The sequence below is a fragment of the Anguilla anguilla genome, chromosome 2 (assembly GCF_013347855.1).
Source record: "Anguilla anguilla isolate fAngAng1 chromosome 2, fAngAng1.pri, whole genome shotgun sequence".
Taxonomy (NCBI): Eukaryota; Metazoa; Chordata; class Actinopteri; order Anguilliformes; family Anguillidae; genus Anguilla; species Anguilla anguilla.
Window position 1 is genome coordinate 31,150,760 of NC_049202.1, and position 139,278 is coordinate 31,290,037.

The window sequence follows — 139,278 nt, forward strand, 5'->3', positions numbered from 1 at the left end:
ACTACAGATTTTCCCCTGAATTCGATAAATGGAGTGGTGCAGGGATGTTTCATGATATGATATGATAGATCTAGGCCTACTACTTGAATAACCAGTGTTAGACTGAAGGAAACCTAGACAATGAAGTTATAAAGTTACAATAAACTATAAAGTGTTGTAAGCACACTAATATAGCATACTTGCTTAAAATAAGAAAGTGTACTTAGTTCACTTTTGAACAATTATTCACATCAGGAAAATATGCATAGGCTTATACTTGAACTTCTTTGCAACGTTTAGTACACCAAGTATTTTCAAGTAGGCTGCAGAAATAATACTGACATACTTAACTTGTAGTATGTCACTCATACTCATACATACAGTGCTCAGTCAATGTTTGAGTTACCTTTGAGTTTTATTAAATAAAATGTGAGCCAGTTTAGTCCCAAAGTCAAAGTCAGACTAGTTGGCCTATATTGAAAGTTCACATGTAGCCCACAGTTTTTATTTTATTTTTTGGTAAGGGGGTGGTTTTATGGTTTTAAACACTCTATGCTATGATGGCATTGTAGGCTACACAGATTTTCATGAATAGTAGGTTGATCTTTTCCACAGATGGTATTTCTCAATAGAACTGTTGTGTGATGATTCCTTCAGAAAAATGTGTAGCCTGTCTTTTAAATTGATTAAATAAGTAGATTGAAAGTAACAGACTTATGTGCTGAAAGTGCTGAACACCTGCCACCAGATAGCAAGGTTAACTACATGAAAATTGTGTGCTTTCTGAAATTAAGTGTGTTAACTTATAAATTTGTTATATTCAAGAATTTCATAATTTAACTGCAAGATTGCTCAATTGCAGTCTACAAAGAAAGGCCTACTGAATTTCACTATTTTAGCTTTTAGACACTCAATATGGAGACATTTAGGATGCCACCCAGTGATAACACTATGTATCTTTAATGGTTTTTTGACATTTTACATTTTTAAAACATTACTTTTTTTTCCTTTTTCTTTTTTAAAAAATCAAAACAGAACCCAAAACACATTTAGACATAGACATTCACAAAAATTACGAAACATAATAACACTCAAAAGGATAACAAAAGACAATTGCAAAAAAGAGAATACATATATCAATAATAACACTCAGAAACACAATAATTATTTTAAGATATACAATAAATAGTATATAAAAAGGTACGTGCGCTCGGGGTGGTGTGCAGAGCAAGTGCCCCTCCTGGGGGGGTGGACTATATGATGAGCTCTTTCCAGTGGTCCACCCCCCATTTCTCTCTCGCCAGGTCCTTGTTTTTTCTAAAGTCCACCAAAACGCCGTCCTGGAGGAGGTTTTGAGTCCTCCTCCGGAGAGTGACCCGGTCCACAGTTGTTTTTTGGTAGACCTTGATGTTCCTCGTCTCCCACAGGACCTGCTTGATGGTATTGACGATCCCCCACTGACGCTGGAGCTCCGTGGTCTTGAGTCCCTCTCGGGGACCGTAGAGGACGCTCTCAGCCGTCAGGGAGGACCTCGCCAGCAACCTGTTATGGGAGACAGAGGAAACAACAAGGCCCCAGACCCGCCTAGCCACGGTGCACTCCCAGAACAGGTGGTAATTGTGTTCCGAGTCAGTGCAACCGTGGGGGCAGCGCTCAGTCAGGGCTAAGTGCCAGCGGTACATAAAGACTCTTGTGGGGAGACACCCGTGAGCTGTCATCCAGGCAATGTCTTTTTGCTTGTTAGTAAGACACTTGTGTGTTACATTTGCCCAGATGACTTGCGGGTCCCGGGCCGGCCCTGACCTCGGGAGCGTGGCGGTCTCTTTAGATCTTAAATGAGCCATGATGATTTTATAGCTCCACGAGGTCAGGCCAGCCCTGGGTAATCCCGTCCTGAAAGCAAAGTCCCTCAGGGCCTGATAGACATAGGGGGGATCCCAGCTGTATGGTATGGTGAGGTCCAGCACACCCAGGCCCATTGCCCGCAGGAAGGGGGTGGCATAGTACCTACCGAAGGCACCAGAGGCCTTTCCCACCTTCCCAACGTTCTGGACCAGGGCGGCCAGACCTTGCACCATAAGGATGGTAACTATGTCCGGGACCCCCCGCCCCCCATTCCTCTCCTCTTTGAGGAGGGTGGCTCTACTGAGTTTCTCCATATTACTCCCCCAGACAAAGCGGAAGGCCAACCTAGCAATTTTCTTGCTGGTGGCCTTGTCTGGGGGAAACACCCTCCCCACATAGAGAAGGATGGGCAGGACAATTGCCTTCAGGACGAGGATCTTACCCGCCATGGTCAGAGGCCGTGCACTCCAGCTCCGGGTTTTGTTTTGGACGTGGCGTAGGGCTCCCTCCCAGCTCGTTCGCCCTCCGCCGTCAGCCTGGAAGGTCACCCCCAAGAGCTTGATGGTATTTCTGCGTACAGGGAAGGAAACGGTTAGAGGCTCACTATAATGAGGAGACAGAAACAGTTCACTCTTGTCCCTGTTGACCAGGGCGCCAGTGGCCACACAGAAGTCGTCCAACACCTTGGTGGCACAAGCGATGGAGCGACTATCTGTGGCGACGATGGTGATGTCGTCCATGTACGCCATCACCTTTAGCCGCTCTCCCCTAGCCCCCGGCAGCGGGTAACCCGCCACTCCGGGGCTGGCCCTGATGGCCTGGAGAAACGGTTCCAGGTAGATGACGTACAGGAGAGATGCTAGAGGGCACCCCTGCCTGACGCCAGACCTGATGGCAAACGGGGCAGAGGGCTGCCTGTTGACAACCACTCTGCCTGTTATGTCAGTCAGGCAGATCTTCGTCCAGCGCCGGAGGGGGCCAGGGATGTTCATTCTCTCTAGCACTCTCTCCAGGCACACATGACTCACCCGGTCAAATGCCTTCTCCTGGTCGAGGCTGAGAAGGCACAAGGGGGTCCGCCGCTCCCCGGAGTGGATGATTAAATCCCTCACGAGGAGCAGGTTGTCATTGATGGACCTCCCCTGCACGCTGCAGGTCTGGTCCGGTCCGATCACCGATGTAATCAGGCCTTGGAACCTCCTCATCAGCGCCTTCGCCATGATCTTATAGTCGACTGAGAGGAGGTTGATCGGCCGCCAGTTGCGGAGGTCCTTCAGGTCCCCCTTCTTTGGGACAAGAGCTACTAAGCTCTGTCTCAGTGAGGCCCCCAACCGCCCCTCCCTGTACGCCGCTCTGAAAACTTCAGCCACGTCCTCCTTCAGGAGATCCCAGTAAGTTTGGTAGAACTCGGCTGGGATTCCGTCAGGACCCGGAGCTTTATGTTGGTTGAGGGAGAGCACGGCCCGGGTGAGCTCCTCGGTGCTAACTCCGAGTCCATCCGCTCGTCACCCAGACGTCTGTCAAGGCAGCCCAGGAAGGTGTCCATGAGAGCCCCATCGGAGGGCCTCTCACTATAGAGGCCCCCGTAGAACTCCCGGGCCACCTCCCGGACCTCCGCCTCTTCAGACACCACCACACCTCTGTTGTTATAGAGAGACAAGATGTTATTAGTCTTAGACCGCGCCCTGCGGAAGAAAAACCGTGTGCACTTCTCATCCTCCTCGAGGCCCTGGAGTTTTCACGCTCTTCCCGGTAGAGGGTGGTGAGGCTCTGCCGAGTCCGTGCGATCTCACTGCTAACATCCAGGCCTCGGGACTGGAGGAGGCTCAGTCTCTGGAGGGCAGCATTGTGATGTACAAAAACTGCCCTCCTTTCCTTCGCCTTCCTCCGCCCAACTGCCCGGAAGTAGCCTCGCACTCGCTCCTTCACCATCTCCCACCACTCCACCGGGGAGTCAAAGAGGTGTTTCAGACTCACCCACTCCAGGTAACGTCTCGAGAAGGAGAGTCGCACCTGGGGGTCTCGGAGATGGCTGATGTTCATCCGCCAGAGCCCCTTACCCACGGTTATAGACTTCTTCCAGGCCAGGGACACGGTCACCATGTGGTGGTCCGAGAAGTGCACCGCCTGGATGGAATAAGCGGGCACCCCCAGGCCTGGGGAGAGCAGAAACAAATCGATTCTCGAAGAAGAGCTTCCAGAAGAACTCACCCACGTGTGTTGGGAGGGAGAGGCGCCCCCGGCGTCGCGGAGGGAGAAATCCTCTATGAGGGACCGCAGCAGGTCGCTGGAACGGTCCCGTCTGGGTCTGCTGCGGTCCTCATCTGATAAGGCACAGTGATAACACTATGCCAATAACATTGTCTCTGAATTGTACATAGCTGATACCTACTGTGCGCTCACTTTTTCCATCCATCATCTACCCCACTTATTCCTGGTCAGGGTCGTGGGTCGCCTGGATTCTATCCCAGCATGCATTTGGGGGAGTGTTAGGAATAGGCTACACCCACTGAACTGCTACACCCTGGACAGGTCATCAGTCTATCGCAGGATACATACACCATTCACTCACACACTTGTATCTATGGCAATTAATTCCCTCTAGTTAGCCTAACCTGTATGTTTTTGGACTGTGGGAGGAAACTGGAGGAAACCCACAGGGCCTCCCCATGCTGCCCCATCTCATTTTATAAAGAACAGCCTACCAGAGGAATGAAAGAATTAATAGTAAACAAAATAACATTACATAAGGATGGCCATATAAAAACAGTTAGGACGCTGATAGCATGCTAACTGTAGACATGCTTTACGCAGGTTACAGCAACTTTGCAGTTCTGAAATCTAATGGTGGCAAAGTAACCTTCAAAATATTTTGAAATTAAATTTGGATTTCCTGTTTATGAATTTTGTTTTATGGATTAAGTATTTACCAAGGTTTTCCACAAAGTGGTAAGTATGATATACATAAAATATTCTCAAAAAATCCTTTCAAAAAATGCTAAATGAACAATCTACAAATAAGTGTCCTATGTCTCATCCTCTTTACCACTCAAAGAGCATTCCTTTTGGACATTTATAGCTGCAAACATGTTGCCTGGGTAAATTCTGTGCAGTATCTTAAAAGACATCTCCTTAACCTTGAGATTTAAAAAAAAGATCATAAGGAGATATTTAGCAGGCTCTAAACTGATGGACTCTATACAAAGATGGCCATTGATAAACTACAGTTAGGGTAAACTTTCCTGTGAGCACATCTCCCATAAACTTGTTACATTTTTTGTCATTTAATTTTACTTGAGTGTGTAGATTGGATGGCTGATCTATTTCTTTATGTAGACAATTTATTATATTGGAAAAGTATTTGCACTGAACTTTGTTGCTTGGACCGCAACAGCGGGGCCAGCCCTACAAACGTGTCTGTGATGAAGTTAAACCATTGGTTGGCCGATCCTGCCATATACTAGCCAGTCATTTAATTCATTAATGTCAATGTGATCAGGCCATATGGGGTTATGTGCTATGTCACAGCAATTATATCTTAACATGAATAGAAACATTAAGGATAGCTTTAGTTGCTGTGTCATATTACCTCCTAAATACTGTTATATTTAATTATTCTTGCTATATATATATATAACTCATTTTAAGTATAAGAAACACCCTCATTATTAAGAAGTTGGTGACCGGATGTAAATTGCTATCATACCAATTCTGGAAAAATAATGTCTAGATCTTATGTAAGTATGCTTATATCATACACAACCACCAATGCCCACATCCCCATGCAAAATGCAGTTACTCTGTGCTGAGGCAAGTGAAGGAGGCGTTCCTGCTTTTTGCCACTACTTTCTCTGACAAATAAAAGCACCTCACAGCCGCTCAAAGCATTGGTGGTTCAGTGGTAGAATTCTCGCCTGCCACGCGGGAGGCCCGGGTCCGATTCCTGGCCAATGCAGAAAGCTTCTTTTCTGATTTCCTTACACCTTATTACTGTTCTTTGGGAAAGGCTCATTCCTTTTTCCCGTTTTCTTTCACCACTGGTTCTTCCCTGACCATAACAGCAGAGGTGAGCCATATTCATCGCACTGTAGCTAATAGGAGCCTTCCCAAATTCAAATACTGTTTTCAGAAATGCACAAATAATGCATTGTGTATAACGTGAGCCACATAATTCCTCGGACAAATTCTCATCTTCTATAAAAGGGTAATTTTATACATTTTGACTTTACCGTGTACAAATTGCAGCACGTTTTATGCATAGTCCCCCCATTTCTGGGCACCATAATGTTTGGAACAAATGGCTTCACAGGTGTTTCTGATTATTCAGGTCTGTTCAGTTGCTTCCTCGGTGCAGGCATGAGAGCTTTTAGTATCTAGACTTGATTCCAGGCTTTTGATTGCCTTCAGAGTCTCTTACTGGCGTTTGTCAACATGAGGACCAGAGCTGTGCCTATGAAAGTCAAGGAAACCTTTATGAGGCTGAGAAATAAGAAAAACTGTCCGAGACACAGGCCAAACCTCATGCTTACCAACATCGACTGTTTGGAAGATCATTAAGAAGACAGAGAGCACTGGTGAGCTCAGTAATCACAAAGGAGGACCAAGGAAGACCTCTACAGTTAATGGGCGAAGAATTCTCACCATAAAGAGGAAAAAACCCCAAACGCCTGTCCGACAGATCAGAAACGCTCTTCAGGAGGCAGGTGTGGACGTGTCAGTGACTACTGACCTCAGAAGACCTCATGAACAGAACTGCAGAGGCTACACTGCTAGATGAGAACTACTAGTTAGCCACAAGCACTGACTGGCTAGTTTACAGTTTGCTAAGAAATACCTAAAAGAGGCTGCAGAGTTCTGGAAAAGGTCTCGTGGACAGAATAGACCGAGATTGACTGGCATCAGAGTGATGTCAAGAGCAAAGTATGGAGGCCAAAAGGAATAGCCCAAGATCCACAGCACCCCCCTGCCATGGGAACTGGTTCACTTGCCTTCAATGATCATGTAACTGCTGATGGCATCAGCAAAATGAATTCTGTAGTGTACAAAAGCTTCTTATCTGCTCAGGTTCGAGCAAATGCCTCCAAACTTGTTGGATGGCGCATCATTCTTCAGCAAGACAATGATCCCAAACATACTGCTAAAGCAACAAATGAGTTTTCCGAAGGGAAAAACTGGAACATTCTGTACGGGTAAGACAGCTGCCAGACAACATCAGCCCTCTCATTAGGTGAGTTCACCTGCAGCATTGCAAGCACGCACTGCAAGTGACATGCCAATGATACTCGTATTGGAATGATTTTGGTTGTGCTTGTGCATGTTTTTTTGTTGCTGATGACAAGGCATTCCTTTGTTTAGTAGTGTAAATGTAATGTGTGCTCTAATGTGACGAGTTTGCAGCGTTGAGGAAACTACTCTGAAAGCGTAGTTGTACAAACTACCGAAAATTTATTTGAAAGTAATCGAATTACAGCCAAGCTACCCTAAAGAAAAACTTGCGTATTGAGAAAGGCTCTGTTATCAGAGAGTGGAGGTGATCTACTAAGACTTTAAGAAGCAGGAGCATCCTCTGCTTTTGCTGTTGCTAGAACGCTTTCAGTCTTTCCTGGAATGCCCTTATACACATTCTGAACTGTGTGTAGCGCGATATCGAACCTTTCTTCAAGAAGGCGAGCCTCCGGTGGGAGGCGGAAATATACTTGGCACCTTGCGCTCTAATACTTGCCATTAAGGTGCATCGACGTTTGGCGCCGGTTATTGAGGAGGCCATGGATGACACGGGACTTTACTGTGGTGCTCACGAGACCACATCACAACTTGAAGTTCCGTGCGTTCGGGACCATATCGTTTTGAAACCAAAACACTGCCTGCATTGGCAGGGAATCGAACCCGGGACTCCCGCGTGGCAGGCGAGAATTCTACCACTGAACCACCAATGCCCACATGCCCACGCAACATGCAGTAACTCCGGGCTGAGGCGCAAAGTGAAGGAGGCGTTCCTGCTTTTTGCCACTACTTTCTCTGACAAATAAGAGCACCTCACAGCCCCTCAAAGCATTGGTGGTTCAGTGGTAGAATTCTCGCCTGCCACGCGGGAGGCCCGGGTCCGATTCCCGGCCAATGCAGAAAGCTTCTTTTCTGATTCCCTTACACCTTATTACTGTTCTTTGGGAAAGGCTCATTCCTTTTTCCCGTTTTCTTTCACCACTGGTTCTTCCCTGACCATAACAGCAGAGGTGAGCCATATTCATCGCACTGTAGCTAATAGGAGCCTTCCCAAATTCAAATACTGTTTTCAGAAATGCACAAATAATGCATTGTGTATAACGTGAGCCACATAATTCCTCGGACAAATTCTCATCTTCTATAAAAGGGTAATTTTATACATTTTGACTTTACCGTGTACAAATTGCAGCACGTTTTATGCATAGTCCCCCCATTTCTGGGCACCATAATGTTTGGAACAAATGGCTTCACAGGTGTTTCTGATTATTCAGGTCTGTTCAGTTGCTTCCTCGGTGCAGGCATGAGAGCTTTTCAGTATCTAGACTTGATTCCAGGCTTTTGATTGCCTTCAGAGTCTCTTACTGGCGTTTGTCAACATGAGGACCAGAGCTGTGCCTATGAAAGTCAAGGAAACCTTTATGAGGCTGAGAAATAAGAAAAACTGTCCGAGACACAGGCCAAACCTCATGCTTACCAACATCGACTGTTTGGAAGATCATTAAGAAGACAGAGAGCACTGGTGAGCTCAGTAATCACAAAGGAGGACCAAGGAAGACCTCTACAGTTAATGGGCGAAGAATTACTCACCATAAAGAGGAAAAAACCCCAAACGCCTGTCCGACAGATCAGAAACGCTCTTCAGGAGGCAGGTGTGGACGTGTCAGTGACTACTGACCTCAGAAGACCTCATGAACAGAACTGCAGAGGCTACACTGCTAGATGAGAACTACTAGTTAGCCACAAGCACTGACTGGCTAGTTTACAGTTTGCTAAGAAATACCTAAAAGAGGCTGCAGAGTTCTGGAAAAGGTCTCGTGGACAGAATAGACCGAGATTGACTGGCATCAGAGTGATGTCAAGAGCAAAGTATGGAGGCCAAAAGGAATAGCCCAAGATCCACAGCACCCCCCTGCCATGGGAACTGGTTCACTTGCCTTCAATGATCATGTAACTGCTGATGGCATCAGCAAAATGAATTCTGTAGTGTACAAAAGCTTCTTATCTGCTCAGGTTCGAGCAAATGCCTCCAAACTTGTTGGATGGCGCATCATTCTTCAGCAAGACAATGATCCCAAACATACTGCTAAAGCAACAAATGAGTTTTCCGAAGGGAAAAAACTGGAACATTCTGTACGGGTAAGACAGCTGCCAGACAACATCAGCCCTCTCATTAGGTGAGTTCACCTGCAGCATTGCAAGCACGCACTGCAAGTGACATGCCATTGATACTCGTATTGGAATGATTTTGGTTGTGCTTGTGCATGTTTTTTTGTTGCTGATGACAAGGCATTCCTTTGTTTAGTAGTGTAAATGTAATGTGTGCTCTAATGTGACGAGTTTGCAGCGTTGAGGAAACTACTCTGAAAGCGTAGTTGTACAAACTACCGAAAATTTATTTGAAAGTAATCGAATTACAGCCAAGCTACCCTAAAGAAAAACTTGCGTATTGAGAAAGGCTCTGTTATCAGAGAGTGGAGGTGATCTACTAAGACTTTAAGAAGCAGGAGCATCCTCTGCTTTTGCTGTTGCTAGAACGCTTTCAGTCTTTCCTGGAATGCCCTTATACACATTCTGAACTGTGTGTAGCGCGATATCGAACCTTTCTTCAAGAAGGCGAGCCTCCGGTGGGAGGCGGAAATATACTTGGCACCTTGCGCTCTAATACTTGCCATTAAGGTGCATCGACGTTTGGCGCCGGTTATTGAGGAGGCCATGGATGACACGGGACTTTACTGTGGTGCTCACGAGACCACATCACAACTTGAAGTTCCGTGCGTTCGGGACCATATCGTTTTGAAACCAAAACACTGCCTGCATTGGCCGGGAATCGAACCCGGGCCTCCCGCGTGGCAGGCGAGAATTCTACCACTGAACCACCAATGCCCACATGCCCATGCAACATGCAGTAACTCCGGGCTGAGGCGCAAAGTGAAGGAGGCGTTCCTGCTTTTTGCCACTACTTTCTCTGACAAATAAGAGCACCTCACAGCCCCTCAAAGCATTGGTGGTTCAGTGGTAGAATTCTCGCCTGCCACGCGGGAGGCCCGGGTCCGATTCCCGGTCCAATGCAGAAAGCTTCTTTTCTGATTCCCATACACCTTATTACTGTTCTTTGGGAAAGGCTCATTCCTTTTTCCCGTTTTCTTTCACCACTGGTTCTTCCCTGACCATAACAGCAGAGGTGAGCCATATTCATCGCACTGTAGCTAATAGGAGCCTTCCCAAATTCAAATACTGTTTTCAGAAATGCACAAATAATGCATTGTGTATAACGTGAGCCACATAATTTCATCGGACAAATTCTCATCTTCTATAAAAGGGTAATTTTATACATTTTGATTTTACCGTGTACAAATTGCAGCACGTTTTATGCATAGTGCCCCCATTTCTGGGCACCATAATGTTTGGAACAAATGGCTTCACAGGTGTTTCTGATTATTCAGGTCTGTTCAGTTGCTTCCTCGGTGCAGGCATGAGAGCTTTCAGTATCTAGACTTGATTCCAGGCTTTTGATTGCCTTCAGAGTCTCTTACTGGCGTTTGTCAACATGAGGACCAGAGCTGTGCCTATGAAAGTCAAGGAAACCTTTATGAGGCTGAGAAATAAGAAAAACTGTCCGAGACACAGGCCAAACCTCATGCTTACCAACATCGACTGTTTGGAAGATCATTAAGAAGACAGAGAGCACTGGTGAGCTCAGTAATCACAAAGGAAGGACCAAGGAAGACCTCTACAGTTAATGGGCGAAGAATTACTCACCATAAAGAGGAAAAAACCCCAAACGCCTGTCCGACAGATCAGAAACGCTCTTCAGGAGGCAGGTGTGGACGTGTCAGTGACTACTGACCTCAGAAGACTTCATGAACAGAACTGCAGAGGCTACACTGCTAGATGAGAACTACTAGTTAGCCACAAGCACTGACTGGCTAGTTTACAGTTTGCTAAGAATTACCTAAAAGAGGTAAAAGAGGCTGCAGAGTTCTGGAAAAGGTCTCGTGGACAGAATAGACCGAGATTGACTGGCATCAGAGTGATGTCAAGAGCAAAGTATGGAGGCCAAAAGGAATAGCCCAAGATCCACAGCACCCCCTGCCATGGGAACTGGTTCACTTGCCTTCAATGATCATGTAACTGCTGATGGCATCAGCAAAATGAATTCTGTAGTGTACAAAAGCTTCTTATCTGCTCAGGTTCGAGCAAATGCCTCCAAACTTGTTGGATGGCGCATCATTCTTCAGCAAGACAATGATCCCAAACATACTGCTAAAGCAACAAATGAGTTTTCCGAAGGCAAAAACTGGAACATTCTGTACGGGTAAGACAGCTGCCAGACAACATCAGCCCTCTCATTAGGTGAGTTCACCTGCAGCATTGCAAGCACGCACTGCAAGTGACATGCCAATGATACTCGTATTGGAATGATTTTGGTTGTGCTTGTGCATGTTTTTTTGTTGCTGATGACAAGGCATTCCTTTGTTTAGTAGTGTAAATGTAATGTGTGCTCTAATGTGACGAGTTTGCAGCGTTGAGGAAACTACTCTGAAAGCGTAGTTGTACAAACTACCGAAAATTTATTTGAAAGTAATCGAATTACAGCCAAGCTACCCTAAAGAAAAACTTGCGTATTGAGAAAGGCTCTGTTATCAGAGAGTGGAGGTGATCTACTAAGACTTTAAGAAGCAGGAGCATCCTCTGCTTTTGCCTGTTGCTAGAACGCTTTCAGTCTTTCCTGGAATGCCCTTATACACATTCTGAACTGTGTGTAGCGCGATATCGAACCTTTCTTCAAGAAGGCGAGCCTCCGGTGGGAGGCGGAAATATACTTGGCACCTTGCGCTCTAATACTTGCCATTAAGGTGCATCGACGTTTGGCGCCGGTTATTGAGGAGGCCATGGATGACACGGGACTTTACTGTGGTGCTCACGAGACCACATCACAACTTGAAGTTCCGTGCGTTCGGGACCATATCGTTTTGAAACCAAAACACTGCCTGCATTGGCCGGGAATCGAACCCGGGCCTCCCGCGTGGCAGGCGAGAATTCTACCACTGAACCACCAATGCCCACATGCCCATGCAACATGCAGTAACTCCGGGCTGAGGCGCAAAGTGAAGGAGGCGTTCCTGCTTTTTGCCACTACTTTCTCTGACAAATAAGAGCACCTCACAGCCCCTCAAAGCATTGGTGGTTCAGTGGTAGAATTCTCGCCTGCCACGCGGGAGGCCCGGGTCCGATTCCCGGCCAATGCAGAAAGCTTCTTTTCTGATTCCCTTACACCTTATTACTGTTCTTTGGGAAAGGCTCATTCCTTTTTCCCGTTTTCTTTCACCACTGGTTCTTCCCTGACCATAACAGCAGAGGTGAGCCATATTCATCGCACTGTAGCTAATAGGAGCCTTCCCAAATTCAAATACTGTTTTCAGAAATGCACAAATAATGCATTGTGTATAACGTGAGCCACATAATTTCACGGACAAATTCTCATCTTCTATAAAAGGGTAATTTTATACATTTTGATTTTACCGTGTACAAATTGCAGCACGTTTTATGCATAGTCCCCCCATTTCTGGGCACCATAATGTTTGGAACAAATGGCTTCACAGGTGTTTCTGATTATTCAGGTCTGTTCAGTTGCTTCCTCGGTGCAGGCATGAGAGCTTTCAGTATCTAGACTTGATTCCAGGCTTTTGATTGCCTTCAGAGTCTCTTACTGGCGTTTGTCAACATGAGGACCAGAGCTGTGCCTATGAAAGTCAAGGAAACCTTTATGAGGCTGAGAAATAAGAAAAACTGTCCGAGACACAGGCCAAACCTCATGCTTACCAACATCGACTGTTTGGAAGATCATTAAGAAGACAGAGAGCACTGGTGAGCTCAGTAATCACAAAGGAAGGACCAAGGAAGACCTCTACAGTTAATGGGCGAAGAATACTCACCATAAGGAGGAAAAAACCCCAAACGCCTGTCCGACAGATCAGAAACGCTCTTCAGGAGGCAGGTGTGGACGTGTCAGTGACTACTGACCTCAGAAGACTTCATGAACAGAACTGCAGAGGCTACACTGCTAGATGAGAACTACTAGTTAGCCACAAGCACTGACTGGCTAGTTTACAGTTTGCTAAGAATTACCTAAAGAGGTAAAGAGGCTGCAGAGTTCTGGAAAAGGTCTCGTGGACAGAATAGACCGAGATTGACTGGCATCAGAGTGATGTCAAGAGCAAAGTATGGAGGCCAAAAGGAATAGCCCAAGATCCACAGCACCCCCCTGCCATGGGAACTGGTTCACTTGCCTTCAATGATCATGTAACTGCTGATGGCATCAGCAAAATGAATTCTGTAGTGTACAAAAGCTTCTTATCTGCTCAGGTTCGAGCAAATGCCTCCAAACTTGTTGGATGGCGCATCATTCTTCAGCAAGACAATGATCCCAAACATACTGCTAAAGCAACAAATGAGTTTTCCGAAGGCAAAAACTGGAACATTCTGTACGGGTAAGACAGCTGCCAGACAACATCAGCCCTCTCATTAGGTGAGTTCACCTGCAGCATTGCAAGCACGCACTGCAAGTGACATGCCATTGATACTCGTATTGGAATGATTTTGGTTGTGCTTGTGCATGTTTTTTTGTTGCTGATGACAAGGCATTCCTTTGTTTAGTAGTGTAAATGTAATGTGTGCTCTAATGTGACGAGTTTGCAGCGTTGAGGAAACTACTCTGAAAGCGTAGTTGTACAAACTACCGAAAATTTATTTGAAAGTAATCGAATTACAGCCAAGCTACCCTAAAGATAAACTTGCGTATTGAGAAAGGCTCTGTTATCAGAGAGTGGAGGTGATCTACTAAGACTTTAAGAAGCAGGAGCATCCTCTGCTTTTGCCGTTGCTAGAACGCTTTCAGTCTTTCCTGGAATGCCCTTATACACATTCTGAACTGTGTGTAGCGCGATATCGAACCTTTCTTCAAGAAGGCGAGCCTCCGGTGGGAGGCGGAAATATACTTGGCACCTTGCGCTCTAATACTTGCCATTAAGGTGCATCGACGTTTGGCGCCGGTTATTGAGGAGGCCATGGATGACACGGGACTTTACTGTGGTGCTCACGAGACCACATCACAACTTGAAGTTCCGTGCGTTCGGGACCATATCGTTTTGAAACCAAAACACTGCCTGCATTGGCCGGGAATCGAACCCGGGTCCTCTGGCATGGCAGGCGAGAATTCTGCCACTGAACCACCAATGCCCACATGCCCATGCAACATGCAGTAACTCCGGGCTGAGGCGCAAAGTGAAGGAGGCGTTCCTGCTTTTTGCCACTACTTTCTCTGACAAATAAGAGCACCTCACAGCCCCTCAAAGCATTGGTGGTTCAGTGGTAGAATGCTCGCCTTGCCACGCGGGAGGCCCGGGTCCGATTCCCGGCCAATGCAGAAAGCTTCTTTTCTGATTCCCTTACACCTTATTACTGTTCTTTGGGAAAGGCTCATTCCTTTTTCCCGTTTTCTTTCACCACTGGTTCTTCCCTGACCATAACAGCAGAGGTGAGCCATATTCATCGCACTGTAGCTAATAGGAGCCTTCCCAAATTCAAATACTGTTTTCAGAAATGCACAAATAATGCATTGTGTATAACGTGAGCCACATAATTTCTACGGACAAATTCTCATCTTCTATAAAAGGGTAATTTTATACATTTTGATTTTACCGTGTACAAATTGCAGCACGTTTTATGCATAGTCCCCCCATTTCTGGGCACCATAATGTTTGGAACAAATGGCTTCACAGGTGTTTCTGATTATTCAGGTCTGTTCAGTTGCTTCCTCGGTGCAGGCATGAGAGCTTTCAGTATCTAGACTTGATTCCAGGCTTTTGATTGCCTTCAGAGTCTCTTACTGGCGTTTGTCAACATGAGGACCAGAGCTGTGCCTATGAAAGTCAAGGAAACCTTTATGAGGCTGAGAAATAAGAAAAACTGTCCGAGACACAGGCCAAACCTCATGCTTACCAACATCGACTGTTTGGAAGATCATTAAGAAGACAGAGAGCACTGGTGAGCTCAGTAATCACAAAGGAAGGACCAAGGAAGACCTCTACAGTTAATGGGCGAAGAATACTCACCATAAAGAGGAAAAAACCCCAAACGCCTGTCCGACAGATCAGAAACGCTCTTCAGGAGGCAGGTGTGGACGTGTCAGTGACTACTGACCTCAGAAGACTTCATGAACAGAACTGCAGAGGCTACACTGCTAGATGAGAACTACTAGTTAGCCACAAGCACTGACTGGCTAGTTTACAGTTTGCTAAGAATTACCTAAAAGAGGTAAAAGAGGCTGCAGAGTTCTGGAAAAGGTCTCGTGGACAGAATAGACCGAGATTGACTGGCATCAGAGTGATGTCAAGAGCAAAGTATGGAGGCCAAAAGGAATAGCCCAAGATCCACAGCACCCCCCTGCCATGGGAACTGGTTCACTTGCCTTCAATGATCATGTAACTGCTGATGGCATCAGCAAAATGAATTCTGTAGTGTACAAAAGCTTCTTATCTGCTCAGGTTCGAGCAAATGCCTCCAAACTTGTTGGATGGCAGCATCATTCTTCAGCAAGACAATGATCCCAAACATACTGCTAAAGCAACAAATGAGTTTTCCGAAGGCAAAAACTGGAACATTCTGTACGGGTAAGACAGCTGCCAGACAACATCAGCCCTCTCATTAGGTGAGTTCACCTGCAGCATTGCAAGCACGCACTGCAAGTGACATGCCATTGATACTCGTATTGGAATGATTTTGGTTGTGCTTGTGCATGTTTTTTTGTTGCTGATGACAAGGCATTCCTTTGTTTAGTAGTGTAAATGTAATGTGTGCTCTAATGTGACGAGTTTGCAGCGTTGAGGAAACTACTCTGAAAGCAGTAGTTGTACAAACTACCGAAAATTTATTTGAAAGTAATCGAATTACAGCCAAGCTACCCTAAAGATAAACTTGCGTATTGAGAAAGGCTCTGTTATCAGAGAGTGGAGGTGATCTACTAAGACTTTAAGAAGCAGGAGCATCCTCTGCTTTTGCCGTTGCTAGAACGCTTTCAGTCTTTCCTGGAATGCCCTTATACACATTCTGAACTGTGTGTAGCGCGATATCGAACCTTTCTTCAAGAAGGCGAGCCTCCGGTGGGAGGCGGAAATATACTTGGCACCTTGCGCTCTAATACTTGCCATTAAGGTGCATCGACGTTTGGCGCCGGTTATTGAGGAGGCCATGGATGACACGGGACTTTACTGTGGTGCTCACGAGACCACATCACAACTTGAAGTTCCGTGCGTTCGGGACCATATCGTTTTGAAACCAAAACACTGCCTGCATTGGCCGGGAATCGAACCCGGGTCTCCCGCGTGGCAGGCGAGAATTCTACCACTGAACCACCAATGCCCACATGCCCATGCAACATGCAGTAACTCCGGGCTGAGGCGCAAAGTGAAGGAGGCGTTCCTGCTTTTTGCCACTACTTTCTCTGACAAATAAGAGCACCTCACAGCCCCTCAAAGCATTGGTGGTTCAGTGGTAGAATTCTCGCCTGCCACGCGGGAGGCCCGGGTCCGATTCCCGGCCAATGCAGAAAGCTTCTTTTCTGATTCCCTTACACCTTATTACTATTCTTTGGGAAAGGCTCATTCCTTTTTCCCGTTTTCTTTCACCACTGGTTCTTCCCTGACCATAACAGCAGAGGTGAGCCATATTCATCACACTGTAGCTAATAGGAGCCTTCTCAAATTCAAATACTGTTTTCAGAAATGCACAAATAATGCATTGTGTATAACGTGAGCCACATAACTTCTCGGACAAATTCTCATCTTCTATAAAAGGGTAATTTTATACATTTTGATTTTGCCGTGTACAAATTGCAGCACGTTTTATGCATAGTGCCCCCCATTTCTGGGCACCATAATGTTTGGAACAAATGGCTTCACAGGTGTTTCTGATTATTCAGGTCTGTTCAGTTGCTTCCTCGGTGCAGGCATGAGAGCTTTCAGTATCTAGACTTGATTCCAGGCTTTTGATTGCCTTCAGAGTCTCTTACTGGCGTTTGTCAACATGAGGACCAGAGCTGTGCCTATGAAAGTCAAGGAAACCTTTATGAGGCTGAGAAATAAGAAAAACTGTCCGAGACACAGGCCAAACCTCATGCTTACCAACATCGACTGTTTGGAAGATCATTAAGAAGACAGAGAGCACTGGTGAGCTCAGTAATCACAAAGGAAGGACCAAGGAAGACCTCTACAGTTAATGGGCGAAGAATTCTCACCATAAAGAGGAAAAAACCCCAAACGCCTGTCCGACAGATCAGAAACGCTCTTCAGGAGGCAGGTGTGGACGTGTCAGTGACTACTGACCTCAGAAGACTTCATGAACAGAACTGCAGAGGCTACACTGCTAGATGAGAACTACTAGTTAGCCACAAGCACTGACTGGCTAGTTTACAGTTTGCTAAGAAATACCTAAAAGAGGCTGCAGAGTTCTGGAAAAGGTCTCGTGGACAGAATAGACCGAGATTGACTGGCATCAGAGTGATGTCAAGAGCAAAGTATGGAGGCCAAAAGGAATAGCCCAAGATCCACAGCACCCCCTGCCATGGGAACTGGTTCACTTGCCTTCAATGATCATGTAACTGCTGATGGCATCAGCAAAATGAATTCTGTAGTGTACAAAAGCTTCTTATCTGCTCAGGTTCGAGCAAATGCCTCCAAACTTGTTGGATGGCGCATCATTCTTCAGCAAGACAATGATCCCAAACATACTGCTAAAGCAACAAATGAGTTTTCCGAAGGCAAAAACTGGAACATTCTGTACGGGTAAGACAGCTGCCAGACAACATCAGCCCTCTCATTAGGTGAGTTCACCTGCAGCATTGCAAGCACGCACTGCAAGTGACATGCCAATGATACTCGTATTGGAATGATTTTGGTTGTGCTTGTGCATGTTTTTTTGTTGCTGATGACAAGGCATTCCTTTGTTTAGTAGTGTAAATGTAATGTGTGCTCTAATGTGACGAGTTTGCAGCGTTGAGGAAACTACTCTGAAAGCGTAGTTGTACAAACTACCGAAAATTTATTTGAAAGTAATCGAATTACAGCCAAGCTACCCTAAAGATTAACTTGCGTATTGAGAAAGGCTCTGTTATCAGAGAGTGGAGGTGATCTACTAAGACTTTAAGAAGCAGGAGCATCCTCTGCTTTTGCTGTTGCTAGAACGCTTTCAGTCTTTCCTGGAATGCCCTTATACACATTCTGAACTGTGTGTAGCGCGATATCGAACCTTTCTTCAAGAAGGCGAGCCTCCGGTGGGAGGCGGAAATATACTTGGCACCTTGCGCTCTAATACTTGCCATTAAGGTGCATCGACGTTTGGCGCCGGTTATTGAGGAGGCCATGGATGACACGGGACTTTACTGTGGTGCTCACGAGACCACATCACAACTTGAAGTTCCGTGCGTTCGGGACCATATCGTTTTGAAACCAAAACACTGCCTGCATTGGCCGGGAATCGAACCCGGGCCTCCCGCGTGGCAGGCGAGAATTCTACCACTGAACCACCTATGCCCACATGCCCATGCAACATGCAGTAACTCCGGGCTGAGGCGCAAAGTGAAGGAGGCGTTCCTGCTTTTTGCCACTACTTTCTCTGACAAATAAGAGCACCTCACAGCCCCTCAAAGCATTGGTGGTTCAGTGGTAGAATTCTCGCCTGCCACGCGGGAGGCCCGGGTCCGATTCCCGGCCAATGCAGAAAGCTTCTTTTCTGATTCCCTTACACCTTATTACTATTCTTTGGGAAAGGCTCATTCCTTTTTCCCGTTTTCTTTCACCACTGGTTCTTCCCTGACCATAACAGCAGAGGTGAGCCATATTCATCGCACTGTAGCTAATAGGAGCCTTCTCAAATTCAAATACTGTTTTCAGAAATGCACAAATAATGCATTGTGTATAACGTGAGCCACATAACTTCTCGGACAAATTCTCATCTTCTATAAAAGGGTAATTTTATACATTTTGATTTTACCGTGTACAAATTGCAGCACGTTTTATGCATAGTGCCCCCATTTCTGGGCACCATAATGTTTGGAACAAATGGCTTCACAGGTGTTTCTGATTATTCAGGTCTGTTCAGTTGCTTCCTCGGTGCAGGCATGAGAGCTTTCAGTATCTAGACTTGATTCCAGGCTTTTGATTGCCTTCAGAGTCTCTTACTGGCGTTTGTCAACATGAGGACCAGAGCTGTGCCTATGAAAGTCAAGGAAACCTTTATGAGGCTGAGAAATAAGAAAAACTGTCCGAGACACAGGCCAAACCTCATGCTTACCAACATCGACTGTTTGGAAGATCATTAAGAAGACAGAGAGCACTGGTGAGCTCAGTAATCACAAAGGAAGGACCAAGGAAGACCTCTACAGTTAATGGGCGAAGAATTACTCACCATAAAGGAGGAAAAAACCCCAAACGCCTGTCCGACAGATCAGAAACGCTCTTCAGGAGGCAGGTGTGGACGTGTCAGTGACTACTGACCTCAGAAGACTTCATGAACAGAACTGCAGAGGCTACACTGCTAGATGAGAACTACTAGTTAGCCACAAGCACTGACTGGCTAGTTTACAGTTTGCTAAGAAATACCTAAAAGAGGCTGCAGAGTTCTGGAAAAGGTCTCGTGGACAGAATAGACCGAGATTGACTGGCATCAGAGTGATGTCAAGAGCAAAGTATGGAGGCCAAAAGGAATAGCCCAAGATCCACAGCACCCCCCTGCCATGGGAACTGGTTCACTTGCCTTCAATGATCATGTAACTGCTGATGGCATCAGCAAAATGAATTCTGTAGTGTACAAAAGCTTCTTATCTGCTCAGGTTCGAGCAAATGCCTCCAAACTTGTTGGATGGCGCATCATTCTTCAGCAAGACAATGATCCCAAACATACTGCTAAAGCAACAAATGAGTTTTCCGAAGGCAAAAACTGGAACATTCTGTACGGGTAAGACAGCTGCCAGACAACATCAGCCCTCTCATTAGGTGAGTTCACCTGCAGCATTGCAAGCACGCACTGCAAGTGACATGCCAATTGATACTCGTATTGGAATGATTTTGGTTGTGCTTGTGCATGTTTTTTTGTTGCTGATGACAAGGCATTCCTTTGTTTAGTAGTGTAAATGTAATGTGTGCTCTAATGTGACGAGTTTGCAGCGTTGAGGAAACTACTCTGAAAGCGTAGTTGTACAAACTACCGAAAATTTATTTGAAAGTAATCGAATTACAGCCAAGCTACCCTAAAGATAAACTTGCGTATTGAGAAAGGCTCTGTTATCAGAGAGTGGAGGTGATCTACTAAGACTTTAAGAAGCAGGAGCATCCTCTGCTTTTGCTGTTGCTAGAACGCTTTCAGTCTTTCCTGGAATGCCCTTATACACATTCTGAACTGTGTGTAGCGCGATATCGAACCTTTCTTCAAGAAGGCGAGCCTCCGGTGGGAGGCGGAAATATACTTGGCACCTTGCGCTCTAATACTTGCCATTAAGGTGCATCGACGTTTGGCGCCGGTTATTGAGGAGGCCATGGATGACACGGGACTTTACTGTGGTGCTCACGAGACCACATCACAACTTGAAGTTCCGTGCGTTCGGGACCATATCGTTTTGAAACCAAAACACTGCCTGCATTGGCCGGGAATCGAACCCGGGCCTCCCGCGTGGCAGGCGAGAATTCTACCACTGAACCACCTAATGCCCACATGCCCATGCAACATGCAGTAACTCCGGGCTGAGGCGCAAAGTGAAGGAGGCGTTCCTGCTTTTTGCCACTACTTTCTCTGACAAATAAGAGCACCTCACAGCCCCTCAAAGCATTGGTGGTTCAGTGGTAGAATTCTCGCCTGCCACGCGGGAGGCCCGGGTCCGATTCCCGGCCAATGCAGAAAGCTTCTTTTCTGATTCCCTTACACCTTATTACTATTCTTTGGGAAAGGCTCATTCCTTTTTCCCGTTTTCTTTCACCACTGGTTCTTCCCTGACCATAACAGCAGAGGTGAGCCATATTCATCGCACTGTAGCTAATAGGAGCCTTCTCAAATTCAAATACTGTTTTCAGAAATGCACAAATAATGCATTGTGTATAACGTGAGCCACATAACTTCTCGGACAAATTCTCATCTTCTATAAAAGGGTAATTTTATACATTTTGATTTTACCGTGTACAAATTGCAGCACGTTTTATGCATAGTGCCCCCATTTCTGGGCACCATAATGTTTGGAACAAATGGCTTCACAGGTGTTTCTGATTATTCAGGTCTGTTCAGTTGCTTCCTCGGTGCAGGCATGAGAGCTTTCAGTATCTAGACTTGATTCCAGGCTTTTGATTGCCTTCAGAGTCTCTTACTGGCGTTTGTCAACATGAGGACCAGAGCTGTGCCTATGAAAGTCAAGGAAACCTTTATGAGGCTGAGAAATAAGAAAAACTGTCCGAGACACAGGCCAAACCTCATGCTTACCAACATCGACTGTTTGGAAGATCATTAAGAAGACAGAGAGCACTGGTGAGCTCAGTAATCACAAAGGAAGGACCAAGGAAGACCTCTACAGTTAATGGGCGAAGAATTCTCACCATAAAGAGGAAAAAACCCCAAACGCCTGTCCGACAGATCAGAAACGCTCTTCAGGAGGCAGGTGTGGACGTGTCAGTGACTACTGACCTCAGAAGACTTCATGAACAGAACTGCAGAGGCTACACTGCTAGATGAGAACTACTAGTTAGCCACAAGCACTGACTGGCTAGTTTACAGTTTGCTAAGAAATACCTAAAAGAGGCTGCAGAGTTCTGGAAAAGGTCTCGTGGACAGAATAGACCGAGATTGACTGGCATCAGAGTGATGTCAAGAGCAAAGTATGGAGGCCAAAAGGAATAGCCCAAGATCCACAGCACCCCCCTGCCATGGGAACTGGTTCACTTGCCTTCAATGATCATGTAACTGCTGATGGCATCAGCAAAATGAATTCTGTAGTGTACAAAAGCTTCTTATCTGCTCAGGTTCGAGCAAATGCCTCCAAACTTGTTGGATGGCGCATCATTCTTCAGCAAGACAATGATCCCAAACATACTGCTAAAGCAACAAATGAGTTTTCCGAAGGCAAAAACTGGAACATTCTGTACGGGTAAGACAGCTGCCAGACAACATCAGCCCTCTCATTAGGTGAGTTCACCTGCAGCATTGCAAGCACGCACTGCAAGTGACATGCCATTGATACTCGTATTGGAATGATTTTGGTTGTGCTTGTGCATGTTTTTTTGTTGCTGATGACAAGGCATTCCTTTGTTTAGTAGTGTAAATGTAATGTGTGCTCTAATGTGACGAGTTTGCAGCGTTGAGGAAACTACTCTGAAAGCGTAGTTGTACAAACTACCGAAAATTTATTTGAAAGTAATCGAATTACAGCCAAGCTACCCTAAAGATAAACTTGCGTATTGAGAAAGGCTCTGTTATCAGAGAGTGGAGGTGATCTACTAAGACTTTAAGAAGCAGGAGCATCCTCTGCTTTTGCCGTTGCTAGAACGCTTTCAGTCTTTCCTGGAATGCCCTTATACACATTCTGAACTGTGTGTAGCGCGATATCGAACCTTTCTTCAAGAAGGCGAGCCTCCGGTGGGAGGCGGAAATATACTTGGCACCTTGCGCTCTAATACTTGCCATTAAGGTGCATCGACGTTTGGCGCCGGTTATTGAGGAGGCCATGGATGACACGGGACTTTACTGTGGTGCTCACGAGACCACATCACAACTTGAAGTTCCGTGCGTTCGGGACCATATCGTTTTGAAACCAAAACACTGCCTGCATTGGCCGGGAATCGAACCAGGGCCTCCCGCGTGGCAGGCGAGAATTCTACCACTGAACCACCAATGCCCACATGCCCATGCAACATGCAGTAACTCCGGGCTGAGGCGCAAAGTGAAGGAGGCGTTCCTGCTTTTTGCCACTACTTTCTCTGACAAATAAGAGCACCTCACAGCCCCTCAAAGCATTGGTGGTTCAGTGGTAGAATTCTCGCCTGCCACGCGGGAGGCCCGGGTCCGATTCCCGGCCAATGCAGAAAGCTTCTTTTCTGATTCCCTTACACCTTATTACTGTTCTTTGGGAAAGGCTCATTCCTTTTTCCCGTTTTCTTTCACCACTGGTTCTTCCCTGACCATAACAGCAGAGGTGAGCCATATTCATCGCACTGCAGCTAATAGGAGCCTTCCCAAATTCAAATACTGTTTTCAGAAATGCACAAATTGCAGCACGTTTTATGCATAGTCCCCCCATTTCTGGGCACCATAATGTTTGGAACAAATGGCTTCACAGGTGTTTCTGATTATTCAGGTCTGTTCAGTTGCTTCCTCGGTGCAGGCATGAGAGCTTTCAGTATCTAGACTTGATTCCAGGCTTTTGATTGCCTTCAGAGTCTCTTACTGGCGTTTGTCAACATGAGGACCAGAGCTGTGCCTATGAAAGTCAAGGAAACCTTTATGAGGCTGAGAAATAAGAAAAACTGTCCGAGACACAGGCCAAACCTCATGCTTACCAACATCGACTGTTTGGAAGATCATTAAGAAGACAGAGAGCACTGGTGAGCTCAGTAATCACAAAGGAAGGACCAAGGAAGACCTCTACAGTTAATGGGCGAAGAATACTCACCATAAGGAGGAAAAAACCCCAAACGCCTGTCCGACAGATCAGAAACGCTCTTCAGGAGGCAGGTGTGGACGTGTCAGTGACTACTGACCTCAGAAGACTTCATGAACAGAACTGCAGAGGCTACACTGCTAGATGAGAACTACTAGTTAGCCACAAGCACTGACTGGCTAGTTTACAGTTTGCTAAGAAATACCTAAAAGAGGCTGCAGAGTTCTGGAAAAGGTCTCGTGGACAGAATAGACCGAGATTGACTGGCATCAGAGTGATGTCAAGAGCAAAGTATGGAGGCCAAAAGGAATAGCCCAAGATCCACAGCACCCCCCTGCCATGGGAACTGGTTCACTTGCCTTCAATGATCATGTAACTGCTGATGGCATCAGCAAAATGAATTCTGTAGTGTACAAAAGCTTCTTATCTGCTCAGGTTCGAGCAAATGCCTCCAAACTTGTTGGATGGCGCATCATTCTTCAGCAAGACAATGATCCCAAACATACTGCTAAAGCAACAAATGAGTTTTCCGAAGGCAAAAACTGGAACATTCTGTACGGGTAAGACAGCTGCCAGACAACATCAGCCCTCTCATTAGGTGAGTTCACCTGCAGCATTGCAAGCACGCACTGCAAGTGACATGCCATTGATACTCGTATTGGAATGATTTTGGTTGTGCTTGTGCATGTTTTTTTGTTGCTGATGACAAGGCATTCCTTTGTTTAGTAGTGTAAATGTAATGTGTGCTCTAATGTGACGAGTTTGCAGCGTTGAGGAAACTACTCTGAAAGCGTAGTTGTACAAACTACCGAAAATTTATTTGAAAGTAATCGAATTACAGCCAAGCTACCCTAAAGATAAACTTGCGTATTGAGAAAGGCTCTGTTATCAGAGAGTGGAGGTGATCTACTAAGACTTTAAGAAGCAGGAGCATCCTCTGCTTTTGCCGTTGCTAGAACGCTTTCAGTCTTTCCTGGAATGCCCTTATACACATTCTGAACTGTGTGTAGCGCGATATCGAACCTTTCTTCAAGAAGGCGAGCCTCCGGTGGGAGGCGGAAATATACTTGGCACCTTGCGCTCTAATACTTGCCATTAAGGTGCATCGACGTTTGGCGCCGGTTATTGAGGAGGCCATGGATGACACGGGACTTTACTGTGGTGCTCACGAGACCACATCACAACTTGAAGTTCCGTGCGTTCGGGACCATATCGTTTTGAAACCAAAACACTGCCTGCATTGGCCGGGAATCGAACCAGGGCCTCCCGCGTGGCAGGCGAGAATTCTACCACTGAACCACCAATGCCCACATGCCCATGCAACATGCAGTAACTCCGGGCTGAGGCGCAAAGTGAAGGAGGCGTTCCTGCTTTTTGCCACTACTTTCTCTGACAAATAAGAGCACCTCACAGCCCCTCAAAGCATTGGTGGTTCAGTGGTAGAATTCTCGCCTGCCACGCGGGAGGCCCGGGTCCGATTCCCGGCCAATGCAGAAAGCTTCTTTTCTGATTCCCTTACACCTTATTACTGTTCTTTGGGAAAGGCTCATTCCTTTTTCCCGTTTTCTTTCACCACTGGTTCTTCCCTGACCATAACAGCAGAGGTGAGCCATATTCATCGCACTGCAGCTAATAGGAGCCTTCCCAAATTCAAATACTGTTTTCAGAAATGCACAAATTGCAGCACGTTTTATGCATAGTCCCCCCATTTCTGGGCACCATAATGTTTGGAACAAATGGCTTCACAGGTGTTTCTGATTATTCAGGTCTGTTCAGTTGCTTCCTCGGTGCAGGCATGAGAGCTTTCAGTATCTAGACTTGATTCCAGGCTTTTGATTGCCTTCAGAGTCTCTTACTGGCGTTTGTCAACATGAGGACCAGAGCTGTGCCTATGAAAGTCAAGGAAACCTTTATGAGGCTGAGAAATAAGAAAAACTGTCCGAGACACAGGCCAAACCTCATGCTTACCAACATCGACTGTTTGGAAGATCATTAAGAAGACAGAGAGCACTGGTGAGCTCAGTAATCACAAAGGAAGGACCAAGGAAGACCTCTACAGTTAATGGGCGAAGAATACTCACCATAAAGAGGAAAAAACCCCAAACGCCTGTCCGACAGATCAGAAACGCTCTTCAGGAGGCAGGTGTGGACGTGTCAGTGACTACTGACCTCAGAAGACTTCATGAACAGAACTGCAGAGGCTACACTGCTAGATGAGAACTACTAGTTAGCCACAAGCACTGACTGGCTAGTTTACAGTTTGCTAAGAAATACCTAAAAGAGGCTGCAGAGTTCTGGAAAAGGTCTCGTGGACAGAATAGACCGAGATTGACTGGCATCAGAGTGATGTCAAGAGCAAAGTATGGAGGCCAAAAGGAATAGCCCAAGATCCACAGCACCCCCCTGCCATGGGAACTGGTTCACTTGCCTTCAATGATCATGTAACTGCTGATGGCATCAGCAAAATGAATTCTGTAGTGTACAAAAGCTTCTTATCTGCTCAGGTTCGAGCAAATGCCTCCAAACTTGTTGGATGGCGCATCATTCTTCAGCAAGACAATGATCCCAAACATACTGCTAAAGCAACAAATGAGTTTTCCGAAGGCAAAAACTGGAACATTCTGTACGGGTAAGACAGCTGCCAGACAACATCAGCCCTCTCATTAGGTGAGTTCACCTGCAGCATTGCAAGCACGCACTGCAAGTGACATGCCATTGATACTCGTATTGGAATGATTTTGGTTGTGCTTGTGCATGTTTTTTTGTTGCTGATGACAAGGCATTCCTTTGTTTAGTAGTGTAAATGTAATGTGTGCTCTAATGTGACGAGTTTGCAGCGTTGAGGAAACTACTCTGAAAGCGTAGTTGTACAAACTACCGAAAATTTATTTGAAAGTAATCGAATTACAGCCAAGCTACCCTAAAGATAAACTTGCGTATTGAGAAAGGCTCTGTTATCAGAGAGTGGAGGTGATCTACTAAGACTTTAAGAAGCAGGAGCATCCTCTGCTTTTGCCGTTGCTAGAACGCTTTCAGTCTTTCCTGGAATGCCCTTATACACATTCTGAACTGTGTGTAGCGCGATATCGAACCTTTCTTCAAGAAGGCGAGCCTCCGGTGGGAGGCGGAAATATACTTGGCACCTTGCGCTCTAATACTTGCCATTAAGGTGCATCGACGTTTGGCGCCGGTTATTGAGGAGGCCATGGATGACACGGGACTTTACTGTGGTGCTCACGAGACCACATCACAACTTGAAGTTCCGTGCGTTCGGGACCATATCGTTTTGAAACCAAAACACTGCCTGCATTGGCCGGGAATCGAACCCGGGCCTCCCGCGTGGCAGGCGAGAATTCTACCACTGAACCACCAATGCCCACATGCCCATGCAACATGCAGTAACTCCGGGCTGAGGCGCAAAGTGAAGGAGGCGTTCCTGCTTTTTGCCACTACTTTCCCTGACAAATAAGAGCACCTCACAGCCCCTCAAAGCATTGGTGGTTCAGTGGTAGAATTCTCGCCTGCCACGCGGGAGGCCCGGGTCCGATTCCCGGCCAATGCAGAAAGCTTCTTTTCTGATTCCCTTACACCTTATTACTGTTCTTTGGGAAAGGCTCATTCCTTTTTCCCGTTTTCTTTCACCACTGGTTCTTCCCTGACCATAACAGCAGAGGTGAGCCATATTCATCGCACTGCAGCTAATAGGAGCCTTCCCAAATTCAAATACTGTTTTCAGAAATGCATAATTTCTCGGACAAATTCTCATCTTCTATAAAAGGGCAATTTTATACATTTTGATTTTACCGTGTACAAATTGCAGCACGTTTTATGCATAGTGCCCCCATTTCTGGGCACCATAATGTTTGGAACAAATGGCTTCACAGGTGTTTCTGATTATTCAGGTCTGTTCAGTTGCTTCCTCGGTGCAGGCATGAGAGCTTTCAGTATCTAGACTTGATTCCAGGCTTTTGATTGCCTTCAGAGTCTCTTACTGGCGTTTGTCAACATGAGGACCAGAGCTGTGCCTATGAAAGTCAAGGAAACCTTTATGAGGCTGAGAAATAAGAAAAACTGTCCGAGACACAGGCCAAACCTCATGCTTACCAACATCGACTGTTTGGAAGATCATTAAGAAGACAGAGAGCACTGGTGAGCTCAGTAATCACAAAGGAAGGACCAAGGAAGACCTCTACAGTTAATGGGCGAAGAATTCTCACCATAAAGAGGAAAAAACCCCAAACGCCTGTCCGACAGATCAGAAACGCTCTTCAGGAGGCAGGTGTGGACGTGTCAGTGACTACTGACCTCAGAAGACTTCATGAACAGAACTGCAGAGGCTACACTGCTAGATGAGAACTACTAGTTAGCCACAAGCACTGACTGGCTAGTTTACAGTTTGCTAAGAAATACCTAAAAGAGGCTGCAGAGTTCTGGAAAAGGTCTCGTGGACAGAATAGACCGAGATTGACTGGCATCAGAGTGATGTCAAGAGCAAAGTATGGAGGCCAAAAGGAATAGCCCAAGATCCACAGCACCCCCCTGCCATGGGAACTGGTTCACTTGCCTTCAATGATCATGTAACTGCTGATGGCATCAGCAAAATGAATTCTGTAGTGTACAAAAGCTTCTTATCTGCTCAGGTTCGAGCAAATGCCTCCAAACTTGTTGGATGGCGCATCATTCTTCAGCAAGACAATGATCCCAAACATACTGCTAAAGCAACAAATGAGTTTTCCGAAGGCAAAAACTGGAACATTCTGTACGGGTAAGACAGCTGCCAGACAACATCAGCCCTCTCATTAGGTGAGTTCACCTGCAGCATTGCAAGCACGCACTGCAAGTGACATGCCATTGATACTCGTATTGGAATGATTTTGGTTGTGCTTGTGCATGTTTTTTTGTTGCTGATGACAAGGCATTCCTTTGTTTAGTAGTGTAAATGTAATGTGTGCTCTAATGTGACGAGTTTGCAGCGTTGAGGAAACTACTCTGAAAGCGTAGTTGTACAAACTACCGAAAATTTATTTGAAAGTAATCGAATTACAGCCAAGCTACCCTAAAGAAAAACTTGCGTATTGAGAAAGGCTCTGTTATCAGAGAGTGGAGGTGATCTACTAAGACTTTAAGAAGCAGGAGCATCCTCTGCTTTTGCCGTTGCTAGAACGCTTTCAGTCTTTCCTGGAATGCCCTTATACACATTCTGAACTGTGTGTAGCGCGATATCGAACCTTTCTTCAAGAAGGCGAGCCTCCGGTGGGAGGCGGAAATATACTTGGCACCTTGCGCTCTAATACTTGCCATTAAGGTGCATCGACGTTTGGCGCCGGTTATTGAGGAGGCCATGGATGACACGGGACTTTACTGTGGTGCTCACGAGACCACATCACAACTTGAAGTTCCGTGCGTTCGGGACCATATCGTTTTGAAACCAAAACACTGCCTGCATTGGCCGGGAATCGAACCCGGGCCTCCCGCGTGGCAGGCGAGAATTCTACCACTGAACCACCAATGCCCACATGCCCATGCAACATGCAGTAACTCCGGGCTGAGGCGCAAAGTGAAGGAGGCGTTCCTGCTTTTTGCCACTACTTTCCCTGACAAATAAGAGCACCTCACAGCCCCTCAAAGCATTGGTGGTTCAGTGGTAGAATTCTCGCCTGCCACGCGGGAGGCCCGGGTCCGATTCCCGGCCAATGCAGAAAGCTTCTTTTCTGATTCCCTTACACCTTATTACTGTTCTTTGGGAAAGGCTCATTCCTTTTTCCCGTTTTCTTTCACCACTGGTTCTTCCCTGACCATAACAGCAGAGGTGAGCCATATTCATCGCACTGCAGCTAATAGGAGCCTTCCCAAATTCAAATACTGTTTTCAGAAATGCACAAATTGCAGCACGTTTTATGCATAGTCCCCCCATTTCTGGGCACCATAATGTTTGGAACAAATGGCTTCACAGGTGTTTCTGATTATTCAGGTCTGTTCAGTTGCTTCCTCGGTGCAGGCATGAGAGCTTTCAGTATCTAGACTTGATTCCAGGCTTTTGATTGCCTTCAGAGTCTCTTACTGGCGTTTGTCAACATGAGGACCAGAGCTGTGCCTATGAAAGTCAAGGAAACCTTTATGAGGCTGAGAAATAAGAAAAACTGTCCGAGACACAGGCCAAACCTCATGCTTACCAACATCGACTGTTTGGAAGATCATTAAGAAGACAGAGAGCACTGGTGAGCTCAGTAATCACAAAGGAAGGACCAAGGAAGACCTCTACAGTTAATGGGCGAAGAATACTCACCATAAGGAGGAAAAAACCCCAAACGCCTGTCCGACAGATCAGAAACGCTCTTCAGGAGGCAGGTGTGGACGTGTCAGTGACTACTGACCTCAGAAGACTTCATGAACAGAACTGCAGAGGCTACACTGCTAGATGAGAACTACTAGTTAGCCACAAGCACTGACTGGCTAGTTTACAGTTTGCTAAGAAATACCTAAAAGAGGCTGCAGAGTTCTGGAAAAGGTCTCGTGGACAGAATAGACCGAGATTGACTGGCATCAGAGTGATGTCAAGAGCAAAGTATGGAGGCCAAAAGGAATAGCCCAAGATCCACAGCACCCCCCTGCCATGGGAACTGGTTCACTTGCCTTCAATGATCATGTAACTGCTGATGGCATCAGCAAAATGAATTCTGTAGTGTACAAAAGCTTCTTATCTGCTCAGGTTCGAGCAAATGCCTCCAAACTTGTTGGATGGCGCATCATTCTTCAGCAAGACAATGATCCCAAACATACTGCTAAAGCAACAAATGAGTTTTCCGAAGGCAAAAACTGGAACATTCTGTACGGGTAAGACAGCTGCCAGACAACATCAGCCCTCTCATTAGGTGAGTTCACCTGCAGCATTGCAAGCACGCACTGCAAGTGACATGCCATTGATACTCGTATTGGAATGATTTTGGTTGTGCTTGTGCATGTTTTTTTGTTGCTGATGACAAGGCATTCCTTTGTTTAGTAGTGTAAATGTAATGTGTGCTCTAATGTGACGAGTTTGCAGCGTTGAGGAAACTACTCTGAAAGCGTAGTTGTACAAACTACCGAAAATTTATTTGAAAGTAATCGAATTACAGCCAAGCTACCCTAAAGAAAAACTTGCGTATTGAGAAAGGCTCTGTTATCAGAGAGTGGAGGTGATCTACTAAGACTTTAAGAAGCAGGAGCATCCTCTGCTTTTGCCGTTGCTAGAACGCTTTCAGTCTTTCCTGGAATGCCCTTATACACATTCTGAACTGTGTGTAGCGCGATATCGAACCTTTCTTCAAGAAGGCGAGCCTCCGGTGGGAGGCGGAAATATACTTGGCACCTTGCGCTCTAATACTTGCCATTAAGGTGCATCGACGTTTGGCGCCGGTTATTGAGGAGGCCATGGATGACACGGGACTTTACTGTGGTGCTCACGAGACCACATCACAACTTGAAGTTCCGTGCGTTCGGGACCATATCGTTTTGAAACCAAAACACTGCCTGCATTGGCCGGGAATCGAACCAGGGCCTCCCGCGTGGCAGGCGAGAATTCTACCACTGAACCACCAATGCCCACATGCCCATGCAACATGCAGTAACTCCGGGCTGAGGCGCAAAGTGAAGGAGGCGTTCCTGCTTTTTGCCACTACTTTCCCTGACAAATAAGAGCACCTCACAGCCCCTCAAAGCATTGGTGGTTCAGTGGTAGAATTCTCGCCTGCCACGCGGGAGGCCCGGGTCCGATTCCCGGCCAATGCAGAAAGCTTCTTTTCTGATTCCCTTACACCTTATTACTGTTCTTTGGGAAAGGCTCATTCCTTTTTCCCGTTTTCTTTCACCACTGGTTCTTCCCTGACCATAACAGCAGAGGTGAGCCATATTCATCGCACTGCAGCTAATAGGAGCCTTCCCAAATTCAAATACTGTTTTCAGAAATGCACAAATTGCAGCACGTTTTATGCATAGTCCCCCCATTTCTGGGCACCATAATGTTTGGAACAAATGGCTTCACAGGTGTTTCTGATTATTCAGGTCTGTTCAGTTGCTTCCTCGGTGCAGGCATGAGAGCTTTCAGTATCTAGACTTGATTCCAGGCTTTTGATTGCCTTCAGAGTCTCTTACTGGCGTTTGTCAACATGAGGACCAGAGCTGTGCCTATGAAAGTCAAGGAAACCTTTATGAGGCTGAGAAATAAGAAAAACTGTCCGAGACACAGGCCAAACCTCATGCTTACCAACATCGACTGTTTGGAAGATCATTAAGAAGACAGAGAGCACTGGTGAGCTCAGTAATCACAAAGGAAGGACCAAGGAAGACCTCTACAGTTAATGGGCGAAGAATACTCACCATAAGGAGGAAAAAACCCCAAACGCCTGTCCGACAGATCAGAAACGCTCTTCAGGAGGCAGGTGTGGACGTGTCAGTGACTACTGACCTCAGAAGACTTCATGAACAGAACTGCAGAGGCTACACTGCTAGATGAGAACTACTAGTTAGCCACAAGCACTGACTGGCTAGTTTACAGTTTGCTAAGAAATACCTAAAAGAGGCTGCAGAGTTCTGGAAAAGGTCTCGTGGACAGAATAGACCGAGATTGACTGGCATCAGAGTGATGTCAAGAGCAAAGTATGGAGGCCAAAAGGAATAGCCCAAGATCCACAGCACCCCCCTGCCATGGGAACTGGTTCACTTGCCTTCAATGATCATGTAACTGCTGATGGCATCAGCAAAATGAATTCTGTAGTGTACAAAAGCTTCTTATCTGCTCAGGTTCGAGCAAATGCCTCCAAACTTGTTGGATGGCGCATCATTCTTCAGCAAGACAATGATCCCAAACATACTGCTAAAGCAACAAATGAGTTTTCCGAAGGCAAAAACTGGAACATTCTGTACGGGTAAGACAGCTGCCAGACAACATCAGCCCTCTCATTAGGTGAGTTCACCTGCAGCATTGCAAGCACGCACTGCAAGTGACATGCCATTGATACTCGTATTGGAATGATTTTGGTTGTGCTTGTGCATGTTTTTTTGTTGCTGATGACAAGGCATTCCTTTGTTTAGTAGTGTAAATGTAATGTGTGCTCTAATGTGACGAGTTTGCAGCGTTGAGGAAACTACTCTGAAAGCGTAGTTGTACAAACTACCGAAAATTTATTTGAAAGTAATCGAATTACAGCCAAGCTACCCTAAAGAAAAACTTGCGTATTGAGAAAGGCTCTGTTATCAGAGAGTGGAGGTGATCTACTAAGACTTTAAGAAGCAGGAGCATCCTCTGCTTTTGCCGTTGCTAGAACGCTTTCAGTCTTTCCTGGAATGCCCTTATACACATTCTGAACTGTGTGTAGCGCGATATCGAACCTTTCTTCAAGAAGGCGAGCCTCCGGTGGGAGGCGGAAATATACTTGGCACCTTGCGCTCTAATACTTGCCATTAAGGTGCATCGACGTTTGGCGCCGGTTATTGAGGAGGCCATGGATGACACGGGACTTTACTGTGGTGCTCACGAGACCACATCACAACTTGAAGTTCCGTGCGTTCGGGACCATATCGTTTTGAAACCAAAACACTGCCTGCATTGGCCGGGAATCGAACCAGGGCCTCCCGCGTGGCAGGCGAGAATTCTACCACTGAACCACCAATGCCCACATGCCCATGCAACATGCAGTAACTCCGGGCTGAGGCGCAAAGTGAAGGAGGCGTTCCTGCTTTTTGCCACTACTTTCCCTGACAAATAAGAGCACCTCACAGCCCCTCAAAGCATTGGTGGTTCAGTGGTAGAATTCTCGCCTGCCACGCGGGAGGCCCGGGTCCGATTCCCGGCCAATGCAGAAAGCTTCTTTTCTGATTCCCTTACACCTTATTACTGTTCTTTGGGAAAGGCTCATTCCTTTTTCCCGTTTTCTTTCACCACTGGTTCTTCCCTGACCATAACAGCAGAGGTGAGCCATATTCATCGCACTGCAGCTAATAGGAGCCTTCCCAAATTCAAATACTGTTTTCAGAAATGCACAAATTGCAGCACGTTTTATGCATAGTCCCCCCATTTCTGGGCACCATAATGTTTGGAACAAATGGCTTCACAGGTGTTTCTGATTATTCAGGTCTGTTCAGTTGCTTCCTCGGTGCAGGCATGAGAGCTTTCAGTATCTAGACTTGATTCCAGGCTTTTGATTGCCTTCAGAGTCTCTTACTGGCGTTTGTCAACATGAGGACCAGAGCTGTGCCTATGAAAGTCAAGGAAACCTTTATGAGGCTGAGAAATAAGAAAAACTGTCCGAGACACAGGCCAAACCTCATGCTTACCAACATCGACTGTTTGGAAGATCATTAAGAAGACAGAGAGCACTGGTGAGCTCAGTAATCACAAAGGAAGGACCAAGGAAGACCTCTACAGTTAATGGGCGAAGAATACTCACCATAAGGAGGAAAAAACCCCAAACGCCTGTCCGACAGATCAGAAACGCTCTTCAGGAGGCAGGTGTGGACGTGTCAGTGACTACTGACCTCAGAAGACTTCATGAACAGAACTGCAGAGGCTACACTGCTAGATGAGAACTACTAGTTAGCCACAAGCACTGACTGGCTAGTTTACAGTTTGCTAAGAAATACCTAAAAGAGGCTGCAGAGTTCTGGAAAAGGTCTCGTGGACAGAATAGACCGAGATTGACTGGCATCAGAGTGATGTCAAGAGCAAAGTATGGAGGCCAAAAGGAATAGCCCAAGATCCACAGCACCCCCCTGCCATGGGAACTGGTTCACTTGCCTTCAATGATCATGTAACTGCTGATGGCATCAGCAAAATGAATTCTGTAGTGTACAAAAGCTTCTTATCTGCTCAGGTTCGAGCAAATGCCTCCAAACTTGTTGGATGGCGCATCATTCTTCAGCAAGACAATGATCCCAAACATACTGCTAAAGCAACAAATGAGTTTTCCGAAGGCAAAAACTGGAACATTCTGTACGGGTAAGACAGCTGCCAGACAACATCAGCCCTCTCATTAGGTGAGTTCACCTGCAGCATTGCAAGCACGCACTGCAAGTGACATGCCATTGATACTCGTATTGGAATGATTTTGGTTGTGCTTGTGCATGTTTTTTTGTTGCTGATGACAAGGCATTCCTTTGTTTAGTAGTGTAAATGTAATGTGTGCTCTAATGTGACGAGTTTGCAGCGTTGAGGAAACTACTCTGAAAGCGTAGTTGTACAAACTACCGAAAATTTATTTGAAAGTAATCGAATTACAGCCAAGCTACCCTAAAGATAAACTTGCGTATTGAGAAAGGCTCTGTTATCAGAGAGTGGAGGTGATCTACTAAGACTTTAAGAAGCAGGAGCATCCTCTGCTTTTGCCGTTGCTAGAACGCTTTCAGTCTTTCCTGGAATGCCCTTATACACATTCTGAACTGTGTGTAGCGCGATATCGAACCTTTCTTCAAGAAGGCGAGCCTCCGGTGGGAGGCGGAAATATACTTGGCACCTTGCGCTCTAATACTTGCCATTAAGGTGCATCGACGTTTGGCGCCGGTTATTGAGGAGGCCATGGATGACACGGGACTTTACTGTGGTGCTCACGAGACCACATCACAACTTGAAGTTCCGTGCGTTCGGGACCATATCGTTTTGAAACCAAAACACTGCCTGCATTGGCCGGGAATCGAACCAGGGCCTCCCGCGTGGCAGGCGAGAATTCTACCACTGAACCACCAATGCCCACATGCCCATGCAACATGCAGTAACTCCGGGCTGAGGCGCAAAGTGAAGGAGGCGTTCCTGCTTTTTGCCACTACTTTCTCTGACAAATAAGAGCACCTCACAGCCCCTCAAAGCATTGGTGGTTCAGTGGTAGACTTCTCGCCTGCCACGCGGGAGGCCCGGGTCCGATTCCCGGCCAATGCAGAAAGCTTCTTTTCTGATTCCCTTACACCTTATTACTGTTCTTTGGGAAAGGCTCATTCCTTTTTCCCGTTTTCTTTCACCACTGGTTCTTCCCTGACCATAACAGCAGAGGTGAGCCATATTCATCGCACTGTAGCTAATAGGAGCCTTCCCAAATTCAAATACTGTTTTCAGAAATGCGCAAATAATGTATTGTGTATAACGTGAGCCACATAATTTCTCGGACAAATTCTCATCTTCTATAAAAGGGTAATTTTATACATTTTGATTTTACCGTGTACAAATTGCAGCACGTTTTATGCATAGTGCCCCCATTTCTGGGCAGCATAATGTTTGGAACAAATGGCTTCACAGGTGTTTCTGATTATTCAGGTCTGTTCAGTTGCTTCCTCGGTGCAGGCATGAGAGCTTTCAGTATCTAGACTTGATTCCAGGCTTTTGATTGCCTTCAGAGTCTCTTACTGGCGTTTGTCAACATGAGGACCAGAGCTGTGCCTATGAAAGTCAAGGAAACCTTTATGAGGCTGAGAAATAAGAAAAACTGTCCGAGACACAGGCCAAACCTCATGCTTACCAACATCGACTGTTTGGAAGATCATTAAGAAGACAGAGAGCACTGGTGAGCTCAGTAATCACAAAGGAAGGACCAAGGAAGACCTCTACAGTTAATGGGCGAAGAATTCTCACCATAAAGAGGAAAAAACCCCAAACGCCTGTCCGACAGATCAGAAACGCTCTTCAGGAGGCAGGTGTGGACGTGTCAGTGACTACTGACCTCAGAAGACTTCATGAACAGAACTGCAGAGGCTACACTGCTAGATGAGAACTACTAGTTAGCCACAAGCACTGACTGGCTAGTTTACAGTTTGCTAAGAAATACCTAAAAGAGGCTGCAGAGTTCTGGAAAAGGTCTCGTGGACAGAATAGACCGAGATTGACTGGCATCAGAGTGATGTCAAGAGCAAAGTATGGAGGCCAAAAGGAATAGCCCAAGATCCACAGCACCCCCCTGCCATGGGAACTGGTTCACTTGCCTTCAATGATCATGTAACTGCTGATGGCATCAGCAAAATGAATTCTGTAGTGTACAAAAGCTTCTTATCTGCTCAGGTTCGAGCAAATGCCTCCAAACTTGTTGGATGGCGCATCATTCTTCAGCAAGACAATGATCCCAAACATACTGCTAAAGCAACAAATGAGTTTTCCGAAGGCAAAAACTGGAACATTCTGTACGGGTAAGACAGCTGCCAGACAACATCAGCCCTCTCATTAGGTGAGTTCACCTGCAGCATTGCAAGCACGCACTGCAAGTGACATGCCATTGATACTCGTATTGGAATGATTTTGGTTGTGCTTGTGCATGTTTTTTTGTTGCTGATGACAAGGCATTCCTTTGTTTAGTAGTGTAAATGTAATGTGTGCTCTAATGTGACGAGTTTGCAGCGTTGAGGAAACTACTCTGAAAGCGTAGTTGTACAAACTACCGAAAATTTATTTGAAAGTAATCGAATTACAGCCAAGCTACCCTAAAGAAAAACTTGCGTATTGAGCAAAGGCTCTGTTATCAGAGAGTGGAGGTGATCTACTAAGACTTTAAGAAGCAGGAGCATCCTCTGCTTTTGCCGTTGCTAGAACGCTTTCAGTCTTTCCTGGAATGCCCTTATACACATTCTGAACTGTGTGTAGCGCGATATCGAACCTTTCTTCAAGAAGGCGAGCCTCCGGTGGGAGGCGGAAATATACTTGGCACCTTGCGCTCTAATACTTGCCATTAAGGTGCATCGACGTTTGGCGCCGGTTATTGAGGAGGCCATGGATGACACGGGACTTTACTGTGGTGCTCACGAGACCACATCACAACTTGAAGTTCCGTGCGTTCGGGACCATATCGTTTTGAAACCAAAACACTGCCTGCATTGGCCGGGAATCGAACCAGGGCCTCCCGCGTGGCAGGCGAGAATTCTACCACTGAACCACCAATGCCCACATGCCCACGCAACATGCAGTAACTCCGGGCTGAGGCGCAAAGTGAAGGAGGCGTTCCTGCTTTTTGCCACTACTTTCTCTGACAAATAAGAGCACCTCACAGCCCCTCAAAGCATTGGTGGTTCAGTGGTAGAATTCTCGCCTGCCACGCGGGAGGCCCGGGTCCGATTCCCGGCCAATGCAGAAAGCTTCTTTTCTGATTCCCTTACACCTTATTACTGTTCTTTGGGAAAGGCTCATTCCTTTTTCCCGTTTTCTTTCACCACTGGGTCTTCCCTGACCATAACAGCAGAGGTGAGCCATATTCATCGCACTGTAGCTAATAGGAGCCTTCCCAAATTCAAATACTGTTTTCAGAAATGCACAAATAATGCATTGTGTATAACGTGAGCCACATAATTTCTCGGACAAATTCTCATCTTCTATAAAAGGGTAATTTTATACATTTTGATTTTACCGTGTACAAATTGCAGCACGTTTTATGCATAGTCCCCCCATTTCTGGGCACCATAATGTTTGGAACAAATGGCTTCACAGGTGTTTCTGATTATTCAGGTCTGTTCAGTTGCTTCCTCGGTGCAGGCATGAGAGCTTTCAGTATCTAGACTTGATTCCAGGCTTTTGATTGCCTTCAGAGTCTCTTACTGGCGTTTGTCAACATGAGGACCAGAGCTGTGCCTATGAAAGTCAAGGAAACCTTTATGAGGCTGAGAAATAAGAAAAACTGTCCGAGACACAGGCCAAACCTCATGCTTACCAACATCGACTGTTTGGAAGATCATTAAGAAGACAGAGAGCACTGGTGAGCTCAGTAATCACAAAGGAAGGACCAAGGAAGACCTCTACAGTTAATGGGCGAAGAATTCTCACCATAAAGAGGAAAAAACCCCAAACGCCTGTCCGACAGATCAGAAACGCTCTTCAGGAGGCAGGTGTGGACGTGTCAGTGACTACTGACCTCAGAAGACTTCATGAACAGAACTGCAGAGGCTACACTGCTAGATGAGAACTACTAGTTAGCCACAAGCACTGACTGGCTAGTTTACAGTTTGCTAAGAAATACCTAAAAGAGGCTGCAGAGTTCTGGAAAAGGTCTCGTGGACAGAATAGACCGAGATTGACTGGCATCAGAGTGATGTCAAGAGCAAAGTATGGAGGCCAAAAGGAATAGCCCAAGATCCACAGCACCCCCCTGCCATGGGAACTGGTTCACTTGCCTTCAATGATCATGTAACTGCTGATGGCATCAGCAAAATGAATTCTGTAGTGTACAAAAGCTTCTTATCTGCTCAGGTTCGAGCAAATGCCTCCAAACTTGTTGGATGGCGCATCATTCTTCAGCAAGACAATGATCCCAAACATACTGCTAAAGCAACAAATGAGTTTTCCGAAGGCAAAAACTGGAACATTCTGTACGGGTAAGACAGCTGCCAGACAACATCAGCCCTCTCATTAGGTGAGTTCACCTGCAGCATTGCAAGCACGCACTGCAAGTGACATGCCATTGATACTCGTATTGGAATGATTTTGGTTGTGCTTGTGCATGTTTTTTTGTTGCTGATGACAAGGCATTCCTTTGTTTAGTAGTGTAAATGTAATGTGTGCTCTAATGTGACGAGTTTGCAGCGTTGAGGAAACTACTCTGAAAGCGTAGTTGTACAAACTACCGAAAATTTATTTGAAAGTAATCGAATTACAGCCAAGCTACCCTAAAGAAAAACTTGCGTATTGAGAAAGGCTCTGTTATCAGAGAGTGGAGGTGATCTACTAAGACTTTAAGAAGCAGGAGCATCCTCTGCTTTTGCCGTTGCTAGAACGCTTTCAGTCTTTCCTGGAATGCCCTTATACACATTCTGAACTGTGTGTAGCGCGATATCGAACCTTTCTTCAAGAAGGCGAGCCTCCGGTGGGAGGCGGAAATATACTTGGCACCTTGCGCTCTAATACTTGCCATTAAGGTGCATCGACGTTTGGCGCCGGTTATTGAGGAGGCCATGGATGACACGGGACTTTACTGTGGTGCTCACGAGACCACATCACAACTTGAAGTTCCGTGCGTTCGGGACCATATCGTTTTGAAACCAAAACACTGCCTGCATTGGCCGGGAATGGAACCCGGGCCTCCCGCGTGGCAGGCGAGAATTCTACCACTGAACCACCAATGCCCACATGCCCATGCAACATGCAGTAACTCCGGGCTGAGGCGCAAAGTGAAGGAGGCGTTCCTGCTTTTTGCCACTACTTTCTCTGACAAATAAGAGCACCTCACAGCCCCTCAAAGCATTGGTGGTTCAGTGGTAGAATTCTCGCCTGCCACGCGGGAGGCCCGGGTCCGATTCCCGGCCAATGCAGAAAGCTTCTTTTCTGATTCCCTTACACCTTATTACTGTTCTTTGGGAAAGGCTCATTCCTTTTTCCCGTTTTCTTTCACCACTGGTTCTTCCCTGACCATAACAGCAGAGGTGAGCCATATTCATCGCACTGTAGCTAATAGGAGCCTTCCCAAATTCAAATACTGTTTTCAGAAATGCGCAAATAATGTATTGTGTATAACGTGAGCCACATAATTTCTCGGACAAATTCTCATCTTCTATAAAAGGGCAATTTTATACATTTTGATTTTACCGTGTACAAATTGCAGCACGTTTTATGCATAGTGCCCCCATTTCTGGGCACCATAATGTTTGGAACAAATGGCTTCACAGGTGTTTCTGATTATTCAGGTCTGTTCAGTTGCTTCCTCGGTGCAGGCATGAGAGCTTTCAGTATCTAGACTTGATTCCAGGCTTTTGATTGCCTTCAGAGTCTCTTACTGGCGTTTGTCAACATGAGGACCAGAGCTGTGCCTATGAAAGTCAAGGAAACCTTTATGAGGCTGAGAAATAAGAAAAACTGTCCGAGACACAGGCCAAACCTCATGCTTACCAACATCGACTGTTTGGAAGATCATTAAGAAGACAGAGAGCACTGGTGAGCTCAGTAATCACAAAGGAAGGACCAAGGAAGACCTCTACAGTTAATGGGCGAAGAATACTCACCATAAGGAGGAAAAAACCCCAAACGCCTGTCCGACAGATCAGAAACGCTCTTCAGGAGGCAGGTGTGGACGTGTCAGTGACTACTGACCTCAGAAGACTTCATGAACAGAACTGCAGAGGCTACACTGCTAGATGAGAACTACTAGTTAGCCACAAGCACTGACTGGCTAGTTTACAGTTTGCTAAGAAATACCTAAAAGAGGCTGCAGAGTTCTGGAAAAGGTCTCGTGGACAGAATAGACCGAGATTGACTGGCATCAGAGTGATGTCAAGAGCAAAGTATGGAGGCCAAAAGGAATAGCCCAAGATCCACAGCACCCCCCTGCCATGGGAACTGGTTCACTTGCCTTCAATGATCATGTAACTGCTGATGGCATCAGCAAAATGAATTCTGTAGTGTACAAAAGCTTCTTATCTGCTCAGGTTCGAGCAAATGCCTCCAAACTTGTTGGATGGCGCATCATTCTTCAGCAAGACAATGATCCCAAACATACTGCTAAAGCAACAAATGAGTTTTCCGAAGGCAAAAACTGGAACATTCTGTACGGGTAAGACAGCTGCCAGACAACATCAGCCCTCTCATTAGGTGAGTTCACCTGCAGCATTGCAAGCACGCACTGCAAGTGACATGCCATTGATACTCGTATTGGAATGATTTTGGTTGTGCTTGTGCATGTTTTTTTGTTGCTGATGACAAGGCATTCCTTTGTTTAGTAGTGTAAATGTAATGTGTGCTCTAATGTGACGAGTTTGCAGCGTTGAGGAAACTACTCTGAAAGCGTAGTTGTACAAACTACCGAAAATTTATTTGAAAGTAATCGAATTACAGCCAAGCTACCCTAAAGAAAAACTTGCGTATTGAGAAAGGCTCTGTTATCAGAGAGTGGAGGTGATCTACTAAGACTTTAAGAAGCAGGAGCATCCTCTGCTTTTGCCGTTGCTAGAACGCTTTCAGTCTTTCCTGGAATGCCCTTATACACATTCTGAACTGTGTGTAGCGCGATATCGAACCTTTCTTCAAGAAGGCGAGCCTCCGGTGGGAGGCGGAAATATACTTGGCACCTTGCGCTCTAATACTTGCCATTAAGGTGCATCGACGTTTGGCGCCGGTTATTGAGGAGGCCATGGATGACACGGGACTTTACTGTGGTGCTCACGAGACCACATCACAACTTGAAGTTCCGTGCGTTCGGGACCATATCGTTTTGAAACCAAAACACTGCCTGCATTGGCCGGGAATGGAACCCGGGCCTCCCGCGTGGCAGGCGAGAATTCTACCACTGAACCACCAATGCCCACATGCCCATGCAACAAGCAGTAACTCCGGGCTGAGGCGCAAAGTGAAGGAGGCGTTCCTGCTTTTTGCCACTACTTTCCCTGACAAATAAGAGCACCTCACAGCCCCTCAAAGCATTGGTGGTTCAGTGGTAGAATTCTCGCCTGCCACGCGGGAGGCCCGGGTCCGATTCCCGGCCAATGCAGAAAGCTTCTTTTCTGATTCCCTTACACCTTATTACTGTTCTTTGGGAAAGGCTCATTCCTTTTTCCCGTTTTCTTTCACCACTGGTTCTTCCCTGACCATAACAGCAGAGGTGAGCCATATTCATCGCACTGTAGCTAATAGGAGCCTTCCCAAATTCAAATACTGTTTTCAGAAATGCACAAATAATGCATTGTGTATAACGTGAGCCACATAATTTCTCGGACAAATTCTCATCTTCTATAAAAGGGTAATTTTATACATTTTGATTTTACCGTGTACAAATTGCAGCACGTTTTATGCATAGTCCCCCCATTTCTGGGCACCATAATGTTTGGAACAAATGGCTTCACAGGTGTTTCTGATTATTCAGGTCTGTTCAGTTGCTTCCTCGGTGCAGGCATGAGAGCTTTCAGTATCTAGACTTGATTCCAGGCTTTTGATTGCCTTCAGAGTCTCTTACTGGCGTTTGTCAACATGAGGACCAGAGCTGTGCCTATGAAAGTCAAGGAAACCTTTATGAGGCTGAGAAATAAGAAAAACTGTCCGAGACACAGGCCAAACCTCATGCTTACCAACATCGACTGTTTGGAAGATCATTAAGAAGACAGAGAGCACTGGTGAGCTCAGTAATCACAAAGGAAGGACCAAGGAAGACCTCTACAGTTAATGGGCGAAGAATACACACCATAAAGAGGAAAAAACCCCAAACGCCTGTCCGACAGATCAGAAACGCTCTTCAGGAGGCAGGTGTGGACGTGTCAGTGACTACTGACCTCAGAAGACTTCATGAACAGAACTGCAGAGGCTACACTGCTAGATGAGAACTACTAGTTAGCCACAAGCACTGACTGGCTAGTTTACAGTTTGCTAAGAAATACCTAAAAGAGGCTGCAGAGTTCTGGAAAAGGTCTCGTGGACAGAATAGACCGAGATTGACTGGCATCAGAGTGATGTCAAGAGCAAAGTATGGAGGCCAAAAGGAATAGCCCAAGATCCACAGCACCCCCCTGCCATGGGAACTGGTTCACTTGCCTTCAATGATCATGTAACTGCTGATGGCATCAGCAAAATGAATTCTGTAGTGTACAAAAGCTTCTTATCTGCTCAGGTTCGAGCAAATGCCTCCAAACTTGTTGGATGGCGCATCATTCTTCAGCAAGACAATGATCGCAAACATACTGCTAAAGCAACAAATGAGTTTTCCGAAGGCAAAAACTGGAACATTCTGTATGGGTAAGACAGCTGCCAGACAACATCAGCCCTCTCATTAGGTGAGTTCACCTGCAGCATTGCAAGCACGCACTGCAAGTGACATGCCATTGATACTCGTATTGGAATGATTTTGGTTGTGCTTGTGCATGTTTTTTTGTTGCTGATGACAAGGCATTCCTTTGTTTAGTAGTGTAAATGTAATGTGTGCTCTAATGTGACGAGTTTGCAGCGTTGAGGAAACTACTCTGAAAGCGTAGTTGTACAAACTACCGAAAATTTATTTGAAAGTAATCGAATTACAGCCAAGCTACCCTAAAGATAAACTTGCGTATTGAGAAAGGCTCTGTTATCAGAGAGTGGAGGTGATCTACTAAGACTTTAAGAAGCAGGAGCATCCTCTGCTTTTGCCGTTGCTAGAACGCTTTCAGTCTTTCCTGGAATGCCCTTATACACATTCTGAACTGTGTGTAGCGCGATATCGAACCTTTCTTCAAGAAGGCGAGCCTCCGGTGGGAGGCGGAAATATACTTGGCACCTTGCGCTCTAATACTTGCCATTAAGGTGCATCGACGTTTGGCGCCGGTTATTGAGGAGGCCATGGATGACACGGGACTTTACTGTGGTGCTCACGAGACCACATCACAACTTGAAGTTCCGTGCGTTCGGGACCATATCGTTTTGAAACCAAAACACTGCCTGCATTGGCCGGGAATGGAACCCGGGCCTCCCGCGTGGCAGGCGAGAATTCTACCACTGAACCACCAATGCCCACATGCCCATGCAACATGCAGTAACTCCGGGCTGAGGCGCAAAGTGAAGGAGGCGTTCCTGCTTTTTGCCACTACTTTCCCTGACAAATAAGAGCACCTCACAGCCCCTCAAAGCATTGGTGGTTCAGTGGTAGAATTCTCGCCTGCCACGCGGGAGGCCCGGGTCCGATTCCCGGCCAATGCAGAAAGCTTCTTTTCTGATTCCCTTACACCTTATTACTGTTCTTTGGGAAAGGCTCATTCCTTTTTCCCGTTTTCTTTCACCACTGGTTCTTCCCTGACCATAACAGCAGAGGTGAGCCATATTCATCGCACTGTAGCTAATAGGAGCCTTCCCAAATTCAAATACTGTTTTCAGAAATGCACAAATAATGCATTGTGTATAACGTGAGCCACATAATTTCTCGGACAAATTCTCATCTTCTATAAAAGGGTAATTTTATACATTTTGATTTTACCGTGTACAAATTGCAGCACGTTTTATGCATAGTCCCCCCATTTCTGGGCACCATAATGTTTGGAACAAATGGCTTCACAGGTGTTTCTGATTATTCAGGTCTGTTCAGTTGCTTCCTCGGTGCAGGCATGAGAGCTTTCAGTATCTAGACTTGATTCCAGGCTTTTGATTGCCTTCAGAGTCTCTTACTGGCGTTTGTCAACATGAGGACCAGAGCTGTGCCTATGAAAGTCAAGGAAACCTTTATGAGGCTGAGAAATAAGAAAAACTGTCCGAGACACAGGCCAAACCTCATGCTTACCAACATCGACTGTTTGGAAGATCATTAAGAAGACAGAGAGCACTGGTGAGCTCAGTAATCACAAAGGAAGGACCAAGGAAGACCTCTACAGTTAATGGGCGAAGAATACTCACCATAAAGAGGAAAAAACCCCAAACGCCTGTCCGACAGATCAGAAACGCTCTTCAGGAGGCAGGTGTGGACGTGTCAGTGACTACTGACCTCAGAAGACTTCATGAACAGAACTGCAGAGGCTACACTGCTAGATGAGAACTACTAGTTAGCCAGAAGCACTGACTGGCTAGTTTACAGTTTGCTAAGAAATACCTAAAAGAGGCTGCAGAGTTCTGGAAAAGGTCTCGTGGACAGAATAGACCGAGATTGACTGGCATCAGAGTGATGTCAAGAGCAAAGTATGGAGGCCAAAAGGAATAGCCCAAGATCCACAGCACCCCCCTGCCATGGGAACTGGTTCACTTGCCTTCAATGATCATGTAACTGCTGATGGCATCAGCAAAATGAATTCTGTAGTGTACAAAAGCTTCTTATCTGCTCAGGTTCGAGCAAATGCCTCCAAACTTGTTGGATGGCGCATCATTCTTCAGCAAGACAATGATCGCAAACATACTGCTAAAGCAACAAATGAGTTTTCCGAAGGCAAAAACTGGAACATTCTGTACGGGTAAGACAGCTGCCAGACAACATCAGCCCTCTCATTAGGTGAGTTCACCTGCAGCATTGCAAGCACGCACTGCAAGTGACATGCCATTGATACTCGTATTGGAATGATTTTGGTTGTGCTTGTGCATGTTTTTTTGTTGCTGATGACAAGGCATTCCTTTGTTTAGTAGTGTAAATGTAATGTGTGCTGTAATGTGACGAGTTTGCAGCGTTGAGGAAACTACTCTGAAAGCGTAGTTGTACAAACTACCGAAAATTTATTTGAAAGTAATCGAATTACAGCCAAGCTACCCTAAAGAAAAACTTGCGTATTGACAAAGGCTCTGTTATCAGAGAGTGGAGGTGATCTACTAAGACTTTAAGAAGCAGGAGCATCCTCTGCTTTTGCCGTTGCTAGAACGCTTTCAGTCTTTCCTGGAATGCCCTTATACACATTCTGAACTGTGTGTAGCGCGATATCGAACCTTTCTTCAAGAAGGCGAGCCTCCGGTGGGAGGCGGAAATATACTTGGCACCTTGCGCTCTAATACTTGCCATTAAGGTGCATCGACGTTTGGCGCCGGTTATTGAGGAGGCCATGGATGACACGGGACTTTACTGTGGTGCTCACGAGACCACATCACAACTTGAAGTTCCGTGCGTTCGGGACCATATCGTTTTGAAACCAAAACACTGCCTGCATTGGCCGGGAATGGAACCCGGGCCTCCCGCGTGGCAGGCGAGAATTCTACCACTGAACCACCAATGCCCACATGCCCATGCAACATGCAGTAACTCCGGGCTGAGGCGCAAAGTGAAGGAGGCGTTCCTGCTTTTTGCCACTACTTTCCCTGAAGAATAAGAGCACCTCACAGTCCCTCAAAGCATTGGTGGTTCAGTGGTAGAATTCTCGCCTGCCACGCGGGAGGCCCGGGTCCGATTCCCGGCCAATGCAGAAAGCTTCTTTTCTGATTCCCATACACCTTATTACTGTTCTTTGGGAAAGGCTCATTCCTTTTTCCCGTTTTCTTTCACCACTGGTTCTTCCCTGACCATAACAGCAGAGGTGAGCCATATTCATCGCACTGTAGCTAATAGGAGCCTTCCCAAATTCAAATACTGTTTTCAGAAATGCACAAATTGCAGCACGTTTTATGCATAGTCCCCCCATTTCTGGGCACCATAATGTTTGGAACAAATGGCTTCACAGGTGTTTCTGATTATTCAGGTCTGTTCAGTTGCTTCCTCGGTGCAGGCATGAGAGCTTTCAGTATCTAGACTTGATTCCAGGCTTTTGATTGCCTTCAGAGTCTCTTACTGGCGTTTGTCAACATGAGGACCAGAGCTGTGCCTATGAAAGTCAAGGAAACCTTTATGAGGCTGAGAAATAAGAAAAACTGTCCGAGACACAGGCCAAACCTCATGCTTACCAACATCGACTGTTTGGAAGATCATTAAGAAGACAGAGAGCACTGGTGAGCTCAGTAATCACAAAGGAAGGACCAAGGAAGACCTCTACAGTTAATGGGCGAATAATTCTCATCATAAAGAGGAAAATACCCCAAACGCCTGTCCGACAGATCAGAAACGCTCTTCAGGAGGCAGGTGTGGACGTGTCAGTGACTACTGACCTCAGAAGACTTCATGAACAGAACTGCAGAGGCTACACTGCTAGATGAGAACTACTAGTTAGCCACAAGCACTGACTGGCTAGTTTACAGTTTGCTAAGAAATACCTAAAAGAGGCTGCAGAGTTCTGGAAAAGGTCTCGTGGACAGAATAGACCGAGATTGACTGGCATCAGAGTGATGTCAAGAGCAAAGTATGGAGGCCAAAAGGAATAGCCCAAGATCCACAGCACCCCCCTGCCATGGGAACTGGTTCACTTGCCTTCAATGATCATGTAACTGCTGATGGCATCAGCAAAATGAATTCTGTAGTGTACAAAAGCTTCTTATCTGCTCAGGTTCGAGCAAATGCCTCCAAACTTGTTGGATGGCGCATCATTCTTCAGCAAGACAATGATCCCAAACATACTGCTAAAGCAATAAATGAGTTTTCCGAAGGCAAAAACTGGAACATTCTGTACGGGTAAGACAGCTGCCAGACAACATCAGCCCTCTCATTAGGTGAGTTCACCTGCAGCATTGCAAGCACGCACTGCAAGTGACATCAGAATCAGAATCAGAATCAGAATCGTATTTTATTGCCAAGTACATTTACACATACAAGGAATTTGCTTTGGTCAACACACCGAGGCAGCCATCTGCGGCGCCAACTTATTAGATGAGAAATGAGAGAACAGGAGGAAGGAGGAGGAAAAAAACAGTCCTTTCGATGAAACGAGAGGGCACTCGTTTCATTGAAACGAAGAAAAACCTCAGCACATAGCAACATCATAAAAACATTACAAACATTACAAACATTACAACAAAACTCGAAGACTTGCACATGTGGTAGGGGGTAGGGTGTCGGGGAGGGGAAGTGTCGCAGCACAGACACTGGGGGGAGCGCGCAGCCGCTCAGGCGCATCGCATCAACCCTCAGCAGACTGCACTGTAACGGGGGAGTGAGGGGGGGTGGGAGCCAAGAAGGCGTTGAGTAGGAGGTGGTGTGCGTGTTATCTTCATGTGCGTGTGTGTGTAATTCCATGGACTTCATCTCCACCACAGTCTCAACATTGTCTCTGCCGTCTGATACTGATGACGAGGACACGGCCGTTGCCGTGGAGATGACCTCGAAGAGTCCTGATCCAGAGACAAAGTTCCATAGGAGCAGGGAGGTGGGGGCAGGGCCGAGCATCTGTCTGCATAACAATCCAGGAGAGTGGAGAGATATCAGCCTTCCAAGGCCGATGTGGGGGAGCCAATGAGGATAAGGATTGTTTTGGGTTCAGGCAGACTTCTGCATTTTTCGTCTACCTTTAGTCCTGTGGTTCTCTCAGCGTTGTTCCAATCATCCGAATTAGTGGCCCATTTCAGTGAGCCGAACCGACAACTTCTCCAAGTTGGTATCCGTCATGCGAATTTGCGATCCAATCGCATCCAGTTTGCGATTGAGCTCGCAAATCGCTTGAGTCTGAGTGTTGACAGCCCTGCCCGTTCCCTCAATGGCGGGCAGCTTCCCAAGTAGTGCTGCCACCGCCTTTGGCATTTTGCGATAAATCAGGATGCTGCCAGCTCCAAACAGCAGAAAGCCTGTTATCATAATTCCAATCAAGTAAACGTCTTCAACATCCTCAACGGAAAGGATCGACAGGCACACGACCCTCCACTCCTTCCAGGAGTCCATCGTGTATCCGGCAGCAAACGTTCCGTCAGGGCAAGAGGGCTCTCCCTGACCCGTTCTTCTCGTCGAGAAAATACTATCAATTGCGTTGAGAGACCAGTTGATCAGATCCATGCTTTTAGGTTTCGGAGAGAAATGCAGAGAGAGGCTCCGGATAGTTCAGACAGACACAGCACAAGACAAGAGAGCAGCAAGCAGGGGCAGATAAGGGCAGGGAGGGAGCAGAGGAAAAAGCGTCCGCCTTCGTTGAGAGCAGGAAGAGAATAGACATGCCATTGATACTCGTATTGGAATGATTTTGGTTGTGCTTGTGCATGTTTTTTTGTTGCTGATGACAAGGCATTCCTTTGTTTAGTAGTGTAAATGTAATGTGTGCTCTAATGTGACGAGTTTGCAGCGTTGAGGAAACTACTCTGAAAGCGTAGTTGTACAAACTACCGAAAATTTATTTGAAAGTAATCGAATTACAGCCATGCTACCCTAAAGAAAAACTTGCGTATTGACAAAGGCTCTGTTATCAGAGAGTGGAGGTGATCTACTAAGACTTTAAGAAGCAGGAGCATCCTCTGCTTTTGCCGTTGCTAGAACGCTTTCAGTCTTTCCTGGAATGCCCTTATACACATTCTGAACTGTGTGTAGCGCGATATCGAACCTTTCTTCAAGAAGGCGAGCCTCCGGTGGGAGGCGGAAATATACTTGGCACCTTGCGCTCTAATACTTGCCATTAAGGTGCATCGACGTTTGGCGCCGGTTATTGAGGAGGCCATGGATGACACGGGACTTTACTGTGGTGCTCACGAGACCACATCACAACTTGAAGTTCCGTGCGTTCGGGACCATATCGTTTTGAAACCAAAACACTGCCTGCATTGGCCGGGAATGGAACCCGGGGCTCCCGCCTGGCAGGCGAGAATTCTACCACTGAACCACCAATGCCCACATGCCCATGCAACATGCAGTAACTCCGGGCTGAGGCGCAAAGTGAAGGAGGCGTTCCTGCTTTTTGCCACTACTTTCCCTGACAAATAAGAGCACCTCACAGCCCCTCAAAGCATTGGTGGTTCAGTGGTAGAATTCTCGCCTGCCACGCGGGAGGCCCGGGTCCGATTCCCGGCCAATGCAGAAAGCTTCTTTTCTGATTCCCTTACACCTTATTACTGTTCTTTGGGAAAGGCTCATTCCTTTTTCCCGTTTTCTTTCACCACTGGTTCTTCCCTGACCATAACAGCAGAGGTGAGCCATATTCATCGCACTGTAGCTAATAGGAGCCTTCCCAAATTCAAATACTGTTTTCAGAAATGTACAAATAATGCATTGTGTATAACGTGAGCCACATAATTTCTCGGACAAATTCTCATCTTCTATAAAAGCGTAATTTTATACATTTTGATTTTACCGTGTACAAATTGCAGCACGTTTTATGCATAGTCCCCCCATTTCTGGGCACCATAATGTTTGGAACAAATGGCTTCACAGGTGTTTCTGATTATTCAGGTCTGTTCAGTTGCTTCCTCGGTGCAGGCATGAGAGCTTTCAGTATCTAGACTTGATTCCAGGCTTTTGATTGCCTTCAGAGTCTCTTACTGGCGTTTGTCAACATGAGGACCAGAGCTGTGCCTATGAAAGTCAAGGAAACCTTTATGAGGCTGAGAAATAAGAAAAACTGTCCGAGACACAGGCCAAACCTCATGCTTACCAACATCGACTGTTTGGAAGATCATTAAGAAGACAGAGAGCACTGGTGAGCTCAGTAATCACAAAGGAAGGACCAAGGAAGACCTCTACAGTTAATGGGCGAAGAATACTCACCATAAGGAGGAAAAAACCCCAAACGCCTGTCCGACAGATCAGAAACGCTCTTCAGGAGGCAGGTGTGGACGTGTCAGTGACTACTGACCTCAGAAGACTTCATGAACAGAACTGCAGAGGCTACACTGCTAGATGAGAACTACTAGTTAGCCACAAGCACTGACTGGCTAGTTTACAGTTTGCTAAGAAATACCTAAAAGAGGCTGCAGAGTTCTGGAAAAGGTCTCGTGGACAGAATAGACCGAGATTGACTGGCATCAGAGTGATGTCAAGAGCAAAGTATGGAGGCCAAAAGGAATAGCCCAAGATCCACAGCACCCCCCTGCCATGGGAACTGGTTCACTTGCCTTCAATGATCATGTAACTGCTGATGGCATCAGCAAAATGAATTCTGTAGTGTACAAAAGCTTCTTATCTGCTCAGGTTCGAGCAAATGCCTCCAAACTTGTTGGATGGCGCATCATTCTTCAGCAAGACAATGATCCCAAACATACTGCTAAAGCAACAAATGAGTTTTCCGAAGGCAAAAACTGGAACATTCTGTACGGGTAAGACAGCTGCCAGACAACATCAGCCCTCTCATTAGGTGAGTTCACCTGCAGCATTGCAAGCACGCACTGCAAGTGACATGCCATTGATACTCGTATTGGAATGATTTTGGTTGTGCTTGTGCATGTTTTTTTGTTGCTGATGACAAGGCATTCCTTTGTTTAGTAGTGTAAATGTAATGTGTGCTCTAATGTGACGAGTTTGCAGCGTTGAGGAAACTACTCTGAAAGCGTAGTTGTACAAACTACCGAAAATTTATTTGAAAGTAATCGAATTACAGCCAAGCTACCCTAAAGAAAAACTTGCGTATTGAGAAAGGCTCTGTTATCAGAGAGTGGAGGTGATCTACTAAGACTTTAAGAAGCAGGAGCATCCTCTGCTTTTGCCGTTGCTAGAACGCTTTCAGTCTTTCCTGGAATGCCCTTATACACATTCTGAACTGTGTGTAGCGCGATATCGAACCTTTCTTCAAGAAGGCGAGCCTCCGGTGGGAGGCGGAAATATACTTGGCACCTTGCGCTCTAATACTTGCCATTAAGGTGCATCGACGTTTGGCGCCGGTTATTGAGGAGGCCATGGATGACACGGGACTTTACTGTGGTGCTCACGAGACCACATCACAACTTGAAGTTCCGTGCGTTCGGGACCATATCGTTTTGAAACCAAAACACTGCCTGCATTGGCCGGGAATCGAACCCGGGGCCTCCCGCGTGGCAGGCGAGAATTCTACCACTGAACCACCAATGCCCACATGCCCATGCAACATGCAGTAACTCCGGGCTGAGGCGCAAAGTGAAGGAGGCGTTCCTGCTTTTTGCCATTACTTTCCCTGACAAATAAGAGCACCTCACAGCCCCTCAAAGCATTGGTGGTTCAGTGGTAGAAATCTCGCCTGCCACGCGGGAGACCCGGGTCCGATTCCCGGCCAATGCAGAAAGCTTCTTTTCTGATTCCCATACACCTTATTACTGTTCTTTGGGAAAGGCTCATTCCTTTTTCCCGTTTTCTTTCACCACTGGTTCTTCCCTGACCATAACAGCAGAGGTGAGCCATATTCATCGCACTGTAGCTAATAGGAGCCTTCCCAAATTCAAATACTGTTTTCAGAAATGCACAAATTGCAGCACGTTTTATGCATAGTCCCCCCATTTCTGGGCACCATAATGTTTGGAACAAATGGCTTCACAGGTGTTTCTGATTATTCAGGTCTGTTCAGTTGCTTCCTCGGTGCAGGCATGAGAGCTTTCAGTATCTAGACTTGATTCCAGGCTTTTGATTGCCTTCAGAGTCTCTTACTGGCGTTTGTCAACATGAGGACCAGAGCTGTGCCTATGAAAGTCAAGGAAACCTTTATGAGGCTGAGAAATAAGAAAAACTGTCCGAGACACAGGCCAAACCTCATGATTACCAACATCGACTGTTTGGAAGATCATTAAGAAGACAGAGAGCACTGGTGAGCTCAGTAATCACAAAGGAAGGACCAAGGAAGACCTCTACAGTTAATGGGCGAAGAATTCTCATCATAAAGAGGAAAAAACCCCAAACGCCTGTCCGACAGATCAGAAACGCTCTTCAGGAGGCAGGTGTGGATGTGTCAGTGACTACTGACCTCAGAAGACTTCATGAACAGAACTGCAGAGGCTACACTGCTAGATGAGAACTACTAGTTAGCCACAAGCACTGACTGGCTAGTTTACAGTTTGCTAAGAAATACCTAAAAGAGGCTGCAGAGTTCTGGAAAAGGTCTCGTGGACAGAATAGACCGAGATTGACTGGCATCAGAGTGATGTCAAGAGCAAAGTATGGAGGCCAAAAGGAATAGCCCAAGATCCACAGCACCCCCCTGCCATGGGAACTGGTTCACTTGCCTTCAATGATCATGTAACTGCTGATGGCATCAGCAAAATGAATTCTGTAGTGTACAAAAGCTTCTTATCTGCTCAGGTTCGAGCAAATGCCTCCAAACTTGTTGGATGGCGCATCATTCTTCAGCAAGACAATGATCCCAAACATACTGCTAAAGCAATAAATGAGTTTTCCGAAGGCAAAAACTGGAACATTCTGTACGGGTAAGACAGCTGCCAGACAACATCAGCCCTCTCATTAGGTGAGTTCACCTGCAGCATTGCAAGCACGCACTGCAAGTGACATGCCATTGATACTCGTATTGGAATGATTTTGGTTGTGCTTGTGCATGTTTTTTTGTTGCTGATGACAAGGCATTCCTTTGTTTAGTAGTGTAAATGTAATGTGTGCTCTAATGTGACGAGTTTGCAGCGTTGAGGAAACTACTCTGAAAGCGTAGTTGTACAAACTACCGAAAATTTATTTGAAAGTAATCGAATTACAGCCAATGCTACCCTAAAGAAAAACTTGCGTATTGACAAAGGCTCTGTTATCAGAGAGTGGAGGTGATCTACTAAGACTTTAAGAAGCAGGAGCATCCTCTGCTTTTGCCGTTGCTAGAACGCTTTCAGTCTTTCCTGGAATGCCCTTATACACATTCTGAACTGTGTGTAGCGCGATATCGAACCTTTCTTCAAGAAGGCGAGCCTCCGGTGGGAGGCGGAAATATACTTGGCACCTTGCGCTCTAATACTTGCCATTAAGGTGCATCGACGTTTGGCGCCGGTTATTGAGGAGGCCATGGATGACACGGGACTTTACTGTGGTGCTCACGAGACCACATCACAACTTGAAGTTCCGTGCGTTCGGGACCATATCGTTTTGAAACCAAAACACTGCCTGCATTGGCCGGGAATCGAACCCGGGGCTCCCGCCTGGCAGGCGAGAATTCTACCACTGAACCACCAATGCCCACATGCCCATGCAACATGCAGTAACTCCGGGCTGAGGCGCAAAGTGAAGGAGGCGTTCCTGCTTTTTGCCACTACTTTCCCTGACAAATAAGAGCACCTCACAGCCCCTCAAAGCATTGGTGGTTCAGTGGTAGAATTCTCGCCTGCCACGCGGGAGGCCCGGGTCCGATTCCCGGCCAACGCAGAAAGCTTCTTTTCTGATTCCCTTACACCTTATTACTGTTCTTTGGGAAAGGCTCATTCCTTTTTCCCGTTTTCTTTCACCACTGGTTCTTCCCTGACCATAACAGCAGAGGTGAGCCATATTCATCGCACTGTAGCTAATAGGAGCCTTCTCAAATTCAAATACTGTTTTCAGAAATGCACAAATAATGCATTGTGTATAACGTGAGCCACATAACTTCTCGGACAAATTCTCATCTTCTATAAAAGCGTAATTTTATACATTTTGATTTTACCGTGTACAAATTGCAGCACGTTTTATGCATAGTGCCCCCCATTTCTGGGCACCATAATGTTTGGAACAAATGGCTTCACAGGTGTTTCTGATTATTCAGGTCTGTTCAGTTGCTTCCTCGGTGCAGGCATGAGAGCTTTCAGTATCTAGACTTGATTCCAGGCTTTTGATTGCCTTCAGAGTCTCTTACTGGCGTTTGTCAACATGAGGACCAGAGCTGTGCCTATGAAAGTCAAGGAAACCTTTATGAGGCTGAGAAATAAGAAAAACTGTCCGAGACACAGGCCAAACCTCATGCTTACCAACATCGACTGTTTGGAAGATCATTAAGAAGACAGAGAGCACTGGTGAGCTCAGTAATCACAAAGGAAGGACCAAGGAAGACCTCTACAGTTAATGGGCGAAGAATACTCACCATAAGGAGGAAAAAACCCCAAACGCCTGTCCGACAGATCAGAAACGCTCTTCAGGAGGCAGGTGTGGACGTGTCAGTGACTACTGACCTCAGAAGACTTCATGAACAGAACTGCAGAGGCTACACTGCTAGATGAGAACTACTAGTTAGCCACAAGCACTGACTGGCTAGTTTACAGTTTGCTAAGAAATACCTAAAAGAGGCTGCAGAGTTCTGGAAAAGGTCTCGTGGACAGAATAGACCGAGATTGACTGGCATCAGAGTGATGTCAAGAGCAAAGTATGGAGGCCAAAAGGAATAGCCCAAGATCCACAGCACCCCCCTGCCATGGGAACTGGTTCACTTGCCTTCAATGATCATGTAACTGCTGATGGCATCAGCAAAATGAATTCTGTAGTGTACAAAAGCTTCTTATCTGCTCAGGTTCGAGCAAATGCCTCCAAACTTGTTGGATGGCGCATCATTCTTCAGCAAGACAATGATCCCAAACATACTGCTAAAGCAACAAATGAGTTTTCCGAAGGGAAAAACTGGAACATTCTGTACGGGTAAGACAGCTGCCAGACAACATCAGCCCTCTCATTAGGTGAGTTCACCTGCAGCATTGCAAGCACGCACTGCAAGTGACATGCCAATGATACTCGTATTGGAATGATTTTGGTTGTGCTTGTGCATGTTTTTTTGTTGCTGATGACAAGGCATTCCTTTGTTTAGTAGTGTAAATGTAATGTGTGCTCTAATGTGACGAGTTTGCAGCGTTGAGGAAACTACTCTGAAAGCGTAGTTGTACAAACTACCGAAAATTTATTTGAAAGTAATCGAATTACAGCCAAGCTACCCTAAAGATAAACTTGCGTATTGAGAAAGGCTCTGTTATCAGAGAGTGGAGGTGATCTACTAAGACTTTAAGAAGCAGGAGCATCCTCTGCTTTTGCTGTTGCTAGAACGCTTTCAGTCTTTCCTGGAATGCCCTTATACACATTCTGAACTGTGTGTAGCGCGATATCGAACCTTTCTTCAAGAAGGCGAGCCTCCGGTGGGAGGCGGAAATATACTTGGCACCTTGCGCTCTAATACTTGCCATTAAGGTGCATCGACGTTTGGCGCCGGTTATTGAGGAGGCCATGGATGACACGGGACTTTACTGTGGTGCTCACGAGACCACATCACAACTTGAAGTTCCGTGCGTTCGGGACCATATCGTTTTGAAACCAAAACACTGCCTGCATTGGCCGGGAATCGAACCCGGGCCTCCCGCGTGGCAGGCGAGAATTCTACCACTGAACCACCAATGCCCACATGCCCATGCAACATGCAGTAACTCCGGGCTGAGGCGCAAAGTGAAGGAGGCGTTCCTGCTTTTTGCCACTACTTTCTCTGACAAATAAGAGCACCTCATAGCCCCTCAATGCATTGGTGGTTCAGTGGTAGAATTCTCACCTGCCACGCGGGAGGCCCGGGTCCGATTCCCGGCCAATGCAGAAAGCTTCTTTTCTGATTTCCTTACACCTGATTACTGTTCTTTGGGAAAGGCTCATTCCTTTTTCCCGTTTTCTTTCACCACTGGTTCTTCCCTGACCATAACAGCAGAGGTGAGCCATATTCATCGCACTGTAGCTAATAGGAGCCTTCTCAAATTCAAATACTGTTTTCAGAAATGTACAAATAATGCATTGTGTATAACGTGAGCCACATAATTTCTCGGACAAATTCTCATCTTCTATAAAAGGGTAATTTTATACATTTTGATTTTACCGTGTACAAATTGCAGCACGTTTTATGCATAGTGCCCCCCATTTCTGGGCACCATAATGTTTGGAACAAATGGCTTCACAGGTGTTTCTGATTATTCAGGTCTGTTCAGTTGCTTCCTCGGTGCAGGCATGAGAGCTTTCAGTATCTAGACTTGATTCCAGGCTTTTGATTGCCTTCAGAGTCTCTTACTGGCGTTTGTCAACATGAGGACCAGAGCTGTGCCTATGAAAGTCAAGGAAACCTTTATGAGGCTGAGAAATAAGAAAAACTGTCCGAGACACAGGCCAAACCTCATGCTTACCAACATCGACTGTTTGGAAGATCATTAAGAAGACAGAGAGCACTGGTGAGCTCAGTAATCACAAAGGAAGGACCAAGGAAGACCTCTACAGTTAATGGGCGAAGAATACTCACCATAAGGAGGAAAAAACCCCAAACGCCTGTCCGACAGATCAGAAACGCTCTTCAGGAGGCAGGTGTGGACGTGTCAGTGACTACTGACCTCAGAAGACTTCATGAACAGAACTGCAGAGGCTACACTGCTAGATGAGAACTACTAGTTAGCCACAAGCACTGACTGGCTAGTTTACAGTTTGCTAAGAAATACCTAAAAGAGGCTGCAGAGTTCTGGAAAAGGTCTCGTGGACAGAATAGACCGAGATTGACTGGCATCAGAGTGATGTCAAGAGCAAAGTATGGAGGCCAAAAGGAATAGCCCAAGATCCACAGCACCCCCCTGCCATGGGAACTGGTTCACTTGCCTTCAATGATCATGTAACTGCTGATGGCATCAGCAAAATGAATTCTGTAGTGTACAAAAGCTTCTTATCTGCTCAGGTTCGAGCAAATGCCTCCAAACTTGTTGGATGGCGCATCATTCTTCAGCAAGACAATGATCCCAAACATACTGCTAAAGCAACAAATGAGTTTTCCGAAGGCAAAAACTGGAACATTCTGTACGGGTAAGACAGCTGCCAGACAACATCAGCCCTCTCATTAGGTGAGTTCACCTGCAGCATTGCAAGCACGCACTGCAAGTGACATGCCATTGATACTCGTATTGGAATGATTTTGGTTGTGCTTGTGCATGTTTTTTTGTTGCTGATGACAAGGCATTCTTTGTTTAGTAGTGTAAATGTAATGTGTGCTCTAATGTGACGAGCTTTGCAGCGTTGAGGAAACTACTCTGAAAGCGTAGTTGTACAAACTACCGAAAATTTATTTGAAAGTAATCGAATTACAGCCAAGCTACCCTAAAGAAAAACTTGCGTATTGAGAAAGGCTCTGTTATCAGAGAGTGGAGGTGATCTACTAAGACTTTAAGAAGCAGGAGCATCCTCTGCTTTTGCCGTTGCTAGAACGCTTTCAGTCTTTCCTGGAATGCCCTTATACACATTCTGAACTGTGTGTAGCGCGATATCGAACCTTTCTTCAAGAAGGCGAGCCTCCGGTGGGAGGCGGAAATATACTTGGCACCTTGCGCTCTAATACTTGCCATTAAGGTGCATCGACGTTTGGCGCCGGTTATTGAGGAGGCCATGGATGACACGGGACTTTACTGTGGTGCTCACGAGACCACATCACAACTTGAAGTTCCGTGCGTTCGGGACCATATCGTTTTGAAATTAAAACACTGCCTGCATTGGCCGAGAATCGAACCCGGGCCTCCCGCGTGGCAGGCGAGAATTCTACCACTGAACCACCAATGCCCACATGCCCATGCAACATGCAGTAACTCTGGGCTGAGGCGCAAAGTGAAGGAGGCGTTCCTGCTTTTTGCCACTACTTTCTCTGACAAATAAGAGCACCTCACAGCCCCTCAAAGCATTGGTGGTTCAGTGGTAGAAATTCTCGCCTGCCACGCGGGAGGCCCGGGTCCGATTCCCGGCCAATGCAGAAAGCTTCTTTTCTGATTCCCTTACACCTTAATACTGTTCTTTGGGAAAGGCTCATTCCTTTTTCCCGTTTTCTTTCACCACTGGTTCTTCCCTGACCATAACAGCAGAGGTGAGCCATATTCATCGCACTGTAGCTAATAGGAGCCTTCTCAAATTCAAATACTGTTTTCAGAAATGTACAAATAATGCATTGTGTATAACGTGAGCCACATAACTTTCTCGGACAAATTCTCATCTTCTATAAAAGGGTAATTTTATACATTTTGATTTTACCGTGTACAAATTGCAGCACGTTTTATGCATAGTGCCCCCCATTTCTGGGCACCATAATGTTTGGAACAAATGGCTTCACAGGTGTTTCTGATTATTCAGGTCTGTTCAGTTGCTTCCTCGGTGCAGGCATGAGAGCTTTCAGTATCTAGACTTGATTCCAGGCTTTTGATTGCCTTCAGAGTCTCTTACTGGCGTTTGTCAACATGAGGACCAGAGCTGTGCCTATGAAAGTCAAGGAAACCTTTATGAGGCTGAGAAATAAGAAAAACTGTCCGAGACACAGGCCAAACCTCATGCTTACCAACATCGACTGTTTGGAAGATCATTAAGAAGACAGAGAGCACTGGTGAGCTCAGTAATCACAAAGGAAGGACCAAGGAAGACCTCTACAGTTAATGGGCGAAGAATTCTCACCATAAAGAGGAAAAAACCCCAAACGCCTGTCCGACAGATCAGAAACGCTCTTCAGGAGGCAGGTGTGGACGTGTCAGTGACTACTGACCTCAGAAGACTTCATGAACAGAACTGCAGAGGCTACACTGCTAGATGAGAACTACTAGTTAGCCACAAGCACTGACTGGCTAGTTTACAGTTTGCTAAGAATTACCTAAAAGAGGCTGCAGAGTTCTGGAAAAGGTCTCGTGGACAGAATAGACCGAGATTGACTGGCATCAGAGTGATGTCAAGAGCAAAGTATGGAGGCCAAAAGGAATAGCCCAAGATCCACAGCACCCCCCTGCCATGGGAACTGGTTCACTTGCCTTCAATGATCATGTAACTGCTGATGGCATCAGCAAAATGAATTCTGTAGTGTACAAAAGCTTCTTATCTGCTCAGGTTCGAGCAAATGCCTCCAAACTTGTTGGATGGCGCATCATTCTTCAGCAAGACAATGATCGCAAACATACTGCTAAAGCAACAAATGAGTTTTCCGAAGGCAAAAACTGGAACATTCTGTACGGGTAAGACAGCTGCCAGACAACATCAGCCCTCTCATTAGGTGAGTTCACCTGCAGCATTGCAAGCACGCACTGCAAGTGACATGCCATTGATACTCGTATTGGAATGATTTTGGTTGTGCTTGTGCATGTTTTTTTGTTGCTGATGACAAGGCATTCCTTTGTTTAGTAGTGTAAATGTAATGTGTGCTCTAATGTGACGAGTTTGCAGCGTTGAGGAAACTACTCTGAAAGCGTAGTTGTACAAACTACCGAAAATTTATTTGAAAGTAATCGAATTACAGCCAAGCTACCCTAAAGAAAAACTTGCGTATTGAGAAAGGCTCTGTTATCAGAGAGTGGAGGTGATCTACTAAGACTTTAAGAAGCAGGAGCATCCTCTGCTTTTGCCGTTGCTAGAACGCTTTCAGTCTTTCCTGGAATGCCCTTATACACATTCTGAACTGTGTGTAGCGCGATAATCGAACCTTTCTTCAAGAAGGCGAGCCTCTGGTGGGAGGCGGAAATATACTTGGCACCTTGCGCTCTAATACTTGCCATTAAGGTGCATCGACGTTTGGCGCCGGTTATTGAGGAGGCCTATGGATGACACGGGACTTTACTGTGGTGCTCACGAGACCACATCACAACTTGAAGTTCCTGTGCGTTCGGGACCATATCGTTTTGAAACCAAAACACTGCCTGCATTGGCCGGGAATCGAACCCGGGGCCTCCCGCATGGCAGGGAAGAATTCTACCACTGAACCACCAATGCCCACATGCCCATGCAACATGCAGTAACTCCGGGCTGAGGCGCAAAGTGAAGGAGGCGTTCCTGCTTTTTGCCACTACTTTCTCTGACAGAATAAGAGCACCTCACAGCCCCTCAAAGCATTGGTGGTTCAGTGGTAGAATTCTCGCCTGCCACGCGGGAGGCCCGGGTCCGATTCCCGGCCAATGCAGAAAGCTTCTTTTCTGATTCCCTTACACCTTATTACTGTTCTTTGGGAAAGGCTCATTCCTTTTTCCCGTTTTCTTTCACCACTGGTTCTTCCCTGACCATAACAGCAGAGGTGAGCCATATTCATCGCACTGTAGCTAATAGGAGCCTTCTCAAATTCAAATACTGTTTTCAGAAATGCACAAATAATGCATTGTGTATAACGTGAGCCACATAACTTCTCGGACAAATTCTCATCTTCTATAAAAGGGTAATTTTATACATTTTGATTTTACCGTGTACAAATTGCAGCACGTTTTATGCATAGTGCCCCCATTTCTGGGCACCATAATGTTTGGAACAAATGGCTTCACAGGTGTTTCTGATTATTCAGGTCTGTTCAGTTGCTTCCTCGGTGCAGGCATGAGAGCTTTCAGTATCTAGACTTGATTCCAGGCTTTTGATTGCCTTCAGAGTCTCTTACTGGCGTTTGTCAACATGAGGACCAGAGCTGTGCCTATGAAAGTCAAGGAAACCTTTATGAGGCTGAGAAATAAGAAAAACTGTCCGAGACACAGGCCAAACCTCATGCTTACCAACATCGACTGTTTGGAAGATCATTAAGAAGACAGAGAGCACTGGTGAGCTCAGTAATCACAAAGGAAGGACCAAGGAAGACCTCTACAGTTAATGGGCGAAGAATACTCACCATAAAGAGGAAAAAACCCCAAACGCCTGTCCGACAGATCAGAAACGCTCTTCAGGAGGCAGGTGTGGACGTGTCAGTGACTACTGACCTCAGAAGACTTCATGAACAGAACTGCAGAGGCTACACTGCTAGATGAGAACTACTAGTTAGCCACAAGCACTGACTGGCTAGTTTACAGTTTGCTAAGAAATACCTAAAAGAGGCTGCAGAGTTCTGGAAAAGGTCTCGTGGACAGAATAGACCGAGATTGACTGGCATCAGAGTGATGTCAAGAGCAAAGTATGGAGGCCAAAAGGAATAGCCCAAGATCCACAGCACCCCCCTGCCATGGGAACTGGTTCACTTGCCTTCAATGATCATGTAACTGCTGATGGCATCAGCAAAATGAATTCTGTAGTGTACAAAAGCTTCTTATCTGCTCAGGTTCGAGCAAATGCCTCCAAACTTGTTGGATGGCGCATCATTCTTCAGCAAGACAATGATCCCAAACATACTGCTAAAGCAAAGCAACAAATGAGTTTTCCGAAGGGAAAAACTGGAACATTCTGTACGGGTAAGACAGCTGCCAGACAACATCAGCCCTCTCATTAGGTGAGTTCACCTGCAGCATTGCAAGCACGCACTGCAAGAGACTGCACTGTAACGGGGGAGTGAGGGGGGGTGGGAGCCAAGAAGGCGTTGAGTAGGAGGTGGTGTGCGTGTTATCTTCATGTGCGTGTGTGTGTAAGTCCATGGACTTCATCTCCACCACAGTCTCAACATTGTCTCTGCCGTCTGATACTGATGACGAGGACACGGCCGTTGCCGTGGAGATGACCTCGAAGAGTCCTGATCCAGAGACAAAGTTCCATAGGAGCAGGGAGGTGGGGGCAGGGCCGAGCATCTGTCTGCATAACAATCCAGGAGAGTGGAGAGATATCAGCCTTCCAAGGCCGATGTGGGGGAGCCAATGAGGATAAGGATTGTTTTGGGTTCAGGCAGACTTCTGCATTTTTCGTCTACCTTTAGTCCTGTGGTTCTCTCAGCGTTGTTCCAATCATCCGAATTAGTGGCCCATTTCAGTGAGCCGAACCGACAACTTCTCCAAGTTGGTATCCGTCATGCGAATTTGCGATCCAATCGCATCCAGTTTGCGATTGAGCTCGCAAATCGCTTGAGTCTGAGTGTTGACAGCCCTGCCCGTTCCCTCAATGGCGGGCAGCTTCCCAAGTAGTGCTGCCACCGCCTTTGGCATTTTGCGATAAATCAGGATGCTGCCAGCTCCAAACAGCAGAAAGCCTGTTATCATAATTCCAATCAAGTAAACGTCTTCAACATCCTCAACGGAAAGGATCGACAGGCACACGACCCTCCACTCCTTCCAGGAGTCCATCGTGTATCCGGCAGCAAACGTTCCGTCAGGGCAAGAGGGCTCTCCCTGACCCGTTCTTCTCGTCGAGAAAATACTATCAATTGCGTTGAGAGACCAGTTGATCAGATCCATGCTTTTAGGTTTCGGAGAGAAATGCAGAGAGAGGCTCCGGATAGTTCAGACAGACACAGCACAAGACAAGAGAGCAGCAAGCAGGGGCAGATAAGGGCAGGGAGGGAGCAGAGGAAAAAGCGTCCGCCTTCGTTGAGAGCAGGAAGAGAATAGACATGCCATTGATACTCGTATTGGAATGATTTTGGTTGTGCTTGTGCATGTTTTTTTGTTGCTGATGACAAGGCATTCCTTTGTTTAGTAGTGTAAATGTAATGTGTGCTCTAATGTGACGAGTTTGCAGCGTTGAGGAAACTACTCTGAAAGCGTAGTTGTACAAACTACCGAAAATTTATTTGAAAGTAATCGAATTACAGCCAAGCTACCCTAAAGAAAAACTTGCGTATTGAGAAAGGCTCTGTTATCAGAGAGTGGAGGTGATCTACTAAGACTTTAAGAAGCAGGAGCATCCTCTGCTTTTGCCGTTGCTAGAACGCTTTCAGTCTTTCCTGGAATGCCCTTATACACATTCTGAACTGTGTGTAGCGCGATATCGAACCTTTCTTCAAGAAGGCGAGCCTCCGGTGGGAGGCGGAAATATACTTGGCACCTTGCGCTCTAATACTTGCCATTAAGGTGCATCGACGTTTGGCGCCGGTTATTGAGGAGGCCATGGATGACACGGGACTTTACTGTGGTGCTCACGAGACCACATCACAACTTGAAGTTCCGTGCGTTCGGGACCATATCGTTTTGAAATTAAAACACTGCCTGCATTGGCCGGGAATCGAACCCGGGCATCCCGCGTGGCAGGCGAGAATTCTACCACTGAACCACCAATGCCCACATGCCCATGCAACATGCAGTAACTCCGGGCTGAGGCGCAAAGTGAAGGAGGCGTTCCTGCTTTTTGCCACTACTTTCTCTGACAAATAAGAGCACCTCACAGCCCCTCAAAGCATTGGTGGTTCAGTGGTAGAATTCTCGCCTGCCACGCGGGAGGCCCGGGTCCGATTCCCGGCCAATGCAGAAAGCTTCTTTTCTGATTCCCTTACACCTTATTACTGTTCTTTGGGAAAGGCTCATTCCTTTTTCCCGTTTTCTTTCACCACTGGTTCTTCCCTGACCATAACAGCAGAGGTGAGCCATATTCATCGCACTGTAGCTAATAGGAGCCTTCTCAAATTCAAATACTGTTTTCAGAAATGCACAAATAATGCATTGTGTATAACGTGAGCCACATAACTTCTCGGACAAATTCTCATCTTCTATAAAAGGGTAATTTTATACATTTTGATTTTACCGTGTACAAATTGCAGCACGTTTTATGCATAGTGCCCCCATTTCTGGGCACCATAATGTTTGGAACAAATGGCTTCACAGGTGTTTCTGATTATTCAGGTCTGTTCAGTTGCTTCCTCGGTGCAGGCATGAGAGCTTTCAGTATCTAGACTTGATTCCAAGCTTTTGATTGCCTTCAGAGTCTCTTACTGGCGTTTGTCAACATGAGGACCAGAGCTGTGCCTATGAAAGTCAAGGAAACCTTTATGAGGCTGAGAAATAAGAAAAACTGTCCGAGACACAGGCCAAACCTCATGCTTACCAACATCGACTGTTTGGAAGATCATTAAGAAGACAGAGAGCACTGGTGAGCTCAGTAATCACAAAGGAAGGACCAAGGAAGACCTCTACAGTTAATGGGCGAAGAATACTCACCATAAAGAGGAAAAAACCCCAAACGCCTGTCCGACAGATCAGAAACGCTCTTCAGGAGGCAGGTGTGGACGTGTCAGTGACTACTGACCTCAGAAGACTTCATGAACAGAACTGCAGAGGCTACACTGCTAGATGAGAACTACTAGTTAGCCACAAGCACTGACTGGCTAGTTTACAGTTTGCTAAGAAATACCTAAAAGAGGCTGCAGAGTTCTGGAAAAGGTCTCGTGGACAGAATAGACCGAGATTGACTGGCATCAGAGTGATGTCAAGAGCAAAGTATGGAGGCCAAAAGGAATAGCCCAAGATCCACAGCACCCCCCTGCCATGGGAACTGGTTCACTTGCCTTCAATGATCATGTAACTGCTGATGGCATCAGCAAAATGAATTCTGTAGTGTACAAAAGCTTCTTATCTGCTCAGGTTCGAGCAAATGCCTCCAAACTTGTTGGATGGCGCATCATTCTTCAGCAAGACAATGATCCCAAACATACTGCTAAAGCAACAAATGAGTTTTCCGAAGGCAAAAACTGGAACATTCTGTACGGGTAAGACAGATGCCAGACAACATCAGCCCTCTCATTAGGTGAGTTCACCTGCAGCATTGCAAGCACGCACTGCAAGTGACATGCCATTGATACTCGTATTGGAATGATTTTGGTTGTGCTTGTGCATGTTTTTTTGTTGCTGATGACAAGGCATTCCTTTGTTTAGTAGTGTAAATGTAATGTGTGCTCTAATGTGACGAGTTTGCAGCGTTGAGGAAACTACTCTGAAAGCGTAGTTGTACAAACTACCGAAAATTTATTTGAAAGTAATCGAATTACAGCCAAGCTACCCTAAAGAAAAACTTGCGTATTGAGAAAGGCTCTGTTATCAGAGAGTGGAGGTGATCTACTAAGACTTTAAGAAGCAGGAGCATCCTCTGCTTTTGCCGTTGCTAGAACGCTTTCAGTCTTTCCTGGAATGCCCTTATACACATTCTGAACTGTGTGTAGCGCGAAATCGAACCTTTCTTCAAGAAGGCGAGCCTCTGGTGGGAGGCGGAAATATACTTGGCACCTTGCGCTCTAATACTTGCCATTAAGGTGCATCGACGTTTGGCGCCGGTTATTGAGGAGGCTATGGATGACACGGGACTTTACTGTGGTGCTCACGAGACCACACCACAACTTGAAGTTCTGTGCGTTCGGGACCATATCGTTTTGAAACCAAAACACTGCCTGCATTGGCCGGGAATCGAACCCGGGTCTCCCGCGTGGCAGGCGAGAATTCTACCACTGAACCACCAATGCCCACATGCCCATGCAACATGCAGTAACTCCGGGCTGAGGCGCAAAGTGAAGGAGGCGTTCCTGCTTTTTGCCACTACTTTCTCTGACAAATAAGAGCACCTCACAGCCCCTCAAAGCATTGGTGGTTCAGTGGTAGAATTCTCGCCTGCCACGCGGGAGGCCCGGGTCCGATTCCCGGCCAATGCAGAAAGCTTCTTTTCTGATTCCCTTACACCTTATTACTGTTCTTTGGGAAAGGCTCATTCCTTTTTCCCGTTTTCTTTCACCACTGGTTCTTCCCTGACCATAACAGCAGAGGTGAGCCATATTCATCGCACTGTAGCTAATAGGAGCCTTCCCAAATTCAAATACTGTTTTCAGAAATGAACAAATAATGCATTGTGTATAACGTGAGCCACATAATTTCTCGGACAAATTCTCATCTTCTATAAAAGGGTAATTTTATACATTTAGATTTTACCGTGTACAAATTGCAGCACGTTTTATGCATAGTGCCCCCATTTCTGGGCACCATAATGTTTGGAACAAATGGCTTCACAGGTGTTTCTGATTATTCAGGAACCTGTGTTTCCTGGTCTTCTTGCTTTGTGAAAATACTTATTATGCATCATCCGGTAACCTTCGGTGAGTGGTCTGGCCTACTGCACTTGTTATGACATTGCTTGTCAAAGTAGCAACAGGAGAGTGCAAATGAATCATTTTTAAATTTAAATTAATTTCAAGAACTATTCTACGTGATGAGCAGCATCGGACATGAGATACTGAACGGATTGGCTATAGGCCACTTTTTCTCAAGAGCGCCAGAGCTCTGGATCTGAAATTAAAGGGGATTGCTGATATTTTTTTTAATAACGGCTAGTCGTATGCCTGTCAAATGAGTGAATAGATAAAGTGCTTTTCAAGGGGATTTGTATTGGCTTTCTGATGGTGGAAGCCTGTTATAGTTTTTGAATTGGTTCACCACTGTATGTTTCAATAATTGTTTTTTTTTAATAAATTTATATAACAAAGCGGCAGTGCTAAATAGTAAACCTTGATCATACTGTAAAATTTCAGATAAGGATAACGTTAATCCACATGCATTTCGTAAAGGGTTAGTTCACATTAATTTGGCATTGTGCTGAACATTTTTCAGTCCATTAGTGGAAACTTTTAAATTTACAAACGGTTTACAAGATGGGCTCTTCGTTTTCAGTCATCTGTCATAGACATATATGCAGTTTCACATATTTCTGATGTACTGCACGCTGTCAAAATTTTTTTTTTAAATTAATAAGTGTATGCTGCTTCCCGGCAAGAATGTATTTATTGCTTCCCCTCTGATCCATACAATTTTGACTAATGAATGTAGAAACATGTTACTTTTTAAATGTGAAAATTTGAAATAGAACTTTTGAATATTGATGGGATTTGGTTAAAGGGTTACTCTGTTTTTGTTACATTTACTGCTAACCTGGAAATTAAAAAAAAAAAATGTTTATCTGCAATTAGGCAATTTTTTTGTATACTATAGATGTTTACTTATGTACAACATTTTCCCTTTCTTTGTCAGAAAAAGTACATACAGTAGTTATGGAATGTGAAAATACAAAGATAAATATGATTTCACAAAGTTGGTATGGCAATGGAGCGACATGGTGGCTAAACTATTAGAAAGACCAAAAGATGAATGAGCCCATTGAAAGGGAGTAGAAGCCAGGCCTAGATTAGTCTCAGTTCCTAGTGAGAGTACTCACTAGAGAAGTTAATCAAAATGTAATTGATTTATTCATTTTGATCTGTGACAAGTAATAAGCTTGTTTTGTTCGTAGAATGTCTTTTTCACCTGTGCTTCATCAAATACATCAAACGCCAAGAGGACTTCACTGCAGCACTCCCGACCTGCAGTCTGATAATGGTGGAAATTCCACAATATCTAAAAAAAAGGAAGAAAGAAATAATTAAAGTTATGGTAAGTGTTTTATAATAGGTCCACACACAGACACACACGTACACACATAAATATACACACACACACGCACATATATACACACACACACACACACACACACACACACACACAGACAGTTCCCTCCATTATGTTACCTTATACCTGCATTAAAGTAATAATCTCAAAGATTTTCATTAAAATAAATGCCTTTTAAGTCACTATTTATCGCTGCATTGGGTAACACAATGGGGATTGAGCCTATTTTTATATTAATTTATACTACTATTATTATTATAATTCATGATTAAAAAACTTGGTGTCTGTGGCGACATTCCCGGGAAAAAATCACAAGCGGCGCACAGTTAGTGACGCATTTTTCATCACCCATCAGTGGTTGGAACTAACGCAACAGGCTCGCTCTTCAACTCACTTGTGTGTGAGCGGCGTATTGTTTTTTCCGGTGTCTGCATGCGTTACAATAACAGAGAAAGGGGGCGTTGGGGGAGTTATGGAACCCTAAAAAGTTTTTGTGTAACATGAGAGATCATATTATTTGTTGATGTAGATTTCGTATTACATTTAATGACAATGTAACTTTACTAAATTACATAGCTATTTGTACAGCTAACGCTAGCTACTGGACCATGTCAAGAAAGACAACATTAGTTTAGTCAACGTTGCGCACAGTATCCATCTCTCATATCAGGTAACGTTGCGTTAGCTAGCTAATGTAATTAACACAATCTAATGTCGGCTAACAATTAGAAAAAAACGCTAGCTAACGCTACCGACCGGTACCGACCTTGCAAACCGTCTCTCGAATGCAATGCTACCTTGTTGCAACGTTGCAGTGTAGCTAACTTAAGGCCAGTTCAGATAAATGATTCGCAACGAGACTGGGTGCAACTTGCAAAATTCCAAGACGTCTGATTGTAAACGTTCTAAAACTGCACTTGGCGATTTGACAAGGACGGTCTTTTAAAACCTCAGGGCAGGCAATGGCTCTGCTACTAGCCAGTTCACACCGCTGCAATTTTCTCTGCAACATTCTAAAACCGTCTCGCCTCGTTGCGAATCATTGATCTGAACTGGCCTTAACGTTACCGTTATTTACATTGCCATCGAGTTCATCAATATATTATAATGATCGGAATAAAGCCGGGTATGTGGAGCAGACGTCTGATTTCTGATGACGTCATGCAGGAGAAAACTAAATAAAAGAATACGGCAGTATGGATTAGCATTGTTATTTTATTACGCTTCCTCATATGTTCCTTCAGCCTTTATGCCCTTTTTGATGAAATCTCCTTTGTTTTTGTTTTATTTTTCTTGTTCTGATTGCTAACTTTACACCCAGCTCAGCTTTATTCTCGAAAAGTTTAGCTAGCAAAACCAGAAACACCAGGGATAACATTTTGAAAGGCAGTTGTTTCAAAAATACCACACAACGATCATTCACGAAAAAGACTGCTTATTGTGCACGAGATACATAATTGCACGAGCCACAGGGAATCCCGCAAATTCTTCTCTGCAGTGTAAAGATGTTCATACCGGGCAAAAGGTGGATAAAGAACGTTTGCAGAAATTGATCATCACTAATTCTACCCCAGGTTTGCTAGGGCATTTTAACTCGGCTCAGCAGTGTAAAGACATCTCGAGTTAGCCTAATGTTAGACAACGAATGAGTATGTACATAACGTTACTTTTTATTCAGTATATTCAATAGTAAGTGTTATAGTTGGCGTGCCAACTGACTGACGTCACACAGGCGACACTGGTTGGATCCGGTTGGATCTATGGGAAGTGAGGTCCAAAAACAGACATGCAATTACTGCTTCTCGCCATTGGCACCGCCATAGAGAACGAAACTGAAATCTTCGAGATTGTCACTTTAAGGAAGCAATTGAACACACCTGACAAATCAACACATGAGAAGGCATTTGTCCCAAACATTATGGTGCCCTGAATAAAAAGTGCTCTAATTTGTACATGGTGAAACCAAAATGTGCATAAATACCCTTTAATAAAAGCTGAACTTTACTGTTGGGGAAGCACAAAATCATCAAGAATGTGATTGTATGTTGCTACATTGAGATTTGCCTTCACTCTATCTAAGGGACCTAGCCCAAACCATGAAAAACAGCCCTAGACCAAGGGGTGTCCAAATAACTTTGGTCATATAGTGTATCATAAAGGGGCAAAATTTAAATTGAATAACTGTAGTTACCTTCATTGAGCCTTCTGAATCATCCTCAGCGAGACACCTGGATATCTGCTCTGGGTGTGGGCAAATCCTTTGTAGTGGTAAGAGAACAGCATTATAAAAAAAGATTACAAAGTCCTGCATGTTTCATAAAGATGCGTAAACGGTATAATTTCACACTGTATGGATGTTGATTTTGAGATAAATTGAGACAATCAAGGAAGATAAGATAAGAGGGACTTAAATATGATCTTATAACTGATACTGTATTTGGCTCTTGTGACTATTCAAATCCATCATCAGGGACAGAGGTGACATTTCAGGTATGGGTAACAGCTCAGCTCAATTCAGGACAGGAATATTTTACATCAGATTACACTAATAAACACGAAAAGATATAACTGTGTATAACAGTGATTTCTAATACAAGTTGATTCCCAAAAATCCAGAAAAGCTACCATGCTGATAACATCAATGTCAACAGATGTAATAAAATGGAAAAGATTAGTGTCGTCAGAATAAACTATAGTGCCGTCTTAACAAGACAGTTCACACACAATTATCTTCCTACAATGTTTCAGTTCTTTCCTTTGGTGACCCTCAGGTAACATTGTTATAATTTCAATTCCTTTTACTGCTGTAGCTGCAGAGAGGCACCGACTCATAATGATGGAGACCATATGCCAACAACAGGCTCATCATTGATGGTACTGAAGGTCCTTGAGTCATGGCTGAAGGATGCATGAAACAGCACTGCAAAGATGTAAATGGTAACAATAAACCAAGAGAGTAATGAATACTGTCCAGCAGATTATATATTTAAATAGATTTACTGTGTTATATCCTAGATAAGTTACCTGGGCGTTACTGGAGGCAAGGACAGCAAGACAGGTGTGTTCAACGTAATGGGATGGCTCCTCCACAATGACTTGACCCAGAGGATGAGTTAGAAGGATGCCAATCAAAAGAGGGCATTTAAAGACCTTTTTGAAATAAATAGTCATTTGTAAGGGAGCAGTCACACATGTGCGAATGCAGGCGAATGACCATCGCCTGCCGAGGCAAAATTCTTATCTTGTTGTGCTGAATGTGGGCAGTGCAGGATGTGACGCACACGGAAATCAGTTTTCTGGTTTGTAGTCCGTTTGGGTGGTTGTGGTTGTTGGTCACACATGAGCGGTTCACTAAGAAAACTACAGCCAATTACAGCCAAGTGGGGTCAACCACACACACTTCTTTGCTATTGGTTGAGGCTGCTAAATCGCTGGTCAAAGTTCACCAAAGTTGAACTCCACGCTAAGTGAAGATGCACATTTGCTTCACCACTTGAAGCAAATGTTTTATTTGCCCCTTCGCTCGCATAGAATGGAAGTGAACGGGAGGCGAATATTCGCCAATGTTAATTTTGCGCTTGTGTGACCGTGCCCTAAGTGCCACAATTCAATATGCATTGTGGTGCCAGGAAGGGAGTTGGGGTGCTGTCCACCAGGAGACAGCACTGGCCCCACACACGGGTATGGCCACAGCTACAATGCATTGGGACTTCAGTGCATCTGACAAGCAGTGACCCTATTCATGAGAACGTGTACATGCTAACTTTTATTTTGAAATGTACCTCTCTTGTGCTAACCGGAAGCCGCTTGTTTATGTAGTTAACTTATCGCTCCTCTCTGTATCTCGGCTATAACAACTGATAGTATTTAGAGATTATTTGGTGAAAAACGGTAATGACTTTAGGTATACAGCATAATAAGTCTGTCGTCTTTGTTTTGTATATCACATTTGGACTGAACAGTTGGACTGAATCATTGTATTAATATTTAAGCCCCTCACAAAGTAGCCGTTTGTCACTAGGGAAAGCACGCATTGCGTTCCTGGTCCAGCAAGAGATTTGAGATCAGTTGCTACTGCATAAATATGCCAAAAAGGGTGGATGTCTGGGGGTGAAACCATGTCTATGGGTGAAACCCCAAATACCTTCATCTGATTCATATAGCATGCATTCTGAGAAACTCGTTTCACTCCAGTTTTAAGAGTAAGACTCTTTTTCCTTTGCAGGAGAGCAAGATTTGTACCAGCTCAAGGAGTAGCTTTTATCCCATTTGTTACGCTCATTAGTTCAAAACTCATGGCAAAGTGTGGCAAACGTTTATTATGAAATTTCCCACCTCCCACGCTTACCGGAAGTCCATTTCTTATTGTTAGCTTCACGCTCATAGCTGTAGCTCGGCAGGTAGTATTTAGTGATTACTTGATGAAAAATTGGATTGAAAAATGCTAGTGACATTGCTACGTGTACAGCATCACAAGTCCGCCATCGTTCTTTTGTATGTCACACTTGGACTGAACAATTAGATGCAGGGAGCAATCATTGTATCAAAATTGTATGTTTCGATGAACTTGTGCCGGAAACCCAAAGGACTATAACGTTATAGGCCTGGCTACACTGTGATTGGCAACGATTAGCCAACTGAGCACTTTGCGGGTACACGCGTTATAAAAGAAACTGGAAATGACAAGCGGGGTGCGATGATGCATAGCTAGCTTGAGAAGCTGATTTTTTATTTTGGAGTTAAAGATGTCTTATGCATCTGCAGTTTGGTTGGCGGCTTTGGGGGAATTTGATGATGAATCTGACAGCATCCCGAGCAGTTTGGATAATTTTGATGACGACTTTCTTTTAAAACATTTCCATTTCACTAGATCTGCAGTTTGTTTCATTATTGATTATGTTGGAGCCCAAATGGAGTCAGCCAAATACTGCTCCGACGAGCTTTCTACTGATGTTATTGTTCTGGCCGCATTGTGTGTTTACGCAAACGGCTTTTTGCCAAATGAAACAGCAGATATGATTGGAATAAGCCAGGCATCTGCCAGGAGAGCAGTTAATACGGTGTCCAGGGTTTTGTCTGAGAAAGCTGAAGAGTTTATCACATTTCCAGACAGTTACAATGATCGGGTACTTGTGGCACAAGAGATCCAGAGGTTTTGCGGTATACCAAATGTAGTAGGTGTGCTGGGATGCATGCACGTGCGCATCAAACCTACACCAGAGGAGGAGATTTTTTTTTTGAACGCGTTCGATTATCACTCCATAATGTTCCAAATGATCTGCGACTCTCAAGGCAATTTATTAAGTGTAGAGAGTCAATGGCCAGGAAGCACAGCGGAGCAAAGCATCTGGGAGAGTTCAAAAATCTTCCAGCAATTTCAAAGTGGTAGGCATGGGCACAGTTGGCTCATTGGTAAGTTTCCCCTGCTTTCCTATTTCTTGTGAAATCTTTTCAGAGTGCCTAAACATTAAATCAATCAAAAAATGAGTTATTTTGCATAAAAAAGATTTTGCTTTGATTCCAACCTCCTAAATACTTGATAAAAAACTATTAGATTTTAATAGTGTAGCAAGGGAGAGGCATCCCCCTCCCCCCAGTTGTTTAAAAGGGCATAGCCCTAGAACCATAGAAAGCTGCAGGGGTTCTGTGTACACATATTTCTCTCTCCATTTCTAGTTTGAGGAATTTTTCGTCTAGAGAGCTAGAAGGATACACACTGAGTTCAAAGCAAGCTAGGGACGGTTCTTGCCACGCTATTAAAGACATCCTCAGTGAGGGGACATTGAAAGGTGAACATTGATGTGAAAGCAGCTTCTGACAACCCAGCTCAACATAAATCTCTAGCACAGTTAATTAATAAATACATCTGTCAGTGTGGCAAAAATGCATTAAGCACATGTTTTACTATGCACAAGGAATCTGTTTTTTCATTATGCCAATACTTCAGAACCAGCTGATTTTAGATGTATCCTACATGCAGTGAATAGACAATACATGCATTTCCAGTTTTTTAGAAAATTATATTCCACTTCTGGATGAGTGGGTCAGTTTTCTGAAGGTCTTGCACATACTGTTGGGGTAACACCGGCAGGGACAGTGCAGGTTGAATGAATGGAGCAGATGACTCGGTCTGTACTGACTGTTGCTGTATCTTTTCTCTTATTGTACTAGGAATCTCGCTGCCAGGGATCAGTGTAATAGTTAGTTATTGATAGTTAACCACTGCTTGGGACATATCTTTACCACAAAGATGTTGAATGGAACGTACTGCCTTGACAAGGCGGCTGCATTCCTATTCCTCCCAGGCCTATGAATGACATCAAAATCGAATCGGCCCAGCACAGAGGTCCAGTGGTGCTCCACTGCCCCGTGTTTAATTGTATTAACGTAGCTCAATAGACTTGTCTGTTATAACCATAAAATGGTTTGCAGTCAAACAATCTAAATTTAGCGGTGGCAGTCTTTTTCAATGCACAAAATTTTATTTTCTTATCACTAAATTTCTGTATGTTGCCTCCACACATTGCCTCCTCCTATGCACCACTGCTGATCAAAGGGCCCTACAGTGAGTCTATGCAGGTGCTTGCCCTTGTCCTTCCCTTTCCGTACCCCCTGTGCTGCTAATGCATGTGATTGGGCTATTGTCTGTGCAAAACTCCTCATGAAACGTCTATAGTAGCTAGCAAACCCAACAAATGATTAGAGCTCTGTGGAGTTTGAGGACTGTCTCCAGTTCCTTACTGAATGTATTTTTTCTGGTTCTTTGGCTACTCCAGATACTGAAATGACATGCCCCAAATGCATCTTTTCGGGTCTTTACATTAAGGGCCCTATAATCAACCAGCATTCATGAGGACTCATCCTTCTTCCTTACTGTCACAATTGGAGAAGAGCAGGGACTACAACCTTCCCTAAGAACTTCATTCTCGAACACTTGTTTGATGTCTTCATTTTGTGTGGGGAGCAACGTCCTGTAACATAGGTGGACTAGGACATCATCAGTAGCCCCTTTCACACATGTAACCCACAACAATGCCCGGTTAAATGACCTGGGTTAAGTAGCGGATTTACCTAGGCTATATGGAAAAATTCTATGTTGAGCCTGTGAACACATGGCATGACCGTTCAGGATAGATTAGGCAGGGCTTGGTTTCTATTCTCTAAAGCAATACAGAGCTAATATTAATGTTACATTAGTTCATCTTGAAAGCAGCCAGATATTTCACTGAATAATGGTTTTTAGCAGAGATGGAAGTCCTACCCACAGATCACAGTTAAATAGTGATAGGGGTGTAGTGGGTAGCACTGTTGTTTCACAGCAAGACAGTTCTGGGTTTGAATCCAGCCTGGGCCTTTCTGTGTGGAGTTTGCATGTTCTCCCTGTGTCCATGTGGTTTTCCTCCGGGTACTCCGGTTTTCTCCCACAGTCCAAAGACATGCAGATAGGTGAAGTGGAGAGACTAAATTGCACATAGGTATGAGTGTGTTATTCTTACAAAAGGTCTTATGTAAGAATGTTGCAACATTTAGTGTACTTTATCTGGAAATGTTGCTGCTTTTGTTCACAGTAGAACTGAGAACTGGAAAAAGATTCCCATAAATCTTACTAGGTTCTGAGCTGGCAAATAGCAGGAATGTCTACAAGGAAAATCGACTCTGACTCCTATTCATACATGACTCTGACATGGAATATTGCTGGAATATTTACGGATGCAAGTATGAAAGGAGTTAATGTTGCATGCACATGCACACACAGCTGATTTATGCTTCAGCTGATTTACTGATGTTCGTGCCAGAATCTCATTCACACACCATAAAGCCAGTCATTCTTCACTCGTATACGTTTACCACATTATGGATGAATTGGGTTGCAAACAACGCCATAAGAGACACCCATAACACTCCCTGAGACAACTAACAACGACCAAAGACATTACATATTAAAACTGACTTAAGAGCAAAAGTAAATGAGCAAACATTTACACAAGTTTCATGCCTGAATGTAAACAATATGGCAAAAGATAAATGTTGACAATAGTGTTAATGAAAAAAGCGTAGCCCACAGCTTTACTCATTTGTTTCAACCAAGTTATTCTGAGCCAATGGACCCATTTTCGTCAAAGCATAGCCTTAAAAAAAATCTAGCAGAAATTCTGCCTCTATGTAGGGGAAACACTGAGCCAATCATGCATTCGTGTAGCCCATCTCGGAACTACAGGCATCTAATGTTACATATGCGCCAAAAGTTGACATACACCTAGGCTAAAGATATTCACACTCAGTTTTTCACAACTCTGCACATTTTATGTTACCATACATTTCTTTTGGCAAGTCAATTAGGGCATCTACTTTGTTCACATCAGAGGTAATTTTAAAACAATCGATTAGAGACAGATTTATTTCAGCTTTAATTCACTATATCAGAATTCCAGTCGGTCAAAAGTTTACATACACCAGGTTGGCTGTCTCTTTAAACAGTCTGGAATATTCCAGAAATTGATGTAATGACTTTTTAGACTCTGATTGTCCAATTGTCACAATTAGGAGTTAATTCGAAGTTAAATGGTACCCGTGGCTGTATTTAAGGGCCTACCTTTAGAGCCACTGCCTTTTTGTCCTTGATACCACAAATTAACTCCCAGGGCTGAACGAATTTTTTTCCAAAAAGCTCAACTGAACCCCAAGACAACAACAAAGGAACTGGTGAAGGAGTTGGAGGCATCAGGTACCAAAGTATCAACATCCACCATTAAGAGAATCCTACATCGCCATAGCCTGAAAGGCCGTTATGCAAGGAAGAAGCCCCTACTCCAAGACCGGCATAAAAAAAACCAGAATGAAGTTTGCAGGTGATCACCAGGACAAAGACCTAGCCTTTTGAAGGAGTGTTCTCTGGTCAGATGAAACAAAAATTGACCATAATCATCAGTGCTATGTATGGAGGAAAAAGGGCAAGGCTTTTAATCTGAAGAACATCATCCCAGTTGTGAAGTATGGGGGTGGCAGCATCGTGGTGTGGAGGTTTTGCTGGAAAAGGGACTGGTGCACTTCAGAAAATAGATGGCATTGTGAGGAAGGAGGATTATCTACAAATACTGAAGCAACACCTCAAAACATTAGCTAGAAAGTTAAAACATGGTCGCAACTGGGTCTTTCAGCAGGACAATGATCCTAAGCATACCTCCAAAGTTGTAGCAAAATGGCTTTAAGACAACAAATTGAAAGTAATGGAGTGGCCATCACAAAGCCCTGACCTGAATCCCATAGATAATTTGTGGACTGAACAGAAAAGGCGTGTTCAAGCAAGGAGGCCCACAAACCTGACTGAGTTACACCAGTTCTGTCACAAGGAATGAGCCAACATTTGGGGAAAGTATTGAGAGAAGCTTGTGGAAGGCTACCCCAAGCGTTTGATTCAAGTTAAGCAATTAAAAGGCAATGCCACCAAATACTAACAAAGTGTATGTAAACTTTTGACCCACTGAAAATATGATATAGTACATGAAAGCTGAGATAAATCTTAGTTATTATTTCGAAATGACCTCTTCTGGAAATGAAGTAGATTGACTAATTGACTTAGCACAGGAAATGTATGGTAACATGAAATGTGTGGAGTTGTGAATGTCTTTAGCCTTGGTCTATGTAAACATATGGCCTCAACTGTAGCTTAATGCTGACTTTCAGATATTCAGGAAAAGAAAATGTGGATCACTTGCCACTAAGACACACCCCTGCATGGTATTTGTCGTAACATAAACTGCCCATTTTGTAATGAGATATTTTCCTTATTAACGGACTAATTAATTTAGAATCGTGACTTGTTATTGTTGTGAATTAGAAATTGGTCATTCACAGATGTGCAAGTACTTGACCTCTGTCATTCAAGAAAGTTAATATTGCAGTTTTTTAAACTATCTTGATAGACAGTATCACAGCCATTTTTTCATTTTCATTGTCTCAAGCTCCCATAGTTGCAAAGACTTTATGATGTCTTTGAGATGCTGGTGAAACACTTGATGGGAATTGCATGACAATGGCAAATCAGAAGACTGGTTTCTTTGCTCGTAGAACCATTTTAGTAAAAACATAATGATTTAATGACATGGTGTACTTTCCTTTTAAGTCAGGTGGGATACAAGCTGAAAATACTGATATGAATTGACTCAAAGCATATTCTAATCTAATGACATTCTATTTTTTTAAGGTGCCAGTTGTTATTCTCTGGAAAGACATGTTCTGACTCCTCTGGCCTATGTGAGAAAAAGACCCAGCATGCGTTACAATGAGGCCCACTTCAAAATCCAGACTGTCATTCAGAAGACCTTTGGTGCTCTGAAGTCACGATTCCGGTGCCTGGACAATTTGGGAAGCATACAGAAGAACAACTGCAGCACACATGTTGAGGTGGTCAGTGCTTGTTGTGTTCTACACAACATTGCCATGAAATTTTCTGTTCCTTTCCCTGAGGAGTTTGTGCCAGAACCTGGGTATCATGGTGTGAATCGAGAAGAGATTACACAATCAAATTCCAGCATGCTGCTTTTCAGAGAAGACATGATAAAAGCTTTTTTTCCCCAGGATTCAGATCCTGTACCAGGGATCTTTGTTGGTTTTGAAAGGACCTAGAGGGACATTACATTTTATGTATGTTCATGGAATTTTGTACATTCAGATATCTGTCTGCCTAATTGCCTAGCCTTCAAGATGCTAATTTCTTCATTTTATGTTCAAAATTAAGGTGGTTCTCAACTCAGTCATATGAACAGTATCTTAAGCAATGGCTTAAAAACGTAGCTATATTTATAATGGCTTTTAACCTTTGTAGCCACTGCTTTCTTACTGCTTTTTAAAAAGTTGCCTGTGTTGATGAAAACAAACTTTTTAAATGTAAATAAGAAATATTTATATCAAATGAAATATACTTTCAAATTTGATGTTGTCATGTGATTTTTCTTCTAGCTGACATTGCTAGCTCAATTTTTGCAGTTTTTCCCTCCCCATTTATTCATTTCAATATTTTTGTTTCAGCAAAAAGTTTTATTTTTTACTTTCTAATTGGTGTCAGAGCAGAAGCCCGTAAGACTCAAATGAACAAGATGAACTGATTGTGCTGAATAACTCAAATTAAATGAACGTACTGACACTCAAATGACCGAAATGAACTGGTTGTGCTGAATTAACTGAATGGCTCAAATGAACAAAATAAACTGAAAGTACTGAAAGACTCAAATGAACTGAAAGATTAAACTGGTATGAAAACTCTAAAAGTAGCCTACTGAACGACTTGTATATAGCATAGGCCTACTAATGCCTCGTGCAAGCAGCAGTGAGACAAACGGAAACGGGAAATGCTATATGTTCGGCGAAAGAAGTGTTTAGATTTGTGAAAAATAATGTCACTGGGATGTTTATAATGACCTTAATGACAACATAAACTTTTCCAATAGTGAGGACATATTTTCCACATTAGCATATTAGACTACAAACAGAACCCAATGGACCTAGCCTAGCAGGCTTGTCCTTAGAAACAGCGTTATCCTTCATTATACATATAATATGAACAGATCGTAGCAATACAATTACATTTATTTGCAATTGATATTAAGCAATTAAATGATGACTTAACTGCTAGTCTTTATGTCAACAACAACAAATCAAGAGAAATATAAGTATGAATATAAAATATGGATTTGAAAAACAGAGTTGAAAATATAATGAAGTTAAGTGAAGTTCACTCCCAAGTGAATTTTGCAAATGAAGTGCATGAGGGTGGACACAAAACAAGTAGCTTGGATTTCTGTTTTTTGAGATCTTTTCTGGATACACAGATGCACTGGATGGCATTTTTTAATGTGACACGCCTTTTTAGCTTGATATTTTTATCCCAGAATGGCTCTTTTGAGCTTTTTCAAATAAAAACATAGCACATATTTAACATTAAAAAAACTGCATACAAACATGCCATGACAACTGATGCCGATTGGCGGTAAAGGTATAAACAATGTTTATGAGTGAAAACCACACCTGAGAAGAGAAAGAAAATCACACAAGAAAGCGTTTTCCAGTTGATATTAAAAATAGTCAAAGCTAAAATGTAATCACCAGTTAAAAAAAGAAAGCAAACAGCATTGGAGTTTTATAATTCTCTTTGAATTGGAATGAAAAAAACTAGTTGTTACATGCAGTTTCATGGCAGAAAACAGAGAAGGACAACAGGGCATGCTCAATCCTTCCTGAGCGGTACAGTCTCTTCCTTGATGCCACCCTTGGTAATGATGCAGAGCCGCAGGGCATCTCCCGTGTAAACGTCCCTCTCAGCTGCTGATATGAAGACGTCCTTCACCAGCTGCACTGCCTTGTCCTGGCTCAAAGGCACATGCTGCACGTTCTCCATGTTCTTGAACCCGATCTGCGGAGAGATTTTTTTTTTGGGGGGAGGGGGGTGTTTCATTTGAATGTTTTAGAAAGTTGGGAGGGGAGGGGGGTGGTTCATTTCAGTGTTTTAGTAAGTTCTACAATTTTGTGTTTTGCAGTTTTCAAGCAACCCACATCACACTGCAGTCATAAAAACAGAAATTTCACTGAAACCTGATGACAATAGAGAAACAGCATAGGTCATGACTTTTACCTGATTGTCCAGAAGTGGCTGTAGCATGGCACTTGCTGAACCTCCAGCCTTGTAGGTGTCTCTCTGGTAGGATCCCACTGGATCAAAACTATATACAGCTCCACGACCTATGAAGAGTATGATTACCATAGTGTTACTTAAATCACCAAAGCCCATCAGTTACTGTTTCAAAATGGCCGTCAAATGACTGTCTTCATTATGGGTCAGGCATTCACGCTTGTACTATTCTCTTGGTGTATGCCACGCATGCACTTGCCTAATTGTCGAGAATATGGTGAAGGACGACTCATCTGACCATATCACTTTTTCCACATCTCTGTAGACTAGTGCCTGTGGTTTTTGCACCACTGAACTCTATGTAGTTGTCATTACAGGCATTTAACAGACGCTCTTATCCAGAGCGACTTACATTGTATCCAATTATACAGCTGGATATACACTCACCGGCCACTTCATTAGGTCCACCTGTTCAACTGCAAACTGCACCCGTTAACGCAAATATCTAATCAGCCAATCATGTGGCAGCAACTAAATGCATTTAGGCACGTAGACATGGTCAAGACGATCTGCTGAAGTTCAAACCAAGCATCAGAATGGGGAGGAAAGGTGATTTAAGTGACTTTGAACGTGGCATGGTTGTTGGTGCCAGACGGGCTGGTTTGAGTATTTCAGAAACTGCTGATCTACTGGGATTTTCACGCACAACCTTCTCTAGGGTTTACAGAGAATGGTCCGAAAAAGAGAAAATATCCAGTGAGCGGCAGTTCTCTGGGCGAAAATACATTGTTCATGGCAGAGCTGACAGAAAGGCAACAGTAACTCAAATAACCACTCATTACAACCAAGGTATGCAGAAGAGCATCTCTTAACGCATACCACGTCAAACCTTGAAGCAGATGGGCTACAGCAGCAGAAGACCACATCGGGTGCCACTCCTGTCACCTAATGAAGTGGCCAGTGAGTGTATACTGGATATATACTGGATGCAGGTTAAGTACCTTGCTCAAGGGTACAACGGCAGTGTCCTACCGGGGAATCGAACCTGCGACATTTACGTTACATGACCAACTCCTTAGCCATGCTGACACAGTCTGATCACATCCTGCACTACACAGCACGTCCTGCACTGATATTATCAGTCACCTGAGGAAGAGTTGCTGTTATGCAATGTGCGCAATTTTCGACCCTATTTACTGATGTCTTTCCCACAGACCTAAATGCAGATATCACTTTAGTCACTGTTCCTATTGAAACACTAGCCAGTTGGGCAATCTTTGTGACTGAAGCTTCAGCCATCCATTCCCCAATGACAAACCATCTTTCAAAGTCACTTGAATCTTTTCCTCTTGCCATCTTGATCTAAAATCGAGGTCAACTGGGCCTGCTCAGCATTTTTATACATGCCACAGAGCATGATAGGATGTTAATTGCTTAATTGTATCATGCAGCACACCGGTATGGAAGCATTTGCCATGTTTCTCTGCTCATTTATTCAGGTTTACATACGTGAATCTACACAATTCACATATGTGCCATATTTTGTATTCAAAACAGAAAATTCTGCTAAAAGGAGATGAGTTTGCATCCCCGAACTAAGGAATATGGAGCCATATTAAAATGCATTTTATCAGCTCTGAACAATAATAATCCAGTGATAATTATATTACTTCATCTCCTCAAAAAAATAGCAATGTTAACATACCCTCTTCATCCAGACCGCCGATGATGTTGTAAACGTAGTAGGGGAAGAACCGTCTTCCATAGAGAATGGTAGAGAGCATGGCTGCAATTGCACCACTTGTCATTGGCTTGTTGTTTGAGTGCTTGTACATCTAAAACAAAGCAGAAGTTTAATGGACAATATTCCATATGGCAGGCATATTCAAATCTGGCCCTCAGGGCCAGTAGTACTGCTGGTTTTCATTCATCTAATCAGCGACTGATTTAAACCTGACACGCTTGGTGAGTGTAATCTCTGGTCAGTAAGTGACATTATTTGACTATGGACTATCAGGCAGCAGTAAAGCAAGGGACAGATTTGAGTATCCCTGCTATATGGTTGTTCTTGTTCACTGGTTCTGTAATATATACATGACTTGCCAAACTTCCAAACAGAGCACAGGAGAGTATGAATAAGCAAAACAGAAGAGCCTCTGTGGATTGCTACAAAAAATAAATAAGGCAGAAAATCCAAATTTGACAGATCACCGTGCACAAAATTATTGGCACCCTTGATAAAGATTAGCCAAAAAATAAAAAATAAAACAAACAAAAAGACTGAATAAAATGTGTTTGGTTAATTGTCATGTCCAAAATGTGAAAACTATTCTTTTATACTAATACACGGAAATGTTAGATCAAAATTAAGATCAGAAGTAAGATTATTTGCACCCCTGTTTTCAGTACTTTGTGCATGCTCACTTTACAAAGATTAAACTGCCGAGTGGTTTTCTACAGTGTTTTATGAAATTGCTGAGCATATAACCTATTGACCATTGCCCTAAACAGTCTTTCAAGATGCTTCACAGCCTTTGGTCTGCACTTGTGGAATGTCTCCAGTCTCCAAACTTGAACCTGAATAGAAATGGAAACGGGGTGGCAGTGTAGCACAGTGGGTAAGGAACTGGGCTTGTAACCGAAAGGTCATAGGTTCGATTCCTGGGTAGGACACTGCCGTTGTACCCTTGAGCATGGTACTTAACCTGCATTGCTTCAGTATATATCCAGCTGTATAAATACAATGTATAGATACAATGTAAAATGCTATGTAATAAGAGCGTCTGCTAAATGCCTGTAATGTAATGAAAGTGGTTTAAATTGAAGCAGGCAGTCCACAAGTGCAGCCAAAAGATCCAAAGGATACTGAAAGATTCTTTCTCAAGAAATTGAGAAAAATATATGTTCACCAATCTCATAAAACAAAATTTTCCATGGACAAATCATTCTCACAAACTGAATTCCATTTCCAGACACTATGGAGATGAAGTGTCTGTGGTAAAGCCAACCTTTTAAGGAACTGAATGTTTAATTCTATCATGACACATATTTGAATTGTTCATTTGTTTCTTAGGTTAGATAATTTTTTTGGAAATATGATAGCTTCCAGAGACAAATCGGATTCAGAGTTACTATTCTTAATGCAGTTGTACAATGTATTGGACCTTGCCAAAAAATATATGTAAGAATTCAGAGTGAATGAAAGGCAATCTTACCTTTAATCTTGCATCAATGATTTTGGTGAGAGTCAGGCAATCTCCATGAAACCCACTGCACCCAATGACAGTTGTGTCTGTCCTGAAGGGAAACAATCACATAGTATATCAATGCCACAATGTGACATATACTTTATTGCACTTTAAATAGGTTAGTGTTATTTTATAATGAGGATATTTCACACTGTAATGTAAGCGTTCATTGGTAGCTTAGTAGTTTTTGTGTTGCATGCTACAGTTATGATGTGAGAGTTGGCACATTTCCAAAACGTGGTGGACGGTTGAATATTGTTTCATGTCGTCCCATCCCCATACAAGAAAACATTACATACTGTAGAGTACAGAAATACATACAAGAGTTAATTATTACAAATGTAGGTACTGTGCTGCATTGTGTGACAATGTTTTTGCATTATTTTTAATCTGATATCAATGTTTCATCTTAAAACTTCATAAGGAGCTCATTGAAATGCTTTATAATGGACAAAAAACATTTTATGTCTTTATATTTTGTCACTGTGCATTGTATTCTATGTAGGCTAGATGCTTAAGAAATGTCATGATGGAGTCTATTTAAAACAGTCCAGCTTAGGCCTACTATATTCTGTCATTAGCAGCATACAACTTACTAGTAACACACGCTATTGGTACTAGTATTACTTTCAGTCATTGGCGGCATGAAACACTACCTTAGGTTTAACCCGCTTGGGGTTAGTCTGCACTTTTGACTTGCTAGTAATCCCAGCAAGCTAGCATGCTATATCAAAACAATGAAATCTGTTGGTCACTAAAAATCTGTTTACAATAACAGACATTAGGAATCCATGACATATACACACAATACAGCACCTGAAAAATAATTCTGGCAAAAAAATGAACTTACATCTAGCCAAAACAGTTGGAGACAAGGGGAGAGACATTCTGAGGGTTCAACTTGAAATACATCGCTCAAGCTCCAATGCCAACCACCCACAAAAAGTCTGTTATATTTGGCCCTTCTCTCCCCTACTAACCCCTAATAACGTCAAAGCAACCAGTGTTCGAGCACTGCATGTACAATCGATCTACGCACTCTGGTATCGATCAACCAATGGAAATAAGGTGACACTAGGATATACTTTGATTGACAGCCCCCTCATTATCATAAGAACAAGGAAATATAAGTACAGAAACATATACAGAAATAAATTAAACAAGAAATAAATACAGAAATATATATTGAACTTAATGCTAAAGGAAATAAATAAATAGGGAAATAAATAGAGAAAGGAATAATTAAGGAAATAAATAGGCAAATAAATGCAAAATTCCCCATTTGACAGATTTTATCTATTAATTTATTTAATTCTGTGTGCATTAATTTATTTTTGCATTTTTCTCGCATTTATATTTATTAATTTATTTATTGAGTCATTTATTTATTTACTTTTAATTTTGTCATTTTTGGTCCGTGAGTGAGCAACTGACCAGATCACTGAAAATGGGAGCCAGCTGACTGACAGAATTGCAGTACATGATTGCTTATGTTGTCTGGACCAATGGCTTTGTTCAATTTCCCTCTTTTTATATCCCTATTGAGATTGCCGGCTGTACAGTAACAAAATATTGCTGGTCTCCTTAGTTAACAACAACACTTCTGATATTATGTTATCCCTTTCTACTTTCAAATTATATTTGTAAAATCTGTTGTATCTGTAAGTTAAGTCTCAGAAAACTGACTGCAGTATTCCTTAGATTGAAGGCTAGGGTCATTCTGCTTTACTGATAGACCTGAAGGATCTTTATTTCGCTCCAAGAATCTCTCATATGCCCTTCTTGAAACAAATTTTAAACCTTCTCTGCGTATGTCCGCTTTGCCTCTTTAGTTTGTTTATTCAGTCAGATCCAAATTAGATTTTTTACTCCAATTTTTCTCCCGACTGGAATACTCTCATTTCTCATTTAATGTTGTTTTAGCTCCTTGGTAATCCAGGACTTGTTTGAGAACACCATCACTGCCTTTGATGGAGCATAGTTTCCTCACATAAATTTGGATAGCTAGGCACTGTGCCTCCACCTAGTGTGGCATTCTGTGAGAATAACTCCCAATCAGTGCATTCAAAAATATTAAAATTTAAGGAAATTTAAGGGAGTTTTTTTATTTTTATTGAAGAGTATATAAACAAATGAAACTAAAATACAAAATCTGTAGCATAATATATGTAAACTAGGGATAACATAATCAGTGATTTTACATGAATGTAGTTTGAAAAACCAAAGGTTTGGCTTTTTGATATTCAATTATAAGAAAGTGCATGCATGCCTGTCACTAATCACTGATTGTATCTCAAATCAGTTTATTTAATAAGATAATAGCACATAATAGTAGTGAATGATATTATATTTGCATTTCATATTACATTCATAATCACAAAAATGAATGTGAATCCTGACAGAATACTTACAGTTTGTAACATTTAGGGGAATCCCTGCTGTGGATTGAGTAGCCTTCACTCAATCTAGTATCTGAAGCCACAATGGCAAAGTCTTCGCCTGCGACAGCCAGGACGGTTCTGCAAATAATGCATAATGGTATCATCACCTAGTTAGTCCACATTAGCTTTACTGATGAATAGCCATTTCAGTTGGAGAGGAGTTGGTTATCAGCTACCTAATGCCTACAGGTGCAGCCACGTAACTTGACAAAGTTAGCGGAGATTCAAGTAGCTAACTAATCACACTTAGTACACGAATGTATACGTGAACGAATAAAGCTGGACACCCACCGCACGCGTAGTTGATCATATATCATATCTGATCATATAAATGTTTAGACGTGAATAGCAAGACGACACGGTAATTCCCAATGGTTGATTACGGATTATTTATTATTATTATGATCATTACATATTCTTCATAAAGTTGGCACGTTTGTTAACCATGCAAATAAATTAATAGGCTACAGTTTGAGATTGATTATTATGTAGGCTACGTTGCGATTTAAGCTTATGGTAATTCTTTAAAGCGTTTACTTTCTCACGTATTTACATGATTTAACAAAATATTACCAAATTAACAAACTGAAAAAGGTCTCTCAGCAAGTATTCACTTAACCCATAATCAACAGTCGTGAACAAACGTGAAATACACGATGTAATCCCACTGCAGACTGCGAGAGCTACTAGGAATATAGAGCTTTAAGCAAGCCTTTGCGCGACACAAACGGAACCCATATAGACACACGACGCGCCGGGCCGTGCTGCTTCGCCGTGCTGCTTACGCGCCGCTTACGCTACGCGTGCGGTGGGTGCCCGGCGTTTAGACCTAGGCTTTGAAGACGTATAGTACACAAAGTTTTTAATGTCATTGATACTACCATATGAGTACCATCATAGGTGTATATTGCGCAGGGGATACGCCCCCCTCAATATTTAGAACATGTGCATTTGTACCCCCTAATAAAAACATGAAAGAAGCATTTCTGCTTCTTTCATGTTTTTGTGTTTGATGCTCAAAATTTCCCCCCATTAATGTGTCCCCCCCATGTTCAAACGAAACCTACGCCACTGGGTACCATTGTTGTAGCTATCATTACCTGACTGAGTAACGTACACAAAGTTTTTTTTATGTCATTGCTAATACACCACCATATGGCTACAATTGAAGCTATCATTACCTAAGTAACGTCGTAAAATGTCTTCCTACCGACATGTCTACATTCTGTCCAGAGACAAGATAGCTAGCAAAGAGTAGCCTACGATTGAAACTCATTTGAAAATTTGATTTTAAAGTAGATTTAGTGAGCTATCGCAAATTACAGCAAGAATCGACAGTAAAGACAGTAAAATCAGCAGACACCAATGTGTGAACAAGCTTAACAGAACCAGTACAAACGGATTGTCACGGAAATCTTGCTCTCGCTAGCTAGCTGTGTCCAACGTTAAACTCCCACAACACTTTAAGCTAACGTTAGCGAAAAAAATATGACAGGTTCTCTGGTTGGGCAAAACAAAACAAAACGCTGACAAACTTGCTAGTCGTCACAAGCGGAAAAAACACCGTAAGCCATCAAGGTATAATTCACACTGTGCATCCCTATTAGTATTACCTTAGCTACATATTTCACTGACAGAAAAAACTAACAACTGGCTAGCATGAACTTACTCATACAGCATATCATATTAATTTTCACTTACCCTCCATTAAACGCATATGGTGAGAATTTGTGCTCTGTCGGCCCTGTATAGTGATACTCATTTACCGTGCCATTCTGTCCATACATCTCGGCTGAAAGCATACTGGTGAATTTTAATAAAACTATTGAGTCGACACGACATCCAACACCTGAACATAAAAACAAAAGGGAAACTCGCTGTCTCACTATGTCAACATGGCGGATCAGACAGCTCCTGTCGATTATCGAACCCAAGAGGCCAGCTTTCGGTTCTCAACTTCAGTACAGGATGTAATTATCGCCCCCTACTGATATCTGTAATTTTCGCTCATGAAACCAGTTTCTTAATGAAATACAGTTCAGAACAGATTCCACATTGTGCTCAATTAATTTTTGACAGTAAAATAAAAATGCTTCCACTCATATACTGATGTTAACTCTGTACACAATATTGAAAATAAAAATCATTAATTATTTTTCCAGTGTGAAATCTTTTTTCTTACTACACAGGCAAAGATAAAAATTTATTATAATTATTTATTTTAGCCTACGTCATATTTTGGAGATCTGTATGATGTAATGCCCTATGGCAAGCCAGTTTAACATTTAATAGTCTGGCCAGTTTCACATTACAGATATCTGTAATTCATTTATGACTAGTCAAAACATTAATTTATGATATCTCTAATTGAATTTTGACTAGTCAAAACTTTAATTTAAAATATCTCTAATTACATTTTGACTAGCAAAATTGACGTTACTTCCGCCATTCACTTGTATGGAACCTCCAATTAAAGATACCTACATTTCAGTTTTGACCATCTAAAACACAAATGCCAGATATCTCCATTTAAATGTGCCCGGACCCCGTCCGGCTTCCGTCCCTGTGCCCTGTCTCGTCTCGTCCCAGTCCCGAGTCCTGTCTCGTCTCGTCCCAGTCCCGAGTCCTGTCTCATCTCGTCTCATCCCAGTCCCCAGTCCTGTCTCGTCTCGCCCCAGTCCCCAGTCCCATCCCTGTTTTGTCCCGTTCCTGTCCTATCCAGTCCCGAGCCCTGTCCTGCCCTGTTCCTGAGTCCTACCCCAGTCTAAGTTCTGTCTTGTCTCTAGCTCCCACCCTTTGTTTCACTCCCTCCCTAGGTCGGCCTCCTGGGACGTCAGGAGCCGTTCCTTGGGGGGTGGGGGTGGGGGTGGGGGGGGGGGGGGGGGGGGGGGGGGGGGGGTGGGGGGTACTGCCATGGTTCTGTGTTTCTGTCTGTTTTTCCCTGTTGGGCACTTCTGTTTTGTGTCCTGCTCGTTCCTCTGTTGGTTAATTGTATTATTGCTTTCAATTATTTTATTATTGTCTCGTTATTTAATCATCGTCCCCACCTGCCTCTCATTTTCCCTTCCTTCTGGTTTGATTGTTCTTTGAGTTCACCTGTGTCTTGTTACCCCCTGTCTATTTAAGTTCTTTGTCCCCTTGACTTGGGTGCTGGTTCCTTGTGTTTCTTTCTGACTTGTGCTCGTTCCTGACTTGTGTTTGTTTCTGATTTATATGTATCTACCTGCTTGTGTTCTTGTGTTCTGCCTGCCTTGTGTTCCGTCTGCCTGTGTTCTCCCCTGTCTGTGTTCTACCCGTATTGTTTCTGTTCCCTGTCTGCTTGAGTTTGAGTTTCTAGTTTTGCTTGTTTTGAGTTCCTTTACGTGTTTCTTGTTTTTTTTTTTTCATTTCATTTTGGAATTGCCACTCATGGCCTTTTGTTTGTTTTGTTAGTAAAGTCTTTAGTTGTATTTACATTTTTTTGTGTAAGTAAAGTCTTGATTTGTATTTACATTTGAGTTTCGTGTTTTTTCCCCACTCTGCGTCTGGGTCCTAACCCCCGTACCGTGATACCAGCAATGACAGCATAAAGGTTGCTGCAGTATCCAGGATGCTCAGCCTCAGAGTAAATTCCCTGAAGCACTCCCCTTCGTCTTTTTCCGACAACCTGCAAGACATGCAGGTTTGTGTATTCCCAAACAATTTTTGCTCTGTCAGTCTTGTGTGATCAAAAGCTTTACAATCATTTTTTAAAATTTTTGCACAACACAATGGAATGGTAACCCAGTGTGCTGTGTCTGCACCACATTGCAGACAATTGTGTTCATGCTTTGTCATCATGAACAGGGCATATTACTACTGAGGTGTTCTAACAACTCTAGATATAAGTTTCTCCTATAAGAATCAGCCAATGTATCATTTAATCTAGTAGGCTATGTGGTGTAGGTTTTATTGTGGAATGATGAAGTGGACATGAGTAATGTACCATACACATTTATTTTTATAGCAATACGTATGTCGTGCGTGTATCATCTGAAAAGACTAAATACAGACTGACAAACTGTACAATATATGGACATGCCTAAGCCTATGAGCATAAGAGAGCTTCATTATGAAAACACGTTTGTTCTACGAGATAAATTACACACATTAATATCTGAACCATGAATTTCAAATTCGTTACGTGCTTTAAAAAGTAAGTTGCTATATTGAAACTACAACGGTTGACGTTGTAGTTTCAACACAGCAACTTGTTAGACTTAAAAGTAAATGGCAGTTTCGAAATTCACGGTTGGGATATTAATTGGTGTAATTTATCTCGAAGAACAAAACGTAAAACTCTCTTAAACTATCTTAGGCTTACGCTTACCACAGACCTTATTTTCGGCAGAAAACGAAATCCCTATGGGAAAACATCTGGAAACCTGCCGAGGGAACCCATGCATAGATTTACATACATAGGCTGTGTCCCAAACCGCATACTTCCATGCTCCGAGTGCACATAGCGAGCATGCCGCCATCTTGGAGTGCGAGTCCAAACCGAAGTTCGGTAGTGCGGAGCACGGATAAAGTACCCGGATGCGCACTCCATTTGATCAAAATTTGAATTGTGCATCCGTGCATGCTCCGACTGGGAAAAATACCATAATTCCTTTCGCGAAAACGGCCAAAAACAACGGTAATGGCGGATGACAGTCTAGTGTAGGCTACTCTCTCGGATTGGAAACTGAAATCATGTCATAGGAAAATGGTAAACAGGAGTTGGTGTATAAATAAAGTGGTACAGTGTTAATGAATAACGCAATACGTAAAGTATCAGTTGTTTTTATTAGTTTAAAGATATGTACTTTTAACGAGTGTAACGAGCTATATTGAATACATCGGTGCTAATCGTCGGGTCCCGTCTTGAATTATAAACTGCCGTTTTATTCTCGCCACTGCCCATCTTTTCATTTAATTTGAAATACACCCCTTGCCTATGGAGTAGCCACCACAAACATGACCGGCTCCATAAATGTTGCCTAACTGAGTACCCAGCGCGAAAGTATACAGCGCGAAAATAATGAAAAAACAGACACGACTGTTTACAATGAAATGGCAACTTTATTATGGGGTTGACAGTACACTGAAAGCTATCCAAACTGCAATTAATATTTTCCAAGCTATCGTTGCCTTCCACTGCTCTTCTGACAGCAAAAAGGAGAATTCAATTGAAGTGGCTAGCTCGCAAAAAGTTGCTGATATTAGCCTACTGGTTAGTCTAGATCATAATATTTCAGTAGCCTACTACTACTCAGTGTGAGCATCTACCGACCGGGTTCGTTCGGTAGACAGAAAAACATCAGATTTTCAACTGTAGTCTATGTAAAATAGGCGAAATATAAGTAACAACCTGTACCTAGTTATGTAGAAAAAAACGTCCTTGTTATCCTCCGGAGGTAATTCTTTCAGTACTTTCGCGATTTTCGCCCAGTGCTAGCTTTAGTTGCTACGGGGACATGTATCTGCCACTGCATAGAGATTAATGGAACTTGTCTTTACTTGAGATCATATTGTAGAAGTGTCCCGTCTTGTGTATTTCAGGTTAATATGAAAAAGGCTGGTCCCTACTAGCATTTCTAGCGATCCGTTACATATTCACAGTTGTAACCCAAGTAGCAGGAAGCAAAATAGCCATTAAGAAGAAGCGACATTTGCACTACTTAATGTTCGCGATTATGGAATTAATTAGAATATAAATATAACTAAAATGTATATGTATTAAGTAAGATTTTTTCCCATTTAGACAGTTATGTGTAATTTTTACAAGACTTGCGTTTAAATAGGTAACGGAGTCCAGTCCGCTTGATTAAATATGAAATAAATGCGGTAGCATTTCAGATGGTCGATAATATGCCCTCTCACTCTCACGTTATTCCCCTCAGGTTTATTACCGGAATTTTACCGATAGTTACGGCAAAGGTTAAAGGTTATGGGTCAGATGTCGTCACGAAGTGCATCCCACTCATTTAACTGTTTCTCCGTGCTACTGCACTTCCATGGTTCGGAGTGCATAGTCCCAAGCATTGCCTGGAGTGCGTATTCCGGAGCACGGTAGTGTGGAGCATGGAAGTTTGCGGTTTGGGACACAGCCATAGACACCGCATTTGGCCTTTGGATCGTAAGTCAACGTCGCCGCCATATTGGAGCGGGCTAAAATGCAAACTTCCGGGTTTTAGGACTACAATCTGCAACACTATTAACCTTTAAACTTCGAGTATGTGACTACATTTCCTTATTTTATGCGGCATCATTCAAATACAATTCGTTGATTTAGTCGAAACGCAGTATCTACGCCTTTTTTTTGTTTGATCTGTTCCATGAATCTATCCCAGCCGTTAATATAGAACTCCGCGGCCCCAACTATAGAGCGTCCCCTGTCCAATAACGCCGGAAATGCTAATTCGAATGCGAAAGAGGCAATCATTTTGCGCGCAGATTTCTGGGAAATTGATATTTTGGTTGGTAATGTTTGCGAACGGACACGAACATAGGTTGGGGATCGGGGATTTAAGAAAGCAGGATAGAAAGGTATCCTTCAGTATTTACCCTCGTTTGAAACTCACGTTTGTGTCGTCAGGTCATGATGGGGATGAGAACGTGAGAATATTTCTGGCGGTAGTATTTGGCTACATGACCATGTGTAAACTAGCCGTAGGCAATGCGCTAGCTAACTTACCACATGCGTGAGCGGGATTTTTGTTATTGTTAATGTTTTCTTTTGCAAGTGGTTTGCTTACTACAAGCGTATAAACTAGAAATGCAATGTTTGTAATTGTAACAAAGATTATGATTGTTGCTGTTTTATTTATACGGCGTAACGCACAATGTTTCTTGTTTGCCTGCTAAATTATCTTTATTAATGGAAATTTTAGCGTCCATAGCGGAGAGAGAGCTAGCCCGCTTGCTGCCTTTGAATGAACACATTGTATTGTCATGTCCGAATAGCTAACACTCCGGTTAGCCTAGGATCCTCTGCAGTGTATTTGTATGATATGTATTCTACCGTATATTTTATGAATATTTACAAATTGTATTTAGCCAGCTACTATCTAACTGGTTTCAATAAATATGGCTATTACTAACTATCTATGGAAGCTTGCTAGCTAGCTATTTCATTTGGCTATTGTCCATTAGCTTGCTAAAGTTAGCGGGCATAAACGCTTCTGCACATTGGTACATGTTGTGCATGCTAGACGACATGAATGACAAGACCTTCATTTATTGATATGCTGTTATTTTTCCTTTCACAGTGTCAGTGCGAGGGTGTTAAAAGAAGGCCGGGTACAGCAAAAGTGACCAATGATTCGTTAGATTGTTGAATCGTATTGGGCATAGGTAAAGCCAAAGAATCCTCTGTGGGCCGTTCTCTTGGTGACATTAGCGTTGCAGTTACAGAATGGAGCAAAACAACAGCTTGCCTCCCTTTGGTCAGGGGCTAGCCTCTCCTCAGGTGAGCAGTATAACCCAAATGTTCGTGTTTACTTATTTGTCTTGAATCATGCATTTTATCTGTGTTCCCTATACTTGCACCCTTTTAAACTTTAAACAGTTTTTAAACATGGCATGCTGGTCAAACTATGTTTGAAAGCAGGGGTTCACTACTCTAGGAGGTCTGGTTTTTGGTGCTTTCGAATACCTAGCTATCTGTTTAATTTAAGTCACGGACTGGCTAAAGGACCCACACACCCGGTTTTTAAGGCAAGGTCTATATTGGGTGTTGATATATAGAAAACAATACAACCTGCAGACTGCACCCCTGGTTTAAAGAAACCGACAGTGGTATTCACTGCATCATTGTGTGTGTGTTTTTTTTAAGCTACTTTAGTTTTGGATGTTTTCTCATTATAACAGAGTGCAAAATGTCATAGATTTAGCAGTGATCCTTCAGGAGAAATTCGTTAATTTTATGTTTGAAGTAACAGCTGATGTCTTAGCAGAAAATCTGTTTGTGCTGTTGTGCTGCAGGTTTATCTAAAAGTGAGTTTTCCCCCATTCAAATTTGTATAATATCTAAACGTGTATCTAAAAGTAAAATCTCACCATCCCTCTCAGGGGGCAATGACGCCTGGCATCCCCATCTTCAGCCCTATGATGCCATATGGCACTGGGCTCACCCCCCAGCCTGTGCAGAACACCAACAGTCTGTCCCTGCTGGAGGAACAGCAAAGGCAGCAGCAACAGCAGGTTTCCACCCAGCAGGGAGGAGTACCTGGGGCCTCTGGGCAGACCCCTCAGCTCTATCATTCCCAGACTGTCACCACGACCACTGCGCTCCCAGGAAACACCCCCCTCTACACCACTCCACTCACCCCCATGACACCCATCACCCCCGCCACGCCAGCCTCAGAAAGCTCTGGAATCGTTCCACAGCTGCAGTGAGTCTCTGACCTGCATATGCTTGTATTCCAGCAGGGATGTAAATACCATTTCCAATGCATGTGTGTCTGTACCATTCCAGGCTTAATTAGAAGAAAGTTAGTGTACTGAAAGCTGCATTCTGGTGTTGTGCCAACCTGGCTCTAGTAGTACTTGCGGTATCTTCAGCTGTTGAGCATTGAGACTGATATTTTCATCTCTGGTTCCTGTGATTAAAACCAAGCAACCTTACTCAAGGAACCTTAAGAAAATTATCTAAGAAACAGGAATATGTAACTTAGTTTTATGAGGACTTGTTCACTACATGTACGTTAGTTGGAGTTAACTTTCCCACCCATTCAACAGAAATATTGTGTCCACTGTGAACCTGGGCTGTAAACTTGACCTGAAGACAATAGCATTGCGAGCCAGAAATGCAGAGTACAACCCCAAGGTAAGTTAACTAGTTGTAGGTTTAGTAATTGTGTATTGCAGAAATTAGACATTTAACATTGAGTGTCATCTTTCATTAACTGTGACATAACCTTTACATAATGTAATATAACTTTTAAGTAAACATGGTTTTTACCAAGAAACCAGAGGCAACATTTATGAACTGTGCACATACATAAATATTATGGTTTTAATGGTTCAGTGGTTCATTGCATGTGCTGGGCAGAAGGTAAAAAGGTCAATTCTGCACAGGCATGTGGAATAGATCACGTAGTAGAGGCAGAAGCAGGCTTGATACAGTGTTAGACGTTATCTAGCCTGTGCGTAATCGGAGCAGTGAGCATTGTTGGGCTGAATGGCCTGTCCTCGTCGCTATGTTGTGTTGTGTTATGTTAATAACTAGGCAGAACAAAGTATTTCAGTTTAAGAGAGGATTTATTTCTGCAGAAAGAGTCCAGCGCCTACACACAGCAAAGTTGATAAATCTGAACTGAAGAAAGTCGGGGTAGTCCCCACGTTTTATAAGCAAAAATGTAAATGTAATATAGTAAAATACAGCAAATAAATTATTGGCTATGTCGAACACACATGAATACTGAATAAGCTCACAACGACCTCTAACGTTACCCACATTCCCTAGGTCTACAGAAACATGCTGTAAATTTGGAGCCAGCATTTAGTTTTTTTCTAACATAAGTTTTGAGAGTTATAGGGAACATGGCGTCTAGCACGATTCCTCCCTGGTAAGGTGAGGAATGTTAAGTGGGCAAGTCTATCCATCTGGACTCCCGAGCAAATGAGGGAAAAGTAGAAAGACACACATACATACACACACATACATGCATGCATGTATGTATGTATTTCCTGTTGCACAAAACAACTACTTGTTACCCTTGGAGGCTTGGTCCCTGGAGAGCCAGAAGCCCCAGTGGAAGGCCTAAGAATTTAATGCAGTACATACTTTAGCCTTAATTACAATATTCTCCACTCATCACATACAACTGCATTTTCAGTTCTGGTCTTCAAAACTATCACACTAACACATCAGATTCCAGGGGACTGCTTGTAAATTGTCTTAGCTTTGGATGAACATGGTTTACAAAAGAATCTGATTGGCACATCTTGCAAGTCGTTTCTTTTGAGAAACTTATGATTAGTTCTCCCTTGATTGGATTAGTTAGGAGGGCGCATGCGCACGCAGCGACTGGCAGCAGTGGTAGCACCCACCCCTTGCACCTAGAGTTTCAGACCTTGCCTTCGGGTTTCCGCTTCAAATATTAGCCTCATTAGCCAAAACCAACAGATACAAGCACTCCTTCATTCTGTCAGCCATTTCACTGCTGAACTCAAATAGAAGAAGGTAATACCAGCTGACCACCCAACCAGGCTTGATAATATTATGCACTTTATGTTTTTACAAAAATGTATTTTTATGTTTTTACTGTATTCTATGTTTTTATTTTTTATTATATGTTGTATTTAATTGCCTTGGTACTGTTTTCACTGCTGCACAACCAATTGCCCCACTGGGGACAAATAAAGTTCTACTTGACTTGACTTCTAGTTGGAGAAACTTGGAAGTCCCACTTCCCTGAAACTGTATAAAAATTCTGGTTCCTCAAGTCCTGATCAAACCCAAAGTGAATGGCTTGATAATTTTTATTTAACATTGTCTGTTGCCCAAGGCAATGGCACAACACCCTTTCCTCTTGTGAGTTCCTGTAATAATATCAGACATACAAACTGATTTGAGTTGCCTGTGTTTACTGACCTTTGAGGGAATAGTTGATTTTTGACTTCATCAAGTAGTTGTAATGTGTGTATTTGCTGTACATTGTACATACACTGCTGTTCAATTGATAGGACACGCAGAGCGTAATGTTTACTCAACTTATTACTTTGTAGCGTTTTGCTGCCGTTATTATGAGAATACGAGAGCCTAGGACGACTGCTCTCATCTTCAGCTCGGGGAAAATGGTGTGCACTGGAGCAAAGAGGTCAGTTTAGAGATGCCTAACCCATCACTTTGTCACCTCTGTTTTCTTAAAAATGGATAAATGGAAACATTTCATGCAGCAAATAAGTGTTCTAGGCAAAAGGTATTGTTTCTTTTTTGTAAGGACTGTGTTACTGTTGCTTTTCCTTACCACAGCGAAGAGCAGTCTCGGTTGGCAGCCAGGAAGTATGCACGTGTGGTTCAAAAGTTGGGGTTCCCTGCGAAGTTCTTGGATTTTAAGATTCAGAACATGGTGGGGAGTTGCGACGTGAAGTTCCCCATTCGACTAGAGGGCCTTGTGCTGACACATCAACAATTCAGCAGGTGCATTGGACTGTTCATTTCATAAGTCTATGTTGACAATAACATTTGAATACAAATGTACAAAATGACCGAATGAGATTGTTTCTGCCCATAACGATTTTGTGCCATTGTGCTAATTGTTAAATGTAGGATAATATGTGCACCAGACAACACTTTTATTGACCATCCCAAACTCTTACATAAGATATACTGTTATATTAATTGATTAGTACAAACATCTGTCTGGTAGTAAAGGGTGAATTGTTTTCTTGTTTCTCAGCTATGAGCCTGAATTGTTCCCTGGCTTAATCTACAGAATGATCAAACCCAGGATTGTGCTCTTGATATTTGTGTCAGGAAAAGTGGTACTTACAGGTAAGTACTTTAATGCTTTGTCTTAACTTGGAAATTTAATGTGTGTATGTTGCAAATTTAAGGACATTCCTTGTGAATTTAGAATTTATTTTCCACAAGGAAACTTTCTCAGCAGGAATGACAGTTGATCTTTGCGTCACGTTACATATGTTGTTATTTTCATTTTCTGATATGGACATATTTCTCCTGCGTAAACAAATCTTAACTTTTGACCACTTAAAAAAAAAAAAAAAAAAAAAAAAATGAACAAATTAGTGCAAGCTGCATGCCAATATGTCAAATGTCTTTGTGAAATGTTTTACAAAAAATTCAAAATGGTGGACTTTCCATCTTTATCTATATCACACACAATTGTGAAACTGCTTAAATTTTTACTCAAAATTGATTGGCTGATGACTAAAAGAAGCATATGTAATGAAATCTGATGTCTACCAGTGTTACAAATGTACTCCGTCTCCCCTATGTTTATCTTAAAAAACTGTTTGGTTGTGTTTGGAAAATGGGAATACTACTACTACTACTACTACCACTAATAATAATAATAATAATAATAATAATAATGATAATAATATTAAAAAATGAAAAGTCAATAGGTAGGATATAAATGTATCTATGTATACATAAATTCATCTTTTATTGTTAAAAAACAGAGTAAACTGTTTTTTTCCAGTAGAAGATGAAGTAATGTATTGTTAATTGAAGGTTTTTTTTTTTTTACAATAAAGATAAATTCAGATTACTTCCTGGATGTTTCTGTTTTATTTATTTATTTTTATATTGACCCTCTGACATTTGACAATGAGCCCCTAAAAAATAGTAGGGTGCCAATTTGGATCAAACACTGATAAAAGAAAATGCACTACAATTGAGGAAATTATGCAAATTCCAAAAACAAATAAGCTAAAGCAAACAATGGGAAGAAATATTTCTGAAAGAAGAAATATACATACCATTTGCTAAGAAGGCTTTTATGAAGAATTTAGTTTACTTTGTTTTATCGCGCCCCTTGCCTGTTAATGGGTTATAATATACTGTTGCGTTAGATGGGTATTACATATGAGATGCATTTTTATGCATTTTAATGAGTTCAGGAAAAGTTCAGAGAAGGGAAGTTTAGAACCTGCTGCACCCATTGTTGAATATAAGAAATATTGCCGTTCTTGGTGAAATATTGCACAGCGTCACAGTCAGAGACCCACGTGCGTGCATCGATATAACCACATACGTACTCCCTCTGTGAACAACTGAAGGAGGTTGCATTAAACTTTATTGAAGAGACAGAAGTTTTAGTGCATTCCTCCCGAGTGCCCCACGGAGATGACATTTTTACCCCAGCCATTTAATTCAGCAGAGAAGAGGCAAATAATTTCCTCAACTTGTTCACCTCTACACCATTTATGTTTTTTTTTCAGCTTTTATTGATAAGCAGAAATTGTGCATCACTATTGTTTGCGCCTGAATGAGAATACTAAATTGGTGGCATAAAAACCTAGTGATTTGCAATTGGGCCAGTAGTTTTCATGTGTGGGCCAATAACTTTGGAAAAACTACTGGCCCAGATGGCCAGTGGAGAATTGACCTAAATGTCAACCCCCTGAGGTGAGACAAAAAAAAACTTCCTGTGTGTTTGAGCTTCTGTTACTTTCTTTCAGTAATATTTAGAGTAATTCTGACATTTGGAAAGGAAACCCCCAAGGGTTACTGTTCAGAAGAGACCAGGATTATGCCTGTAGTCAAAAGGGTCCAAGAATTGTAACCATTATATTTTGGGTATGTCATTTTCATGCTTTAAAAAAGTGTGCTACAGAACATACCTATAGGGCCAGAAGCGCTCACTATGTACGTTACTAGGGTAACTAGAATAGGGTAACTTTGTGACCTTATTCTGAAATGGGAATAAAATCGCCCTCACAAGACACTGATTTAAAGGGAGGGTTCTCTGTTTATTTTTCTTCCACACAGCCTGTCCTAAGCAGCACTGAAAAGGACTGTCATTGAACATAAACATTTTCTCAGCCCTTAAAAATATAGGGCCTTATTCACCAATATCTTCCTAAGTTTTTTCTTAAATTTGTTCTTAAGAAAGGTCCTAAGAAAAATCTACGTCAGATTCACGACGTGTTCTTAAACTGCAGAATTGTTTGCACGTGTTCTTAAAATGATGAATCCCATCGTCTTCGTAAATGTAAAGCGCGTGCCAGTTGTACCTAATTAGCATAGGTAAACGCCCGCCAATCCCCATAAAAGGGCATGAGACTGCAGGGCCGTGTGCACACACAGAAATGGAACAGAAAAGTTGAGAGCGAACGAAGTCAATAATGCCCAAACGAAAATCTAAAGAGGGTGGAGCACCGGACTCCAAATGTAAGAAAAACTTCAGTAGTTCTGAAGTGGAGGTATTGCTGCGGGAAGTGAACAGCAAACGACCTGTCATATTTTGCAGCGTCAGTAGTGGATATAAACTAACACAAAATGAGATGCATGGGATGCTAGTACTCGTTAGTGAATGCTGTATCTGGAGAAGGGCGCACAACTGATGAAGTAAAAAAAAAAATGGTTTGATGTCACATCTGAGGCAAAAAAAAATAATAAAAAATAAATGCTGGTGGGAGTGGGCGCAAGGAATTGCGTGTTGTGCATTAAAACGACAAAGCGCTTCTTGTCACATTAATACCGCCAATTAAATAAACCAGCAGTAAACTGCATCGGAGTAAACCCGTCGCTGCACAAAACACTGCACAAAAAATGTATTGCCAGTCATTTTGGTGTCACCCCCCTAGTGACGCCTCTGAATTAGTGTTCTCTTCGTCAACATGTCCATGTGTTTAAAAAGTGTTACCTAAGTGCTTAGTTTGTATTCAATATTTAAACGTTTTCTTTTGCAGTATAGATCAAACATTGCATAATTAAACCCCCAAAAATAAAAGGTCACTAAAATGGTTTGTCTTTTTAAATCATTTATTTACAGATGAACTCCCCCTGAGGCAACCACCCTCTGAGGTGGAACCTGGCACCTTAATGCTTTGTAAAATAATGAAAATAATTATTAAAAATATTATAAATGATAGAAGTATTATTGTAATTTAAATCCTATAATAATATACAACTGTAGAATTGAAGAAAACGCAATAATCAATTATTTTGCGCAAACATGTCAGCACTCAGATGTGCGTAAGTGTGCTCTTGAGTGTGCGTAGATTCTGTTCTTACTTAAGAACAAATCCCAAATAAGAAAACATTGGTGAATGTCAGAATCTTCGTGAAAACTGCGTAAGTGGGTTTTAAGAAGAAAATTCTTCTTAAGAACGGTTAGTGAATGAGGCCCATAGTTCTTTGGGTATTATCTTGAATAAAATTCATTTTACCCCAGCTTGGCTCCTAATGCTTGAAAAATGAACCTTAAGGATTCCAACTTAAATTAAGGATTTGTGCTGAACTGTCAAAGTTAGCAGGATTAACATAGGCATGCTAATCTTCATGTGAGAAATTCAAAGGGGAAAATGTAGACAGGATTCTTTCATTACTGATATCAGAAAATATACTTTTGCTGTTTGTTTTCCAGGAGCAAAAGTTCGAGCGGAAATATACGAAGCATTTGAAAACATCTACCCCATCTTAAAAGGATTCAGGAAGACAACGTAATTGGATTATTTGACTTTGTTATTTATTTTTTTATTTTATTATTTTAATTTGGCCGCCTTAATGCCGACCTATTTTCTATTTGATTGGAGACTAAAGTGGGAGGACTGTGTTGCCACTCGTGCAGAAGCCAAGAGCCCCACTAATTCACTGCTATGCTATTTCATTTCCATTTGAGACTGTAATTTCATTTGCTTACATCACGTGTCTTGCCTGGTTCACCTGGAAATGTAGCTAGCTATTTTTCCTTGGCTTTAAAGAATTCAATTTTTTAAATATGCTTTTAAGTTTTAGTGTTCTCTAGTTTTTACCTACCTTATATTTTAGATGTTGCTCCCACCCAATACATTCCTCGGTGTCTGATTCCCCAGCAGCCCTGTGATTTGAATAACACAATTTCTACTGTATTTGGAGATTCCAATGGTGTGAGCAAAGATGTGATCATATTACCAGAATATCTATGAATGTCTATTAATGAAGTACAATGTAAATTGGGGGTGAAATGATTGCAGAGCTAAAAAAGCATTCAAACTTGAATATCTAGTCATTTATAGAACAATTTCTGAATTAAGCAGTTCTAAGAAAGTCATAAAGTGTTTAGATGAGAATTACGTGTGCATATGGGGTTTTGCCTCTCCATCTGTAAAAACCCTTTTCAGTCTCAGTTTTATTTTGTTACATGTAAGAATGCAACTACTCTCTATTCTGTTATAGACCTCTCAATTTAACTTCTTTATGTTTTTATTAGGAGTATTCAGTTGTGTTCGGTTTGAATTCTAATTCTCATAAGGTACAAGCCAGTAAGTATATTTGGCATTCTACAAAGAACCGCCTCTCAAAAAGCACTTTTTTATTATTTGTGTCTGTACAGTATTTCCTTTATACAAGGAGCTCCCATGTGTATTGACTGTTATATTCCAAATGATTAAATCTTTACTACTTAACCCTTGTTTCATTGGTTGTCTTGGACAATTGGAACGTCAGTGACTCCTCATACCTATTGCATACCAGATCATGAGTGTTTTCTTCCATTGGGTATCATGATGCCGATTCTGTTTTTATTTTTGATGTAACTGTCGTCTCCGTTACATCTTATGTTGTGCTCGCAACCATAGAGGAGCAAGATTTTTCTACGCTAAGAAAGGTATTTTCGTTGAATTTTTATGTTATGTGATATGTTGTTAAATTGAGAATTGGGAATTGTGTGGACATACAGGAATGTTTGAGCAGTCTGTGGAAAACCAGTGCAGAGAGTGAGTGCAACATAGTGGTGTCCACTTCTGATGTTGGAAGTCCACAACCCTGGGCTGTTGTCACAAAGAGATGTTTAATTTTCCTCAACATTCGACAGCCCCACATAGGATGTCGCTTCACAGAAAATGCAGCGAAAGCATTTTAGCTTGATCAGTACACTGAAAGATTGATGTTAATGTGAGAGGCTGTCCAGAATTTGTGCAATGTCTAGGAGGCATTAACACACAAGACAGTTTGATATCCTCATGGTCCTCAACCAATTTCATTCAATGGGTATTCAACAAAAAGTTAGTCAGTTAATAGTATGCATATCTGAGAAATATTGGATGTTTGGCACCACTGTTTTTTTTTTTTTTTTTACTGTGGGGTTTATCTGTGGTTGCTTGCCTGTTTTGTGGTGCACTTAACATTATTGCAGGAACTTCACAGTCTGGATTATGCTGTCTTCTCCACTGCCCTATGCCATTGTTGTCTTTCCCATAGATTTCCATGCTAATGTCATCTTAGACACTGTTTGTGTAAACATCAAAAAATTTAGGTGTCTTGTTTGTCCCACGAATCACCCCCTTTCAAATTCACTGCTCATGGAGCGGTGTTAACCATAATTATAAGCAAACGGGCCTGTTCTGCATGACCCTATGCATGCTGGGATATTTGCTTATTCATGAAATTGCAAATACATGAAACTCATACCCCCAGACTCCATTTCGTCATCACTTAAAAACATAAATGTAGGCACAAACTGCTTGCATAAAATGATTTTGCACTAAACTTGTGTGTTTGGAATTAAATGCTTACCAGATGGGAACAAAGGGAAGATGCTGCTTCAAGCAAACTTTTAAATGTTTCAACCATTTAAATATATTTAATTGACTGAGATGTCATTTTTATCAGTAGCTGATGTTAATGGTGTAGTTTTTTATACTTCATTGGAAGACTCTAAAGACCCTAGTTGTGCATTACTTCACCAGCGGTGCACTAATACTGTCTAAAGATGACAAGTTCTACATTTTGTCAACATGGCATTTACATCACATCTTGGTGCCTGCATTGTAATGTCATAATCTCTGTTTAAACATAGTCTTATATAGCCATCAGAATTTTATCTTGATATTAGATACGAAAACTCTAACCTCCAGAATATTGATATGAATTTTTAATAGCATCAATTTGTTTTTGTTGGGAAATTCTGAGATCTGGAATTTATGCATTTCCTCTTTGAATTCCAGTCCATCAGTAGGTTGTCAAGGATAAGTGGAATCCCTAAATTGTCTGTGTGTGTGTACCCACTGCCCTTTGATTGACTGGCATGACTTCCAAGCTGCAATTTGAATGAGTAGGTGGTTAGGTTTAATGTGCTTCAGTCATTCTATACACCATATAATCACAAGCTAATTATGCTAACACTTGAAAAACCAGCATTTGATTACTGGAGGGTTATAGATTTCACTGAATGCCAACCCATGTACTGTAGTCCCTGAGAGGTTGGCAATGGTGTAGCACAGTGTTTGTGGCGTCCTTTCAGGCCTGTGGTTTGAATTCGATTTCATGAATACAGGCTGAAGAACAAACCCTAAGGTAATTTCTTCCTTGGTTTTGTTGTGATTGTTCTCTTCTCCATTTCTGTGATTCTTGTATTGTAAGCCTGTGCAATTTGTCTCCCATTTCCTGGAGGTTAAATGGAACAACAAGGACATTAAATGACATAAAACAATTGTCTGCTTGTTTAATTTTACATTATTGATATATTTGTAATGTTTTACTGTGATATCATGAATTTTGAGTAGTATTAACATTCTTGTTCTGCATTCATGCTCTGTCTACCATCCCAGTAAGCAGCTGGTCTTGTAACCTACAGGTTGTTGGTTCGATTCCCAGGTAGGGCACTGCTGTTGTACACTTGAGCTAGGTACTGCATTGCTTCAGTGTATATCCAGCTTTAGAAGTTTATTTAATACACAACTTTTTTACATAGCATTTATAAGTCGCTCTGGATAAGAGCGTCAGGTAAATGCCTATCAGCTATTCATATCAGGTACTGTTGAAATGCTTGTTGTTTTGCTGCTTCCTGACAGCAAAATTTGGATAACTACACCAGATGGCGCAATTGAGTTGGGCATCGATACCAAAACATGGACTCGTCGTGTATATGTCCGGTGAATCGCTTGAGATAGGCTACTATTAATTTAGAGAAAAGTAAGGCTAAATACCCCCCAACGTATCCCGTCTTGCGCGGATGAACTTGAATATTATACTAGTAGAGTCGCTCCGTGGTATTGCTTTGTACTTTAACAAATGCAGTTTGCGAGATACGTAAATCCTATTGCTTGTAAATACTAACATTAACTTTGTAATTTTTGCAGTGTGTTAAGCCGCTAGATGGCCATTGGTTAACTGGAGCGAAGCAAATTTTTTTTACTGATTTTGCACATGATGTCATGCTGCTCTTGCCTCGCGCAGAGTGGAGTAGAGGAGGCATACACAGAGCTAGGACTACAACGTGAAACGACTCGCGCAGTAGTTACGGAGATGAAGATTTTTTTCAGAACCGGAGAGCCAGTTTTCCCCGAGTTTGTATTGTGCGCCGTAGATGTTGATGTGTTCTACTCCCTGGGTCGTAACTGGAAGCATTTGGATTTATTTGATGAAAGAAATAATTTTCCACACAAGAAAATACAACAGAAACTGAAGCCTGCTAAATGAGTCTTCTGATGAAACCCCCACTGATGTCAAGGTATTGGAATCAAAAAAGCTCAGATAACTTGGATTAGTACTAGGAACGTTTCTGTGGTAGCACAATACGATGCCACCACAGGGGGTTGGAGAATATAAACCAGTTTCGGACTCGGACATTCCCCCAGTACCTCCTCACAACGTTCGGAACACAGATTTTCCGTCGGGGTCGAAGTTTGGCTCTGGATGTGAGCACAAAGTTAAATGCGTTCTCGTTGGGGATGGCGCGGTTGGCAAGACCAGTCTTATTGTCAGCTATACAACAAACGGATATCCAACGGAGTACATCCCTACTGCTTTTGATAACTTTGCAGGTAATCAATGAAAAAAGAATGACTGATTAAATTTGATCTGTTTTGAGATTATGTATTTTTTCTAAATTGTATCTTACGTATGCCTTTTTAAAATATTTGTTTAAATGGCGCTGCTTTTTGTGTTATTTTGGTTTGTTTTTTAAGTGCACGCTTTGTAAGAAAACACTCAAATTAGTCTGTCCAATCTATTATTTTGAGAACGTATCACTATGAATTTGGAGTCTATCAAATGTAGACTACATATTGGATTTTAGTGCCATATCCTGTTAGAGTGATGTCCCAGCCCAGTTCAACAAAGAATTTCCCAACATGTTTTCTGTCCTTTGTCCAGTTTCTCGACTTAATTCATGCAATTCAAAGCATGTAGAAAAGCATCCTTCATTATACCAAAGACAATGTCAGTTAGCTTACAGAGACTTGCTATATCTTTCATTTTGAAAATTATTTAGGGATAAAAACGAAATAATGCGCAAAGACGATGGTAACGACATAAAAGCAAACTACAACCACACGTGAAAAAATCTCACTTGACTTTTTTCACTAATAAAAAAAAAAAGATAATATGTCTAGCTACAGAAGAGGGTATAGGCTGAAGACGTTTTATTGGTAGACTTGACTATTAATGCAAAGTATATTTTTCACCACGTTAGGGAAGTCAGTATGCAATTTTGTGTTTTCCCCCCACATGGATTTTTTTTTAAATTACAGAACCTAAATTATTTTTTTTTAATTGGGTGTGATGTGAAATTAATTGACAGACGGACGCGAATGGACGCATGAGACTGAGCTGCTTTTATCGCCAGGCCAAAACGACTGCACAGTGAAACTGTAGATATACAGTATTGCAGCACCACTGAAGGGAAGGGTCATTCTCAATATGCTTTTTTCTGTCATTCCCAGCGGTGGTAGCAGTTGATGGAAAGCCTGTGAAACTTCAGCTCTGTGACACAGCTGGCCAGGTTTGTAAAACATACACACACTCACACAATGCAGCTTGTTCACAGAGGTGGACCTGTTGCCCTGAACATTACTTATGACAGTTTCAGCAGGAATCTCCAAGGGTTTCATTCCAAACATGTGGATGAAGGGAGAAAAGCACTGGGCAGTCAACATAACACCTGCTGAGGTTTCCTAGCACCTGTTCATTTAACCCTTTGAAGAGAAAGCTTTTTGGAATTTTTTAAATTTTTATTTTTTTTCAAAATTCAAAGTCAGTGTTCTCCATTGCTTTAAATTACCAGTAGTGATTGTTAAAACAGTATTAGAATATTCTATTAAGAACATCCTAATCACATATTTATGATCTCACTCCATAAAAGGTTAAGAGTACTTCACAGGAAAACTGTATTTAGGTCTTGGAAAATTATTTTAAGTGCATATACAGTAATGTGCACTACTGAAGTTAGAGGATGAGATGGGTTTGGAGGATGTAAAGAGGCAGCAGAGAATCAGTAAATTACTGACATTCAAAATTAAGATTGGTCCTGTCCAAATAGGCAGGACCCAGGCTAGAGGATTGGGTAATAGTGTCTGCATCTTTGTAGAAAACATAAGAGTTGATCAGGTGCAAGTTGGGTTAAGGATGAAGAGAGCTTTAGCTGACATAAAAATTCACAGATCCCCATTTCTCTATCATATAAAATGCTACGGTGAACGAAAATATAAACGGAATGTGTGAAGTTTGTTTTCCAGTGCTTCATGGGCTGAACTAAGAAATCCCAGAATTTTTCTGTGTGGTCAAACAGCCTATTTCTCTCTGATTTAGTGCACAAATTTGTTCAAATCCCTGTTTGTGAGCATTTCTCTTTGCCAAGATAATCCATCCACCTGACAGGTGTGGCATAGCAAGATGCTGATTAAAAAACATGATTGTTACACAGGTGCACCTTATGCTAGGGACAATAAAAAGCCACTCTAAAATGTGCAGTTTTGTTGCACAACGCAATGCTACCAATGTTACAAGCAGGCAATTGGCATGCTTACTGCTGGAATGTCCACCAGAGCTGTTGCCAGAGGATTGAATATTCACTTCTTTGCCATAAGCTGCCTCCAACGTGGTTTCTGAGATTTTGGCTGAACATACAACTGGATTTACAGCCTCAAGACCACGTGTAACCACGCCATCCCAGGACCTCACATCCAGCTTCTTCACCTGTAGGACAGTCTGAGACCAGCCAGTTGAACAGCTGATGAAACTGTTGGTTTAAACAACTGAAGAATTTGTGCACTAACTGTCAGAAACCATCTCTGGGAAGCTTATCTGATGCCTGTCATGCTCACCATGATCTTGACCTGACTGCAGTTATGCATTGCAACTGACATGAGTGGGCAAAAGTGTCCTCTTCACAGATGAATCCCAGTGTCAACTGTACCAGCCAGATAGGAGACAGTGAGTACAGCCTTGTGTGGGTTTGCTGATGTCAGTGTTGTGAACAGAGTGCCCCATGGTGGTGGTGGGGTTATTTTATGGGCAGGTATAAGCTACGGACAATAAGCACAAGTACATTTTATCAATGGCAATTTGAATGCACAGAGATACTGTGATGGGATCCTGAGGCCCATTGTCTGCCGCCATCACCAGCATGATAATGCACGGCCCCGTGTTGCAAGGATCTGTACACAATTCCTGGAAACTGAAAAGGTCCATGTTGTCCCATTGCTTGCATACTCGCCTGACGTGTTACCCACTGAGCATGTTTGGGAAGCTCTGGATCTACAGCATGTTCCAGTTCCCACCTATATCTAGAAACTCTGTACAGCGTAGCTCAGTAAAATCTGTGAAACTGTTGCATGTTGCGTTTATATTTTTGTTCAGTGTATTTTAATGCAATGAGAGATCCACTTATGTAGACATGCTGCAACACCTGTGTGAGTTTAGAGAATGAAGTAAAACACATCAAAAGGAACAGGTAATAAATCATGGTAGTTCGTCATATTTCAAAATAATTTGTTTTGTACTGTACTCACTGTCACTGGAGAATAATGTGTGGTAATTGCGGTTTTGTCATTCAGCTTTGTAATGGTGAGAGTGGGTTGTTTCTGTGCAATTAACATATTAAATGTGTGTTTAGTCTTGGTGACATTGATCCACAGTGACGAGGAGCATGGTAACTAGTTTATAATGAGCATTACTAGCTGTTCAGAAATTAGTTGAAAGCCTGTGGTCTCCCAGTTTGGGATTACTCAGTGTATATCACTAAATATCAAGATTACAAGTTGGGAATGGCAAAGAGAGAGTGACTGTTGAATTCAGATGGTGCATTTCTACAGAAAAATACCAGTTATCATACTCTCTCTGAAGTCACTGTGGATTTTCAGATGTGTGATATGAAATGGAAGTTGCTGTGTTGCATAACTCAGCAGATGAAAGGATTGAAGATGCATTACAGTAGATAAGCATTCCTACTGGCGTCAATGGCCCACTTGTCTGCTGGATACCACAGTGATTTTGTGCAATACAGCCTCATGCTCACAAATAGACATAGCCTTATTGCTAGGTTCCCCTTCCTGAAGATATGCTTTCTGTTTCACATAAAAGCATAGCTTGTGACACTTTGTACACTGAAGTGCGGCTATAGCATTACTGTTTGACAGGTCCATCCAAATGCCCTTTCCACAATGTTACTGGTATGTACCTGAAACCTTTTCTAAGGACCTGTGGCATGTTTGTTTGACCCTTATATTGTCACTGCAAACTCAGTGTTGCATGCTGTAGATAGATCCCTCATTAAATTACATAATTTTGTATCAGGCTGTACGGTGAAGATTCAGTCCTCAGGTGCTCATGTGCTGATGCTTAAGAGTTTTTCCAGAATGTCACCAGTCTGCCGGTCATGCTGTAAATTTTGTCTGACTTGGAAACTGGCTATAAAACCACCTGAACTATTCTGTAGAAATATTTAGTATATACAATGCAGTACTCTGTTAGTTGTCTATTAATCATTTGTATTATTAACAATGTTCATATTAATATTAGTGACATGAATGACCTTGTGCCTGTGAATTCCTCCATTGAAGTTGATCTACTTATTTGATAGTATGTTTACACGTCATGTTCTTTCATTGTTGTTTTGTGTTATTATGAATTACAGAAATTGGGAATGGAGGTGGGATTCCAAAACATATGTGTAAGCCTTTATAAGTGAAACAGATTAGAGTTGTTGGTCTGAAGACTTTGTCCTGGGACTTGTGCATATCTCTGTGAACTCTCCAGGAAATAGTTGCCTGATTTCACTGTGGTTGGCGTCTGTTTTTGAGTATGTCCTCGTATTTATTATTTGACTTCACATTATAATGTATCTTTTAGTAGCTAGAAAGGAAATAGTAAAAGTTATGAGTGGGCAATCAGTAGTTAGTGGTTGGTTGTAGCTCTGAGCCATGGCTGGAGTGTGTTGTAGCATTGTGACCACAACTGAGCCAAGGGTGTGGTTTCTTACTTTGAACTGTGGTCACATTCTTCAATTCCCGAATGGACCACAGTTCAACATGTTGTGTTGTGCCCTGTTGTGGCCGTAGTGTGAATGAACTGCCAGTGCATTTAGTGCTCTTGCGATTGATGCACTGTCTCACGTACTGCTCCCCTTCTTTTCACAGGACGAGTTTGACAAGCTGAGGCCTCTCTGCTACACCAACGCTGACATCTTCCTCCTCTGCTTCAGTGTGGTCAGCCCCTCCTCCTTCCAGAACGTCACGGAGAAGTGGGTGCCCGAGATCCGCCGGCACTGCCCATGGGCACCTGTGGTGCTGGTGGGCACCCAGTCGGACTTACGTGAGGATGTCAACGTCCTGATCGAGCTGGCCAAGTACAAAGAGAGGCCTGTGGACCAACAGGAAGCCCAGCTGTGCGCCCAAGGCATCAGGGCCGTCTCCTACATGGAGTGCTCGGCACTGACCCAGAAGAACCTCAAGGACGTCTTCGACGCCGCCATCATGGCGAGCATCCAACATGCCGACAGCCAGCAGCAGCAACACTTGAGGAAGCAGACTCCTGATAAGATGAAGAACCTCTCCAAGTCCTGGTGGGAAAAGTACTGCTGCTTCTTGTAGCCATGCTCATAGCGGAAGGAAGCTGGGTGAGAGTGAGGGGAAGGTTGTTTGCGGAAAGTTGTGTTGCCTCGCACGCGATGAGAACTCACATTTGAGGACAGGCCTCAGGAAGGTTCATGCTGATTATTAGTAGAATTGGACAGCCTTTGGGTGGGCTGCCTGTTATTTCTGCCTCTTTCAACTTTTGAGAAGCGGAGAGCACTCACTAATATCACCCTGTTGAACTGCCCGTGTTATGAGCTGCTGTGGTAATTGGATCACTTGTATGGATGACTGTGGATTGCAAAAATCTTACTCTATCGAATACAGATCAATGTTTTGCTTATCTAGAATTGTGTGGATCGAGACAAAGGCATCACTGCTGTTATCCTCTGTTTTCACCACCTTGGATTGGAGTGGGAGGGGCAGGACTCAGCTGTGACACATTAGTGAGGCTAGCCTGTTAAGCTGCACAGTACAGGGTTATTCCCTCACCTCCTTAAAATAGTGCCTGTGGTGAAAAGCAAGTTGAAATTGCATTTCTAGTGAATGTAAGCCAGAAGCCATGGAAAGCCATTTAATTTTGTGTTTCTTTTATTGCATCTCAGTCCCTGTACAGTCCATCAATCAGGTTCTTTTCAGATTGTTGTTTGCATGGCTGTCAGTAAATCAGAATATACAGTGCTTTTTCATTCTAAAGGTAGTTGTGCTTTACCGCTCCATAAATAGTTCCCAAAATGTCATCTATGGCCTTTTAATCGACTAACAAGTTTTTGAGTTGGGCTACTGTTAATGAGGAGAGTCATGAAAGCATTAATGAAGCCAAGGCTAAATGAATACAACCTCAACAAAGTTGCGCATTGTGGATTTTTCACTTGTTTGGCTCTTGGTGCTCGCTCTGAAAGCATTTCAGGTCTTGCTCTCGAAGCTTGTGAGCGTGCTCTTCTTGACCACCTGTTGGGCCCAGGACACAGAAACCCAGGCAAGGTTTTACACTGGTTTGGAAGGGAAATGAGAATATCATTTTCAGAACTCTATATAAATAATATTTATTCAGCTTGATACCATCTTCCAAGGAAACCACTTGAGCATCTCATATGATCAGACCTCTTTGTCATATCATGAAATACTGTTTATATCACACATGTATGTATATTGCAGGGATCAGTTAAAACTTATTTAACCCCTTCACACAAGCCCTCTAGTGACGCCGGCGTCCGGAGATTGCTCAACTTTCAGATTGCTCAACAAACATTTTTTGTTTCTGCAACCATTCTATGAGTAGAAATGACAAACTCTGTGTTCTAGCCTTATGAGTACACGATGCGTTACAACGCTGCCAAATGTGGAGCTTAAAATTGCCACCATTGTTGTATAGTTTGTCCATTTAACTTGCACCCACAGCCAGGTCTCATCTGCTACTATACTGACCACACATGGCAAAGTGGACAATAGGGTTTATCTAGGAGTTCATAAAAATATTCTTTCAGCACTAAAAATTTGTATTCCATTATAGCAACAAGATAAAGCCAACAGTACCCTGAAAGTATTGCAAAACAGTGTTGATAAACATTGTTCGCTTAACAGCAAAATGAACCAGTGAATTGTAATTATACCATTTCGTTCTACTGTTAATATCAGCTACTAAATATGGAATAAATACAAATACGTTGGTTTTACGCAGAGTTGTCCCTTTCAAGATTCAGTGGTAATTTATTGTCTTGTACAATACATTTGTGAAATATACACTTATTTGCAACACTTGTATACATTCTGAGATAGCTGTGCATAAAACCACACATGCTGTTTATGCAGCATTGTGGGCCATTCCAGTTCATTCTGGTTTGATCAACAAATCTTTTAACCAGGAGAGGAAAATATTAATCTTGAGAAGCTTGACTAAGGCATTTCCTCGCCTAACTGATATGGATTTTGGGGCTCCTCTGAGTTTGTCAGCCTTGATTCTCTCTAAGAGGATACATACGGACGTAGTGAATATGTCCTCTTCAACATGTAAGTATTACTCCTTGAAATTTTTCAAGTATATGTTATTTTTTCCACTGTACCTTTGCCTTTGCCAAATTTTTCGTATTGTTCTATTCTCATTGGTCATAATCGACAACTGTTAGTCTTTACTAAAAATGCTGAGCATTTTTGTGGCTAGCTAATGGCTAATCATTGTTATTGTAGTGGCTCTTTGTGGCCATCTTTGTTAGAATTCATTCCACTCACAAAGAAATTCAGTGTCTTTCAAGAGTTTAGCATTATTCCCTAATGTGGGCATTTCACATACTGTAGCTTAAGTGTTCGTAGGTGGCTCAGCCATATGTCATGTTTGATGCACCGATTTGCCGTGAAGCTAGCACATTGCTAGCATTTTCCTGATGGTGGAATATTATTGTACATACAGTAGACTATGGGGAATTAGTGTCTCCATGGGCATGGAAAATACAATTTATGCCTTGCCGGGGCTGTATGTCCCATACCTATGCAGCACTGAGAGTTTGGCACTTTTCAGGGTTTACAGAACCTTACAGAAATAACCACAATAACCACGGACTCTCAAAAAACATTCATTTTTGTACCTTCTGACCCCATTTCAGCCGACAGAATTCACGAACAACCTCACATGTCCACAAAATAAAGCCCCAAACTTTTTTCTTTCTTCTTTTTCTTTTTCCTGCTGATTTAATCATCACCAATGCTCCAGGACCACAAAGAATATGTCTCCCCATTGGAGTACATCAGCCAATAAAAATATATAGAAACTTTGCGACCCTGGCGTCTATTTCACTAGTAGCTAACTGGGTAGCACATTTGCCTGTGGGACTTTTGGACGACTGACAGGCACCAGTTCAAATCCCCTTTGGACTGAAGCAAACCTCTAACTCAGGACACTGGCTTGCTGGGTAACTAAAAATAAAACATTTAAACGATTACTTTTGCGCCTGTATAATCTTTGCGGGAAACTCATTTATATTTCTGAAACCCAAATAAAATAAACCCACACTTTAGACAGTTCCGATTTGGGCATTTTGACAGTGTTTAACATTAGCTACCTTGCTAACAAGATGACAGACTGAGTGTATGGTGTTAGTACAGACGGCTTCGGTCCAGCGGTTACCGATTATATAGAAACTCACTCAAGATAATGACTTCTTCGCGGCAGCTATATCGTTTGTCTTTAAGTCAAAATGATCACATTCACTGTGCCTGTACTGGTAACTACTTTTTAACTAGGCTAGTGTAGCTACCATACAATGCCACATTTCTAAATTAGTGTAAGCTAGCCCATTATATCTTCTACCAACATACAAACAATTATTAGGTCTGTTGTGTACAATAGCCCATTAAAAACACTTCCATAAAAAATTACACACACTTTAATTTATATGTCATTCATGGTAAATGAAAAATGATTGAATCCATGCCTATTTGTTTCTTTCAGCAAGAATGTAGGCCATGTGTGTTTGCATGCATTATATGCATGTCTCTCATCCCTTCACACACATTTATATGAATGACTATTAGCACTTACTCATAACAAATGCAGTACAAAAAGATTTACTGCATGCTGATACGCGCTAGATGAATGAAAATTTTCCCTTTGACTGATTAAATAGTAACATTTGTGAAACACACTACAGAAAAATGTCATCCCTGGGCATGCAACAAAACATTACATACTGTAGAGTATAAAAAAGTGGTGTTTTATTGAAGTACAGGAGTGTATGATTACATATTTTGGTGTGTGTACCAAAGTATGTTACAATGCTTTTGCATTATGTCATTTGTTCCTATTCTAATATTTCTAATCAGGCTCTTGTGGAAAATGGACTCATTTAAATGCTTTATAATGGGCAAAAATAATTTTATTCATTTTCTGTGAGGTTTTGGATAGGTTTTGGAACCCTAGACATCCATCTCCCTATACTGATGAAAAGATTTAATTTCTACTCGAAAAGGATGCAAAAGTGTGTTTCATGGGTCAGAACAGTTGATATGTAATATATGACTATCTTATTATATACAGCAATGCACAATTTAGCCATTTTGTATAGGTTTGGAGACACTAATTGACACCAAGGTGCACTGCTTACATTTTGCTTCATAGTTCTTTAGTAGTTCTGCCTTACCCTCAGATTTTGCAGGTCTTGTGTTTATGATCCAGGACATGTGTTCTTTTACCTGTTCTACATTTGTGAGTCAATATTTTATTGGAGACAAAGAGAACAGCATTTTTGCATTTTTCCAGTGTACAGTACTGTGCAAATGTCTTACGCACCCTATATTTTTAAATATAATATATAGTATATATTTGGTCTCAGATGTTTATTTTTTGTTTTCTGCATTAGTGTGTCAGTAGACAAGAGCAAATTTGAGATTTCCAAACATGAATTTTCCAAAAAATGAAATTTTACAGATACATTTTTGTATTTTGTTAAATAAAGTAATATTTTAAGTAATAGACTACTTTTCAGATAAAAACTTGATCAATGGTCTCTGGGATTACCTGGAGAGCCAGAAGCAAGCGAAACAGCCAAAATCTGCAGAAGAACTGTGGCAAGTTCTCCAAAATACTTGGGACAACCTACCAGCCAATTTTCTTATAAAACTGCCAGACAGTGTACCTAAGAGAATTGATGTAGTTTTAAAGGCGAAGGGTGGTCACACCAAACATTGATTTTATTTAGTTTTTAACTATTTACTGCTCTTTGTATTATTTTTTGATATTTGTAACTGTGGTGGGGTGGGCGTGGTTTGAGCGTCGGCTGCAGAGAGAGAGAGAGTGTGAGAGGAGCGGCTCTCGGATCCTTCGTCACAACTGTCAGCTGGAGGTAATCAGCGCCGATAATAGTTAATTGTTTAATTGCGCTGATTGCCTCTGATTGCTTTCAACAGTGAGCCTGGGGTTTTTAAAAGCCAGACCGGAAGCCGGAGAGGGGGGAATCGCCGATGACAAGACGGCTACGCATCTGTGATACTAAACCTGTCTGTAAAAACGTATCTCTAAATAAAATAGCACGGAAGTGCGAGTTACGGAAACGGTCAGTCTCCCGTGAGTGTGTTTTAACTAAGAGGGGTGGCACTCACTTGCCACAGTAACCTTTCATTGAATTATTTTTGAAAGCATCTTAGCTGTATAGCATTTTTTTACAGATGCCTAAGACTTTTGCACAGTACTGTATTTGTATTTGTGGCACTTCATTTATACCTAAATTATGCAAATAAACAAAATTAAATAGTATCTATGGTGCTTAGATCTAGAGTTGTAAAGCTTTAAACACCACCTAAATGGGTGAGCATTGGCCAGATTTGGCATCTGCGGAAAGGGGATAATCTTGGACGAGATTAAAGGAATAGACAAAAAAAAAAATTATTGGTAAATATTTTCAATGGTCATCATCAGTAAAATCCAAGCTGTAGTTGCTATGATTTTATTTGTGTACTTAAAATATGAAACTTTAGGAGATACTCTATGGGGACAAAAAATAAAAACAAAAACCTGAAAATATATATTATTGATGCTAGCATATTTCTAAATTTTTCATTGGATGCATTTTGTTATTCTATTCAATGGTCTTCATTGTTTAGTACTCCGCAGTATACGGAATGAATGCAGGGCCTGAAGCATTGTCCCTTTCCACAGTGATTCACATAATTGCAGTATCTTCTATCTGCATATCTGAATCCATATAAAATGATAATGATTAATAATGAAAATTAATAATTATATAATAAGGCATTATACTTGTTAATCTAAGACCTCTATTACAGATTTATTCTGCTCTAAGGTATTTTGACTGGTCAAGTATAGAAAATAAAAATCATTTTCATTCACACAATTTGCCAGTTACACTAACAATGTAGAGATGTACTACATGGACAAAAGAATATGGGCATCAAGACATCACACCCATATGTGCTTGTTGAACATCTGACTCCAAAACTATGAGCTTTAATGTGAAGTTGCGCCCCCCTCCCCTCGCTTTGCTGCGATAACAGCCGTCACTCTTTTGGGAAGGCTTTCCACTAGATTTTGGAACATGGCTGTGGGGATTCGCTTCCATTCAGCCACAAGAGCAGAGCGTTTGTGAGATCGGGCACTGATGTTAGGCGTAAAGCTTCTCGCAGGCGTCTCGCAGTTGGCATTCCAATTCATCCCAAAGGTGTTTGATGGGGTTGTGTTCACCAAAACTCGGTAAACCATTTCTTTATGGACCTGGCTTTGTGCACTGGGGTATTGTTATGCTGGAACAGGAAAAGGCCTTCTCCATTCTCTAGAATGTCATTGAACGCTGTAGCATTTAGATTTCCCTTCACTGGAACAAAGGGGCCTAGCCCAAACCATAAACAACAGCTCCAGACCATTATTCCTCCTCCACCAAACTTTATAGTTTGCACTATGCATTCGGGCAGGTAGCGTTCTCCTGGCATTCACCAAACCCTGATTTCTCCGTCAGGCTGCCAGATAGTGAAGTGTGATTCATCAGTCCAGAGAATGCATTTCCACTGCTCCAGAGTTGGCACTTCAGCACTCAGCAGTTCCGTTCTGTCAGATTATGTGCCCTATCACTTTGCGGCTGAGCTGTTGTTGCTCCTAGACGTTTCCACTTCACAACAGCGGGGCAGCTCTGGCAGGGCTGAAATTTCATTAACTGACTAGTTGGAAAGGTGACATCCTTTGACAGTCACTGAGTTTTTTAGTATGACAATTATACTGCCCATGTGTGTTTATGGAGATTGCTGTATGCTTGATTTTATGCACCTGTTAGCAATGGGTGTGGCTGAAGTAGCCAAACCCACTAATTTGAAGGGGTGTCATATTTGTCACATTTGGCCATATAGTGTATCTTATATAACGGCACGTAACCTGGAAGTGGATTCAGTTGTTGCAAGGATTTTTCATAACTTGACTACAGCCCTACTTTTTACCAACACTGCTGTTTGCTACTTTATTGCTATATCTTTAAATTAACCAGCAATCAAAGATCTCATTAGAACATTTTTGTTTCTCTCCATCAAATTTTCAAAGAATACATCTCATTTTCAAGGATACTATCACTATCTAGGCTTTTTTGTGATTTGTTTCATTTTGTTCTGTCCCATTTTTATATCAAACACAGTTACTGTTGCCTCATTGTATTCTTTAGCAGTACTGCTAATGTGTTCCCCTTTGTCTGTAGTACTCAGTAGTTTTAATCAAGGGGAAGTGTGATTTGTATTGCCTTTTTGTATTAATGATATCTAGGAGTTCAATAATGAAAAGGTGTTATTGGATGTGGTTAAACAGTCTGTAATTCTGGGGTTCTACTATATATACGTGTTTCCACATTAAAGCATTTTCAGGTACTCCTGACTCCTAACTTTAGGTAATTCCTGCTTATAGTCTTGTGAAGTCTTCGCTGGCTTGTGATATCATCTCATTTAAATATGCAAAGCCAATTATGTGGCAAAAGCTACAGTATTAGGACAAATACAAATTACCAAAAAGTGCTGGGATGGGGGAACATGTAACAAGTGTCATGAAAAAGGGGGGGGGGGGTGGATTTAGAGTGAAATATACAGAGTGGTGGTAGTTAGTCCAGGTATAGTCTGAAGAGATGAGTCTTCAGGCCATGTCGGAAGATGGGTAGTGAGGGAGAGGTTCGAAGAGGGACAGGGAGTTCGTTCCACCACTGGGGAGCTAGGGTGGAGAAGCTCTGTGATCCCTTTGGTCGGGTGGGAGGGGGTACAAGGCGCCCTGCTGCTGCACAGCCGAGTGGTCGAGCAGGCATATAGGATGGAATCATGTCCTGCAAGTAGATGGGGGCTGTCCTGTTGGCTGCAGTGTTCTTCGACTTGCAAGCCTCACCCTTTTCCCTCCAAACATAACGATGGTCATTATGTCCAAACAGTTCAATTTTTGTTTCATCAGACCAGACTTTCTCCAGAAAATAAGATCTTTGTCCCCATGTGCGGTTGCAAACTGTAGTCTGGTTTTTTTATGGCGGTTTTGGAGTAGTGACGTCTTCCTTGCTGATCAGCCTTTCAGGTTATGTTGATATAGGACTCGTTTTACTGTGGATATAGATACTTTTGTACCTGTTTCCTCCAGCATCTTCACAAGGTCCTTTGCTGTTGTTCTGGGACTGATTTGCACTTTTCGCACCAAAGCATGGTCTTCTCTAGGAGACAGAATGCGTCTCCTTCCTGAGCGGTATGAAGGCTGCGTGGTCCCATGGTGTTTATACTTGCGTACAATTGTTTGTACAGACGAACATGGTACCTTCAGGCGTTTGAAAATTGCTCCCAAGGAAGAACCAGACTTGTGGAGGTCCACAATTTTCTTTCTGAGGTATTGGCTTCTTTTGAGTTTCCCATGATGTCAAGCAAACAAGCACTGAGTTTGAAGGTAGGCCTTAAAATATATCCACAGGTACACCTCCAATTGACTCAAATAATGTCAATTAGCCTATCAGAAGTTTCTAAAGCCATGACATAATTTTCTGGAATTTTCCAAGCTGTTTAAAGGCACAGTCAACTTAAGCCGCGTTTCCACTAAAAGTACACTAAAAGGTTCCTTCAGCCCATGGTTGTCTGCGTTTCCACCGCGGTCTAAAGTCCCGCGAAGATTAGGCAAATTAGCCCACTGACGTATGAAAAAGCGACGTTGTCATTGGTCCATCTGTCATATGATTTCTTCTGTAACCCCATACTACCACCTAAGTAACCTACATTATTTTCTAATAACCGGGACAGCCCGGAGGGGTTTATTCCACTTATATACAATGGGTTACCAACAATGACTATATATGGTTACTTTTGTATTTATTGATTTTTATCGATTTAATCACCTGGAATTGAAATATTCTTCTGCAGCCGTTTGGGCATATTTTACCGTTGTCAAGCAAAACTGTCGTTGGTAGTTGAACTTGGACAACTACGTTGTTATGCAACAAATAGGATATAACAGGCCAATAGTCAGATTGTAACTGTTTTATATATCCTCTCAAACACATTAATTATGTTTTTATGCGAACATTCGCTTTCATGTCTTGACATCCGAAGCGACAGAATGCATTCACATTTCCAATATAACTGGCAACAACAGCAGAAAACATGCACACGTTGTAAACAATTTGCTGTTTGATTACTTTCTCATCGTCAATTCCATATAGGCTAATCGCAAAATGACAAGAATAGAACGAAAACTCGGACTTGCGTGAAAATTTAAATTAGCAGTGGTACAGCCACCGTTTGCTTTCCTTCGAAGTTACTGCTAGCCGAGCAGCGAAGTGTGCCCTCCAGATGCGAACCATGCACCATAAATTAGTCCATAGTCTTCCTGGTCTTTTTGTGGAATTGAAGAATGGCAGAGTAAAATTACGGCAATCTGAAAAAGCTAAAGGGACGATTACTAGAATTAACCTGTTATTTTACCCTGACAAAAAGCGCGGAAGGTGATTTCCAGTTTGCTTTTACTGTATCACCAATGTGAATTACGCAGAACTACCGCATACCTCACATAACTGTATCAAATGTTTTGAGTCAATTACAACGGCCTAACAAATAAAATCCGGAAGAAAATATTCAGCAACCGAATTAATCCGTTTGAATGTTTTGGTACGTAATATGCTGTCCCAGCACGAATGCTTAGCATTTTATAAAATGAATACTAAAGCAAGAAAAAAACAGAAGAGCACACGTTATAATTCCAAGACGTTGGCAGGCTATAACCAAAACTAGGCTACTGCGCCGCATAACATACAAGTTTGATTTGAAGTTATTATGAAAATGAACTGGTTTGCGGCTGCATATTTTTAAACATGGTGGTTGAAAATAAACACAAAAAAATGCTGCGAGTACTCGACCAATCAGAAATGTTCAGCGCTGCAAGCTCCACCCAAAAGGTTCCTGTACTTTCGGAAAGTACTACCCCCCGAGCAGGAACTTTTTGGGGGGTAAAATAAAGCCCCCGGAACTACATTTAGACCCTAGTTCCTGCGGTGGAAATGCACTGAGTTCCTCAAAAGGTTCCTAGTTCCGGGGTAAAGTTCCTGCGGTGGAAACACGGCTTTAGTGTATGTAAACGTCTGACCCACTGGAATTGTGATATAGTGAATTAAAAGTGAAATAATCTGTCTGTAAACAATTGTTGGAAAAATTACTTGTGATAGATGTCCTATCACATAGATGTGTAGATGTCCTAACTGACTTGCCAACACTATAGTTTGCTAACATGAAATCTGTGGAGTGGTTAAAAATTAGTTTTAATGACGTCAACCTAAGTGTAAGTAAACTTCCGACATAAACTGTATACTACCTAAACCACTAAACCAAATGCCCATAGTGAAAGAGCATCTTCAAAGCATTGCCTCCTGTGAAAGGATTTCATTTAGCATAATTCACAAGTGCCACAACAGTGTAATCTATTATCAGAGTTTCCCATCATCTTTCCCCTCCAGTAGTATCATTCACAAACCTCAAGCTGCTTGCTGTTTGCAAAGTCTTATCTCCCTCTCTTCTTGCACAAGCATTAGTCATACACCTGGTATAGAGCATAACTAAATGCATGTATGTACTCCTTCTGTGCATGCCATGTAATCTGATTCCACAGTAAAACTTTTTGTTTGATTTGTCCCTGCTGTTTTATTGACAAGGGATTGAACCATTGATGCATCTTTGTTCTGGAATACTGAATACTCTACCTCAGCTTCTGGCAAGATATTCAGTGGCTTCCTGCTCAAGCAGCTAAGTTATACGTTAAAGTGAAGAGACAAGACCACCTGTACAGCGGATTTGCGTGCTGTCTGGGAGATTTGCAGCCCTTGCGCATATGGTGGGTGATTCTCCTACCCCCGACACCCCCCCCCCATCACTAATACCTTGACAGGGCAACCTGGACAGGTCAATGGTCATCAGACAAACAAGCCTGCCTTTGTGCTCTACACAGAACACAAATATTTATCTGACAAATTGCTTGTACTTCCTGCCTCAATCTCCTGACCAGTGTCCCTAGTAGTTTCTAATTCATGAAAGTGAGGAAATGGCTGAGTCATCAAGTGTTTTGATCAGGGCAGGAAATGACTGCACAAAAAGTATTCCAGGGTAATGTAGATCAAACTGTGCAGTAAACATATCAAAGTCATCATATTCTTTCTGCTTATCAAAGGTTACGTTTATGCCATAGGTCTTGATACCCAGTTCCGAATTTTTGCTTATATTCAATTTTTTTGACCGCCTATTTAGAATCTACTTTCAAAAGTGACCCATAACTGATTCCTGTGTTAACACGGTTTACACTTGAAACAACCCACATGTGTACACAAGGGTTTGGTTACTGATACGAAAGTAAACAAACAATGAATCGCTTATTTTATTCGTCCTTGTCACTGAACTGTCTCCTAAGTCCTTGACTGACCCGGAAATGCATCGAAGTCCGCCATCTTTAAGGTCATTCCAACCCGTTAAATACTCCTTCAAGGAGCTACAGTAGGAGCTAGGAGCTAGAAGCAATGGTTAGGAGGCCCCCAAAGGTTTCTTGAGTGAGGAAACATGAGTGAATCCTTTGTGGAAGAATTTTTTGTAGTGGCTTATGTGTTTTTCAACCAAGTATCTGCATCAGTTCTTGCATCTCTTTCATACTTCGTCCCTTTCAGCCCTCCAAACGAACTCAGAGCGATTAGTCAGCATTTCTTGCGCATATGTGAACACTCCAAAAGAACTCAGACCCCTCTGAAACGAACCGTACTCAGACCTCCTTGGGAGGTGGTCTGAGTACGGTTCGCTTCAAGTCCACGTTGCGGTTCGCTTAACCTGTGCATTGTGAACACAAAGCGCTCCAGGTTTGCTTCTCCCTTTGCCATTGTATTTTAGCCCTCTAGGCTTGCCGTAGACAGATCACATGCTATTGCACTGGGACGCTCAAAAAAACAAATACGGAACCATGGCCGCTGGTAACGTTAGTGGACGAGGAGTAGTTTGGTCCGAGGAAGAAACTACTGCACTTCTCCATATATGGAACGAAGAACATATCAAACAGCAACTGTCTACAACGCACAGAAACGCAAAGGTTTTCCTCCAATTTTCAGTTCATATGAAAGCGAAGGGCTTCATTAGGACCACACTGATGATATTAACCACCCTAATATCATCAGTGATAGAGCAACAACGGCGAGACTATGACCTGTTCATTCTCAAGGAAGACGAACGTCATTGCAGAGAGATGGAATTACAGTGAGAGCGCTATAAGCTCCAAATGGAAATGGAAGAAAGAAGGCAACAAGTGCAGGTGGAGAGTGACCAGGCCATGATGCGCATGATCACCCAAGTGATGACCACTGTTGCTGCGCACAGTGCGCCAACCTTGCATGCACCACCTTACCCTAACGTATGACCCTGTAATGTAATGTAGTGTAACCAAATGCTCTCTCGCAGCTATCTACCAGAAGAACCAACATTTCAGTCTTACCCCCAGACAACAGCCAAACACTATGGCTTCAGGCTATGGTCAAGACGACTCTGCGCCCAGTACTGATGAACAGCTGACTTGCACAAGCTGAATAAGTTCAACTAAATATAGAATTCAGCCATAGAAACAAAAGAACATTAGTTCAAGGTTTTCATGTTCCATTGTTGTTTTGTAGAAGAAGCATTTTCTTTTGGCTACCTGATGACTGACGAGCATTAATACCTATTAGCCAATTAGCATTTTTTTGTTCTTTTATAAACAATGCACTTTATATTTTTTTTTACTCATTTTGCTCTTAACAATTTCAGTGTATTGCCTGATGTCTACCTCTTATGCCTATGTGCCTATTTGCTGTTTACTTTATAATGTTGAAGTAAGGCAACTCTGTGTTGGTAACAGAACTTAAAATACCTATGTTGGTTTAGATTTTACATTACAATGTAGCAATAAAGGTTTTGAAAGATGTGTGTCTTTTATCCAATACAGTAGTCATAAAAAAACTGCACAGAACTGCATAGCCTGAACTATATAGGAATGTTATAATCCTTGTCTTTAAACATCATAAAAAAATAACAAAAACAAAATTCAAATGTCTGCATTAATTTTGCTCTGTATTTTAGGCCTACTGACAAAAGGCAGAGCAGCTTAGGCCATTATCATTTTAGAAAAATACTGAGTCAATGCCCTGCGAGTGTCATGTCCAGTGGCGTGGTCAGGGATAGGTCCTTCCTCTTCCATGTCCACCTCTCTTTCATCAGCCACATTTTCCAGAAGATGTGCCTCCAACTCTTCCCCTCTGCTCTCACATATGTTGTGTAATATGCAACAAGCTGTCACCATCTGATTAATAATCTTGACATTGTGATCATTTCTTCTGAGTAAGCAACGCCAGCGAGTTTTAAGTCTGCTGAAAGCCCCTTCTACACACATTCTTGCTTAACTCAGTTTGCAATTAAACTGTCGCTGGTCTTGTGTTATACCCTGTCCTTCAGGATATGGTTTCTGGACCCATGGCAGCAGTGGATATGCTGCATCAGCTATTATTGATAAGGGAACACTAACCCCCTGGAATTCCTCAGTCCACAATGGGAAGTCTTCCAGACTGGCCTTTCTGGAAAAGTGTTGAGTTTGCAAACACTCTTGCATCATGTACTTTTCCAGACCAACCTACATTTATGTCCCAAAACTGGTCTACTACAGCCTGCAGTATTACTGAATAATGGCACTTACGATTGTAATAATTTGCTCTGTTGACATGTGGGGCTATTATGAGCACATGTGTGCCATCAATAGCCCCAGCACACTGGGGAAAACCCCATCTATCCCTGAATCCATTAACAATGTCCCTCAAATCACTCCCTTTTGGGACTTTGATGAAGTGTGACTTGAGTACATGTACAATGGTGGAGACTGTTTCTTGGGTTATCATGCAGGCAGTGGAGAGGCGTATACCGAAGAGGTGTGAGATGGAATGGTATTCTATGTTAGTGGAGAGCCGCTCAAGGTAAGGTCTCAACTACTGCCAGAGGTAGAGGAATGTGTCCCTGCCCATTCTGAAATTCCGATGCCAGTCAGTGTCAGTCCAGGCACTTGTGCTCTCCTACCAAATGCGAGACCTTGGTTTTGTCCAGCATGACCTGTTAACATAGATAGAATCCGCATCTGAGTCAAACTTAATTGTCAAGTTAATATGCCTGTTTGACACAAAGAACACCACCAAAAGGAGCTAATGTTTCAAGCATAGTTTTTATACTTCTGTTAATTTGTTTTACCATTAGGATGTTGATAGTGGTGGTATGAGAGGTAGGTGTGCATTTCTGAATTCACTTTTATATGTAATACCTACCTTTCAGGTGAGAGCTGAAGTGTCACAAGTGTTGCTAGTAGCATCAGATGTTGCCTGATCAGTTTGTCATGTCGCTGCAAAATTCTTCTCCTCCATGTCTGTCTCCTTTGCAGTCTCCTCAGTCGCTTTTTGTGTTCAAATGTGATCTGAACAATTATACTTTGGTTTTCCCTATCTCTGTGGGCTAATTTAACCAAATACCACAGGAATGTGGATAAGACAAGTATAGCCGCAGCCATCTTGTTCCAAGTGAAAACTACCCATAATCCAAAGCAGTAAAGGTCTGAGCTCCAGAGGTGTGGGTATAGTGTGAACAGAAAGAGGACTGAGGCCCCATCAGAGCTGAAGTGGTCCAGAAAGAGAACTGAGTCCTCTTTCAACTGAACTGACAATGTGAACGCAAAAAGAACTGAGTCCCTTTTCTGTTGGTCCACTTTTTGGTCCACTTTAAGAGGACAGAGTTTGGTTAGTTTAAAAAGGACTATATGTGAAAACACTCTAAATGTGGAAGGATACTTTTTATGGCAAAGATTACCTGTTTTTTCAAATGTTAGTTTTATTCAGTAGTTTAATTTGACAATTAATTAGGAAGACACTCTCATCCAGAGAAATCAACATGGCTAACATAGCGCACTAAAATTTGGATTTACAGTATGTATTTACACATCACAGCAACATGACCAAACAGGTGCTGAACAGCCAGGATTACTGCATCTAGGTGAAAAACATGACTAAAATAAAACCAAAACAACCATAAAAACATAACATCATACATCATAGCCCAAAATGTATCTGTGTCTTTATTTTCTAATCCAGAGTGATGTAATAATGTGGCATGAATTACACCACCCAGCCAAAGTAAACAAATAAAAGGTACTGGAGCTAGGCCTGGACACCAGGGCTTGCTCAGGATGTGCTTGTGTTCCTAGCTATAATTCCTGGTCGTCTGTTCCTGAGCATACAGTCCCACACAGTGGCTATCCAAGGCCAAAAAGAGGAGTCTGCTGGCATAGGGAACAAGATTTAGGCTTGAGTTTAAAAAATGCAAAGGGGTAAATCAACATTCTTGGGAAAGAAATTGTGTTCGATATAGCAAAGTTTGTGTTAAATACTTGCCAAAGCACCACAAAAACATGCTATTGATTGTATGAATGTGCGTCTGGAAAATAAACTGTTAAAAGTGTAAATTAAATATCCAGACTTTTGTAGTGACTATGAAAGTTTTATGATGATTATGTAATTTCAAAACAACCTACAAGAGCCTTAGGGATGTAGTGCCTTATATAAGATTTCATTAATTGAAAAGCACGCTGTTTGTCAGTGTATGTGTCTGTGCTAATTAATGAGTCTACAGAACCAGCCCAGAGTGAGAGACAGCACTGTGTTTATAATGACCTTGGCAGAAAGCCATCCCTTTCAACCATCACCAACATAATTGGGTTCAGGCCTTTCAATTCTGAGATACAGTATTTACGCACGCACGCACACACGCACAGACAGGGGTGTAGCACAAAATTCTGGGCCCTATACATAAGCAGTCTCTGTGGGCCCCGTTCATCTCTTGATCCATGTCTCTTATGCATCATTCCAGGCTTTTCCCCCCACTACGATGCCCCTGCGCACACATGCACACATGCACACACACTTTATCATTCATGTACATGCTTTTAAATGCGACAGGAAAAATCTAACATCTCCTGCAGCTGACAGTTGTGTTCTTAGTATTAGAAAGTTGAATAGGTAAAAATTGCATTACGAATTAATTAAATGAAAACCTTTTCATTCCACACAGCAATAGCACTTTTAAGCTCTGTCTGTCGTGTTTTGACATTAACTTTGTTATTTTTGGGGTTATCCAAACTTTTAGGATTAAAAGGATTTTGTGATAAAATGAAAGAAGTGATTGACAAACTAACATGTCTTGATAACATGTAAGACTGGTGTAGACTTTTTCAGAGCATGGAAATGACAGAATTTTTTTTTTTTATCATTAATGATAAAATGTAATATAAAACTTTAAACTTTATTCATCTCTGAAATTTGAAATTGTTGTCATATGCATAAACCAAACACATAAAACACACTTTTCTCAACAAGCACAACTCAGTATGCACACAGAAAGAAGAAAGAAAGAAAGAAAGAAAGAAAGGGGGAAAACTTAGTTTAAAAATGGTCATTCCTGTTGTTTGGCTTGAATAAAATCAAAACAAGGCTGTGGAGACAGGTGGAGAGAAAGTAGAGCAGCTTCACTCTCGTGTCTGTATTGCCCTGCAGAAGGCTGGACAGCTTGGAAATGCTGACACACTAATGTGATTAAGACTCAACATCTTGTCAGTAATCATCTTACATGGGCATACATTCAAATCCGCTTTCAGTAGTAAAATGTTTAGATCATGGGTGGCCCATCTTATCTGAAAAGGCTGGTGAAATGGGCATAATTAACTAATCATGGTCTTACATCAAGTACAATCAGATGTTGTAGTGCTGGGCTACATCAAAACTGTAACAGTCCTTTTTGGATAAGATTGGACACCCCTGGAGATGTTTTGGATGTTTTGGAAACATCATGCACTGTTACAGTGTGCTTTTGAAGTGTGCCATTTTTGAACATTGACCCTCAGCATCTTGCCATCTCTAATCTGATTCACACATGGAGTTAACAAACATGTTGTTACACCAAAAACCATTGACATTTAGTAGTTTCCAGTAGGACTTTATTTTATATTTGTATACTGGCTTGTAGCATGAATTGTCTGGACAAGCTGTTAGTTACTTTTCAGTTACAGTTAGGGTTCCAAGCATGTAGTGCACATAGTGCTGAAAACCTTTCTTTCTGTTTTTATATTATTGGTTCTATTTGCATCAAAATATAAACCAACCTAATTATATGAATCATTTTACCACTATTAACAAAAGTGAATTAAATTAGAGGCATTTAGGAGACACTATTATCCAGAGCAACTTACACAATTTTTTAACATTTTAATTTTATTTTTAGCATTTTTTATATAGCATTCATTTGTACATATGTAATAGCAAAAATGTATTACAATGCAAATGTATTAGAAAACAAAATTGTGGCAAACTAGAAACTGTGCAGATTGTTATGCAAATTTGCATTAACTTTAAAGCTAGCATGCTGAAACTCCTCATACAACCAGTGTGACTCAACACCAAATAATTTCATGAGACCATGACTGGTAAAAAGGTGGTAGTATAATTGCCTTCCAAACTCAAAATTGAAAAAAGGATAAAATGGATATAAAATCTTAAAACTTAGATAGAGAGCTGCAATTTCCAGCATGTCAAATCAAATCATTTATACACTGGTACCTACCACTGATTCTGAAGATGACCCACTCTGTTTATAGCAAACACTGACTGTGAGCCCACAGCATTGTCCTCTTAAACCTATAGGTTACAGATTAAGGCCAACATGATTTTTGAAATCATGTTTAAAAATGACTATTTATTCAACTGTCATGTAATACTTGCCTTAACTATTTTCTGTGTCATATCTCCAAATGTATGCACTAAGGAGTTTAAGTTTAAGACGGTAAATGCACATAAGTTTAATTTGTCAGTGTAAGCATTTTCTCTTTCCCTAACCAAGCAATGGGTTTGCTGTCCCATATACCATGTATGTGTGTAATTTCAAAATCGAACTACTCTTGTCTATCTCTATGTAAACATTTTAACACCATTTTCTGCACCATAAAAGTCTGGGTTAAACACGATTCAGCCTGGTCTTTAGATAAAACAAGCCTGGTATTTCTGTTAGTGGTGCTCATTGGCTGAATTTGTGCCTGGAATTGGATTTGTTGTTTAGATTCTCAAAAATCAATTGCAGCTTAAGACTGATAGCATTGGCTGTTGGCGGATCATTAGGTCAGAGAATAAACTATTCAAACCATCAGTTTGTTTATTTCCCCAAAATGATTTTATCATTTGAGTCAAAATTTATTTTTCTCAGTTACACCACTGGCAAATCTTGAACTGAGAAAAACTGCCTCAACTCCCTAGTAATATTTTTGTCTTATAAATAAATTAAAAAAAGTAATATAAATAAGATTTAAGTCTTAATATAAGACTAAAATGCTTGTTAAGATATAAATACTTTTTTGTTTGTTTTGCAGCACTGAGAATCAGAAAATAGATATTTTAAATGTCCATCCCTCCAGAAGGTTGCCTCTATTCCAGTAAACATCTGTAGAGAATCATACAATACAATAGTGTAAAGCAAGAAACACATTCTTGTTTCCCTCAACCCAAGGCCTCTGCTTTAGTCTGGTAAGGATTAGGTTAAAAAAATATTTGCTCTTCCATTTTCCCATAAAAGCAAGAAGTAAATTAACACTCAGCTAGCGTTGAAAAAGTGCCTCATTGGTGGACTTATATTTTGAACAAAATTAGTCTAATTACACCTATAGTCTAGCCCAACTCCATAAAGAGAGAAAGAGCACAGATTTGAAACCAGAGTAGAAGGTGTAAGAGAACTTGCCTTACGAGAACAAAGTTTAAACTCAACTAAAATCAGCTGGTCTGCTCAGATATGGGTTCATGCCAGGAAATGAGGCCAGACTTATAATGAACCATTATTCTGTTCTCAATAACCACAAATAATTATGCACAGCTGTTCACTGATACAGTGGTCACTGTTTTCACTGAGCAAACCAAACCCAACCTTTTCAGTGCTCTTTTTGTCCTTCCCTCAAAGGGCAGATTTTTGTTCATTTGGTTGTGATTCAAGTGCAGCCTGATTGCAGTGTGTGGGATATTTAGGCAGCAGACTGCATGTGTGATTACAAGGATTGTGGAATTGCAAAAAAGGCATCACTGTGTTTCCAGTTCAAGTGTCATTTGGATGTATCGACCCCTTAAAATCATTTGCTTCTTCAAGGCAAATAAAGGCAATGAAACCTCAGGGATGGTTTTTCACAAAAGGGCCAAAGGGAATTTATTTATTTATTTAATCAGAAAAATCTGGGTGGATTACCCCTTGAATCACTGATCCCAGTCTATGCATTGTGGTATTTACTAATTACCTTTAGGTCAATATTTTGTCAACCTTTACATGCTGCACACTGAATTATTTTATTTAAATGAACAATATAAGGATTTGTTAAGTGTTCTGGGATTGTGGTGGTGCTTCCGGCTTTGTTCTACCATTTTTAAGGAAATACATGTGTATGAAAATCATGCCTTTCAGATTTAAAACTGTCTAATCCAGTCTAAGGTTTTCCATTCTGTATGGTCAGACTGGACAGCGGGGTAATGTTCAGATTTTCATCTGGCTTGGATGACTTGTCCGCTACGGTGCTGTGCAGAGCGGAGCTGTGCTCACTGAGGTTCATGCAAAGGTTTTTGGACTCCAAATGATTTGTATAATTGTTTAGCCCTGTTAGGAAACCAACAAAACTGAACAATTGTTTTGTAAGGGAAAAATAAGAGGAAAGGATGATAGCTGAAAGGGTGGATGGATTTATACACTGCTGGCTGTTAGGTAACAATACCAAAGGGTAGGGATGCACAAAAATGTATTTATAAATTTGTATATTCAATTAGTTAGGGAAGGAGGATATGATTTCCTGACATAACACTCCACACTCTGTTACAGTAAGTGGCAGTATTCACTTTCCAAGCTGATTGCAACCATAGAAGAATTTGGTTAATCCGCATGAAGACAAGCAGGCAGTTGGTATGTGTTGGTATTAGATGACAGATTTGGTAGTATATGACAGACAGACCTGGGTATACAGATTGGAGTCTGTATGCAACAGTATCTGTGGTAAATATACTTTTAAATATTCAAAGAAGCCTCAAATTAGGATACTATCTTGCATGATAAAAACTTTTAAATGGGTCTATGTTGTATTATAAATTATATTCTGCAGGATATGAAGCCAGATAGTTGGACTATATCAAGAGATAGTGTTAATTAATAAAAGTAAAATGATACCTTAAAGGTACAAAAGTGTTTGAATGTCACGTTACCATGGTTAAAAACTGGCAGTTGGTCCAATGTTGCCCTCCTATCTCCTGCCACAGCCCCAGAACTCCACTTACGGATCACATCAATGGCTGAAATTCAAATGAGACAAACAGGGAAAACAGTTTGGTGTTACTGGGGCTTTTAAAAACAAAGAAAACTTTACATTTAGTTATGTTGAATTTCATTTGCCAGGTTTCCGCCCATTTCTGGATTCTGTTTAAATCTTCTTGGATTACTTTAATAGATCCCAACTGCTCAACTGATTCTGATTCACATGCTGATATGATGAGTAAGACAGGAACTCTAATGTGAATTGCAAGACCTCTGTGTTTATAATTTTGTGCTGCTTGAAATCCCAAAAATACACATCATGGAGATTGCACAATACCAATCCCAATAATAAACCTCATGGGAAAAAATTATTTTGTTTAAATTAAATGGCAGGGCTTTGTGGAGCAGCAGATTCCATTAAAGTACAAAACAGTTGGATGGATGGATAACGTCATCCCATGTTATCTCTACATTTTTACAATCCAGTGACCGTGTGAGAGGATTGGCTCTTACTGAGCTGACTCTGATCCAATTGGCAGACATCAGTATGCAAAGACTGTGATGGGTCTCAGAGGTCTTTACCTTTTGTAGACAGGACTTGGACTGGATTAATTCAGAGGATTAGACTTGAAGATGGAGTACTAACATTCACTCATAGGATCTTCTACAATCACTTCCTCATGCTTTGTTTTTTAAGGTGACTAATGATTTCTTTGGGGAATTCTCTGACTGATCAAAGCTATCTGCATGGCAATATTTCACAGGCACACTGTGATGCAAGTGAAAATGCATGTACTGTGATCTCTGATCCTGGCACCAACTAACTCTGAACAGATTCTACAGCTCAAGAGAAAGAACATCTGCTGAGAGAGAGAGATAAAAAAAAACAGGGCAGATGGAAGGCCTAGGTAAAGGCGTAATTAGAGGTGAAAGAAAATTACCCCACGAGGATTCATTAAAAACTACAAATATGTGTGCTGTAACACCCGTATTTATTACCAAGCACAATAAGGCTCACTGAAGACATAAAGGCAAAAGAATAGACTTCAAGTGCACATAAATTATTTGAGGGACTGCATTTTAAGAGAGGAGCAGTACAAAATGCATGTTCTGTTAGCAATAACAATGTGTCATGCTGTGATGAAATAATGTTTCATACTTGTCACAACACAGAAGAGGTTAAGAATTTTGACATCCCCCATTTTTTTTCTGACCGGCTGATTTTAGCTATGTATTGTTCCTTCTATTTGCCCATAACATGATATTTTTTCCGACTCCTGCTGCTGCACCCTGTATCTTTTTCAACCTTTAATGTTCGTGCATGCATGTGTGCATGCAAGTATATGAGTGTATGAACATTCGTTTCTGGGGGTTGGGGAGTGCAGTTGCAGCTGCTGCTTGTCTTAATAGACAGTACAATGACATAATGATCAGAGCTACTGCGTGCTGGACGAAGGCCAGGAAAGACTTACAGGGGACAGATTGGATTAGCCATGCAAAGGAGTGCACAGTCAGCTTGCTTTTCTATACACTACTAATCGGAGAACTTTTGAGATATAAAAAATATATTACTTTCAATTTTTTCATTTTTAAATGGAACAGATTTCTCTAAAAAGAGAAAAAATGTATAAAAACCTATATTCAAAGACATGTGATAAGAAAATCCAGAGCTAGGAAAGATGGTAAATCTTAATCAGATGTGAGGGTCAGCATTTTTATATTCACACGTGAGTTTTGAGCAATCAAACCAATTGTCTATTAAGTGAAAAACAATGTAACTCATGAATTTCAGAAATCAGTTTCAATCAATACTGGGAAATTATTTGAAGTGGTGGGTGGTTCCTTATTTTAAAAATGAGTGGAATTCAGCACCTCTGAATATGGAACTGCTTTCTGTGCACCATCTCTACTGGATAGACTCACAGAGACAGCCTTTGGAAATTATGGGGCTAGACATAGATTTCCCCCACAACTGTGAAGGAACTAGAACCCAAGCATCAGAGTGTCCCTTTCGAATGTGTTGCAACCCCTTCGCAGGTCTAATATTTTTTCCCGTATCCGTAATTTTCATGCAATACTTTTTATATTTTCCTGGATGGTTTCACCATTCATTTGCAGGTAACTCCTAGTAGTAGGTTTTTGCTAAAGGATTCAGCCTGTGTGTAACTGAGTTTGAAACAAAACTCCAAGTGTTTCTCTGGGAGCCAATTAGCAACACAGCAGCCCATCAGTCAGCATTAGGCCTTGAGTATGAAAGAACGGTTTGTGATATTTACATATAAGCGCCAAGCATCTGCAGAATTATGTATTTATTTTTTATGCATGTTTTGTCCTGGCAATACAAAAGCATTTTGAATTCAATTAGAGGAGTGAGAACAAATTGTGTAGTTTATGGAAACCATCACCAACTCAGTGTGGCTGTTACTATATATTAATGGTCCGCTGTTATTTCGTAGAACTTGTGCAATAGCTTGTCAACCTGCCAAGAGGAATGTGTCAAAACATAGCAATGGCACAGAAAGACATCCTGGGGAAAAATTTAAAAGCTACAACATGAAAGCATGCAACCATGCGACTATTTGGGATCATTTGTGGATGGAGATTAAATTGACTTTGGTAAGACATCTACTGTATGTTGTCACTGGAGAAACATGGAGAGAGGATGAGATTTTTCCTTTTTTTAATCACAGATGCAATAAAGGGTGTGCAACAAAACAAGATATGCTAGACTATTTCATTTTGGGAAGCAGTTCTAATCTGTCAGAAAATGTGAGTCACAATTAAAAAGTCCCCCAACTTTGCCTGGCCAAGATTAAGTGTGGATGGAGGACGCGCTCTACTTGGATTCTTCACAAGAAAAGTACTACAAGCCATTGATGTAAGTAACCTTCCGGAATACATGAGAAGTGCACTACCTGGATGTGATGAAAAAAAAAACTTTATAAGGATTGAAAGGAGACAAGTGAGCCAGACACGCTTCAGTGTCATTGTATGTTGTTTGAGGCTTGGTCTAATGGCTAAATCCACTTGGTGACAATAGATTTCCTCATGAAAAATGCATCTTTGTCTTGTCAAAGAGGAATTGCCCTTTCAGTTTAATTGAATTCTATATCACTAATCAATAAGATTATTCAAGCACTACATGTCTGGAATCTAGCAGCTGGTGAAGAATGTTACCTCCTCCCCTTTATGCAAGACTGTCACTCCTAAAATGACACTGGACACACATCAGAGGGAAGAAGGAGGTTACATTACAGGGATGGGAGGATGACAACGTGAGTCACACACATATGCCTCACAGCCTGTCACTCCCCATTTCCAGATACCTTATCATCCTAATATCCCAACTCCCTTCAACTTGTCCTGCCCCTCCCCCCCACCCCCCCACCCCCTCTCCCCCCTTCTCCGTCAGTATGATAAGCGGGAAGACATTCTGCAGACCGCTGGAATTTCTTCTCCAGACAGACTCCGAATGGAAAGAAAAACAAAAGGACCACTTCAAGCTGCCAGCCGTTCATTCAACAGGTTCAGCAGATGGGGGGACTGCAGGGCTGCACACTCTCCAAGAAACCCTCCCTTATCACCTGTGCAGGGCTGGAAAACCGCATGCCCCTGTCAGCTGCAGAGCCCCGCTCAGTCACAGTTCACCACTCTGCCTCTGCGCTACACGCTGCTGCCGTGGACAAGGTCTGATAAACAGCCCCCTGGGAAAGACCCTAGCCGAACTTTCCAGAAAATGGGGGCGAAGAAGCCTTGACTTCAAGATGAAATTATGCAGTAATTTCAATGGATACAGCATGACTGAACTGCAATGCTGAAATCATTGACAACATATGAACAACCTCCATTTAATTCCACAATGAAGTGTTCTTTTTAAGATCACGTTAGCTACAAAATGTTGTCAGAAAGACAAGAAAACTACTAAAGTGGTTCATTTGTTTTTTATAAAGTTAGGCATTAAGAGGCAGCATTAATAAGCAATACCACCTGGTGGCAGTTCAACCAACCTGTAATACAAATGACAGCGGTCCTTCTCTCCGCGCAGATTTCTCAGTCTGTGAATTTGTGTTTGTATAATTTAGTTTTTTGTCATTATGGCTTTCATGCATAATGCAAAATCCTGACTTTTTGGACATGTCTTAAATCTCTCTGATATATACAACTAATTAATTGGTAGGCCTATTTTGAGTCATTCTTTATAGGCCATATAGTATATTTTAAGTTAAACATTACTGAGCGATTAATGGGCGCCGACGATCAATTGAAAGAATTACACTAAATTTGCATCCCTATTATGGATACTGTGGAGGTTATTATTGATTCAGAAGCAAATGTGAACTAGCACTAGTACAGCCACCCAGGAGGATTCCATTCCATATCCTGAAAAAAGTGGAACAAAAGCTTGGACTGGAAAAAGATGGTATCTGGACCTGAATGCTGGATACCATCAGCGTGAGCTGCATCCAGATTCAAAGTACATCTCCTTTACTACACACACTGGGCTATGGAGGTACACCAACCTGAAATTTGGCATAAACCCAACGTCAGATGTGTTCCACAACACAACACAGGAAGTACTACATGGAATTCCCAATATGAAAAACATGCAGGAAAATTATATATATGCCTTCCCCCTTATAATCTGATGTATAATTCCCTTCACATTCCAACTAGTAAATGCAATGTTACCCCTACCATAGTGCCCTTAGGCTTGGTCATTCATTTAAAAAATGTTAAAATATAAAAGGCAACATAAGCACAGTAAAAACTAAAACACCTACCTTACACCACTTCGCAAAAAAAACTACATCTTCACAAAGACAGCAAAGCAAAATGAGAGCTTGTTAAACTCCTAATCAAGCTAATGAAGTAATACCAACATTCTCTCTGTTCTCTGAGTGAAGTAAAACATTAACACCATATAATGGACTAAACATAGCATAAACACTCAGAAAGATCAGCTTACCTATACTGATTCTGCACACAACATTTCAGTCAGATCACAACACTGTCATTGTTTGTTTATCCTACAGATATAACAAAGTCTAACTACCTCAATTGTTAACAAGTTATTTATAGCCAAATAATTTGCGAACCTCATACCTTCTCTTTGGGCCTTCAAAGGTTTTCACCAAGTTGTAGCTAACACGTAGCCTCATGAAGCACGTGCTTCACTCCAGAGGGACTTCATCACATCACTGAAGGCCTGGTACTGAAACATCACCTCGGCGATATAATGTGAGGAGATAAAAACCTTATTCCCCTTATATTGTAATGGGGCTTGTTGATGGCAGAGTTGCAGGATCAAGTCTTTGTCACAGTCATCGTGCAGTCTGGCTATGATGGTATGTGGTCTCTGCCCCCCTTGGTGGGCTTGATTCTCAATACTTGGTTTGCTCTGTCAATCTTCACTGGCTTCAGAAATTTGGTTACACCATGGAGTTGAGGAATGAACTTTGTGATGAAATTGGTAGGATGACCTTTTGTCCTCATCCTCATTTATTCCCACAAAGTTCGGTCTGCAAGATCGGCCCTTGAGGTCATTAACTTTAGTCCAAAATGAGGTGCTGGCTGCCTCGTATATCATCATATATCAGGTTTTCTACAGTAGTGAGAGCCAGGTTGCCGTTGCCATTTCAATAGCCTTCAAAGTTTGGCTAACTTCCGTTTTATCCTCCCAGCTATTGACAATTCCAATGCCTTGGTTGTCAATAGCTGGGAGGATAAAACGGAAGTTAGCCAAACTTTGGTTCAGTATATTCAACAAAAGCTGCCCAGTTCGTTCAAACTCTGCCTAGATCACCCACTTGAGCTGGAGTGAGTTCAGTGTTCTTTACGACTAAATCCAGAACTGGGAAAACCAGTGCGGATCCACTTTTTGCGGTTCAGAGATAAGAAACTGGTGTCACAGTCACAAAAGAAAGCATATACAAAATGGATGGAGGGTGATGTTAAACTCACCTTTCCCCAAGATTTGTGTGCAGAGGTTCATCGATAGCACAAGGAGTTTGACCGTGTGACAAACTATTTTCTAAACGGGGTATGTTCCGAGGGTTTACATACCCTCATCGGCTTTGTGTTCTTTATCAAAATGCCATTGTTTCACAAGATCAAAAAGAGGCCAAGCAGTTGGAATAAGCAATATTTCCATATCTTTTTGAGTGACTAGAGTGGAGGTAAGGCATTGTTTGTCCATTCCCTCCACTAGGAACGTCCAATTAAAGGTAATCTTTCTTGCTAAAGACTCGCGCGGAACAGGGAACTCTTTAGTTGTGACTAGTTGTGCCTCTACTTTTTGACTTTTTTCTACTTTAAGTGGTTCTCCCTAGTCAGTTAGCTGTGTTCTCAGGGGACCAGGGATTGAACTTCTCCATGAAGCTTGCAAATCCCAGTGGTTACTCAAGGTATTGCAGTTTAGTCTGGTGCCAAAAACAAATTTCCCCATTGAACTTAATTCAAAACTACAAATTTAACCGGCCGAAATTAAATTATTTTGGACAGTTCTTTTAAACCCTAAAATTTTTCACACTGAATTAATTACTCCCCAGGCACCAACTTTTTTTCTGAGCCTTACAGAAGAAGATTTAATTCCAATTTAGTCCTCATGGTTTTACACCACAGGTTTTACATTACCTGCATACCCAGGCACACCCACGCGTGAATGATTATGAGGTTGCGATTGACTCATCGATCTGAAAAAGGTTGAACTGAGAGAGTTGCCTGCGCAGAATTGATGTATCAGAATAGGTTGAGTATTAAACCTTGACCAAGGATTACATGAATGCACCATCATTATTGTCCATCCATTATCTATACTCGCTTATCCTGGTTAAGGTCACGGGGGGTGCTGGAGCCTATCCCAGCGGGTATTGGGTGAGAGGCAGGACTAGACACTGGACAGGTCGCCAATCTAACGCAGGGTACACACAACATTCTCTCACACTCTCATACCTATGGGAAATTAGCCTATCTGCATGGACTGTTGGAGGAAATCGGAGTATTCGGAGGAAGGCCACGGGGAGAACTTTCAGAAGGCCCAGATCGAGATTCAAACCCAGGACCTTCTTGCTGTGAGGTAACAGTGCTACCTACTGCATTGTCACAGCTACTTTAGTACATAACTGTCTTTACTTCCGGTAACAATGTGTGATAAAACAATGGACAATACCATAAGAGAGGGGGGGGTATTTAAGTTGGCATTAATATCCTTTGTATTTTGTTTATCGTATTGTTCTTATTTTTTACTCTCTCCCCAATCCGTGACAAATTATTGGATGATACCATGATGGAAAATGGAGAGAGAGGTTTCTTTCTATCTAGGACTCCTCTCTGCTTTCATCCCCACTACCTAGTAGCTAACTGATCAGAAAATTTCACTGCTAAAACTAGTTTACGGTTACATGCATCATCACATGACAGTTCTTGGAAATATACCTGTGTATGTTATTGTTCAATGTCAATTTTTTTTGCATATCAGAAAATAAGACAATACTATGCTTGCTTCCAAAGAAAACACCTGAAATAATTAAATTAATAATGTTTGCAATACATTCTCTCCATAAGTTTGGCATGCTCAAAAGTTTGACATGCTCCATGAAGCTCATATGTTTGTTGAACTAAGGATTTTTAAAGCACACGCCATACACAAATTGCATATTGATTTGTTAACATTTATTTTGCCATATGCTTTTGTCTATGGAGAACCCATGCAGGACCATAATAAATATTGCTAGTGCCCACTATCCGCAATGTTCATTCTCTGATTGGTTGAGCAAGACAGAGGCTAGGGTGGGTAACACTTTACTAATAAAGTTCAATAGCAGGCTCAGTTCCCTTAAATTAATTTCAGTGAATGATATTAAAACCACAATGATGTTTTGTTTCAGACCGTGTCTTTTTGTCTCTAGCCCAATGTACTCTATACGTTTTTGGCAAATAAACTATTGATCACAATAAACACAATGATTTGATGATTGAATATCAAATTGGGTACTAATTTCGTTATGATAAGGGGCTATAAAAGGCACCGAGTAATAAGGATGTGCTGTTTGTGAACATGGAAGTGTTGTTATCCTCATCCATATGGCCACAACAGGGCTTTCCCTTTCGCTGTCTCCCATTCATAAGAATAATTGGTAAGAAACAGCGAAACAATGACAGAATCAAACCAAGATTGCATGCGCTCAGTCACTGTTGCTGAAAGCTACTGATAGGACATTGGGATGTGACAGGTTAAAATACGGACTAAGATCATGCCAGTAAATGAATGCAGAAATTCAAGCAGAAAGCAAGAAGGAGAAAACCCAAGCCCTGAAAAAGCCATATACAGTAGCCTA

General features: G+C 42.6%; 4 protein-coding genes and 37 non-coding genes across 43 annotated transcripts; 18 read left to right on the forward strand and 23 right to left on the reverse strand.

Moving 5' to 3' along the window:
• Positions 1 to 7,689: 7,689 nt before the first annotated feature.
• trnag-gcc lies at positions 7,690 to 7,760 on the reverse strand. Its single transcript has one exon. It is a non-coding gene; the product is annotated as a tRNA-Gly (tRNA).
• A 2,099-nt stretch (positions 7,761 to 9,859) lies between these two features.
• Positions 9,860 to 9,930, reverse strand: trnag-gcc. Its single transcript has one exon. It is a non-coding gene; the product is annotated as a tRNA-Gly (tRNA).
• Positions 9,931 to 12,039: 2,109 nt separating this feature from the next.
• Positions 12,040 to 12,110, reverse strand: trnag-gcc. The gene has a single exon. It is a non-coding gene; the product is annotated as a tRNA-Gly (tRNA).
• A 4,286-nt stretch (positions 12,111 to 16,396) lies between these two features.
• trnag-gcc lies at positions 16,397 to 16,467 on the reverse strand. Its single transcript has one exon. It is a non-coding gene; the product is annotated as a tRNA-Gly (tRNA).
• A 2,097-nt stretch (positions 16,468 to 18,564) lies between these two features.
• Positions 18,565 to 18,635, reverse strand: trnag-gcc. Its single transcript has one exon. It is a non-coding gene; the product is annotated as a tRNA-Gly (tRNA).
• A 4,269-nt stretch (positions 18,636 to 22,904) lies between these two features.
• On the reverse strand, positions 22,905 to 22,975 carry trnag-gcc. The gene has a single exon. It is a non-coding gene; the product is annotated as a tRNA-Gly (tRNA).
• Positions 22,976 to 23,090: 115 nt separating this feature from the next.
• On the forward strand, positions 23,091 to 23,161 carry trnag-gcc. Its single transcript has one exon. It is a non-coding gene; the product is annotated as a tRNA-Gly (tRNA).
• A 1,812-nt stretch (positions 23,162 to 24,973) lies between these two features.
• On the reverse strand, positions 24,974 to 25,044 carry trnag-gcc. Its single transcript has one exon. It is a non-coding gene; the product is annotated as a tRNA-Gly (tRNA).
• A 115-nt stretch (positions 25,045 to 25,159) lies between these two features.
• trnag-gcc lies at positions 25,160 to 25,230 on the forward strand. Its single transcript has one exon. It is a non-coding gene; the product is annotated as a tRNA-Gly (tRNA).
• A 1,812-nt stretch (positions 25,231 to 27,042) lies between these two features.
• Positions 27,043 to 27,113, reverse strand: trnag-gcc. The gene has a single exon. It is a non-coding gene; the product is annotated as a tRNA-Gly (tRNA).
• A 115-nt stretch (positions 27,114 to 27,228) lies between these two features.
• On the forward strand, positions 27,229 to 27,299 carry trnag-gcc. The gene has a single exon. It is a non-coding gene; the product is annotated as a tRNA-Gly (tRNA).
• A 1,879-nt stretch (positions 27,300 to 29,178) lies between these two features.
• On the reverse strand, positions 29,179 to 29,249 carry trnag-gcc. Its single transcript has one exon. It is a non-coding gene; the product is annotated as a tRNA-Gly (tRNA).
• Positions 29,250 to 29,364: 115 nt separating this feature from the next.
• trnag-gcc lies at positions 29,365 to 29,435 on the forward strand. Its single transcript has one exon. It is a non-coding gene; the product is annotated as a tRNA-Gly (tRNA).
• A 1,812-nt stretch (positions 29,436 to 31,247) lies between these two features.
• Positions 31,248 to 31,318, reverse strand: trnag-gcc. The gene has a single exon. It is a non-coding gene; the product is annotated as a tRNA-Gly (tRNA).
• A 115-nt stretch (positions 31,319 to 31,433) lies between these two features.
• On the forward strand, positions 31,434 to 31,504 carry trnag-gcc. Its single transcript has one exon. It is a non-coding gene; the product is annotated as a tRNA-Gly (tRNA).
• A 1,812-nt stretch (positions 31,505 to 33,316) lies between these two features.
• Positions 33,317 to 33,387, reverse strand: trnag-gcc. Its single transcript has one exon. It is a non-coding gene; the product is annotated as a tRNA-Gly (tRNA).
• A 115-nt stretch (positions 33,388 to 33,502) lies between these two features.
• Positions 33,503 to 33,573, forward strand: trnag-gcc. Its single transcript has one exon. It is a non-coding gene; the product is annotated as a tRNA-Gly (tRNA).
• A 1,812-nt stretch (positions 33,574 to 35,385) lies between these two features.
• trnag-gcc lies at positions 35,386 to 35,456 on the reverse strand. Its single transcript has one exon. It is a non-coding gene; the product is annotated as a tRNA-Gly (tRNA).
• A 2,098-nt stretch (positions 35,457 to 37,554) lies between these two features.
• Positions 37,555 to 37,625, reverse strand: trnag-gcc. Its single transcript has one exon. It is a non-coding gene; the product is annotated as a tRNA-Gly (tRNA).
• A 115-nt stretch (positions 37,626 to 37,740) lies between these two features.
• trnag-gcc lies at positions 37,741 to 37,811 on the forward strand. Its single transcript has one exon. It is a non-coding gene; the product is annotated as a tRNA-Gly (tRNA).
• A 1,911-nt stretch (positions 37,812 to 39,722) lies between these two features.
• trnag-gcc lies at positions 39,723 to 39,793 on the reverse strand. Its single transcript has one exon. It is a non-coding gene; the product is annotated as a tRNA-Gly (tRNA).
• A 115-nt stretch (positions 39,794 to 39,908) lies between these two features.
• On the forward strand, positions 39,909 to 39,979 carry trnag-gcc. The gene has a single exon. It is a non-coding gene; the product is annotated as a tRNA-Gly (tRNA).
• Positions 39,980 to 41,890: 1,911 nt separating this feature from the next.
• On the reverse strand, positions 41,891 to 41,961 carry trnag-gcc. The gene has a single exon. It is a non-coding gene; the product is annotated as a tRNA-Gly (tRNA).
• A 115-nt stretch (positions 41,962 to 42,076) lies between these two features.
• trnag-gcc lies at positions 42,077 to 42,147 on the forward strand. Its single transcript has one exon. It is a non-coding gene; the product is annotated as a tRNA-Gly (tRNA).
• A 1,911-nt stretch (positions 42,148 to 44,058) lies between these two features.
• On the reverse strand, positions 44,059 to 44,129 carry trnag-gcc. Its single transcript has one exon. It is a non-coding gene; the product is annotated as a tRNA-Gly (tRNA).
• A 115-nt stretch (positions 44,130 to 44,244) lies between these two features.
• Positions 44,245 to 44,315, forward strand: trnag-gcc. Its single transcript has one exon. It is a non-coding gene; the product is annotated as a tRNA-Gly (tRNA).
• A 1,911-nt stretch (positions 44,316 to 46,226) lies between these two features.
• trnag-gcc lies at positions 46,227 to 46,297 on the reverse strand. The gene has a single exon. It is a non-coding gene; the product is annotated as a tRNA-Gly (tRNA).
• A 115-nt stretch (positions 46,298 to 46,412) lies between these two features.
• trnag-gcc lies at positions 46,413 to 46,483 on the forward strand. Its single transcript has one exon. It is a non-coding gene; the product is annotated as a tRNA-Gly (tRNA).
• Positions 46,484 to 49,867: 3,384 nt separating this feature from the next.
• On the forward strand, positions 49,868 to 49,938 carry trnag-gcc. The gene has a single exon. It is a non-coding gene; the product is annotated as a tRNA-Gly (tRNA).
• A 1,911-nt stretch (positions 49,939 to 51,849) lies between these two features.
• trnag-gcc lies at positions 51,850 to 51,921 on the reverse strand. Its single transcript has one exon. It is a non-coding gene; the product is annotated as a tRNA-Gly (tRNA).
• Positions 51,922 to 56,089: 4,168 nt separating this feature from the next.
• Positions 56,090 to 56,160, reverse strand: trnag-gcc. The gene has a single exon. It is a non-coding gene; the product is annotated as a tRNA-Gly (tRNA).
• Positions 56,161 to 58,258: 2,098 nt separating this feature from the next.
• Positions 58,259 to 58,329, reverse strand: trnag-gcc. Its single transcript has one exon. It is a non-coding gene; the product is annotated as a tRNA-Gly (tRNA).
• A 2,291-nt stretch (positions 58,330 to 60,620) lies between these two features.
• Positions 60,621 to 60,691, forward strand: trnag-gcc. Its single transcript has one exon. It is a non-coding gene; the product is annotated as a tRNA-Gly (tRNA).
• A 2,921-nt stretch (positions 60,692 to 63,612) lies between these two features.
• trnag-gcc lies at positions 63,613 to 63,683 on the reverse strand. The gene has a single exon. It is a non-coding gene; the product is annotated as a tRNA-Gly (tRNA).
• Positions 63,684 to 63,798: 115 nt separating this feature from the next.
• trnag-gcc lies at positions 63,799 to 63,869 on the forward strand. Its single transcript has one exon. It is a non-coding gene; the product is annotated as a tRNA-Gly (tRNA).
• A 1,911-nt stretch (positions 63,870 to 65,780) lies between these two features.
• Positions 65,781 to 65,851, reverse strand: trnag-gcc. Its single transcript has one exon. It is a non-coding gene; the product is annotated as a tRNA-Gly (tRNA).
• Positions 65,852 to 65,966: 115 nt separating this feature from the next.
• Positions 65,967 to 66,037, forward strand: trnag-gcc. Its single transcript has one exon. It is a non-coding gene; the product is annotated as a tRNA-Gly (tRNA).
• A 5,609-nt stretch (positions 66,038 to 71,646) lies between these two features.
• si:dkey-197c15.6 (putative nuclease HARBI1) lies at positions 71,647 to 78,966 on the forward strand. The gene is made up of 2 exons (XM_035405659.1): positions 71,647 to 73,229; positions 78,022 to 78,966. The coding sequence occupies exons 1-2, from the start codon at positions 72,563 to 72,565 to the stop codon at positions 78,441 to 78,443; spliced, it is 1,089 nt and encodes a 362-aa protein (XP_035261550.1). The 5' UTR covers positions 71,647 to 72,562; the 3' UTR covers positions 78,444 to 78,966.
• Positions 78,967 to 79,208: 242 nt separating this feature from the next.
• Positions 79,209 to 88,079, reverse strand: LOC118221051 (proteasome subunit beta type-1-B-like). The gene is made up of 6 exons (XM_035405660.1): positions 87,833 to 88,079; positions 86,102 to 86,209; positions 83,658 to 83,739; positions 82,148 to 82,277; positions 80,446 to 80,552; positions 79,209 to 80,226 (listed from the first exon to the last, which is right to left on the reverse strand). Exons 1-6 carry the CDS (start codon positions 87,931 to 87,933, stop codon positions 80,041 to 80,043), a joined length of 714 nt encoding a protein of 237 aa, XP_035261551.1. The 5' UTR covers positions 87,934 to 88,079; the 3' UTR covers positions 79,209 to 80,040.
• A 4,452-nt stretch (positions 88,080 to 92,531) lies between these two features.
• LOC118221117 (TATA-box-binding protein) lies at positions 92,532 to 102,217 on the forward strand. 3 transcript variants are annotated; one of them, XM_035405849.1, is made up of 8 exons: positions 92,532 to 92,680; positions 93,403 to 93,602; positions 94,205 to 94,527; positions 94,874 to 94,961; positions 96,866 to 96,957; positions 97,113 to 97,280; positions 97,540 to 97,634; positions 101,197 to 102,217. In XM_035405849.1, the coding sequence occupies exons 2-8, from the start codon at positions 93,549 to 93,551 to the stop codon at positions 101,274 to 101,276; spliced, it is 900 nt and encodes a 299-aa protein (XP_035261740.1). In that variant the 5' UTR covers positions 92,532 to 92,680; positions 93,403 to 93,548; the 3' UTR covers positions 101,277 to 102,217. The 3 variants fall into 3 exon arrangements, with proteins under 3 accessions (XP_035261740.1, XP_035261741.1, XP_035261742.1); XM_035405850.1 differs by lacking the exon at positions 92,532 to 92,680 and adding an exon at positions 92,727 to 92,749; XM_035405851.1 differs by lacking the exon at positions 92,532 to 92,680 and adding an exon at positions 92,776 to 92,835.
• Positions 102,218 to 104,753: 2,536 nt separating this feature from the next.
• LOC118221118 (rho-related GTP-binding protein RhoU-like) lies at positions 104,754 to 112,278 on the forward strand. Its single transcript, XM_035405852.1, has 3 exons — positions 104,754 to 105,574; positions 106,475 to 106,533; positions 110,168 to 112,278. The coding sequence occupies exons 1-3, from the start codon at positions 105,331 to 105,333 to the stop codon at positions 110,618 to 110,620; spliced, it is 756 nt and encodes a 251-aa protein (XP_035261743.1). The 5' UTR covers positions 104,754 to 105,330; the 3' UTR covers positions 110,621 to 112,278.
• The last annotated feature ends 27,000 nt before the right edge of the window (positions 112,279 to 139,278 follow it).

What these genes read in the sequence shown, in the direction of transcription:
- LOC118221051 (XM_035405660.1), bottom strand. Translation starts at nt 87,933, where the DNA reads ATGCTTTCAGCCGAGATGTATGGACAGAATGGCACGGTAAATGAGTAT. An exon ending in CCATATGCGTTTAATGGAGG is followed by an intron (nt 86,210 to 87,832) that starts GTAAGTGAAAAT and finishes CATTATTTGCAG; the next exon opens with AACCGTCCTGGCTGTCGCAG. An exon ending in AGCCACTTCTGGACAATCAG is followed by an intron (nt 80,227 to 80,445) that starts GTAAAAGTCATG and finishes ATCTCTCCGCAG; the next exon opens with ATCGGGTTCAAGAACATGGA.
- LOC118221117 (XM_035405849.1), top strand. Translation starts at nt 93,549, where the DNA reads ATGGAGCAAAACAACAGCTTGCCTCCCTTTGGTCAGGGGCTAGCCTCT. An exon ending in GGAATCGTTCCACAGCTGCA is followed by an intron (nt 94,528 to 94,873) that starts GTGAGTCTCTGA and finishes CCCATTCAACAG; the next exon opens with AAATATTGTGTCCACTGTGA. An exon ending in ATGCAGAGTACAACCCCAAG is followed by an intron (nt 94,962 to 96,865) that starts GTAAGTTAACTA and finishes ATTACTTTGTAG; the next exon opens with CGTTTTGCTGCCGTTATTAT.
- LOC118221118 (XM_035405852.1), top strand. Translation starts at nt 105,331, where the DNA reads ATGCCACCACAGGGGGTTGGAGAATATAAACCAGTTTCGGACTCGGAC. An exon ending in TGCTTTTGATAACTTTGCAG is followed by an intron (nt 105,575 to 106,474) that starts GTAATCAATGAA and finishes TGTCATTCCCAG; the next exon opens with CGGTGGTAGCAGTTGATGGA. An exon ending in TCTGTGACACAGCTGGCCAG is followed by an intron (nt 106,534 to 110,167) that starts GTTTGTAAAACA and finishes TTCTTTTCACAG; the next exon opens with GACGAGTTTGACAAGCTGAG.
- si:dkey-197c15.6 (XM_035405659.1), top strand. Translation starts at nt 72,563, where the DNA reads ATGTCTTATGCATCTGCAGTTTGGTTGGCGGCTTTGGGGGAATTTGAT. An exon ending in TGGGCACAGTTGGCTCATTG is followed by an intron (nt 73,230 to 78,021) that starts GTAAGTTTCCCC and finishes TATTTTTTTAAG; the next exon opens with GTGCCAGTTGTTATTCTCTG.